The sequence below is a fragment of the Camponotus floridanus genome, unplaced genomic scaffold, assembly GCF_003227725.1.
Source record: "Camponotus floridanus strain SB8 unplaced genomic scaffold, Cflo_v7.5 scaffold20, whole genome shotgun sequence".
Taxonomy (NCBI): domain Eukaryota; kingdom Metazoa; phylum Arthropoda; class Insecta; order Hymenoptera; family Formicidae; genus Camponotus; species Camponotus floridanus.
This window is the reverse complement of record NW_020229326.1, coordinates 1,732,777-1,854,672: the sequence shown is the minus strand read 5'-3', so window position 1 is coordinate 1,854,672 and position 121,896 is coordinate 1,732,777. Positions and strand designations below refer to the sequence as shown.

General features: G+C 40.9%; 1 protein-coding gene across 4 annotated transcripts; it reads right to left on the bottom strand.

Moving 5' to 3' along the window:
- Positions 1-2,099: 2,099 nt before the first annotated feature.
- Positions 2,100-88,560, bottom strand: LOC105249927 (transcription factor Sox-2). Of its 4 annotated transcripts, XM_011255724.3 has the most exons (4): positions 86,137-88,560; positions 34,933-34,998; positions 8,886-9,012; positions 2,100-2,264 (listed from the first exon to the last, which is right to left on the bottom strand). In XM_011255724.3, the coding sequence occupies exons 1-3, from the start codon at positions 87,525-87,527 to the stop codon at positions 8,961-8,963; spliced, it is 1,509 nt and encodes a 502-aa protein (XP_011254026.1). In that variant the 5' UTR covers positions 87,528-88,560; the 3' UTR covers positions 2,100-2,264; positions 8,886-8,960. The 4 variants fall into 4 exon arrangements, with proteins under 4 accessions (XP_011254026.1, XP_011254027.1, XP_011254028.1 ...); XM_011255725.3 differs by lacking the exon at positions 8,886-9,012; XM_011255726.3 differs by lacking the exons at positions 2,100-2,264; positions 8,886-9,012; positions 34,933-34,998 and adding an exon at positions 82,271-83,363.
- Positions 88,561-121,896: the final 33,336 nt, after the last annotated feature.

Below are 121,896 nucleotides of genomic sequence, written 5' to 3'. Positions count from 1 at the left end.
TCAAAGTAATTGCTAACATCTGCAAAGGAAATGTTCAAAAATGAAGAGCGTAAATAATATCCACTAATAATACTTATCAAATTTATCACGTTTTATTTGGAAAATCAGGATTATGCAAAATTGAGCGACAAGTGGTATCTCGAAGAAGATACCGCGCAGAGATGCCGAGTGTGCAATTTAAAATGGAGCAGCAGAAACTGGCGAAGTGCCTGGTCGACCTCCGGCACGACGGTATTAATACGTGGCGAATTAATTAAGCCATTAGCCACTGCTGATGCACGCCTGTTAATCGTCAGTCACTAATTATGCTAAGCAGCCGGGATGCAGCGGCGACGTACGGTATGCAGGTGAACGCAGTGTATTACAAGGCCGTAGCACGTGCTGCATCATCGATCCGCGAGTATGCAAGCGCAACGCGTTCCGCCGTAAGGTCGACGCGCGATTTCGCACGCGTGTTCGCCAACTTGTCTCTTTTTAGGTCGCAGATATTCGCATTGTGATAATTTTTTTCTCGTGAACACTCGTGAACTCTCTGCTTCTTTAAACATCTCCTTTAGATGATTACATTATTACTTTATTAATATTGTCTTTACTAAATTTTAAAAAGGGATACCGTACAAAATTTATGTAATAGTGGTAAACTTATTCCGCGACATAATTTTTTGATTTTTTTCTTCTATAAAGCAGACCGAAATCTCATAAGCGTTCAATGACCCGGACTTTAAGTTGGATACCCTCGATACCCGCCAAGGGTGGTGGCTAAAACAAAGGGCTGGTCTCGGGTTGGTCGATAGTCCACGGCCGCCAATCAGGCGAGACCTCGCCGGCAACCCTCGTCCTTGCGATCCTCCGCGGCGACGAGGGAGGGTTAGATTCCGGAGAGGGTTCGCTCTTCTCGTCCATGTAGGAGACAGACTCGCCGAGATCGAGAATCCAGGAGAACACCCACGGTATCCGCGTCTCCACGGTGACGACTGGATGGAAAAGACGGGCCAATATCTTCCCTTCTTGAACCGAGCGTTCGCCTCTGTCGGGTGGATCGCGAGTAGCTCACTCGAGGCTATTGAAAACACGCAAGACGCGTGTCGCGAAATCGAATATATTACCAATTTCATTGATAACTCGCTCTAAGATCTTCAAAAATATCGCTGAGAATGGAATCCAAGATGTAGGCTGTATGTAGGTTCCGCTCTAGAAATATTTAAAATAATCTGCACTTTTTTCTTATGAAAAAAAATCTCACTATGAAAGTCTGTCGAGGTCACATTTCATTTTAATTGATACTTTAATAAGACAGAAATTTCATTAGGAAGCTTGAAAATTTGAATTAAAAATTAATTTATTTGTATAAAATTTATTTCGTGGAAGTTCTAAATTTGAATAAAAAGCGGAATATATATTCTCTCTAGTAAAATATTATAAATTTCTATTTCAGCAAGTATATTCTTATTTCACATATATACACACACATATATATATATATATATATATATATATATATATATATATATTGCAAAATATCCTTCGGATCTCAAAATTACACGCGATCAAGTTTCCAATGGAGCAGCCATACTCTCATCTCCACGGTGACGACGTTGGTAGAGAAGACGAGCCAAGATCCGCCTTTCTTCGTATATCGACCCTCTTCGCTCGTATCAGAAAATTAAACGCGGTCGGCCATTCGTCTTTATCTGAAACATGGCGGATCTATCGAAGAGCTATAATCCCTCTTCGAGAAGGTACAATTCGCCATGGATTCATTTCCATATTCGAAAAGCCGAAAATGCCAATTCTCTCCGACTCGATAATCGCGAATCTCGCGGAGAGATTGTAACGCTATCTTTATCAATTGCAATTAGACAAGGAATGAATTAATTAAGTACCTTAAGGTCGAAACATTGGTCTTTGCACTTTCCGCTTGAAATTGTCAATTATGACATTCCGTCTACCTTTATTGCTTTATATCCGATCATTGCGAGTATTCCGAATATTTTTTTAATATCACGATTCAAATCGGCGACGAAAAAATATGCCGATTTAAAGCCGAAGGGTTCAATACGTACCGAATGTGCATTCTCGCTGCAACGAAATCACTGGCGGGTGTCTCAACGTATTTCGTTTATTCAACACTTATTTTTATTATACATCCTTACGCGTAAGATCTACATAAAAACTTATTAAAACGAGCTTAATCATATGTTCATAACTGGTTCTGGGCTGGGGCAGCTCCGCGCGGCAGCGTCTCGATGCACAGCGACCCGGTTCTAGAAAAAACAAACGGAATGTTAAGTAAGATCGTTATTCTCTTAATATTATTATAACATAGTAACGCTTTGTTGAATCGAGATAAGAAAATGAATCGAATTAAAATGACTTATAGTCTAGAAAATAGGAGTGCAGTTCGTGTTTCATTTAGAATAATAAACAGAATTAAAATAAAATTAAAAATATTTTTAAATTAAAATTCGATTCGATTTCTAATCCTGTTGCGCTTGTTATTATTGTTATCGTATTGAGATACATAATAAATTTCATTCAACACATTATCGCATTGCAACAAGATTGAAAACAATTCAATTTATATATCAATAGTAAGTATTAATTACATAATCAGAGTAATCTGTTTGATGGTCAAAATTCGTGGCGTGAAATAGAAAAAAAACGGTCCAAATTGAAACATGGAATGTTTATTTGCAACATACGGCACGGATCCTTTTATATTTCAACAACTGTCGCAAAAATGTCATCAGTTGTTCCAGTTACGAGATATTGATATATATTTATCGAGTCGATAAAATTCAATAGCACGTTGTACTTGTTACGCCGAGAGTTGTTTAAAGTTGGGGAAAAAAGGGTAACGATCCGCTTTTGTGTAAATGACGAACAAAAACCAAATGTAAATGGCCGTTGACAATCGCTGGCGCGTTGATGAAGAGGGTGGCATCGTCGACGAAGTGGTAATATAAACTTACTGATTGCAATTGCTACCGGTCTTTTGGGGATTTATTATTAAAAAAAAATCGACAGAGCACACAGCGAATCATTGTTTCCGCAGATCGATGATTGTTTGTCATGGCGTGTCGAAGTAGAGCGTTTACGAGCCTTTTATTAACCCGTCCGCGTGTGTCCCGCGAGCTTTCACCTTCTTTCTCGCGCGTGTACGCGCCACGTGTATTTCCCCGCTGATAATCACGATTAATTATCCGACGCTTTCAATACTCTGGAGCTTTATGAGAAATGCCTGTCAGCGAGCACGACCGATCTCGGAATCTTTAATTCCGGATCAAAAATATAATATTTCATAAAAAAATTAATATTCTAAATAATATGATTTATATAATTATCGATGCAATATTAAATATGCTTAATAAATTGATATGGATTTTTTAATCGCAAAACGGAATAGCGGTTTCAGTGTGTATTTAAGCTACGGAATAAACTCGCAGTTTAAGAACGCAAGGCGAGAAACTCGCAATAAGCATTTCGCGATATGACTCGACGCAGAGGAGCGCACGTGGCGGATAAATTTTTATCGCCGTCGAGCTTATTAAGCCGTCCGTTCGTTCGTTCGCTCGTCCATCCGTTTCTCACAATGGCCGTCGAGCGGATGGAAAGCCGCGAGCGAAGATCCGCAATCCGTACCAGTCCCCTCGTTCAGTGTAATTATTTTTACGCGAGTCGAGAGCTCCTGTCGATGACAGCCACGACTGCTGGAGGAGGCGGAGAGGTGGAGACGAGAGGAGACGAGAGGAGACGAGACGAGACGAGACGAGACAACACGAGACGACACGAGACACGACGCGACGCGACGGCGACGGAGAGACGACATTGGTTTCACCGAGGAGAAACGAGACGACGGCGGCAGGTAGGACCCGGATCGGTCCGGGCTGCTGTCCACAATTCGCTCGTGCGAGCTGCAACGGAGGACAGTAGCGGGAAAACGTGACGGGTGGAAAAAGGTAGGAGGCGAGCTCGGCGCGAGTGGGATAAAGATCGGTGTCATTGGCAGCATCTCCGCGGGCTGGAAACTGACAGGCGGGACAGGCGCGACTGGAACACCTGGCGAGCCGATGGAAAATGTGCGACGGGGGATGACGCCGGGATACGCATCGCGGTTGACCTTGTGTCTCTTTTGCGAACGAGAAATCGTCCTCGACAGTTTTCATGTTAATTATACATTTCTATAGACTCTGCACGTGAAGATCAGAAGCCACGGATGTAAAGAAATTGTCTCTTGCGGAGGAAATGTTATTGCTTTGAAAACGATATTTTGCAAAATGCCATTCAATAAATTAGGCTTCGTGTAATACTCAAGTTTAATATGCGGATAATTAAGTTTAAAAGCTTGTAAACGTCTCGAGGAGAGCAAAATCAGAGTACTTGCTTCTTCCAAGTAAATGAATGGAAGCAGGTCACTTGATTTAAATTCAAGTCATTTCCTGTAAAATCCATGTAGCAACGATGCGCCACACAATTATAATCTTCTTGAACAGAAAAAGACACTATCATTTGTTTTATCAGAAAAAAAAATTAATCAAGTTTATCGATAAAAAATATTACAAGGCTTATCAACAATCGATGCAACTCTCTAATCATCTTCGCGAGGAAGATCGACGGTATCCTCATTTCAATTTCAGCAACGTTACAAAGCGATTCCAAACTTCTTGCTGATGTAACAAGCAAATATTCCGAATAATGGCGAGGCAGGTTCAGTCGCGCGAGCAATCTTATGACAGTATAATCTTCCGCTTTACGTACAGCTTAATCCGATCCTGAACGTGGAGAACTAGCGTAAATGATTTCGGGGGGGAGGAAGGGTGGCGGGGGGAGGAGGGAGGGAGGCGAGGTGGCGATGAGGATGACTCTGCGAGAACGGACGCGCGGCCAGCCAGAGCGTTCTCCGGCCGCTCTCTGGTTCAATTTCTGGCGTCAATTAAAAAGTGATGCGGACCGAGGAAAATCAGGAATTAACGAAGCGGGCCGTTCCTGCCGCGCCGACGTTTCGCCGACGCCCGTTCCCGTTCTCGCAGCGAATCGTCCTTAATCGGCTGTCATTGAGAAATCTCGGCAAGAGCCGCGGGAGAAACGCCGATCTAATTTCGGGTGAAACGCTCCTCGGGAGGAGAGCGTGTGTCTCCTCTGAAAAATTACCACGCCGAAAGGGAGCGTCGTCTCCCATCCCGTTGCATTTTCAAGATGCCCGTGAAAATGAAAAGATCGACAGCGCGGAAAGAGATTTCCTGTTAGCCCTTAATGACTTTTTATTATATATTTTTACACGACACTTTCGGGCGCGCCTCGGTATAAGTGGTATTTTTCTTCCGGTTAACAAAGAAGATAAAGAGAGACAATTAAACGAACGATAAAAGTCATCTCTCCTTTAATCGCAGCGTGTGGTTAACGATTATAGACTTCCAGGGTTAACCATATGCGAATCAACCGCGCTGACGTTTCTTTCGAGCAAAACTGACCCTTGATCTTTCCCTCAAGGTAACGATCTTCTTCTTACCGCGTCGCGTTTTGCGGCTAGCCGTGATTCGGATTCGACTCGAGAAAGGAGGCTTTGCTCGTCTCGAACTAGCACCCGGCTGAAGTTCGTTATATAGCGTGACTCGGCAAAGCCGATTTCTCGGACGATCTACCTCGCCTCGCGCCTTCGACGGATACTCTCTTTCGCGCGCGAGCGCGCGAACCTGCCTTCCTCAGGTATGAAGAAAGCTGTCGCGAGCTACTCATCATTAGCGCCATAATTGCCGAATTCGCGGTCGCGCGATCGCACTTAATCGCTCAATCGTGCGATTATTAATTCGATCGAGGCTCTGCATCGCGCAATACATTCGCTGCTTCTTTCATGCATGTCGAGAATCTATCATGAGCCATCTTTAAATCTAAAAAATCCAAATCTTGTTAGAAGAATCGATCGAATTACGGTTCATAAATAAGGTATTAGTACTTAATAAAACACGTTTGGTTACGGGCTCTATTTTTCGATTTTTCAGATTCGATTTCGATTGCAAAATATCGAGCAAACTGTGCTAGGTGTAACTGGACCCAAGGAGGATAGTCACGAATTCTCTCGCGTTCTCTCTATAGCAGAGAGAATTTGCCATTATCCACCAGGCATTCTGCCAATGTTGACTATGAAACTCTGTAACAGCGTGTCGCAACTGTGAAAGGCACAGAGCTTCGCGATGACTGTTGCAATTTACCCTCTAGTCCCCGGCCTTCGCCTACTGCAACGTTCTCGTGAATTATAAGCACGGCGAGCCGTGCGCAACGCGAAAGTGAGTCGTCGAGAGCACATCGGGGGCCGACTAATTAAAGAAAGTGTCCACCCAGCATCCTACGAGGCAAAAAAATGGCGATTAGTCGCGCGTGTGTGCGGGAGAGACGCGAGGAAATCGTGCGAGGAGAGAGAGCCCTTCGCGTGGAAGGAACGACGACCCTGGCGCGGCTAATTACCTGAAATAACCCATTAGTCCTGTATCCACCGGGAATTACGAGGCAACTGCTGAGACAGAGAGGGCGCGTCGTCTTTGACGTGTTAATCTCACCCGAAGAGAACCGCGCGTATCCTTCCAGAATGCTGCGCCTTCCCCTTCCCTCAACCCCCGCTCCTCGCTTTCCGTGAATCAGCACTATCGCGCACCTGAGAAAAATCGCCGGCGCGAAACGATGCCGGGATGCAGACCCACCGAATCGATTATCGGCGTAATAAGCCGTGCCATTTGGGCGATTCGCAAAAACTATCCACACGCGACGAAATGTTGATCAGAAATTATGATCAATAAATCGCAATCGTTGCAGTCGAGTCGCTAATTAGATTGTACAGGGATAAATTAAGCATTTTCTAAACGTTTATAATTCTGCAAAGATCGAAATGATTGTATATTTTATTTAATTTATAATTTTTCCACTGCTATATAATATTTATTATTTTCTTGTACATCTTATTTTATATAGCAAGTGCAATTTTTTATTTCAGAAATTTCTATCGAGATTTTTCGGATCAAGATTTTTGCTGTATTTCTCGAGAGGAAGAAAAATCCCGGAGGGAAGAGCCGATCGACAGCACCTTCGGATAACTACTTGGTGGAGCTTCGAAGATTGGGGGCTACGAAGTGAGAGGAGCAATCACGAACGATTTCATAGCTGTCACCCTCGATGGAGAACTTCGGGGGTTCCATTTCGGAGGTTCCCGAGCCGGGAAGATCCGTGGAATGACGGGGCGCATTCCCGTCTTCGCCTTCGAAGAGGAAGCTTTCCCTCTCGAAAAAATTTCGGATACCCAACGTCAAGACGACGTGTATCTCGCGCGAGCTCATCGACCGACCATCTGACATTTCAATTTTTAATCGATCGCATTGCCTCGCGATACGTAACACAAGAGAGAAAGAGAGAGAAAGCGCAAAATTAAATATTTTACCCGATCAAGTTTGGCATTTTTAATTGTTTCAATATCTCCCGATCGACGAAAAGCGATTATATATTTCTGACCTAATATTCACTCATTATTAAATTCATTTTTTTCTCTCTAAGCTACTCCTATCACAAAAGTAGAAGCGATGAAAAATTCGAAACGGCTTTCCCCTTTTCGCGTTACCTCCAATCAGTCGACATCACGGGATTGTAAATGTCGACCATTATGAGAGATCGTCAAGGATCAGTGCGAAATCGGTTGGTTCCACATGCTTTCCCGACTTGTGCGCCCCGCCTATCCAATTTGCTCGTTGGACGTTGCTCAAAGAACGACTCATTCCCTTCGTACGAGCGATGTATCGGAATTGGAGCGAGGACCGGTATGTTTTCTCGAGAAGAGCGTAGAAGCTCGAGTTTACTCGTTTGAGCGCGACGAAACGGCCCGTTCTTGCTGAGACTGACGAGGAATTTTTTCGCCGTTTTTTCTCCCCTCGTCGACTTATTTTTATAATTAAAACGACTGCCACGGCGGCGGAACGATCGGTGACAAGGTGCGCCGATCGCGAGGACGATCGATTTTGGCGATACGGAGAGCAGAAATCGATCGATCCAACGAGCGATCGGCAGACCATCCGAGCCGCCAATCGCCTAGTTTGCCTGAGCGGAACAAACTCGCCGTGCAGATCAGCCTGTCAAGTGAAACTGGGGCAAAACATCCGCGTCCCGGATTTAATCCGCCGGCCGGCCGCGGAGGAATCGAGCCGGGATCGGTCACGGCGTGAGAGCTCTCGCTCGACTCGTTGTAAGAATCGATAGGATGGATCGATTAAACGAACGAGATAGAGATCGCGTTCGCCGAGGTAGAGATTCGCGAGTCAGGCGCGCGCACGCGGGTAGAGCCGCAAAAAACGATTCTCCACGTGTTTTGCGATACTTTCATGGACGGATCGAATAGCTCGAATCGAGTTTCAGAGCCGTTCGCGTGGGTACTCACGTGAAAATCGGCTTTCTACGGACGGACGAAAAAATTTACGCCGTCACGCCCCAGATCGTCGTTTAACTGCTCCCGATCGTTATACCGAGTCCATTAAAATTCTAACAGCTCGCGGCTCGAGACGCGTCCGTCGGCAAATACTAAGATATATTAAGATATATCGATCTAAGAATACGATTGTTATGGCTTCAAAACTGAGCTGCACTCCGTTAACGATTAAACAAATTTTAAATTGTTGCGTTTTTTCCCCTTCTTTCCGAATCTACAACGCAAACGTAGAAAGAAAATCGAGTCATACGTGAATATTTGCCTTTAAGTAGAGATCCTTACGCTCCTTAAACTCTGAACATCCGCGGAACACACAGTAAGAGAGGCTCCGCAGAAGCAATCAATCTCGAGTGTCTAGTAGTTTCACGCCTTGCTCGATTCTCTTTCGCTGGATCTAATCTTCTCAGGATAAAAGAAGACTCACCGTAGCGCGCGAAACAATCAAGGAGCCTGATCCTTCGGTGCTGGAATGGTTCGACATTGTCGCGGCGAGAGTCGTTCACGTCGGCCAGGATTCCTGCACGCGTACGTTGCCCGTCGCGTTCCAATCCCTGCAACACACACCAGAACGTGCGTCTGAGAACGATCGCTCGGCTCCATTCTCGGCCGTTTCACATCGCGGGAAACATGCCAAATTGATATCAACGAACTACACTTAACAACTACGATTGTAAGGAGTCCGTCTGACAGAGTCGCTATTGATTAAAGAAAGGAGAATGGAACAATGTCGCGCGCATTTGTAGCAATCTTAGGAGAATCTAAATTTGCTAAAACACAGATCTCCCTTCGGAGAAAAATTATATAGAGTGTAAGGAAAATTATGTCGAAACGATTACATCACTGAGAAATATTCTTGTTAGTCATGGCCTTTTCAAAAGAATTCTTCGGAGGTGCGAGCGGAGCAGATCGTGGCACGAAGGAATGCCGCGTGATGTATGCGAGTTCACGCGTGAATCATGCGAGGGTTGATATTAAGATAAGGCGACGATACATTATAGAGATGTTCCTCCGAATTTTTATCTATTCGTCTACATACATATTTAACGCGTGTCTCTTTTAAATAAAGACAAATTGCGTAAAGTGAATCATTATTATTTTGATCAGCAATTTTTAATTATCGTTTTACACTATATGATTAATAGCGCGAACACTTTAGTCCTTGTTGAATAATTATTACGTAACACCGTTTATATAATACTTTCGAGTTTATCTTATTCTTGTTTCTCCTCGATATCGTCGTGAATAAATTCATCCTTCTTTCCAAGAGAAGATTTCGTTTCTCCGACTTCAACTGTGTTGTCATTGCTAACACGTCGATAAACTTCGACGCGACTCCGCGACTCCGTCTTAAAGCAAGTGTTACATCGCATGCGGAGATGTGCCTACACTTGCATGTGCGCGCGGGACTAATTCGCGAGTTAATTTTATGCAGCGCGACAGCGAGAAGTCGACGCGACGCGACGACGGTGAGGCTTATCGTCGCGCAACCGTCTGCGACGTACAATTGCCGCGTTTCCTCCTCGAAAGCGTCTCGCGTTCCTATCACTCCGAAGGTGTGAAAATGACGGATGGCCGTAATGGGGCGGGGCGAAGTGGAGGTAACGCATTATACGCCTCGATGAATGCGTTTCACGCGTCTATTACGAAGCACGCATCATTAACCAAGTAATTAGATAATTATGAAGAATTATGTTTTTAACGCGGCTCTCGCCAATGTCGTCCGCTTGGCTATATTAAGGTCTTGCCTTACGTAATTGCGACTTTTATAAATAATTGAAATTTGAATCGCGCGTTATATAATCTGCGCTTTCTCATCTCGAATTATACGATCATCGAGGGAGGATAGTAAGTTTCGCCAATGCCTTGTTGTTGTGCGCTTGTGGCTCTTAATTTCAACGACACAATCGCAAATCGTAAGGCAATATCGAACAAGGTGTGTACGCGAGCTTATCGTTCTCGCGGAGGTGTGAAAATGACGAATGACCGTAACGAGACGATCCAAGGAGGATAGCCGTCCAGGACGATTCCTCTTCTCGTTTCCCTTCATTTACGAGTGACACGTGACGACGAGTAATGAGCTTGGTTCGTTACCTGCCGCCGCGCGAGGCATTCCACGCCCACGCATGCAAGAATGCGACGAGGATTGATTTAAGAACTATCGTTAATACAAGATTTCGTTAACGTAAAAAGCATAAGCAATAAGACTCAACTAATACACTTCAAACTAGCTGCAATGAATCTTGAAATATTTCATAGTCTACAATGTCTGAGATGTTACGAAAAAATGAACAATTTTGATATTTTTTGCGAAATAAAAAGTAGCAAGTAAAGATCAATTCTTATATTTATTGATCCATTCACATTTATGCAGGATCTTATTAATTGAAGGGAAAAAATATGATGCAATATAAATTAAAGCAGGCATGTAAAAAATGAAAGAAAGAGAAAAGAAAAGATAGAAAATTGAGAATCAAGAGACAAAATATTATTAAATATAATTAATTTAAAAAAAAATTAAAATAAATTCTTGCTGGTAGAAACGAAATAAGAGAGCAAGAGGAAGCAAGATGAGCTTTTCAATCAATTTGAAATCAAGTCCAGGCCAAGATCAATCAATCAAAGCCAAGATTCGCGCTATGGATAATTATCGTATACTTAAAAGAGAAAAGCAGAGATATAAACTCCTTCAATATGTTCAATATTTGGATTTTTACAGTTAATTCTGCGATTCCATTCGCCCGTCGTGCTGGTAGATAAATCTTTCGCGTGGCAAGATCGCGATAAATTTTCACGTAAATTCTCACACGGGGGAAAGCAATACCATTAACTTTCGTTTTGAATGGCGACACGAATTACGTTCAGTCGGGAGAGATTGAACAGTATGAAAAAAAGGGTTGCTACCCTCCATAGTGGCGGGCACGAGCATTGGTGGCATTGTTCGAAAAAAATTAACCCGCGATTTTTATTTACTGCCGGTCCTCCCGACTCTTTTGCCTCCGCGACTCCGACCCTGACGAGACGATGATCGATCAATCGCCAGGAAAAAAACATTTTTTTTCGTACAACCGAAGGAAATTAACTGTGGGGAGATCTCGTATGCACGGATCCTCAAAGTATTTTTTCCGATAAAAAAAATATTCGAAATAGAAAAATTATTTCTCTCCGAAAAAAATGTTTCTTATAAATTATGGCGAAAAATCTCTTTCACGTACATTTTAGGTAAACATGGGAAATCGGAGATAGTGGTACCGATTGCACAATCATTCTCGGTGGGCGTAGCCGCTCGATAATCATTACGGCGCGATTCGCGAACGATTAAGGCAAAGTGGCAGAAGCAAACATCGATCGGCAAGAGTGCACTAAGGGAATTAGTATGTACCCTGAGGTTTGAGCCCTTGGCTAGCTCGAACGGAAGGCCGAACCCGAAGCGATGCACGAGGAGGGTGCGCGCGACGGAGATGGCACTCAAATATTTACCGCACCGCGCAAACAACGCCCGTATTGTTCCACGGCGATACTATGTGTAAATTTAATCTTCCTCGGAGGCTGAAAAATAAAGCTTGCGCGTGCGATTGGTGAACGAGGCGCGTGGCAAGAGAGATGTCGATTTGACACATGCGAGGATTGCGTGTTGTATCCGTAAAATACAATCGCGTATCCTATTTATTATAATTATAGCCATTCGCGGCGATTGCGATTCAAACAGATGTCATTCATAGTTCAAATTTGCAGTCCACGATTCAGCAAGAATCACACACATCTTTAGTTATAGAATATTATTTATCGCAGTTATCGTTAGTTATCTAAATAGTCATGTATGTAAGATGAAGCGCTTAATTTTATGACCTAAATTATCTCTGCATACAGTTATCAAAAAGTGTTTTCTAATTAAAATTTCAAGAGAAAAATGCATGTAACAGATTTCTTATGGTGTGCGTGTATTTTTATATTTTAATATTATCCTTATTTTTTAAATTGAATCGTGTATTTTTTCTACATATAAAAATATTGATAAAATTATCAAAAAATCAATAGTTTGAGATCTTTTATAATTTAGTTTCTCTTAAATGTTATTACAAAATACTATTTACATAATAACATTTATTAAAATATTTACTTTTCGATAACTTTATTTCTTATTTTAAGATTTTTGCAGAAAAAATAATGAGCAGAATTAACCGATATAAAAAATATATAATTGCATTTAAGAAAAAATACGCAACTAATTTTCTTGCAAGTATATATAAAAAATGTATACATAATTCTATTTAAAAAGATGGAGATAACGTCAAAATATCACAAAGAATCACATGCTATAAGAAATCTTACGTCATCATATTTTTCTTCTAAAGCTCTGAGCTTTTGTTGAAAACATATTTGCATAAGAAAGATAATTTAAGTCATCAAATTAAGTGAGACTCATCCTCTGTATACATTTCAAAAGTAATAGTTTATATTTCACAAATTTCACTTCCATGACCGAGTCGAGAAAATGTCGGAGAAAGGGATGAAGTCGTCACATGATGGTTCGATGAACGAAGAATTCGCTGACTCGCCGCGACTCGCCGTGGCCGGTTCGACGGTGACATCTCCATCTCCTCTTCCTCTTCTGATTCCCCTTCCTTCACCCTCTTGTCCCTCTTCCGTCTTGTCCGTCGAAAAAAGAGGTCTAGACCGTTCTCCTTCCACGAGATCTCCTCGCAAGTCGCCCTCCAGCGAAATGACACGATGACTTTGCCCGCTGTTACGTGCGAGTGGCCCTCTCGAGTCCTTTGTCGGCCTATCGCAAGAGACACCTGGACGCCGCTCGGCTCACCTCCTTCTCCGCCACCCCGAGGTCATCCAAAGGGTATCCTCGATCTCGCGTCGATCGCGAGAAGACTCGGTTGACACCATCACGTCGTCTTTCTCTTGTTACGATCGTCCGATGGTTGACTCGAGGATGGATACGATGCTTCCTCCTCGTCTCTTCTTCGTGCAATGCTTCACCAATTTTTTTAACGCGTTTTTTTCTGACAATGGCATAGAATATCGTTATCTGACTTTTCGATTAAAAAAGCGCTTCATCGTTCATCGCGATAATTGATAAGTTCTTTGATAATTATATAAACTCAAAAAATCAGAGATTGAGACGTAATTATCAATCTGTTCACAAACAACAGATGTTTAAGTGTCTTCCATATTTACCGCAAGAAGACATCAGGATCTCTAGATTCCCGTTCGTATATTAGCGGCCACACGTGGCAGCGTGAGAATTAATGCGCACGGGGGCAATGGGAAAAAGAGACGAGGGAGGAGAGGATGGACGGCCAGGACGACCCGTGGAAGACGGAACGACCAAAGGAATGCGCATCATCGAGCCGCCACGGTCCACCTAGGAACGTAGCTAATGGGACCACTTAACGTCTCAAGCATCTCACGAAGACACGGACCGCGTTACCGCGTCGTGGTCCATCCTGCATCTCTGGAACGACGTGGCCTTTCCTCCCTCCCTCCCTCCCTCTCCCCGTCTATTCTAAATCCTCGCCAGTCCGCGGTCCGCGTGGCGAGTTAATAATCGCCAATATTTATTCCGGATTGGTCACGGCTCGGTCCGGAGAGTGATGAGGAGCCCGGGCTTGAGGAATGACGTGACGGCCACGGTTCGGGGCCACGACGGAACGACCCCGCGCGCATTGTAACGCCCGAGATTAATATTTACCGTTCGCCATTACATCGCGTCGTCGCGTCGTCGTCCTCGCGAGAAGGACTCTCTCGCGCGAGCGAGCGCGCGCAAAGGCGTTCTATCTCTCTTTCTCACTCGTCGAGCATTGGGAAACCGCCGCGTATTATACACCTCGACATCTCAACAGTTCGCGGTCGCGCGATGATATATCGCGTCGTGTCGTGCACGGATTACCGTACCGGATGGACTATTTTCGAGGCCTGCGCGAGCCATGATTGGAGATTGGGTAACTCGGTGAGATACACATATGCCGGGGAATTTTAACGTAACATTATTTAGGTTGTTTCTTTTACTTACGAAATTTGACAGTTTGATTCTTTAGATAATGTACACATCGAGATTCGTCTTTATTGTAATAATCGCAATCCGAATTTTCTCGATGACAAACTAACTAGAGTTACGGTGAATCAGTTGGTCGGAACGAACGTTATTAAAAGACGACAATGTTATTAAGCGAATTAACCGAGACGTTAACGACCTGGAAACTGTCCGCGAATCGGCCTAACGGACACTCAATCCGCGACCAAGTCCGTGAAGAGCTAATGAGCGTTGAGACTTAACGCCAGATTAATGATTTAATCCTTTTGACGAGCGATTCGCGTGTCTACGTGTCGCGTTACTTAATAATGTCCATCCCTATCTAGACGCGTCCTGATAAGACATCGTCGATAGATAGATGAATCTAATCATCGCATCGTACGATCTGTCGATCTTGCACTCCAGGTAGCGATCATCGTGATGTCCACTAAAACTTTTCGAGTAAAGTAAAAGCTCAATAGCGGATGATTGATGGCAATGGTTCGACTCATAAATATTCGATATCCATTTCGGCCAATTTTGCGTTATTGTGTCCCGCTGATTGTACGCGAGATACGTGTCGCTGCGATTTTGCAAAGTTTCAGATCGGTTCGCTTGATTTTTCCTTTTTTTAAGAAAAAAGATTCAGCGAAAACACAAGCGAGTATCTCTCTCCGAGAGATGTCTCGAATGAATTCATTTGGCCGCGACCGCAAAAAGAGAACGAGCGAGTCCGGTCGGTTAATTTCTTCCGAGTTACTGTTTCAAGGCGGGCGGAGGGAGAGCGGTCAGGTGATACGGTGATGTCGTTTGTACAGGACGTCGAGGGAGCTCCTGGGGGAGGCGCGGGCCGCACAAAAGGGAGGTGAGGATGAATCGCCTCCGGAGAACGCGCGGGGACAAATGGGGACATTAAGTCGCCTTTGCCGCCCGGTACCAGGCGCTACCGGTAGGTAGGTACCCGACCCAGCGGTGCCTGCGCTACCTAACCCGACCTGACCTATAAACGCGGCTTTGTCTGCCTCCGTGTATGCACGCGTGTACATAAAATTTCAGTGCCGGTGTTCCTGCACGCGCCCCCCGCGACGTGGCTGGGAGAGAGGCCGCACGCGAACCGCTGTCATCTTCGCGGCTCGTCGCATCGCGCGACCTACGCACACATGCACGCGAAATACAAATATACCTCGTGTACACATTGTAAGACAGGTAGGTAGGTAGATGTGACGCGCAGGTAGATATGACGACTGCACAAAATGCCGAGAACTTTTCAAGCCCGTTTCGCTTTTCAATGTCAACATTGGATGTTGGCGCCTAGCAACTCAGAGTCAATACTACCCTTGGTTTCCTCCTAGACTTCCTTGTCGCGTAGTAGCTGTACAAGTTTTTCTCTTTTTTTTTAATAACGATGTTAGGAAATCTGATAATTCTTTCTAATCCGTAATAATTTAAACTTTCCTTTTTTTTCTGCGACAAAAAACAGGGACTTCACCGTTATCTTTCAGTTTGATCGTACCACTTCGTGACGTGCGCGTTTCCGTGCATTGACACGTGTCGCGGAGTCGTTTACGATGAGGATTGTTTACATGTATCCGCGTTGCACTGCGATGAACATCGTAACGATCGTTATCGACTTCCGGCGGAAATGTAGCGCCGTGACTAGTCGACCGACTAGTCTACCTTTTTGTTGATGGAAAAGCTGATAGATTCCCCGACATTATTGTTATTCATTTGTCACACATAGTGAATTTATGTATAATAAAATAATATTTGTCTATCTGTCTCTCGCAGTTTCGTGTTATCTTACGATACCTTGTTTTGCAATCTTATTATTGTACTTGCTTAATAACAAATTAAAAAAAGTTATTTATTATTTTTTCGTCTACAAGGATAGTCCACAATTTATTTCATCGGATTATTGTTCGAATTTAACAATCAAGAGGAATGAAATTCTCACTTTTATGACGATTTTCAATAATATTAGCGACGTACTTTTTCAAGAATTGAAATTGGGATGAAATCGACGAGAAAAAGTTCCGCAACACCCGGTAGATGGTAGCGCAAGGCCGTAAGATGGTTTTCTCAGGGGTAGGAGCGAGGACCTGTCACATTACGGAGTGGAATTTATGCCCGATGCCCAGCGGCATGACAAGTTGCCTCTGATGAACGGCCCCACTGCGCACCTTTTGGCCCTCCACAACGAGGATAAGGAGGAAAGATGGGGAACGGAAGAAAGAGAGACCAGGAAAGAAAGAAGTCCTGTAGTTCGCACTCATCCTTATGGCCCTTTCTCCAAATCTCATCAAATTCTTTCTACGATTTTTATCGTCACCCTTTGCCTCAATTTACCATACCTCGCGTATTCAAATTGCAAAAATATCACAGTTAAGAAACAATTTCTCCGTACAATTACTCAATTTGGAAATTTTCTTTCAAGTAAAATAATACGCTTGAAGGATGTAGAAAAGGAAGAGACGCTTACTTTATTTGTTTTATCTTTGTAAAATATATAGTTGTTCCGTTTAATATTCTTTTTCTTTTTATCTATTAACAAATATTCTAAGGCATCTGAATAGAATCGGTTATCGTTTCCGGAAACCGTCCGAACGGTCTTCCTTCGCAGCGGGTGGAGAAAAGATACAAGAAAAAGCGCAGAAAGGCTCGTTCCGCGTAAGTTCTGTAATTACCGTTGCTACACGAGTCGGGCACCGTGAGCGTAAACGTTTCACGGCATCATTTTCTACGAAGCTCGCGGCGTTGACGTGGGTGGAGGTGACCGTAGGGCGGCGGGACGGGGGGTCTTCTCTCCTGCGGTCCCCGCGGAACGTGGAGTTTAAAAAAATCCCATACGATTTTAACGCCCCACGCAAGAAGTCGTTCCTCGTGCACGGCTCGGTGATAAACACGCCAGGTTACGATTTCTCGGAGCTCGACGCGCCGTGTGCGAGCGGTTATTAGTGGTGGTGCCCGGTTTTGTACCGTCTATTTTGCAAGTGGCGCAAGTCCAACTTGCCAACAATTTCGCAAATGAATTCAAATTGAATGCGAATTTACATCGCGATTAGCGGAATCCGATCGGGAGGGCGGTGAATCGAATCGAAAAGCTTAAATTCCGGAGAGAATGATCAGTTTCGTTAATTAATGGAAGTAATAACTTTAGGGATAGAAAGGGAGTAATGGAGTAATTTAAATATATTTTCTATGTACCAAACGAAATGTCTATAGCTGGGGATGATTCATAAAAAAAGTTTCCATCCGAGAAACAGACCTCGTTTTGCGTTTAGGTCTGCCAAACATGTGAGACACATGTGGTTTTTACAAGAAGGACGACTTAATATTTTTTTAAAATCTCATCGCTACTTTCTATCTCAAAATATCTTCTTTTTAATCCGCATCGGAGTCAACTGAGCACGTTTGCTATACCTTGATGACAGATTCACTCCGTCTTTGCGTCGTCTCGACGTGCGTGACGACGCTCGTATTACAATGGCGAAACGTGTCGGTTACCCAGCTAAATGTTAATAGTGGCACGAGCATCGTTTTCCAGAAAGTCATTGAGTTTCTAAGGACTCAAATTTCCATAGACAACTTTGATACATGTGCGAAACAAAATGGCAACGAAGAAAGCCAAACTTGACCAGGCAAATCTCTTATTTGTGCGACAAAATGGAGGTGATGATCACTTTAGAATTTTCATGGAATTAGAATCTTTGTTGTAAACAAATGTATTATTGGGCTGAAAAATTCATTGTTAAGACGTCGACTTATTTTCAAATGAAATGTTTTTCGCAAGTTAAACTTCGAAATAGCCTTTATGTTGAAAGAATTTTATTTTAATTTTGCAGTCTCAAGATTTTCACGTTATCTTAGCCAAGAATCATTTCATTAAATATAATACAAAGTTGCAATAATTAATGTGCAACTTTACTCTCTGACTTTTTAACATTTCCAAGCTCATTTTTTTCCAAGGATTGAAAACACAAGACGCGCAGAATCGAAAGTAATTAATCCAATATCCCGAAATACACGTATCTATATCTGGCGCATAAAAAGCGCTCGATTACACCGTCGTGCAAAATCGATGTCTCTCTGGCGTGGAAAAAAAAAAGACCCACGTATAATTCTATGGTTCTGGCCAATGTGCGCCACCACAGGAATGCACACCATGGCGAATCCCACGGTGCGTGTATATCATTTTTACAGCTCGATGCTATCGAAGTTACGACCGCGCGAGGATCGAAAACGTCGAACGCGAAGGGTTTGATAACGTACGCCAGTAACTTGTCCTCGTGTCGTTCTTTCGCGAAATTTGTGCGTACGAAATTCATGACGTCGACAGCGTGATGCGTCGCGACGTAAACTTCCGTTTGACAGATTTTCGCCGATTTTTCAAGCCCTCGAGAGCTCTCGATATGCGGCAGGCATCATCATTAGTCATGTCAAAGTGGCCGTATATATTTCTACGAGAGTTTTTATTATTTTTGACATTTCTCTATTTTTAGGAAAATACATTTCCATATTAAATATTACGTGGATATGTTTCTTATATAATGTAAATGATTCTGAATAAAAATTTCGAGGAAACCATGAAGATAGTAAATTACTCTGCGAGAAATAGATTTTTTAAATGTCATATTAATGATGTTAAAAATCTCTCGTCTGCGTTCAATCTTTAATAAAGATTTGCAAATTCTCGCAAATTTAGCATTAAATCCGACTAATTTTCATGCATCGAATTCACTTTGATTTAATTACCAACTTTCTTCCTCGCACAAACAATAAGTTTTAAACAGATTTGCTCTGAAAAGATTAATGTGCTTACAGTCAACGCAACTTTCACGCTTTCTCCGAATTAACACGGATATTAGGTAGGTAACTTTGGGTTCGTTAAAAATAGTTAAAGCACTAGTTGAATTTATGTCGCTTAGACAGAACGTTGCATAGATGTCTTATCGGTAAATATCTCCTCGTCAATAGACGACCGCGTTGCCTGCTTTTCAAACTTGCCGGACGAAGCCGAGAATGGTTCACGTCGACAATTGTCCATCCTAATAAACGTATCGCAAGTCCGATTCGCCGGTGCATAATGCACCGCGCCAAGTTGCATCGATCGGCATCCAATTTATCTCGAGTATGTGTATAAATGCGTACAAGTACATTTTAACATTTATTTTAAAAGTGATGTTAAAGTCGCATTAATAAAAGTAATGAAAAATATATATCATTTTCTATTAACGTTGTTTTCCATGCCCTTTGTAATTTGAAATATTGGTAGAATTTTTCCACAACGGTCTCTATACATGTTGAAAAATTTTACAAAATTTCTGCTAAAATGAGGCCGATTATCGAGTCCTCCCTCTCTAGAATTCGACGAGAGGTAGCACCAACGTTAGCTGGTTGATTTCAATTGTGCAATTCCGTCATCAACGAAGATTCGCGAGCGACGAAATGAAATTGAGCTATCGAGATCTCGAAAAAAAAAAAAAAGAGATGAAACGTATTCCAGCATATTCCGAGAGAAACGAAACTGCTCGCGCGGTGAAACCCGGCGAGCCATGGAAACGCGGGATCGTGGGAGAGAAGTTTGCGCAGCGTAAGCGTACATGCTCGGCCATTGGTCGGCATGGATGACGCGAGAGAGAGAGAGAGAGATCGCAGAGGTGTAGGTGGGATAGAAGTTTATGTTATATGTGTGTGTATGTTCGTTATTCTCTCTCTATCTCTCCTTCCCTCCCTCTCCCCCTTTCCGAGAGCGAGATACGAGAACGAGTTACTGGCTCTCGTTGTTACTGGCGCACGCGATCGGAATCGACGGGGACTCGTTATCGCGGCCGTTCGCGTTTTCCATTCGAAAATTTCGTTTTCCGCTCGAATACGATATCGACACCGGGTATCTGTCGGCCGGGGCAGCGTGCAGCTTTGCGGGGGCTCGTAGAAAGTGCCGAGGGAACCTAACCGTTTTGCTCCCGGGAACCAGGTCGAGCGGTCTCTTTTACGAGACTATTTTTATCTAAACGCATCTACGTCCCTACTACCGGATTCGAAATGAAATCTGCGCGATAACGAAAGCGCTAATACCCGGATTGCCGTCGGATCAAACACTCGCTCGCACGAATTGCGTACGAGGGGCGATACGAACAAAAGCCTCGACGCTGAAATCGATTAGCCCTGCCTCTTGGCAAAAATAAATTTTTCACTGCGAAAAAAAAACATGTTATACAAAATATATAAAATAAACGTAGAGTGAAAGAAATGAAAATAAATAACAAAAAGAGATTATACCGCGATACTTGGAAAATTGAAGAATTGAATTAGGCTTGAGTATAATTCGCCAAAAATATTCAATTAAGAGAAACAGCGACGGAAAGTTAAGTTTGCACATGTCAAGCAGTAGGTATTATCGTGATGATATAATTGTACTCGAGTACAGCTCCAGACTACGTAAAACAAAAGCATAGAGAAAAAGATGAAATATTTCATTCGATACCCACTACCCGTCTTTAAAAAGATCTGTTCACTCAAAATATTTCCTTCTCTCATCAATCCTATCCTGTTTTTTAAACTTCTGACAGTCAATAAAAAGGTCGTCGGACAAAACGTCCATTTAAACTACAAGAATCGACCTCTCTCTAGTCCGTTAAATCAACAGATCTAACAATCTTCCTGCAGACCGTTATTCGGCAACATAATGAGTCTACAATTATAAATTGTGGACTTGAAAAAAGAAATTGTTTTTTTGAATCACCTCAATTTTAACAAATTTTTGCCGGAAAGTTGTATTAAATCTATTTGCACATAAAATAAGTGCACAATTACATACCTTTTTTTAAATAGGATATTATATTTTAGAGAAGAAATTTAATATTGACATAATAGTACTAGACAGAATAACAAGATACTTTCATTTATGAATATTCCCAAAGAGGGTTTAGTCTTTTCTAAATTCTACAATATTTTTACTTTTCAAAATAAATTCTACAATAGTTTTATTTTTCAAAGAATTATGAGTGACTAATTGACGCATCAACTTAAGGTCACGAGAGAAACAAAGCTTGGAATTTTTAAAAACAAAAGAAAAAAGTAAAATTTGTAATTCTTAGAATGAAGATTTTAACAAGAGCCAGAAAAAATAAATATTCAAAACATTATAATACATAACATTATAATGTCATATAACATTATAATGTCCGAATTCCTACAAGATAAAAATGCAAGAAAAGATTAAATCTGTAGGATTAGTATTAATGAAGAAGTAAATCAGTAGGCATAATTTGCAAGACATTTTCTATGTCACGTACCAACTAATCCCATGGAACCGGAAATAGTGTGCAAAAAGGGCGGAAGACGCCAAAGGACAGAAAAGCGCCGGAAAAGAAAACAGATGATCCTAAAAAAGGAAGAAGGGTGGTGGCGGCAAAACAAGCTGAAGTTGAGCAATTTTACCTGACTCAGTAAAATTTGCTCTCCCGCCGGCTTGAAATTCCGTCATAAACCAAACATCAGCCATTGGGGTGGACACTTTTATGGCCAGCAACTTCGTCTAGCTGACCTCGCCTATTCTCACAATACAGCTCCCGTGGAGAAAATTTTATAGTTTAGATATTAGTACAAAAAAGAACAGAAAAAAGCAAATATGCGTAAGGTCAGGTTTTTGTAGAATTGGTCGCGCGCGCCGAGAACTAAAAACATTATCATTAGTTCAAAGATGCAGTATCGTTATTTTTCTTTTTGCTAAAAATTCATATTCTGTAATTTCTTTCATCGTATTATTTAATTTCGAGAAGAAAAATCCGTTCCGCATGTTTTCACTGTTTTCAAACAAGTATACAGTAGTGCTTTTCAATAATTTAGTTGAATAAAAGGTACTTTTCAACAAGTTTTCAACAAGTTTTCAACAAGTATAATAAAGATTTTTTTTCATCTAAAAAACTAAAAATTCTTTACAAAAACTGGAGTTAATATAACATTCTAATAACATGAATGACCTATTAGCACTTTAAATATCTTCGTATTGCGAATACCAATTTGTAATACATCTTAATTATGTTTAGATATCTAAATAAAACAATTTGGGAAAGCTATTGTAAAATAGTTTGAACTGCACTTTGATATTATTTATTTAAAAGCTCTCTATAATTATGAAATAATATAAAAATATTATATATGGATTTATATTCAAATATGTAGAAATATGTATAGATGAAACAGTTAGTTAATGACTAACAGTTGAGTTATAATGATAAAATTAATTTTATTTAAACTAATATAAAAGATTTGTAAAATTCATTTAAAAATTTGCAAAAATTTTCTCTGCAAGTCTCAGTCATTTTGCTTGTAGTTTAAAAAGTGTATAAATAATAAAATAAAAGCAGTAACAAACGTCTGTATCAGATATTACTTTTCATGCTATTTTATTTTATTTCGGCTGTTGTTATTTCATGTTATTTTGAAAGATTATTAAACAATAAATTACGAAAATAATAATTAAATAAAAAATTAATTAATTTTAAATTTATGTATATATATAGATGTGTGTGTGTGTGTGTGTGTGTGTGTGTGTGTGTGTGTGTGTGTGTGTGTTTGAATACATTGTAAAGTTGTATTGCTTGTTGAGATGGTTCTCCAGTCATAATTTTTTAGTGTTTGTCAATTCTTGGAAAAGAACATGAATAGCCAAACAGCTTTACGTGTGTTATTTTTCCCAGTGTGTTTTCTTAGTTTCAGACAGAGAGCTTTAATTTTTGACAAGCATTAAGACAGCGACGGAGGACTGATAGGTACCGCCGACAGCCGAAACGAGCGTACGCAACCAGGATCAGTCAGAGGGATTCGAGCGGCTGCAGATCCCCCCCGTAGCGAAGAACGGCAGACTTCAAAGGTCTTGGAGACTTCATCATCGATACCGAGTCCTGATCACTGCCAACAGATTAGACGTCATGCCTCTCCATCCTTCTAAAGTCCATCCCTCCTTTTACCCTCCCCTCTTTATCCTCCTCCACAATTTCTTCGATCTCCAGCGCAAGGATATAAGCTCATCGATCCGCATTCTCATCCTTTTTAAGATTCTTAGGTAAAGTATCTTGCAAAATTTTCCAGTAAGACACAGAAGATAAGATTCGTATCCTTCAATTTCATTCTTCTTTTTCTACGCTATATTCTTTTAAATCTTTAACAACTGGCTAATTAAAATCTAACTGGCTAATTAAAAAATTTGATTGCACAATCGAAATTGAAGAAAAATGGATATCGAATGCAATATATCCACGAGATATATTTTTCTATTCGCGTCTAAAGTGTTTAATTTAATTTCAGCAACTACTCACGCATAAACGACGGCATACTTTCTAGTTTGACTTCTGGCATGTGCGCATTATGCATATATTTACAGCGTTACAGCATGGAATGCCGGGTTAAAAGTAACAGAAGAAAGACGGAACGTCGCTCTCTCGGTTTAGACGCGGGCCTACTACGGATAAAATTTATTGCACGGCACATTTCGCTAGAGAAGATTTCCGGGAAACACGATTGCCCGGCGAACCGCAGCTCTCGCATACGGAAATAAGTAGAAACCGAGCAAACACGAACGACGCAGAAGAGGAAGAAGAGAAGTTTCATCATACGGGAGTCTTTCGCGGAAGTTGGCGAAAGAAGATGGGGAAAGTTTTCATTTGCGGGCTGCCTCTGAGGTCGGGGCCAATGGCGGCCTTAAATCGTTCGCAATTGAGAGGCGTCGGTTCTTACCTCTCTTCGCGAGGAGTCGGCCGGAAGTCGGCCAGCCGAAGAACAACCTGTTGACACGACGTGGTGTTGTATTCGAGAGAGGACGTGGAATTATTCCAAATTTATCCGAATTATTTTTCAAACATCTCGTGACCGTTAACGAATCTTCGAGTTGACTTCTCGAGCTGTTTGCAGAACATTCGAAAGTCTCTCTGTCTTTAAATTTAATCCAAGTTCGCTTTTTGGAACTTGTGCTATTTGTAATACTGATATCATAATTATGATACGGTTGATGATGCTACGTAATTATGCCAGGATAGATATGCTCTACGACCCTCATTATTATTCTTATATAAGAGTCTCTCGCATTGGGAGGGCCATATTTCTCTCAACACGTTGCGGATGATTAAGATTGATGGCTGACTAAACTCGCCAGGTGTGTGCTAGTTGAGATGTGATTCATCCCAAAAAGTATAACGTAATATTTTAAGGAAAAAAGAACAGACAACAATCGCGCTCGAGACGATGCAGCCAGCATTCTGCAAATAATTATAAAAAGCGAACATCCATAAATAGAAATGAGCATGAAATATGTTTATCCTTATAATTCCTGTTACATTAATCTTTTTATATTTTTTTACCATCGAAAATAATTCAGATTCATTATTGTTGAGACAAAATTATACAAAATCTATCACATTTACTTGTGTTTCACGTGTGTGTGAACATGAAATTCTTCTTGAGAAAAATATACTTTATTTATAATGAATAAAGACGCAATATTTAGTGCTTAATACAACATAATGTCTGATATCTTTGTTATTAAATACATGATAAAATGCATGAATTTATAAAAAATCTCAAACATTTCAATCTGCTTTAGGTCTTTTTTAATAAAAAACAATTCCAACATAAAATTTACATGAACGATGCAAGTAAAATTGGAACTAATTTAGATTTATTTCATGTATTTTAAATAATAAATATCAGGCATTTTTAATATTGTATGCATTTAATAAGTATCGCGTCTCTCCTTTATTTTATTATATTAATGCACATCACTTGAACTTCTTATTCACTTAGTTTTTATATAGTATTTTATCCAAAACTTTCAGACGCAATTATGTCAAATTTTACGCAGATTGACGTCGAGCATGAAATTTTTTGGCCAGGTTTTTTTCAGAAGCGTTATATGTTGTAGCGATCGTTCTTGATCACGTTCGCAGATTAAGGTTGTTAAGGGTTAGAATTTCATCGAAATTTTATTGCCTGTTATGTCGCGCCTAATTAATTTCGAAGTCAATGTTATCGATAGACTTGAAAAGTTGCCAAACAAGTGCCTCTATCTTTAAGATAAACAGAATATAATAGTGTTTTGTCTTATATGTTTTTAATCATTCTTGACGCCAGATGTTCACAACGTTGACTAGATTAAAAACAAAAGCTTTACTTAACAAAATCTTTACTTAATGAGTCTAAAAGATTAGATTGGTCACACATATCGCATGAGACTAATCATGACAAAAATAATAACAAATTGTTAAAACTGCGAACATTCTTTACATCTCGCGATAAATTCTCAGTAAACTATTTTCGAATCATTGTCGGTTCACTTGGCTGACAAATGATAGAGTCTGACGATTGTTTTCTTTGTTGAAACAATGATATAGGGCATTGAGATACAATCTCGATGAGTCATGGGTGTGCATTGACAATTTTCCGGTGCAGCCTTTTCGAATCGTTTTTAAGATTTTTCATTTTTTTTTTTTCATTTTTTTATTTTTTTTGGAGAGGAAGAATCGTAATCAACACACACGTATATCCTAGATCTCAAGCATATTGAATCTGCGGCGTTCATGTGGGAATCGCACGAGAGATGTTCGCGTATTCATAACCGCGATTGGCCGGGTACTCGAGACCAGCGGAACCAGCGATATTTCGATATATGCGCGTGCATGGAATTTTCTTATCTCCCCCGATCGCGCAAAGATATTATCGTTCCTCTGCATTCGCGGGAGTGGAATAAATAAGACGGTTGAATACGTGATTTGACACGGGGCGCGACAAAAGGGTCTGGAAAAATAGTATATTAAAAGAGTGAAATTTTATCGACATTATTTATCGCGATACTTCTCAATACTTTGAACAATCAATCATTGATATTATTCCTGGAATGATTGTTTTAATCCCGTGACTCGCGCACCGAGATACCAAAATGAGTCACGATCGAGTTTTCGTTATTAGCGTCGCGATCGAGCCCGTCGACGAGCCTATTCCCGCGCGCCCGACGCATAATTAATCACTCGATCCGAAAGAGATCGCGATTATAACAACGAGTAGAACAGACACCCCGCGCGTAGAGACTGTCGAAGATGCCGGGGGAATAAAACGGCGCGAAGAGAGAGATAAATATCTCGCAATTAGCGAAGCGTGACTGAGTGACGAGTGACAGTGCGCGAGAGATCGAAGCGATCGATTTTCAAGCGTCATTAAGGCTGGTCCACGCTCTATGAATGGGTGAGAGGGTGCGCGCGGGGAGGAAAATCGGAATCGCGATCTCCGGCGGCGCGTCCAGCCTGGAAACTGATAAATTGCGACTTCCGCCCGCGTTTCGATCGTGTACCACGTAATTTCCTGCAGAGGAGCCGCCCTGATGGACGAGAGGAGAGCGAGGAGACGGAGGGAGAGGGAGACGGCGGAGGACGGAACGATGGGACGGGAGCCAACGGCGATCGGAAATTGGCCCGATGACATTGATTAAAGCGTTTAGCGGGCGGCGACAATGTCGTAATTATTAATTGGTGACGACGCCACACCAAGAGATTCTCGATCGCGATAGATGACGCTGAAATACGTTTTTCCTTAGGAAATTGAAGTCTGTTTAAATGGATTTGCGATATAACGCGAGAGATGAATCTGATTCATAAATGGATACGATGTATGTCATTACAAGATACTTTGACGGCGTCCGCTTTCGATAATTGGCGATTTAAATTCATCACGTGATGAAATATTCGTGCACAAGAATAATAACAATTTAACCTGAGCGCGTCAGATTAGCATGCTATCAATGATTATTGATAATTATCTTTAAGGTATCGCATAGATGATTCACTTGTAATTTTGCAGAACATTCTTATCTTATGATATATATATGATGTGATATTCGATAAGAATCTCTGACGAATATCTCTCGCCCGGTGGTATTATTCGAAGACAATTTAACGTATTATCCGCGTATTATCCGCGTTTTTCATTACACATTGAACGTCTCTACGTAAAAAATCGCGAGTCTAACAACATAATCCCGATCAAATTGCATCCCGAGTCTCATCTTCGCTATTCGTTGTCGTGCAAGTTTCCTCCTCTTGTCCGGCACCGATGATACGCGAGGGATCGATCCGGCGGAATGCCGTTGCAGAAATAATATCGACCGACCGACCAAGAAGAAAAAGAGACGAGAGGGAGAGACGGGACGATGCGCGCACACACGATAGAGAAAGAGGGGCGACGCGGCAGCGAGAGAAAAAAAATTCTCTCGCAGAAGAAAAAAAAGGAGCGAGAGAAAGAGAGAAAGAGAGAAACGAACGAAGAAGAAGCCGTCGAGTCATCGGGCAAACGAGCCGATATTTTCGCACCTCGCTCGACCGGACGGACGCTCAGGTAAGGAGAGGAAGGCGGACGACGGGGGAGGCTGCAATGAATTTCGCGCTACCTGAAGACGAAGTGACGGAGGAACGTGGTGGCGCGCGAGAGAGAAGCGCGATGTGCACAGTGGTAAAAAATAAAAGGACCACGACGACTACCGGAGAGAACTGTTGACGAGAAAGAGGAAAGATAAGGTGGAGGAGGAGGGGAGGATGGGAGAATACGGACGGGGATGGCGAGCGAAGGATAGCGAGAACGAGGAGACGAAGGAGCCACGTCGTTCGTGGCGATGGAAACCGGGCCCGATTTATTGGCGAGTTTAAAAGAACTCGGACCCTCGACATAACTCAGCGTTCGCCTGATGTTGACTGAGTGGCCGAGTCGCTCGCGCGAGGCCGTAGGCGCGGATAGGAGGCGCAGCCGTACCTGGCCTGTCAGCTTCGGTTATCGTCAGGCACCTCGTCTGCCAATCAAAGAGCATTCACCGGTACTAAGTGGCTCGGCTTAATTAAGCGCGAGAACGAGAGACCGCCGTCGCTGTCGGTGGAGACGCGCGAGAGAGCGAGATCGCCGCGAGCCGCCGACCGGACCGTTCCGTTTCATTCCGTTCCATCCTTGGATCGTTGCGTCGTGAAAAATATGTTTCCTCATAGGAATCTGAGAACCGTTTCTCGGAAAATCCAGGATGACACGGTTCGCCTTGAGCCTTTTTTGGACCGACGTCGGTGGAAAAAATTTCCTCGAAAATCTTGTGCGAAGGATCAACTGCGGATTTGGGTCGGCAAATATTTTTAAGACTCGTCGCGCACATGTTAGACATCGGGGAGATTATTTGCAACGATTAACAAGTTTATGTAAATTCTTGTTTACTCAATATTCGCTACGGTGTATGTTTAATTTATGACGCATAGAAAAACGCAAAATATACAGTCAGAGAAATTTGTTTAACATCCTTAACAATCCGAAAATTATAAAGTCATTTAAAATATTGCACGAAATTTTTAACAGAGCGTTAAAAGGGCACGTGCAGAAATCGACGTAAAAAAAGTAAATTTTCACTTCCAAAAGACTAGGCTAGAAATCATCGAGGAGAATAAATCGGTATGATTCGCGTTTCTCGCGTGTACCGAGAGAATAACTGCCGCCTAATCCGGCGTGTCATTCGATCGTGCGGCGCAATAAAGTCGAATGACGAGCCAATAAAATATTTATGGAATCGTATGCAAGCACGGGCGGGTGCGCGGGATCGTGCGCCTGTGTTTCCCTCCTCCCCCCCTAGTGGTTACACGATGTTTACCCCTCGACAATTCTCCCTTCCCCCTTGCACCCCTCCTCGAGGACCGCGCGCTCCGATAAATATACGTTATTGTGACGTAGGAACGTAGCATGGAGACTTGTCGAGATCCCCCAACGCCATCGCCCTCCCTCCTCTCCCTTCTTCCTCGTTCATTTAAAGAACATCGCCTCTCGATCATTCCGGATCATTTTTTGCGCATTGTTTTGCCAAACGAGGCCCCTGGGACCGAACAAACGTGGGTGAAAATCGATTTACACCGCTCATTATCTAATGCGCTGTTTTCAATATTTTATCACGCTCGTTTCAATTCTCACGCTCACTGTCTAAGCTTTAAGTTCTCGACGTAAAGTTTATACAAATCGATAAAAAAGAAAGGTTCCATTACGTCAACCGGTGTTATTCTACACGCTAAGGCGAACGGATTAGATACGTTTCTATGGAAAAAGTTGGTCGACACACGTCGGGAGATGACGCCCCTTTTATTTACGCACACATGATACCGCCCGATCACCTCGGCAATGCCGTCGTTGCACATTCAAGAGCGAATCTTATAATCGAACGGAGCTTTCGATCGACGTATATCGCATGAGCGTCGAAACGATCCCTTGGATCCTCCGACGTGCCATCCGCGATTACGAGTAACCCTCGTACACAACAACGCAGCTGGAGCTTGAAATCCCTCCTTTTTGCACAGCTGCCCTTAGGACTCCTGTGCAGGAACGCGAAACAACCCCAGCGAGACGAATGTGGATCCGCAGTTAGGTCTCTCTCTCTCTCTCTCTCTCTCTTGCTCTCTCTCGACATAATATTATTGTGTTGAACGACGTAATCCTTTCTCGATCACGCTTTGGCGTCATGGACCTAACATGCACCTCTTCGGGAAGCGCATTAAAATCTCATTGCACGTTGAGTACAGGGGTCCTGGTACGACTGCACCCTTTCGTGACGTAAACGGCGAAGACGTCAATAAAGATCAAAATATCGCGCCAATAGCTTCCAAAAAGTAAATATTTTCGATTTTTATCTAATCGCAAAGATTTTAGTTATTTATGTCTCCCTACTTTTGTGTACGATCGTTTCATCAAAGAAAAAAGATCCCGCACCGGCAAGAGAGGTAGGAGAGGTATCACTGATGGAGGGATCGATAAGAAGCCGAGGCGATGTCCAGGTATCCATTAGAGACTTAACGCGTCTATTAAAATGTTAAAAGATACTTCAGCGCAACATCTGAATCTCTTCCTACTTCTCGATAAAGTTATTCCTATTGTACATCTAACTTATTTTTATGATGACAGATCCAATGAAAGATTTTACATCTTCCTCTCTCTCCCAGATTTTGTATATTATGTTGATCGCGGGAAAAGGCAGTTGTCGCGTGTCAAATTAGATAACAAAGTTGATCCTTTCTCAGTCTGACAATGAGCCGATTATTTTCGGTCTCGTTTCCCGATTAATTCTCATGTAGGTTCAGAGAATGTCAAAATTGGTCAGCTTCGCTATAATGTGCGGAGAGAGAGAAACGTAAATTTTTTTTGCAACAATTCTCCATGCGCCGTGGGCTATGTTTAAATGAGCACAAATGACCATAATAAGGTTGCCATCCGAGATTCCGTTCAGAATTCAGAGCGAACATTCGTAAACGCGCGTGCATCTCGAAGACGAACGTTCTCGGAAGGATAAGCTCTAATGTATGCAAATCCCTGGTGCGGTTAAAATGCAAGAAAGTAGCCGAAACACACGGAATTCGCGGAATCGATTCATAACTTGGTGACCATGGACAGGATGCATCGTTAATAGCTGCGGTCCTTTAAAAAGAGTGTCTACGAGATCAGCAACAAAAATGCCTTCTAAAAAAAGGCTAAAAATAAAAATATTATCAGAATATTTGAATAATATTCTGATAAAATTTTTATTTTTAGCCTTTTTTTAGGTTATCATTCATTTCCAAGTTTTATCAGTTCCGCATCATATGGACAACTTTTTCTTTAGAAAAATATTATAAATACAGATTATCAAAAGCTAGAGAGATTATATTTTTAATATTTTTCAAAAAAAAAAAATAAACTACAAAAATCTCGATCAACTTTAAAATCCTCGTATTCTACTGGAATGTGTGCGAAATACAATGCAATATGTATCGTAGACTTAATGTCTAGCGGAAGAAAGTCTCGGCTTTCTTTGTTCAGGAAGGAGAGAGAAAATGAAAAACGGAAAAGAAACAGAGACGGAACTAGGCGGTTGCGTGTTTGTTTTGCTTATCTGAGACAAATTTGCTGTCTTGTAAACGATCCGAGGGTCGGCTTTGACAAACTGGGGTGCTCGTGGGAGATCGGGAGGAGAGCGGGTACGTAACGACACACACATAGGCAGCTTTTAGACGTGTACGAAAGATCTCTCCGTGGCGTCCGGCAGCGTTTCGAAAGGCCAAAAGTCTTTTTTTCTTCGACCATCCCGACGATCTTTCTCTTTCTCTCTTTCTCTCCTTCGCGCGCATCTTTTTTTTTCTTTCTTCGGACCCTCGTAAAACTTGGACGACTTTTCGCGGCGTTGACTTTTTCGTGAACGCCGGGTAAAGCACCGTCGTCTAGCACTTTTCGTCTACAGGAAACTCCGGATGGTTATTTATTTCGATCGCTATGGAACGTCCGAACGTCCTTAACGTGGCGTTCTATTCACGGGAGAATTTACTGCCGATGATCACTTCCGCATAGCGAGACATACACGTGTGCCGTTCTTACGCGAAGGATGATAATAATTTACATTCCGAATATTCGGGCGTGTAGCTGCGATAAAATGACGATAGAGCACGTTTCGAAAATTTGAAAAACGGATTCACGTTTCGTTAATTACAATGTTAAATAATTCGCGATAAAGTAAATATCACATCACGGAAAGATACAGAGTAATTGTCAATAATAATGGATAATTCGCAATAATAATAAATAAACGAGCAACAATTTCGTTGGAAAATCGCATATACATCGGTGACATTGTGCGCGATAGGAGAATGATACGAATTAATTAGCGGACTTTAACGCTCCGATGCTTTCCCTAACAAAGGGAAGACGCAGCTAATGCAAGACGTTAACCAGATTTATGGCGCCGCCCGATGCCATAAATCTACGGGAATGGTCGGTGAACCGTATCGCCAAATCGCGCTCTCCGCCAACAGGAAGAATCCAATCGGGCATTATTCCTCGGTCAAGTAGGACGCGGGGGAACGGCGTAATTAATTATTAATTAGGATTACCGTCTCCGCAGCCCCGAGGGCGATCTCTCGACGACGACGCGTAACGACTTCCTTCGTGCCTTCGCCCCTAAAATAAACGGCCGATCCCGCGCGGAGAGAAGCGCTAAGTAACTTCATGAATTTTCCGGCTGCGCCCCCGGCGACTGCTCGCTCTCCTTCCTTCCCCCTTGTACGGGGGTGTAGCTTCTAATCATCCCCATCTCCTGGCCACACCCTCGCCCTCGATGACCACGACGAAGGCTATCGCTCCGCGAAGAGAAGAACTTCCGTTCCATCTTCCTCCCGATCCTATGACGCAGGTTTTCTCTCCAACCCCTCATTTTTCCCTTCTTCCTTTTTTTTACAGCAAACCGTGTTTCTTCGCTCGTTTTATGGGCCACGATTTTTTCTCCGCTTTCGCCACTAATGCGACACTAAATCGACCTTGGGTCGTCGAGAGTCGTAACGAAAGGCGTTAACGACTGGTCTTAACGAATCCTCGGATGCTCTCTCCGACGACTGTACGACCGAGACCTGCGTGCGGCACGCGAGCATTCTACGATTTGAGAATTTATTCTCTAGGCATTGTCATTATTTCTCCTTTCCTTCAGCGAATCCGCCGGTGTCGTGAACCAATTCGAAGTACATTTAATCGACTCGCTCGACTGGAACACACTTGACGACGGACGGACACGCGAGTCGAGTAAAACTTGTCAAATAGGCTTATACTTATACTTAAATTGATTTTAAGATTCATGTGGCATTAAATCGTTAACGGTTCTCGTAGCAAGATCATTTTTGCATATATTATTAATCAATCAAAGATTAAAGCACAAATAACGTAGGTGCGTATTTTCGCAAAAGTATATATATAAATGAAATGTTTTTTTAAAAATTCCTAACCGCGAGTAAACAGCTTGAATGATTTATCGCGGGAATCAATGATGGCTGACAAGATGCGCGACGCTTGAATTAATTGCCGGAGATTGTGCCGTGTGTGCGTATATATATATATGTATGTATATACGTCACGAAAATACATTCATCTTACGCGGACGCACGTTGCATGGTCGAATCGTGACGAAGAAATCGACGGCGGGAAACGGAGGGTGCGAAAAGGGGAAAGCCGGAAGTAAATCATGCAACCCCCGTGACGACGTCGGTGCGATGACAAACGAGCGCCGTCGACGTCACCGCGCAAGAAGTGGAAGCGACATCTGATAACGACCTTAATCGCATTAAGGCATGTCCCTCCCCTCTCCCTCCTCCCTCCCTCTCCTCTATCGTATAATCCTCCGCCGGTCGTGATCGCGTCCCTAATGTCCCGAGAAAAACCACCACAATTGCAGATAAATCGCTCCCGAGATCAAAAGTACCGAATACGCCAAGAAAAAAGAACGAGTAGATATCGATGTCTCTTTGTTGATGGCTTCTCTGTTTTGCACGAGGATGATTTATCGCGTTCCCCCGTGATAATTTCGTCATTATCCTCCAAATTCCACGAGTGTTATTTCGAACGTCAAACATGACGTCACAAGGTATGCACGTAAATGTTAAATGTCGAATCGAGCTAACTTACTCCATCTTGAGCGCAAATATTGTATAAAGTGCCACCACAACGGCGTTCGTTAATCTCGAGGGTCGTGCTTTGCCAAACGCGTTTCTCAAAGAAAATACATTCGAAATCCGAAAGGGTTAAATGTATATATAACTCTTTTCGCAGCGTCTCGCGCACGTCGCGGTCGAATCGCGGAAGCGCGATTCAGGGCTGAGCCTTGTAGAGTCCGTCATAAATTAACGCGAGAAGGCGAGAGAAAGGGTGGGTGAGACGAGAAAAAAAATAGGAGCAAAAAGGAGACAGAAAAAGCGTGGTTCTTCGCGATCCTGTACAGGTACGGCGACAGCACGCGACGACAATATGCCGCAACGAAACCATCCTGAAACGAGGGAGAGAAAGAGAGAGGAAGGGAGGCCTCTGTCCCGGCGACAATGCGACATTTCATTATTAACCCTCCCGTTGCGCCGCCGTTGTGTGCTCGATCCCAAAGCGAGATTCAAATTAAACACGCAAATATTTGCGTATTTTATTCCCGGGGTTTTGTCGACCGGCCGCGTTTTGTTACTCGCTCGCAAAATTTAATTCGTTTTGTTATAAATACATCAACGGCAAATTACCTTGCGGGGAGGACGCGGGGGAGAGGAGGACGAGAGAAAGAGAGGCAGGAGGGAAAAAATGCACGCGCGAGAAAAACCTCGCGCGGCGAAATAACAGCGTGATAGATTTTTCCGCAAAAATTGAGTGGACGCTGACGAATTATACAAAATTTTCGACGGAAAATACGCCCGCTGTTTAATCATCGCACCGGTTAAAATAGTTAAAAAATCTCTACGGAGGGATCGTTTGCGTTCAATGTTACCTCTATTTCAGGAGAGGAGAAAAAAACCGCATATTTTCGATAGTCACGCGCGATATCGAGAATGGATACACAAAAATATGTATACATCCACAAAAGTAGAATAATCATCTTATTGATTCGATATGATCGACAATTACTCACCATGCCCGTACGGATTCCGAGTAGCAGCCGGTTTCTGGGTTCAACATTTTGCGATCGCTCTCTGACCTGGAAGACAACGGAAAACACAAAAATGCATTATTAAAATTGCACACGCATATTAATCAAATATACGATATAACGTATTACTAAAACATATAATTGGCTTCGTTGATTTTAATCAACAATTTCGAAAAGAAAAACGCGCAATAGTGCTTCCGCACAAATATTACCTCGCGAAGAAACGGTTAACGACGACGAGTGTCGACAGTCGGCGGGACGTACCTATTTTCGCCCATCGCGCCCGTCGCCAACCTGTTAACGGTGACGTCAGTAAAGATAGACGAGCGACAACCGGCCATTATCGTCTCAACGTAGTCGACACGCGGGATGAATAATATACGTGCGTAACGAACGCGTAGGGCGGCGTCGATGGTGACAAGGTGTACACCCGTGTTGTACGACCGAGCGCGAATGTGTGTGTGTACACGCACGTTTATTTGCAATACGCCTTTCTCGTAATAACGAAACTCTCCGTCTCTCTTTCTCTCTCTTTTTCCTGTATATTATATATATCGTCGTGACTCCGCGACATCAATATTATTCGTTGGGATTTATTGGACGCCCTTTTCGACGAGGACGCTTTCGTACGTCGGCTTTATCGAATTATCAGACGATGACAAAAAGCAGAGAAAACATCGAATTTTTCACGCGTGAAACGTAATTATTATCGCGGGAAGCTAATATGTAGATAAAAAATATCAAGATAAAAAATAATAGATAATACAAGATAGTAACATATATGTAAAATGATAATAATGACGTTTAATAGAGACGAAAGATGAATTCGTGCATTGAAAGAAAACCAGAGTTGACCTGAGAATTTATCACATAATTATATCAGATGGACCAGAGATACTTATCAATCTAATCGCGTTAAGAATGATAAATAACACAAAGGATTTTCGGTGGAATCTACCGTGCACATTGTAACAGGTCAAAATAATATCTCTGTCAAGACGGAAACGCGCGATACCCAAAAGTCGTGGCTAATCCTTTGATTTCTTAATCGGGACGCACCACGGGCGTGTTTGTGTGTTGCGACAGCCGGGGCATTATCGCGCGCCGATTACGAGCGACATCGTCGACCATAGGTGGAAGCGGAGTGGGGAGGTTCGTGAGAACCCCATCTGCCCGCGGAAAGGGGTGGACGGGGCGAGCGAGTCGAAAGGGGGACGAGGTAGGAGGCGCGCATTTCTCGTCGAGGGTGGAAATCACTGTCTGCAGGCATTAGGCATTCATGCGTGTCGGTTGCGTGAGTCCCCGCCGCCGCACATGCGCATGTATGTGTGGGAATGTGAATTCGCCGCGGTTATCGTCCGCCGACGTTATAATTCGAGGGGTCGGTTTGGAATGTGATTTTTGGTCGACGCAATATGTCGCCGGGACGGACGAATTCGCCCACGCGAGTGGATTGTTTGCCGGGAGACAGTGAGCGAGGAGTCTTATTCGAAATGATAGCATCGAGAATGCGGAACGTCGTTTCTCTTCCTTCGCTTTTTGCGAATAGAAGCGGATTTTTTTTCGACTTGTAGCATGTCGATGCGATAAAAACGAAGGGACAAATCGGTAACTAGATATCTCCGTATAAAAAGGACATCTATCAGCGGTTATTAATGATATAAATCGAATCGCTTGAGGTTTGTTCGCGTATTAGGTAGCGCTAAGGAATGCGAAAAGGCGCTGAGCGTGTGATGCACTTCGCAGAAATTTGTAATGCAACGCGGAGACAACGCTTTCTTAGCTCCCGTAATCCGAGAGAATTGCCAAGGTAGCTCATACGAACATGAAATTTACAATCGGATCACATTGCGAGACGTTGATACGACCCGATATACGATTCGATAAGCGTCGATATGCGTGAAAATTTGACAAAAATTTTAAGAAATAATTTAAGAGACGAGATTTCCTATATCTTTTACTATTTTATTCGCCTATTAAAAAAATTATAAATATAAAATTTTAATTTCCTTTATTTTTATCTTGATAATATGTGATCAAAAATTAATTAATATCTTTCTATTCAAATTGATAAAGTCACGACGAGATATCGCGAATCTTTACACGATAATCGCCACGAGGACAGACTATATCGAATGACGATCGCACATTCCTTTCTCAAGTAGAGCGTAAAACTTCCACGATGGGTATTCGAAAATTAATAGACGGGTATATAGCTTTCAATCTACATTTTTTGGACATAATCACAGTGTGTGACCGATTGCGTTCAATTTTGTCAGAAATAAGTAATAAATTGTACAAAAGAAAATGTTATATATTTAGTAATAAATATAAAAAAAGAGAACAAATACACCAATATAAAATAAAATTTTTCTCAAAAAAATCTATAAAACATTCTTTGAAAAATTAGTCTGCACACTATGATTTTTACAGTAGTTTTAATTCTTTAACTACGGATATGCATTCCTATTCATTGTCTATTGACAGTTGTAGTTAAAGGGTTAAACAAATGATTCTTAAATGCAGAAAATTTATATTCTTCTTAGAAAGGTATTTCTATTTCTGAAAAGGTGTTTCTGTTTCCAGTAAAAAAAAAAACATTTATAACAAAACATTAGCATCGGTATACTTTGTTCTTCAATGACATGTTCTGGATTTGCTACCTGTCAAGGTAGTCAGAATAAAAGTCCAGAACAAAAGATTAAATTATTTTCTATTGATCTTACAACTGGGATCATCGATCACAGAGAAAATTATGAGACGTTTACAACAATAGTTTGTTATTTTTGGCTGACAAAAGGTTTACTTTGGACGTCATAGGAAACTTTTACAAATGTTGCCCGTAAAGATAATATAACGCGCCATTAACGTCATCTCATTTTTAATTATTTATCACTGAAAAAAACTACAACATGAAATTACGTTGCTATTGTCTTTCTGCACGTTTTAATGCAGTGTCTTTACTAAAATTCTATAAAAAGATTCTCTGACTTTTTAAATATTCTTAATCAAAATTCCAGATATAGACAAAGACATATAGATAAAGACTTTTTAGTGCAACTTTCTTCAAAAGAATTTTTTTATTGTATGCATTTTTTAATGCTCTTCATCACTCATACGAAAAATAGCTACTTAAGTTTAAAGATACCGAAAAAAAAACATTTTCATTTTTTCTGAAATTTAAAATAAAGGATACATATGTTAAACACATAATTTACAACTTGGTTTATTAACAGATAACTGATTGCTTAATATGAGAGAAAAATTATCCAAAAGAGAATTTTTTAGAATCTGAATAAAATTTCATGAGCATAATTTTTTTTTAGGTACAAAGGAAATTCCTGAAAATCCCAAATTTTCTATGTTTTTTCAAACAATAGAATAATGTAATAACAATAACGATAAAAAAATTATATCATTTCATGGAAAATGTACTAATGACTCGTGTTAATCGACGAAATTCGATGGAATTGTCTGATGATCTTGAAGATGATCTACGATCGACAATCGTTGGAGCGATTTCTTTCTTTCTCTCTCTTGATGTGTATAAGACTCGCGGGCTTTCACTGCGCAAATACCGTGTCCCCCGTGTCGCATAATCACTGTACTTAAGGGGAGTGGTTCCACCCGTGACCGGGTTCCCATAACCCCAGCGTTATTAAATACCAAAGCAAAATCACGTCGTTCACGTATGTCCCACACGATTTGGCCGTTTTGGCAGGTGCTTCGTCCACAGATTTCCCATAAAAAGGGAACGCCGTGCGCGACTTTAATTATGCTCTCCACCTGCCACCGTCGAAATTCCCATGCTGACATGGGGCAGACGGGGAGAGAGGACGAAGAGAGAGAGAGAGAGGAAATCCGACGCGATTTCTCGTTCCGGCGTTACGCATAAATCAGGGTGAACGAGCATTATTTAAATATTTATGACGATTGTAATTGTAATGCGGCGCATATCCCCCCTTTTCCTCGTTAACCTCTCGATAGAGGAGACAGTCCTGTCGACAACCTTCGGATACTTTATATCGGACTTTACCGTAATTTCATAGTGACACGTTGTAAACTTAAGGATGTTTTGTATGTACAATTCTAGCAAAAAGTAGCTGAAAATTAATATTGACGAATATATCCACTTTTAGTGTATTTTGAGTAAGAAATTGTGTGGAAGCTACAGTGCAGAGATGTATTTTTTAATATTTATTGCGTTTTTATCGAAATATTCCGAATTTTGTTAATCGAAATGATTAACTTTTGGCAGAGAATTTCGCCTTGTGACAGATACATGGCTAATTTCACTGAATTATATTTAATATCTTTTTAACCAATTAGTACTTGTATAATATTATTTGACCAAATCTTTCCTCTGTATCTAAATTACACTTTTGCAAATTTTAAACAAGTTCTGAATATTATTTCCATGTGTTTTTATCATTTTTATCATTCGACGTGGTTATACGTTTCCCATAAAAACACATGTAATTCGGTCACAAATTAAAATCCTTATAACTTGTGAACGCTTTAGTGAATCGATTTAAAAATTGTACTGAAGATTCTAAACACATGTAAGGACATTCTGTACAATTTTCATTAAATTCTCAATATTTTGAAAATAGCTACAAAACATCCTTAATCTCATTTTATGTAACATCACGCTTTCATCTGCAATTTTGAAATAAAATGTAATACAAAATTCCTTTGATGAACGCGAGTTTTCAATTTATTATTATTCGCCAAACACATGGTTCTCTCCAAGCGGCTTGCAATCGCGTGAGTCATAAGAAGCTGCGTTAACGAAATCAATGGATACAGGCTACCCGTGCTCGAAACTGCCACCGAGCGCATTGCGAGGTGAATTTCGCGGAACGCGCCGTCGACCGAAATGAAATATCCGAGTTATTGCGCGCTCGTCAAGTTGGCCGCGCGCCGGACAATGAAAAGAGGAAGAGAACGGAGGAAAAAAAGAATGGAGAAGAAAGAGACGAGACGAGGCTCTCGAAACGATGCACAGGGGGGAGGCGGGGTGAGAAAGTCGGATACCGTCGTCGCGATGCCGGGGCGTCAGTATCCGCGTAACAAATCGCCCTTTTAATCACGAGTGACTAGCTGCCTCGAGTCATTCCGGCTTAATGGCGGCCCCTTGTTTAGACGCGCACCAAGTCGCAATGCGGTAGGTTGCCCGGGCAATTTCGTCCGCGCGCCGATACGCCGACGTTTTGTTTAAACCACCCCGGGCTCATTAGTCATCCGGGCTTGCGGACGGCACAAAGTAACCCTTTGACGAGCGATCCGCGCGCGGTTCACCTTGGCTCTCGGCAAAAAGAGAGACACGCTCGTGTGTCAAAACAAGTTCGCGTGCCTCTGGATTCGTCCGGAGAACGGGCCATCTTCGCCCGACGCATCATTTGTAAGCGATATATATGTACCTGTGTATCAAAGTGAATAAAATAAAAAAAAGATTGCAAGACATAAAATCTAGTATTCGCAGAAAAAATATTTTATATATTTTTAATAATTTAATGAAATATTTCAGAATTCTTTCCTTCGCCGTATTTTCACAGGAGCGTGCAGACACCTAATAACAACATTGGCAAAGTCAACGAGCCGGTACGGTCTCATCAGCGGATGAAATCAGTGCGAGCCCGTTGTCCGGTAACGTCGTTCGCGTAGGTTCCGCACCCTTCCGGTTCCGGTGTTCCGGTAGGCTTGCGCTTTCTCTCTCTCTCTCTCTCTCTCTCTCTTGTCGCCACGGGGAGCCCCCGACTTCCGGTGTTCAGGTGGGATACACGCTCAGCCGAGCGTCGTGACGCCTCGGATCCATGGATCCATGGATCCTCCTTCGCTCCCTGTCCATCTCATTCCGCGATAGGCCGCGCTTCGGATTCACTTTCGATGGGACTTCCGGCAGCGACACGACATTAAATTTAGTGGGATCTTATCTCAATCTAAGTTAAAAATGTACCTTCCAGTTAGTGGAAGAATCATTTGATTTACAAAAAGCTAGTGTATTTAAATAGAGCGATGAATGAGCGATATTATTTATAACGTTTTTGATATAGTAAACTCATCATGATCAAAGTCAACGATAATTGCCATCTGTCTTTCGAGAAGTATAATCGCTGCGAAAACATAATTATAGACGTTTAGATATAATTGTAATCTTTTACGAGATACACGTGTCTCACGCGATAGATTTTTACGACGACGAATACGTGAATGTTCTCTCTGTCGAAAAAATTGGCGCGTATTATTTGGCAGCTTTACGCACTGGCCATTTTTATTGCGCCACTTTTCACTCGACAATGCCGGGCAAGCGTGACGCTAACGCGGGTTCGCGCGGGTTTCGTGATGCCTGGTTTTTTAGGCTCGGTCGATGGGAAAAAGCGATCGCGACCGGAAGTGGAAGTGGAAGTGGAAATTGAGGCAATGAGAGCGTATAGCCCGACGCCGCTCTTATCGAGACATCGTCGGTCTCTGGTTTCCGCAATTTCCTATCTGTCGACCGTGTATGCGTCCTGCAATAAAAATACATTTCATCATCGGCTGCGCCGATCATCGAAATCCGCGTCCACGTGCGTCGAAAAGCATGCATACCTCGTGCGTACACATTATGGGAGATAAAAAAAAAAGCCGCGAGATAAGAACGCACAATGTAACGAAAAATTGCTGTAGATATACCTGATATCATTATCAGGGTCTTTTAGATTACATTATAATGACTTTTAAGGAGGTGCGCACAGTAATATATAAAGATATTCCGTGCGGCTTAACATTTGTCAGGTATTTGATCGTGAATCAATCATTATATTCTATTTTTGTCAGAAATAAAGATAGGATAGCTTGCATAAAGATAGCTTATCACAGATCGGGAATATTAATTACATTTTTCTGCAAATATCATTATCTCGTTTGAAATAATTCATTGGCTGATTGGGTTTACTGTCATGTTTTGTCAACTATCGTGACATCTACTTTAAATATTTAAATTAATATAAAATAAAGTAAATATAAAATAAATTAATATAAAATAAAATAAATTAATATATATATAAAATTAAATAAAATTAATTAATAAAATATCTATAATTATATTAATTAAATATTCTGATAAATATACGTTGAAATCAATACACTTTATGAAAATAACACACACACACACACACACACACACACACACACACACACACACACACAAGATGACAAGAAATCAAAATAACAAGAAATATTATCGATAATAATTAGATTAGCAGTTGTAATTTTTGAAAAAGAGAAATAAATACGCCAGAGAGAGAGAGAGAAACTTATTGTTAGTCAGAATGTCTAGTGACTCAGAAAAAAAATCCCTGATTTTTCCAGGTTTTCCAGAATTAAGAATTATTTTTTGTTGAATGAATTTTTAGTATTACTTTTTTCAAAATGCATAATTTGCGTATATCGCCATATTGTAAGTTAATTGAATGAGTTAAATTAAAAAATCCTTAAACTATTATTTCGAGAAACAAATAGAATTTAAAAGCCAAATGGAATTTAAGGCCCATTACTCAATATCAAAAAAAGTATTCATTTTATTTGCTAGTAAAGTGAAAATGTAAATTAACACGCTCATAGATAAACCGATTTTCAGTAAACTAAAAATTAGCGCACTATGAGTTGAATAAAGTCTACACTTGTTTTTGTAAAGAAAATGTCGAATTAATGAGAAAAAAATATTAAATGATGTGAAAAAATCCAGATAAATTGTTAAAATCCCTGATTTGTCTTTGAACTGTCCTGACATTTTCATAATTATGAAATCCCTTGACAATTCTCGGTTTTCCAGATTTCCATAATTCCAGATTCCCCGCGAGACACCCTGTTAGCTTTTTAAAAGCACACTCGACAATTTTTCTACTCCCCTAACTTAGATTGTTAAAAAGACGCGAGCTTAAAAACATTATTTGCGGGAGAATTCGAGCGGCGGCGCGTGTCTTTGTTTGCGCGGCGCAAAATATTTTCGACGCTTCTCTCGATGTGAAATCCTGGCATCATAGCCCGTATCCAGGACTCAGGTTCGGTGACGAAACCTAACCGTGAACGCAGAAGCAGTGCGGGGAGGAGAAGACGGAACAGGAGAGAGAACAGGGGAGGGGAGGGAGGGGAGATTCACCCTTGCGGCAACATTGCGAGAGTGCACACCTGGCCGGAGCTGTGCAGCTGCGGCTACAGACCCTCCGACGCCGACAGGGGATGAAAAGGGGAGGGAAAACGAGCGCAGAGCGGAGAATCGTTGCGGGGCATCCAGGTTGTCGCAGCGCGAGGGAGAGAGAGGGAGAAGCGGGAGAGGGGAAAGAGAGAGAGAAGCAAGGTTTGGATGCTGAGATTTCAGTTACGTATTCGCCCTGTGCGAAGATTTCAACGCCGCTCGACCGCTGGAAACCGAATTGGGATAAGTATGCGACGATGAACGATACCATATGCGCGATGCTACAGGCGAATCAATCGGCCCGTATTTTGATTTAACGCTAAATACGTATATCGCTTTTTAAGGTGAAACAGATGTGAATAAAGGATGCTGATATTTTTGAACATGTTGACGCGGTAAGAGAAGTAACCCAGCGTTACATTTTGATTCGAATAATATAATCATTCAAGCATTCTTAAATTAAATGATTAAATAATTAAGTAAATAAATATTATAATTGCGTTATGGAAACACAATTGAAAAATTTCTTCACATGTAACTCTTATTATCGCTTTTTTTACTCACGCCAGTTCCTCAAACGATCTCGACGCAATCTCTCGGCGTAGTTCCTTCCGCCAAGGGGGCGTGCAGGTGAATTTATTCAAATGCCGATCAATTCAAAAGGGCTCATCGACGCAAGCATCCTACCGCCTCTCTTTCTCTCTCCCTCTCTACACCTCTTGCTTTCTTTTGTCATTCATCGTATACGACTCTCTTACACGACGATCTTCGTCGGCACGACGAGGGCCAGGGACAATGACCGTGATATACGATTCTCGAATTTGTTTATAAATGCCCGGGATGGCGCCCGTTTGAGGATATAAACGGGCTTATAAGCCCCGTCGCGCGAAAAATGCGCGCTCCGTCACATTCCCCGTTCCGAAAGCGACAGGTTACTCATGAAATGTTACGTCAAGGGCAAGGGTTATTGAGACATCAAGAAAGGATATCCCCTCTACGGTCGCGTGAGAGTAACATACTAGAGCCATTTTATCTATTTAAAATTAAAAAATGATCCTTTTTCAAATCCAAATTAAATAAATGCCACCTCGAACGCGCTTTACCTTCGGAAGGAAAGAGAAAGTAATTATGAGAAGGAAACGAGAGAAATCAGTCGAGGGGAAATTCGTGGAAAATGCGAGTCGAAAATTCTTTCGCGCGATATTGCCGAGAATTATGTCACCCTTTTGTCTCCTTAATTACTCGGGATAGCGCCGAGAGCGAAGCAGTTGAGGGAAATGAAAAATGTTTACTGGACAGTTGGCAAGGCGACGTATCAACTCCAGAGACAAAGCTTGTCGGGACGCAATTATAAAAGAAACGTGTCCTAAGCACGAGGAAGATCTGGGAGCCTAAGTTTATTTACATCACAGTGCCGGAGTCGACTCTCTCGTTGCTTTGTGGCATGCCTGCCATAATGCATATTAATAGGGAATAATCCTTATGGGGGCGGGCGTGGCGGAAGGCGACTCGAGATACCCTTCCAATGTGTGTATGTATGATATATATGTGTGTATATGATATATGTGTGTGTGTGAGAGAGAGACAGAGAGAAAGTCAGGAAATATACAATCGCGGATACAAGCCAGGCGCTTTAACGGAATGACGTGGAAATTTCGTGACGGATTTCCACGTCCAAGATGAATATTCATGCGAGTCGCGCGCGAGTGGCTCGTGCTATTGCCACTGTTACTTTTTTTTTTAACAACAAAACACGACTGGTGATCACGATCGCGTGTCGCGAAAAAAGAAAATTAAGGCTCTACAAGTTTTTGCAGATTTGTCGTCAAGCAATTTTGAAACGCAATCTGAGAAATTAGAATTTAATTCAGGGAATTTATACGAAAATTAATTATACATTATCTCTTTCGACGAATTTAAGAAGGCAGATATGTCCAAATAATTAAAATATTATCCTTACACTGAGAAAAATATCCGGTGAAAAGGTAACAAACGGATATTACGGATAAACGGATCCGATTATTAACCGATCACTTTAATCGGAAAAAAAAGAAACCGGTCAGATATCCAATCAGAAAATATCGATCGATCGGATATCTGATCAGAAAGTTCAAAATTCGGAACTTTCCAATCAGATATCCGATTAAAATGATCGGTATAATATCTGTTCGAAATTACCTTCTCATCGGACATTTTTCTCATTGTAAAAAAACCGATTATTTTTCTCAAATTGAACATTTGGATATATAAGCATTTAAAAAAATTAACATATTTAAAGATAACATTAAAATCTTTAAAATGTTTTCCTGTAGAATTGTTTTTTTATTTATATGTATTTTTGAAAATTATTTATTAATTACTATTTGTATTTAATTGCTATCATTCTTTTAATCTGTTCAGGAATAAATAAATTGTTTTGATCGCTTAAAGAAATTATAATTTTATCAAAAATTACGATTAAAAAAATTTGACTTCATTTAAAATTTCGAAAGAGCTTATATTTAGCAGCAATCCAAATGTAGCCAAACATATGAGAGAAGAAATAAAATAAAATTATTAGGATATGTTGATTCAACGTCGAGAAAAACAAATATAAAGATAGGTAATTTTATCACATGATTTTGCAACTGCGTTCTCTCTTAATATCAATTTCTCTCTCTCTCTCTCTCTTTCTCGTGAAAACTTGACACGAGACGTATTGCAAAGATAAGATAGCAGAATATTTGACATACTGTAAAATTAAGAAGTCTGCGATGTATGCGCATGCAACGATCGTTGCATCAAGGAGAAACCAACTTTGGATGCGTCGAGGTACCTGTGCGTGAATAGAAAACGGCGCCACTCTCTCTTTCTCTCTCTCTCTCTCTCTTTCTCTCAAGACACCCCGTGCGTCGATCGTGCATGTTTACGTTGCATTACAGATGCAGTGTCTCTTAACGGTATGCGGACGGGACGCAATGCGCGTTTCCACGCAGAAAAATTCGCACATAATTTTTTTTAGTTTTTTTTCTCTTTTTCCTCGATCGCGTCGCGCCAGCTTCGGTTAGCTACGAAACGGCGCTGTTCAAATATTAACACGGAAAACAGAGGAGATTCCCAGACCTTGCTTGGTTTCGTAACACTGGTAGCCGAGTTTACACGTTTACCCCGAGGTTATCTGTGCTCGCTCGTGTTTGTCGACACCTTGGCGTCCCCTCTGCGCTCGCGCGCGCACGCGTTAAGTGTATGCGTAAATGTAACTTACGACGCGCAGTAGCGCGTGACCGGTCACCCACGCGCGACTCGCCCGTCCCGTGCGATTACATCACGAGGCCGCATTTCAGAGAGTTGCTCCTCTCTGGTTCCTATATTTATAAAGTTCTAATCACGAGCAACATGCAAGCGCTCTAAGTGAATCTATTAACATATCTATTAACATATTCAATATTTGGCCGAATGTATTGTATATTAATGTAATCCCGTTATGAATAAATGTAACCCGATTAATTTGAGCGATAAAGATAATTGTGCAGAAAGCTTAATTATACGAGACGACTTTATTATATTTTTGAGTATCTCAGGTATTTCATATGTAAGCTTGTATAAAAAATAATTATATTTTCATGAAATAATAAATTTAAATTTCTCTCAAGAGCTTAAAGTTCAATCAATGGCTCGTGGCAAGACGATGCAGCTGCCTACACGTATCATATTATAATAGTATATTTACAGAAGCGTAATCATAGAAATCGCGTCTATTACGAGTCGTTCAATATTTGATCAACATATATATATATATATATATATATATATATATATATATAAATCCAACACCATCATGTGCATCGAGCATTAACTGAAAGTAATAACGTCTAATTATATATCTATACAGTCTACAATTAAACATTATTAATTCATGTTTACGATAATAAAATATGCGTCGGAAACTTCTTGTCGTCATTATATTTTTGTCACGGCGGGAAAAGTGTAATAAAATAAGAGAAAGTAGAGAACAAAACGAACAAAAATCTCATAAAATCACCCTAACGGAGAGCCCCTGGCAGGCGATCGGCAGGCAGGTATGCTCGAATTCACTTTCCGTGGATTCACTGTCGCTGCCGCCGACGCGTACTAAAGGTATAACCGGCGCAGACAGTTGGGCGCCCAAAGCTTTAGCATGCAGTAAAGGCCCCGCACGATCCTGTACGAAGGACCCCTCTCTCAGGTAGCCGTCGCCTCGCCTCTCTACCTTCGTTTACCAGTCCCACCCCTCCCTCTCCTTCCCCTCTCATCGCCCTGGTCCCCCTCAGGACCATTCGCTTGCAGCAGGGCGAGAGGACCGGAGCGGCCCAGGGGTCCGTAAGTCCACCCCTGAACGTCACCCTCCCCCTCGTGTTTTCCCCACGAGCACACCTGGTCGCAGCCGGATTCTAGGCGAGGATCAACAGGACGGTCGAACACGATCCTCTCGATTTTTCCTCCTTGTCTTTTCCGCCATCGTTTTCGCCTTTCTTTCTCTTCCTCTCTTCCATTTTATTCAAGAAATTATAAAATAGTAATTTTGTTACTAATGATATCGCTGTGTGTCTAATTTATAATGGCGAATAATTACTACAGTTGAGATGTACCTGCATCAGAATAATCGATTGAAAATAATTTCAGCTTCATCTACGTTTTTTTGTTAGATTCTTTTGCAAAAAAGAGCGCACCACATGTATCAATTAACGATCTTATTAATTTTGCTTGATTGATTGGCAAATCGTCTACCCGTAGATGGTTCTCCGCAAGTTGGACGACGTAATACACTTCTCGAGGCGGCTTCGATACCAACAGCTCTATACTAGGTAACGAGGGCTCGGTAATCATACACCGGTATCAACCGAGAGCTCGAGCGTTCGCGTCGGGTTCATTTAGAGGGGCGGGGAGGGGAAGACGAAGCAGAAAGAACGGTGCGAAGGAGAGAAGAGGGCAAAAACGAAAGATAGAAAGGGAAAGAGAGAGAGAGAATGGTGGTTTCTCGTTACAGAGCTTCCTGTATGGAAATCACGGAATGCCAGTCTCTGATCCGGAGCCGCGTGTCTGGCACAATAATCTGAGATTTAAATCAAATCTAGGCTATATAAGCGACCCTTCTACGCGCGCGCGACCACCGACGTCTTCCGGATGGTCCGTCCTTTCTCCCTCGTCTCCCTCTCTCTCTTTTTCTTTCTCCGAGTGGAATGCGAAGGGCGAGGGAGAGAATCCTCGAGATAGGTACTATGCTCCGTAATCGATTTTCATATATATATATATATATATATATATATATATATATATATATATATTGTATATTCGCCCACGAATACAAACATGAAACCCGGACAACGTTTTATGACAGATGGTAATAGTAGTTAAAGTTGAAGAAAATGGTGAATATATACAGGGTCAATAAACGTCATATAAAATTATAAGAATCCGTGTACGATAATATTAACAATAAAAGATCAAACACGACAGAAAGTAGCTTCCTTTTTTAAGGACAAAAAAATAATCCTAAAAAATTGAAAAAATTAAATCTAAATCACATTGGTTACTCTTTAATTTTAAAATAGAATTTAGTATTTTTTTTTTCAAAATCGGTGCAAGTTAATATTGTTTCACGGATCATTGCTATTTTTGCTCCAAGCTGTCACGTATCTATCTAGAAACAGAAAAAGGATCGTGTCACTATATACATGCTTTTCTCTCTCTCTCTTTTCTGTTTCATCTTCCGCGCTTTTCTTTTTCCTTTTTTTTCCATTCTTTTTTTGCTCCGTTCGCTCGTCTCTCCTGAACGCAGAGATATTCCGGCTGAGTTGCGCCTTCTCCCGAACTATCGTGGGCCGGATCGAATGGCGGTCCAGGACCACTCTCGAGAGGCAAGATGAGGAGAGGTAGGGAAGAGGGGAAATATCGTGATCTCGAAAAGAGTGTGTAGCCAGGGGTGAAATCCGGTAGCCGCGGCCACGTCGACCCACGTTTGCGTTTGACGGGGCGCAAAACGGTCTGGCAGCCGCGAACAGATTTCGGGGATGTGGACTTCGCGAGCGGCCATTAAAAATATCGCAAACGACGTAGCGCTTTACCGAGAGATTCGTTTCGACATTATTCGGGAATGGAAAAAAATTGAGTAGGTCAACATCGAGAGAGAGCACAAATTTGCGATGAAAAAATTTAAAAACTGGAAAGGAGAGATTCGTTTCTCGTCTCTTCTTTTCTCGAGAGAAAGCGCGCGAGATTTATGATAGACTCTGTACACAGAGCCGCTAACATTGCGTATGTGCAAAAACCGGCGATTAAGAAAGTGTTAATAACACGTATCTTTCTCTCGGATATCGTCAAGACTTTCGGTGCGCGCCGACATGACCGATGGTTGCATAAGGTAAGACGCGACAGAAACGCGCCACACACGTGTGCCGCGTGTGCCTTGCACCAGGGCACGCTAATTACACGCGCGGTTTAAGACTCGTTGCGGAAAACGAAAGAATATGCGTCGAGAGAAAGAGAGAGAAGAGAAAAAAAACGGAAGAGAGGAGAGACGGTGAAGCGAAGAAGAAAGATGGAGAGGCGGGAGAGAACTCAGGATCATTGTCCGAGTCAATAATTCTCGCAGTTTCTTGCAATTTTTTCTGCAGAACAAACAACGAAGGATATATTCAAAATCCTTCAAGATTCGCATGGATACGTTATTTTTCTAGAGTGTACAAAATTTTAATCGTTTCTCTTCCATGAGTTTACTTTAGAATTTCTTCGCATTTTGATCATTTGAGATCCAAATTGATAAATGATGCGTTCAGTTTATACGGTATTCTTCGATATTGATGGCGGGTCGCGATCCGTCATATCTAAGCAGCCATAATCGACATAGGCGGCGGAATTATATAACGTTGGATCTTTCTCCACGTCCATTACCTCTTTTAGATGTCGACGCGCGCGACAAACGATCGTGCGCCTTTCCTTTCTTCGAATACGGACGTTCTTCCGCGTAAGCGCGCGACGACAACGATTACGCGCGCACGCTCGCATAATTAATTCGTCGCGCCACGTGTCACGCGTTGGCTTTCGTCTCACGCGCATCATCCTTCCTCGCGTAATTCCGAACGAAAAGGGAATACTGATCGCTTATTCACTTCGTTATCTCTACTACTCGCCAGGAAAAATACATACGATTTCTCCCCAGCGCGCATATCGAATTATCGGACGTGATATCGTCATCATTGGGACTCGATTTGAAATTGATCGAAAAATCGGAACGATAGGAAACAATACACGAGTGCTTAAACAACAATGATTGTACAAAAAAAAAGATGCGTCCGTATAAAGAGCGTCCTCCGGCAAAATTTAAATTTCTCCAAATATTCGCTCGGAAGCGACTAAAGTTGCAAATAAGGATCGGCGACTGTGCACAGTGCGCGGCATAGAAATGAAACGTAAGACGCGTATACGTAAAGTTCTCCTAACCGCGGCGGTAATTGTTGGCGAAACTTGACGCGATCGATCGCGGGCCGCGGAAGCTCGTTAGAAAACAAACCGTCGCGCAGCTCGGCGACAATCGGCGGTAGAGAGAGAGAGAGAGAGAGAGAGAGAGAGAGAGAGAGAGAGAGAGAGAGAGAGAGAGAGAGAGAGAGAGAGAGAGAGAGAGAGAGAGAGTTTCAAGTAACACCTACAGACATACATACATACTCCGGAGCTCCGAGCTCTCCCCCCCCCCCCCCCTCGATCGGAAAGCCGATTTTCTCCCTCGCAATTCTCCGACGCGAATTTAATATCCGAGGTGCTCGGCGACGGTCCTGGCGCTCCCGCGTGTGTCCGTGTGTCAAAACCACCGCACCACCTTCCCCCTGTCCCCTTCCGCCCTCTCCCTCTGCCCGGAGGGAGTTTCTTGCTGTAACTAACTACTCGCAAATTTATCGAGGCACCGACTCGAGTTTCTCTCGCCCGCGGTTTCTGGGAAGATGCGTGGGCGGAGGCTGCCGGGGAAACTTTCCAACAGTTTCGCTCCTTCCTCCGTCTAGCCTCTCCCTCCCGATGAGGGTGAGGTAAGGTGAGGCGACGTGTGTGGGTGGCGATGGAACAGCGCCGAGGCGGCGCTCCGAGGACGAGGGGACCGACGTCGCCGCGAACTTGTAGTTTATGAATTTATAGCGGCAGAAAGCAGCAGCCGGGTGGCAAAGGCAACCGAGTTATGCGCGCTCCAGTTTATTCCGTCTCGTCGCCGCACATTTTCCGCATTGAAATTTCCCCTCTCCTCCTCTCCCCATCGCGTACGAGCGTTTTGCGACGCGGGTCCTTCCCCGATACACTTGTGTGCTTGTGTTCTCTGTAAGGACGAAGAGCATCGATATTGGGATCTTTAGCTCCGACATGTCTCCCCTTTAGCGAAAGATTTTTCGACAATATCACTTTCTGCTCATTCATTTTTTAACATACGCAATATTTTTTATGAAAAAAATGTATTTTATTATATTTACGAGAAATTATGACGAGGAGTAAACTAAGAGTCATCTATGAAGATTTAAAGGGAAACAAAATTATTTTCATCGCCAGTGCAATCAGTCAAAGGTACATCGCGCTACGATTGCGATGTACTTTTGACTGATTACACTGTCGATGCAGGACGTAGACACCTCCCTGAGCTAGGTGCAGCTCGGGAAACCAATGTAACCGCATACGCCTATTCCGTTTCCTGCTAAAACACGACGAGTTCCAATTACACAACGGATACCTAGAGCAAGCAGAGAAGAGCGCGCGCGTTTGCATTAGTCACATTTACATTATATGTAAAACTAAAATATTATGTTATAAAGATTATCCTAAAAATAAAGAACGAAAAATATAATAATTAATAATCAAATACATACAGAACAGAGAGAGATAATTAGAGACAATAGACGCGCGCTCTTTCGTATATCCCTTTTATTTTCTCAGCAACACGATATAACTCCTGAACAAAATTAACGGATAATATTTTTTCACCTTTTTTTAAAAGCTGATATTTAAATTTACGAAAAATTGTAAAGAAAAAGTGAGAAAAAAATTACGCGTTAATTTTGTCCAGGAGTATATCTGAATATTTTCCGCCGAGGAGGGAAAGAGGCACCTCGTCCGGACGATCCGTAAAGTTAATACGCAGTTCCGCGAAGTGATTGTGCACGTGCGTGCACCCGCGGGGTGCGTTACGTACACGCGACACCCCGACGGTGTCGACGTTTCACGGATTCTGATACGGTCACGGTGACCGACGATGCCTCCCCTTCCTTTCCCCTCGTGACACCGGGGTCTCGGGTGCACCCACCGTGTCTCCGGCATGACACACCGAATGCGTGGGACGACGGATGCCTCTTCGGGAATCTTCATTCAGACCGCCTTCGGGAGCTTTAATCCTCTCTGCCTCTCGTCTTTCACGCGAATTAACGCGCAATTAACGTATCGATCCGACTGTAATTTTTCATTGGCTCCGATTTTTAACCATCGCTAAACGATGGACGATATAAAAAGTCGAGAATTTTTGCTGATATTTTTCTACGATGCTTTTGTGTAAATTTTCTGTTTGAGCAACCGACGATAATTGTCGCGGCCGCCACAACAATCGCGATCCGGCAACAACGATAAAAGGAAACCGACATTTCTCACGAGGCGGGCCAATATTTGGTCAATAATGTCAATAACCTCGCGCGCATACACGACACTCTCGACGCTCTCCTCGTCGCTTTCACGTGTGTACGTGCACACGGGAAACACGCCACACGTTTTCCTGGTTGAACATGTGCATCGTGACTGGCCAGTTAACATCTCGGCGACGCGAAACACCCTGAGTCATCGATGGAATCGATCCTCCGATGAAAGGATACGCCGTATGAAAAAAAATTGTTGTGAAAATGATTCGATACGTTGGCTACTCGAAGATCTCGGACTTGAAAAAGTCGAGAATCCGATCGAGTCGGAAAAATTTCTCTATACGATACTCGTGTGATACTGGTCCGTTAAATGAAAAGGATGTCATTTCTTGAGTGACGAATGATTCGCTTCAAACTTGTAATTTTCGTTTTCCGTTTTAATGTCTCTCTCTATTTCCTGGAGAAACACGTATCGTTAGCAACGCGCCTCTTTACTCTAAACGTTATTCAACGAATCGAGACGTGAAAATTAAGCCATCCGCCGTGTAATCCAAAAATTCATCTATGTCAGGGGACAGGAAATCTTAGACGTTCCGTAATGGCGAACCATTAGCTCCCCATATCGACGAAACCTTATGATATCAAATTGCCGGGACATTATATGCGACTCCGTGCACTCCTATTAAATGTCACCATTTCCCTAGTGCACAGATAGGAACGCGTATACAAGCGCGGGAAGACGTTAATAAGACACACTGACGAATCAATTAATTATAGACATAATTGAGTTCGTTCAACGAAGAAAGAAAATTTCTCAAAAAAGACACGTTCGTTGAACGTAAATTATCTCGAGAGTTCAGGTAAAAAATAGATTCGTCACGGATCGAACCTGCCAAATTGCGTGATAAAAACAAAGACCACCGATAATTGCCGAATCAAAATAAATGGAAGAGTTTTTTCGAGGAATCCTGCTCGAGCGAGGGCGGAATGCTTGTAAACCCTCTAATTAGCCACGTGACTTGAGACAATTTATGAATCCGGCCACCGATATTAATTCTCCTGTATCCTTTTTTTTAGCCCGACATAACAGGACACATCGCAAAATAATCATCGACGCGGAACGATGTTTATTTTGCGGATACTCATTGAAGCGCGCTCGATTAAACGTCCATCATGTCGGTAAATTCACGGTGAAATTTCGCCAAAATTGAAAAACCAACCATCACGCATGTCGATCCACTTCCTCCCCTATCGTCCAACGGTATCGGCCGCGCATTATATCGTTGAAAAATTCCGTTTCCGCCGCGACGCGAAATTACACGTTCAAACGGTACGCCGCGAATTCGAGAATTAAAGTTAGAAGACAGCTTGTCTCGCGTTTACCATCGCGATAAATTATTCATGAATCCGTCGCGAAGCGAAAGGAGAGAACTCGCGCTGGCTTTACCTCGCAACACGACGCGGACGATGTCAATTTTTTCTCAAATATCACCGGTAGCTCTCGAAGCTGTCGTTTTGATTTGCCGAGGATATTCGCTCGACCGAAGGCGGCGTAAAGAGGTTTCGCTTTTGGCCTGGCTAATTATGCGCCGTCATAAATCGAAGGTAAACCATGCCCGTTGCAGACACTTGTCCTCTCTGCATTATACAGATGCATCCCGTCACGTTGTACAATTTTTCGCGAATTTAATTTAGCGTCAATTCTATGACAGGATTTTCCTTTTAACGAGAATTATAAAACTTTATCGCGTCCTTTACATGGGGAACTTTACGCAGAGCTTTTTAGATAAAATCGAAAATCGTAAAGTACATCGGAGAGTTAAGTGTCGAGGGGGCGGAGGATATGCGTCGCTCGTAAATCGCCGTGAAATATAGTGCCTGAGCGAGCGTGACGACTAACAAGTGTCGCCGTTTAATTAGTCGGAGATGATATAAATTGAAGATGCGTTCGCAAAGGATAGATCGACGTCATCGACGTTGCTCGCCTCACAGACTCGCAATACGACGATGCATAACGTACGGTGCATCCACGCGATGCCGTTAAGCGCGGGATGCCAACGAGGGTTGTCGTCATCAATTAATGTACACGCGACGGCTTAAGATCACTCGAACAAAACGATCGGGACGTAAATAAATTTCCGCTGAACTTTCACCTTTGCTGCAACTAAACCGTAATGAATGACGAATTGACAAGCCAACGTTTTCAACTATCGGATGGGTCTCGCAGGAGAAACGCAAGGCTGTGATGCAGCTTCGATAATTATTATAATTTGATTAAAAATTGGACTTTTTCGTACAAGCACATCGTATTCGTACGTGCACTTTTTCATCGAGAGATTTTTAGCAAATCGAGAATAAATAAAATTCATCGTCAAAATAATTGCGTATACGACTCACGCACATTTTTGCCGACAAAGTATATCGATTTAATATTATTTACTTGTTATTTTAGGAAAGGAAATATTATTACGTGTTTGGCAGTATTTTTATTTTCATGGTCGAGCGGTCGCGTATAAGAAAGATTCCATCGCAAAGCGTGCGTGAGCGCAAGTTATTTCGATGCAACGGGACTCCTTTTTCAGGTAAGAGGCGACATGTACACGCGCATTAACGTGAATCCGATTCGCGCGCCTTATTGTGCGCAGCGCGCCGTTATACCCCTCAAAAACGTGCCACCGGTACGAATTCGGGTGCCATTAACGGGCGCATTCAATTTCCACGGGATCGACAAAAGCGTCGAATTACAAATTCAAATCCCCGGCACGTGTGTCAAATACGCTGGAATTCTTTTCGCGCCAATCCACCTGTAAAATGTCGCGCGCGGTGCTTACAAACCATCACTATTCCGACGAAAATGAATTCCCGACCACAAAAGCAAGGTGGATTCGTGAAAAAATTTCACGCGCGATCAAATCATATTTTTCTCAAACTAATTATATTTATAAAAAATACCGTATTATTCTCCACTCGATCGGACAAATATGAGTGAATCTAAAAAAATATATATTAAAAAGGCATATTTATATGTATATAATTATTTTTTCAGCTTTTGTTTCGAGCGAATTTTCAAAATTTTAACCATTTTTGTCGTAGCTTTTTTTTTTCTACAGTGAATATACAACTCATTAAAAAGTTAACGAATGTTTTTCATGTGGGTAATTTTGTTTCGACATTAAAAAACGCGTGCTCGGACAACGATTCTTTTCAAGTAATTAAAAGTAGTCTCTATGTCCGCGGGCGATCGATCCTCGCGCTAATTCGGACTCAACTACTAGCTCTGGAGAGCGCTCTTAAAGAGTACTCGAGTAATCGCCACCCACATGTGGCAGACGGTACGAAAGTTCCGCATAAGCGTGCACCGGAGACCAAGTAGTCGAGAGAGCGAGAGAGAGAGCACTCGAAACGCGTACGTGAGCTTAATTAGGGGTACATCAGGAGTGGACGGGACCACGGACGCGCCACGTGTTTCTTCCAGAACGATACGTTCGTTCATCGTACACATACGCACACATACACATTTGGCAAACTTTGCTAGTCTCTCCAGATTGTGCGTGTATACGTGTGGGTGAGCGTACGTATGTGCGAGTCTCGTTCTATGGACATGTTTAGCCGGGAGTGCCTTCTCCGACTCCGAAGTGTTTGCTCTCGTTGGTGGAACGAACGGTCGCTCGGTTTATCGGTCCGTCTCGGGCGCGAGAACCCCCCATAAAGAGCCCCATAAGGGCCCAGACGGACGCGATACTCGACTCGTTCTTTCCGCACGAATCGCAACGAGGGCGTTTAGTGTTACCGTGACCGGAGCCCGCGCGATTCCGGATGTGTGCGCTTTGCCATCAAGCTCGCAATTTCAGATCAATATTTGAGCCGATGACAGGAACAGCGATATATTTCCTCCGAAATGCGCGAAAATGTTTGCGCAAGTATTTAATGTGGAATCCGACCTTTTTTATCGCATAGCACTTGTTTACAATTGTAAAATTTCAGCTCATACACGCACGCTAAAATGATTCATTTATCACGAAACCCGATTTGATTATTTTTCGTGAAACATCACCCAATTCGTTCTCTCTGTCGAGAGAGTTTGACTATATAAATACACAATTCACCGCAATTTAACGCAATCTATATCGCTTGGAAATATTTTTGCATTTTTTAATATCGCTCCAACAGCTCGACGTGAATACGTTAGCTGGTTCTCGATCGAGTTACGACTGCGTAAAAATCACAGCACGAGCTGGCACAACCATTACCACGAGAAATGCGTCCAAACAAACGACTAATTATTTTTATCGTCGTTCAAATGATTATCCTGTCAATTTCGATAAAGAGTCGACATTCATCAATGTATCAGCGACAGCAAATTAAGTAAGATTAAGAATGAAATGCGGTGAATGAGAGAGGGAAATTCGGAGCAACATGGGGGTTGAAAAGCGGGTGAAAACGGTGTTCGAATAAATTGTCAGGCAGAAAGGAATTTATTAGCGGTGCTGGAGAGTACACTCTCGCAATAAACCGGGTGTCATCGGAATCTACGAGGTTGGTTACGACGATGGTGGCAACTACCAGACACCGAAACACCCGCGGCCACCGGCGGCCACCGTTGCTGGTTAGCCGTCAGTGGCTGCGCCGAGCGAGATGATTTAATGCCCGGGGCTGCCCCACCCTGGAATGCGCGAGATTTTCAAAAATAATATCGAGCATAATCCGTCCCGAAAGATATTACGCGCCATCCAAACACATTATCGCGTATTATCCTCGTCCACGATTGTCGCTTTTTCGATTAAATCTACTGTTTTATTTTGCGTTTTGATATCGCGGAGGCTGAAATATTTTCTCGCGAGATTTGTGTGTCTCCAATTAATTAAAGATAAGATGCGATTTGTTACCTTAACTAATCTAACAATCCCCCGCGAGAAAATGATTCGAATGTATAACATAATTAAGTACCTAATTTATTGTTTTAATCCAGAATTTACTGCTTCCACTAATTAGCAGAAAGTTAATATTAAAAAGGAAAAGTTCAGAGTTATATTAATATCTCTATTTGTGAAAATTACTTGTAACGAACTGTAAATAAAAAGATATATATATATATATATATATATATATATATATATTAATTGCTAATTAATTGCTCAAAGATATTGTGAATAAAATCTAAAGATACTAAATTTATATCAATTATATGCATTAATACAGAATATTATAATCATATAATAGTAAAATATTTTGGTCAAAACTGTGAAATTTTAATCATATTAGCTTGATGTCAAATTATTTTTCGAATTAATTGAAAATAAAAAATCCTTATTTCGAATTTATTGCTCGCGAAATAAATTTAAAAAATAGTCGAAACTTTCTAATGTTTATACTATTACAAGAATAAATTATTAATGCAATTAATTGCAGCTGTTTAACTTTTGATATTTAAATATTTCTCAAACCAATTGCTTATGAAATTTACCAATGGAATTTTTATCCTCATCATTTAATCTCCCTCCCCCCAAAAAAGAAAAAAAAGGCACTGTAATAGTATTAGCTTGCCGTACAGAAGTAAAATATATTTTAAAAAATGCCCTTTGTAATTTGATCCTTTTTTAAAACGATTCTTAAATTATTTATTCAAGATGTAACACTTTCAAATTCAATGCTTGCGAAATTTTTGGTTGATCTTTTGAGTAGTAAATTTCAATACGCATAATTTAAAATATTTTACATGTACGTCATATTACATAATACGCAATAATGTAAGCTGAATTATTATCGCAAAGATAAACAATTAATTTTACAAATAATAAATTAACCACATTTTGATTTACTCACCTGCTCACAGTTGTTTTCGTGTGAGGTTTTTCTGCTTCTCCTTTCCTTGTCTAACTTCTCCTTTGCCGCTGCTCCATAACACTCATTCGTAAAAATACTAATTACGGTTGTTCACGCACTAATCAGATAATCGCTTGGCACTTTATATAGCATCGCCGACGTCACACAATCGCGCTTTATTTCATATCACGACGATATTTTATTTTATATCACGCGAAAATATTGCACGAAATGATGATGTTTGGTATTTTTGGTAAAACAATGCGATGCGAATTTACACTTACTTGTTATCTCTGTTGCTAACGAATAATATATACGCTCACATTTTACGAGACAAAAATAATAACCTTATTCTGATACTACGCGAATTAATATGATTTCGACAATCGCGAAATTTAATCGCTGACAATCCGGAATTATCGTTTGATATTTTTTTCAGGTTACGTTCCAAAACACCCTATCAAGGATAATTTTTATTAGCCTAAGTATATACATCCATCTAGTAAAATTTTCTTTCGAGAAGACGTTCTGAGAAACATAATCTTACAATTAGTACGTGCGTATCTTTCAACGACATTTACGAATTGTGGATTCAAGAATCACGCGTTACGAGCTTCATTTCTCATTTTCAAATCGGAATAATATGAATTCAAATAACGAAGAGTGTCACAATACGTCTCATCGCGTCTGTGAATAATTCTTAATTTGAAATTCAAAACTCGAATATTCCGTACTTATTCAAGGACTCGAATATTATGTGTTTTGTAGCGCGTTCAATGTTTTTAACTGACGTCAATAGACGCGTTCCTCGCGGCGTATACCGTGCTACTATAAACGTCTTTGTTGACATTCGCGCGGCGAAAGTCAAACGAGAGGGGCGCGAGGCTCTGTGCGTCGTCGTATATTATCTCTCGAAGTACGACTGCGACAAGTATCAAGTGCCAAGTGATCTACGAAGAATTAAAGATTGTCAGCCAGCGGATGTAATTAATTCTCGCAATAACCGAATTGGTAATTAATCGCACTGTCCGAATAAAGTTGCTGATGTCATTTTTCAATTTCTTACTCATCAATGTCATGGACACACAAGACGGTTTGCCGCATTATTAACGCGTTTTTAATTAATAAATACGATCGTTATTGATCCCGTATTTTAATGTTTCTCGATTATCAGTAAAGTAGTGACATTGACGCTTTTACATCAGTGATCTTATGAAACCCGTTTTTAATCGCGTGAATCAACGAAGCGATATTATATTCTTGGTTATTTTAATTTTAACTTGTGTATCTATATTTATCTTGTTATAAGAGATAAAAAATGTATATACTATCTGTTAGAGATAGACCACATCCGTTATCGATAGAGATAGCGAGAATGTATAAACGTAATTTTCAGTGTCAAACCGTAATTTCGTGCTATAGTTTTCAACTGTCGCATAAAATAAAGTGCGGGTCGTGTGTGTGTGATGAGAATATTATATAAAGTACCGCGATTGCCGTATTCTGATGATTAGTACTCGCGCGATGACAATTAACGCGATGCCATGTGAGTGCCATGAAGGAGCAACAAAGGAGAGGACAAATAAGAGAGAAGATTGTCCAGAAAGACTGGATGACAGCAACGAGGTGAGTAATTTATAATTTTTCTAATTTAATATTTATTATTCGTAAAATTAGTTGATCATTTATCTTGGCAGTGGTAACTCAATTTACATATAATTGTGTAATATATAAAATATTTTAAATCACTTATATTCTAAAATATGCTCGAAATATTATATAAACACTTTATATTTTGAATCGAAAATCCTCTTATTTCACGAGCATTAAATCTGCGATTGATATCGCGAAAGCAATTCGTTCAAGAAATATTTTAAAATAAATATATATTAAAATAAAAAAATACAATAATTTTTTAAATATATTTTATTCTTTTAAGCTAAAATGCTGCTGCATTTTTTTCTAATTACGAGTTCAACATGAGCAGTGAATTTGGCATTAAACGATTGTCTCGAAAATCATAAATTTGGAAAATATTTTAATATTAAACTCATAGAAGAGAGTAATTAATTGCATTAATATAATTTTAGCAGTATAAAGATCGGTGAGTTTTTAATTAATTTTTAAATTTATTTTGCGAGTAGCAAATTTGTGAATATTTCACTAACAATTATTCATATTTTTGTCACTTTACTGTGTTATATGATTATAATATTTTGCGCGTATTTCTATGTAATGTTGTGCCGGGGGACAAGGGCAATATAAAAAATTTAAAATTTTTTATATTCCCTTCTTTGTTATGAATTTTTAGCTAATTTTTAGCTAATTGACAGCTAATTTAAGTTTGGAATTAAAGCAATAAAATTAAATCATAAAGGAATTTAATTTCTCTGATGAGGAAACTAAGTTAATGGAGATCGATTTTTTTGTAACTTTTAAAATTAAAAATCTGATAATTAGATTTTAAATTATAAAGTATTAAATTATAAATTATTAAATGGAGTAAGAGATAAATTCCCTCTCGTCTATTCTTAATACAAATTTATCAAGACTTTTCTAAATGCGTTTAAATGTTTTTTTTTTTTTTTTTTTTTTTTTTTAAGAATTTAACTACTTTTCCGTATTATTTTGTTATTACTTTACTTATTCATCTAAGTAATTATTACTTTTTTGATATCCATTCTTACTCTCATTTTGCATTATTATATTATTAAATTCACGATTTCAAGAATTGCTTTATTCAATTGAATATTAATCTGGTCAAAATTAAAAGCATTTATAAAAACAGAATGCAATTTATACAAAATATAAGCATTTTATCACGATTTTGCAAATCGTTTAATCGATTCCAAATAAATGTAAAATTTAATATTAATAATTGTTTCATTTTTAATAAAAGACATTCAGATAAAAGAGTTTTAAAGCTGCTTTTTATCGGAAAATTTAAAAATGACGATACTGCGATTATCATCAGCTTTCTTACTAATAAACAGTCAAGCGATATCAAAACAATGTTAGATAAATAACTAAGACTAATATTATGGTCAGTGGATGAATAAGAAGAATGGTAAGAATTTGGATGCGGCCCTGAGAGTAGCAACCGGCCTGCGTCGAGGACACCAGGTACGAATATATTAAAGGTTCTGCTCCCAACGGGTGGCTGCCGGTCGTGTCCGGACGTGTCATATTAGGATAACCAGGTCTCCAGGATTCCATACCTCGTCCCCCGCTTCGTTTGCGACGCGAGGACTCGGGACGATGCGCGCAGGTGTGTGAGGGGAGGGGAGGGGAGGGGGAGTTATTAAAATTCTCGAATCTCGAACTGTGCGCGCGGCCTCTCTTTCGCTTTAAATCGCATAATTTTTCAAGACCGCAATTTTCCGGGGAGTTTTCACGGGGTCGCTCTCCCGCAGGCAGACGTGAAAAGTGGAGCGATTTAGCACGCTCGAATCCCATCTTCTCCGTTTTCCAGTTCGTGTTCATAAATTATTCACTGTTCTCTCCGACATCGGAGTTTTCGAGCCATACGGTATTCCAGTCATCCGCAGATCACACACGTATTAACTCCTATTGTTAATCTTCGAGATACTGTTAGAAAAAAAGTGTCAATCGCGAAGACTGTTTTTGGAAAAATAAGAGAGAGAGAGAGAAGGCAAGCGAGATCGATATTACTGTTTTCTGATGAGTGGCAACATTACGTTTCAAACCTAACCGTTAGCCTCTAAATGCCTAACAGAACATTTCCGAATGAGATACATATCCTAGATTGTTGGATATCGCGTTCGTGTTTCAAACAGGGCGAATCGTCGAGACACCACAGACATCTGGTTCGATATGGGCGACAAAGAACCTGGCTAATCGTGGTAAGCCGACCAGTAAATTAGCGCTGGTAGGGTTGTCCGTGAAACCGGTAAGCGATGAATCGGCACGGACGACCACGAAGGCCGTCACCAAATCTTTTAATGGGCATTCGCATTTTTCAACTTCCCACGTTTAGCTGGACCCGGGTATAGACTCGTCCCTAAGCCATGTGCGCGCTCGTAAATTAGATTTCTGCGACGATGATTTATGTGGCCGTCGCCATACCGCGCCTCCTCGCCAAAAATCGCAACAATGATGAAAAAAAAATATTCAGAAACGCACACATCAAATCATCTATTTATAGAAACAAATTTGGAAAATTAGAAAAATTTCAGAAAATTGTTTTAAAGCGAATTTTACGAAGAAGAAATAAAGTGTATATTAAAATTTTATTGCTTGTATTGTTTGGAATATCATGATTTCGTAGATTTTTTGAAGCCTCACGTTTCACGTTAATCAACATATTTGCGTAGTTAATTAATTGATATGCTTCTCATATAATATTCATATGTTGCCAGTAATTACGTTCACAATGAGACTGATCTCGATTTTGAAATATAGCTTGCAATTAAAGCGCAGTATACTGAGTCAAATTAGTTGAATAAATTGGACTTTGAAGTTTCCACATTTTCTAAAAATCGTAAAGTAATTAGAGAACATTTAATCGGAAAAAAAACATTTATCAAAGACATTAAAGGGAGAGAAGCTAGAAACAATGTGACAGAAAAAATATTTCATCGAGAATTCATGTCGAGCGAATTTTCTAAAGGCAATTACTTCAAGCAGTGAACTGCGCAAAAGCATTGCAAGCGTATTGTCGAAGAAATACTGGCGAATTCCGTTAGATGTACGCATAATTACACCTCGTGTATTCGCACAATCGCGTGTATGATCCCGTCGATGTCGCTCGCAAGCCGCCGTCAAAGGGTTTATTAAGAGAAACGTAGAGACAGGAGAGAGGGGATTAATATCGAAATGCACCACCAGCGGCGATAACTCCGACTGTCTTTGATGTCGCATTTCGTTTTGTTGCCGCGACGGACAATAAAATGGCCGAACGGAATCTCGTTTTCACGCCCGTTTGCTACAGACGTGCGAGATTGTCTCTCCCGGATTTCTACGAGAAAAGCGCGCACGATCACCGGAAATGCATCCGGCCGTGAACATTGTTGGCGAATGATTTACAATAACGTTAATAATCGTACAATAGAAAGAGCGGATGAACCTTAGGTGTTAAGATCAAATATACGTCATATCCATTTATTGTACATTATTGAGAGAGAGAGAGAGAGACGATGCATTAGTAGAGAAACGTGGAAAAATAGTGATATGTAATTAAAAAAAATTATACTTCATAATAATTACACTAGAAATAATTATTTCACACTAGAAATAATTAAAATCTCAAGAACGTTTAATGTTTGTAATTTGTACGTTATACTGATTCTATGCCAAGTATATTTTTTCAGTAAAAATTCGCAAACTCTTTCTTTTTTAATTATTTACAATGTATGATATATGGATGCTAATATTTATAATTTTTAATTTCCTAAAAATTAATAGAAATATCAATAAACTTGGTTTTTTAATTATAAATCTTTATGAATTTTTTTTATTCGAATTATTGATTTATGATTTATTTTAAGATGTATTAAATATATTTAACATCGAATCGCGCGATAATCTCGAGCGTGAAAGCACTGCAAACGGGATTCGTGTTTTCTTGTCCGTTTCTTCGGTAACGGTAATAGCAGAGGAAGGAATCGAAACTTGTCCAGCGAGACAAATCATCCGATCCCTTCGCCGAGACGATACACGAGCATAACTGAAATTCCAGGGAATCGACGATCGATAATCTGGCGGGATCTTTTGTTCAGTGGCGCGTGCCTTCGCTTCGATGATGTGAATTAGACAACGAACAGCTGATAGATTTACACCTTCCGTCACGTGGTTGTAATTCTTACGAGGCGGAAAGGGCGTCGAGCTCAAGAATACACGTAAGTGCATCAATTTCGCGTAAATGAGATTTCTCTTAATCTGATTAATTTATTGCGAAAAAATGCAAATCTGTGCAAGGGTTAAAATATGATTTAGAAATTTAATTAATAGAAATTATTAAGAAATTTATAATAAAAGTTTACTGAGAAAGGAAAATTAATTGAGATACTTTGTTACAAAACGATGTAACTTTTTACTTGGAGAGAAATATAACGGCGGCGTGAGACAGAACGAGGGAAAACGGATCGGAAATATCGGTGGTTAAAGTTTGAAGCGGGTAAAGTTTCGCGTATCATTCTTCCGGCCAACTTTAATTCCGACCAGGCCACTAGAGCGATTTCTTCGAGAAGACGCGATTTATTCGAGCCATTTGTGACCCGGCCCAGAATCGATAATTGCCAGATGGAGTGAACATTTTTATTTACTACTCACGGGTCGCGATTGGTTAAAGTTATATCGACAATCCTCTTAGGTGTCTGCGTGAACAAAGTTGAAAATATCGTTAACGAATTGGAAAGAAAGAATTTATTTAATATTTATTTCCTCGAATAGAAAGAGCAATCGTACAAAAATAGAAATTAGCATATCTTGTTGATAATTTTTTTCTCGTTTTCTTCGATTGTCGAAGAAATCTTCCTCGAAGATTTCTTCGACAATCTCTCTCAAATTTTTGACAAAGTCGAAGAAGATTGCAGCGTAACCGTCAAAAATCATTCAACAAATGGGAAAAAGAAAACTTTAAAGCCAGAATCTTTAAAGTTGTATGTAAACACACCTTGTCCTAATCTTAATTCCTCTGATAGAACAGAATAGTTGATATCGACACGACGAGGAAAGCCATTTTCCCCCCCATCCGTCGTCTCCCTGAGTGAGAATTCTGATTGGATCCGGCCACGTCGTGCGCATGCGTGACCACGCGCTCCACGCGTATATATCTCACTTAATGCGTTGGATTCAAACGCGCGTGCGCTGCAATGCATTCTGCACAAAAGAGGCACCGATAAGCGGAAGCCGTTTATTACTCGTCTCTCTGGCAATTATCTGCCAGAAATTCTAGTCCTGCGTCGCATATGAAAGAACTATATCATGAAAAATTTCAAGTTCGGAAAAGATTTCAAAAGATGGAGGGGCGGAGGGGTGAAAGTTAAAGAAAATAAAAAAATGTAGTGAAGAAAAAATTTTTTTTCCTAATCTAAAGCCATTTTTCTTAGTCACTCGTACCATTCCGTACACGCTTAATCACGCTTGGGATGCGTCTTAATTAAATGCCGCTTTACAAACGTATGATAGAGAAGGAAAACGTATATAAGACAGCGTGTCGAGGAGAGGGAAAGAAGATTTTATTACGTGCGTGCATGCGTGCGTGCGTGCGTGCGAAGGAGAGAAATGCCGGGAGGAAGGTGCGAAATCACGCTTCCGCGACTTCTTTCTCCCGCTCCGGGAGGGTGCGCTTAATTGCGAGTTTAAGTAATTAGTACACCAAGTGGGACTTCTCCGCGGTTCGCCTTTTTCCGTTCACGCCTCCCTCCTCCCCCCTTCTCTCTTTTTCTCTCTCTCTCTCTCTCTGGCTCATTCGATTCCCTTCTGCATATTTGACGACGATCGCGTGTCGTCGTCTCTCGTAGCGCGTGATAATTGCTGTACGACGGTGTCATGATGGTGTAACGATGTAATACGCAGAGACAACTGATGCAACTCCGTATTACGAGATATAATATCGCACGGGAATTATCTCGAAATTAGCCGGTTTCCCTTCGCGATCGGGAATTACGCGTAATGTAATGAAGATGTTTACTGTGCAAAGAGCGATACATCGATGAATCGTCACCTATCAGACGATACCTGGTGGTTTCATAATAAGCGGCGGTTCTAATTTTTCAAGTAATTAACGTCATCCCCAGACACGCACGATTATATTTGCGATTGGGAATTTGTTCTGCAGAAGCGCGTATGCTAGATGTATCGTCACCGCGAGTAATTATAGCCTCGGGCGTAATGTCTTAATTTCCAGGCAGGAGACTGCGGCACCATATGCGCCATTTGTGCTAACCCGTCTCTTATCGCGTGTAAATGTTCAACACTTGCCTTGGGGAGATAAGACGCGGCCGTATTTTCGCGCAGGCATGTCCGGTTCGGTGAATCGCGACGACGGCAACTTCGCGAAATCTTTGGCGTGAGTCCGCGGATACAGATACGTATATGTCACGAGGAAAAATCACGATCGATAACGAGATGTTCACGGAAATCCCTCCTCGAGTGGCTCTCGAGTGGCTCTCGAGTTTTTCTCGACTCCGATCTTTAAATCCGATCTCGCTTCAAAATGGCCGCAGCGAGTCGACGAACATTTTGTCACGTTTGAAGATTTAAATATTCACGTCGAAGAATCATGACAATCTTATCACGAGAAGGAATTTTTATTCTACCCCGTTGATCTTAAATTTAATCGTAATGGGGCTCGAAGAGTCCCGTCAAATTAATCGTTACAAAATTCAACGAATCCACAGTTGTGATGTAATAGTCGTGAGCGTCTAGATGCGCGATGCGTTCGAGCCGAAAGTAGCTATCGAGCAGTGAAGGCACTCGTGAGAGAGACCGACGCTCGAGTGTACGTACAGCCTCCTTTCGAAATCCCACGCGCGCGTTTCGAATACTCTTTCGCGTGACCCATTATGTGACCGCGGCGCGAGAAGCAAAGCGCAACGAGAATGAAAGAAAAAAAAAAGAAAAAGAGAAACGGAGCGAGAGAGAGAGAGAGAGAGGGAGCAAAGAAAAAACGCACGATTTGTCACTCACGACGTCATGCTTATCCGCGCGATACATCACGAAAAGGCGCGCACAGTTGGCCGTAATTAATCAACGGTGCAGCGATAAATAATTAAGATTCGAGCCGCGCGATCGCCTCATTAATTATCGCCGCGTGCGGTGACACACGTGACACTCTCTATGAAGTGGAGGCGTTTAAAGGCGCGCAACTCGTTTTCTTTTTCTCGCCGTTTTTCACAGTCGCCGATCGCGCCCGCGATAAGCGGGACGTCCCTCGAAACGAGCGGGACAAACGAGAGCTCGCGAGGGTTGTCGAGATACACGGCTCTCTCGCTATCGAGAATTAATTACATTATCTTAGCGCTGACGCTCCCTATGCGTTCGATTCTTGTCAAGCGCGCTTCAGCCGTGATCCCTCAAACTTATATTCCCAGTCTGATCGATTTTTTTTAATAATTAGCGCAGATCATCGTCCACCGTTCTGGGACAAAGTCTTGCCGTAATAAAAATCATATTAATCGTTTATTCACGATAACATAATTGAACTTTGTCTTGAATAGATCGCAAGAAACTGTCGAGGGGATAATTACAATTTTATAATCTAGAGATTCAATTTCCACGACTCGATGATGAAAAAAAGAAGGGAAAAGAAAGGAATACGCCATTCGCGTAAATTAAGATCTTTAATTCGCAATCAACACGTCGATTATCTACTTTACAAGCTCCTATTGTTCTTCCTAAGAGGTTACAGTTTTCCGCATCGTTATCTGCAAAAAAAACTATCCGTTCCAACCGCATACCTCTTGTAAAGTACCGAGCGAGAGGATTCGAGTTCGCATGGCGACGTTGAAATTTCATTCAACGCGCTCGCGTAAAACGCGACGTCGTTTCCACGCCGACAATACCGCGCTAATTATCGTCGTCGGAGCTCGCGACAAAAATTACACGCCGCTGTCACACCTGGTCGGAAGGCACAGACAGGTATTCGAGTTTACCTTACCAAACCTGCGCGGCGAATACACACGCGTGGAGCCGCGGCGCGTCTGAGCGCCTGGATACGCGTACGCATACATACGCACACAATGACACAATAAATACGACGTCCACGTCGAGCGGCTCGGGTTAACGGTGTGAGACCCGGAGCGAGGCGAGAGAGCTGATGAGAATATAATTGCAAAGTCATTCATCAGGCATCGCGCGGCCCGTGTGTACGTGAATTACGTTAGAACGGGGCGCATGCGAGGCTGGTCGCGAGAAAGCAGCCATCGATATCGTATATATATATGTATGTATATGTATATATACATATATATATATACGCGCGCACCGTGAGAGCGCGAATTACGTATGTACGCGAGCATTCCGCGGAATCATCGAATTCCAGGGACGGAATCGCGCGACGCGCGTTCCGGCGCGCTTCTTTCTGTCATCTCCGCCGATCGAGAGAAAGCGACAAGGTATGGCGCACGACGAGTGGTATAATCGATATCGGATAGTTCGAATATGCCCGGAAGACGAAGACGCGAGATACGCCCCGTGTATTCTTACATCCGTGAAATTAGATCGTACGTACAGGGTGTGTCGTAGTATGCGAAAGTCAAATTTGTCAGACGTCTATCGACAATATTGAAATATTCGGAGAGAATTGAAAATATTCAAAGATCGCGAGACAGAAGATTTGAAAAAATTAAATCGATGTAAATCTTGCATTTAGATGCAAGATGATCATATTTCTCATGCACAAATGAAAATTTCTAAGATATATAAATCGGAGATAAAATAAAGAAACGAGGCGTATGTTTATACGAACATTTGTTCTTGTTCTTTTTTAAGCGCATTTTAAATGCATTTCTTTATATATCATAAATCTTTTCTCAAGAAATTCAGAAAAAGAGCCAATCACATTTTATGAAAGAAGAAAAGAGAGACAATTTTTGATTTCGTTTTATCCATATGTTCTCCTTTATTGTTTTGAATCGTACAATTAATTGTCATTCTGAGCGTTTACGTAAAATAAATTGCGTGTCAGTGTGACGGGCATCTTCGCGTGAAATCGGACTTAAACACTCGACGACGGGAGAATGGAAAATTGCATAAGAATCTGCGACTCGCGCGAGAAATATATGCAACTTCGAACGTAACCGCGATATTTTACGTAAAGCTCGGGAGGATTTTTTTAAATCTGTTCTCGCGACTCCAAACATCGCGGTAATTTTGCGTGGGCGACGTAAAATTACGTCACGATTCTATCATGCTCAAGATGCACAGCAGATTTCGATGCTGGAAAGATACTTGACGCATGTGCAACGTTGTAAAATTTATTTATTTAAGTATCGAAAAACGCGGTGATGATTGATTATATTTTTTACTTCGACATTGATTGGAACATGACATTTCTTATATCACTCGTAATAATTCTACATACAATATATGAAGAAATAAATGGAATAAAGTTGTAAATATGTTCTTTTTTTAGTGACACAGTAACGCATGTATTGAAGAGGGAAATTGATTATTTAAAATTAAATCAAAGGGAAGATGTAAGATGGATTAATGTCCAACAACGTGATAAAAAATTTAATAAAGACGTAATGACTCTGCGCTAATTATACGCTACACGATTTAAATACGACCAAGAGTCTAATGATGTAGATACAATTTACTCGAGAGATTGAGGAAACCAGATTTATACGCGATCGTGAATTTTTTCGAATTCTAGTATCCATTACGGATTAATCGAGTGGCCGTTACCGAAAAAAGCCATCGTCTCTCGACAACATTCGTGACATACGCTCGACGCGAACAAAGCTAGAGAGCGGTCCGAGAGGCTTACAGCCGCTAAGCGATTACACGGTACGTCGTTGAGAGACTAAGACCTCGGTATATTGAAAAATTACGCTCTTACGTAATTAAAAGGCCGAAAAGTCCCGGCGAGATGAATGTCGACGCGCGCGCGAGCCGCTAATTCCCGTTCTCCTCGCGTGTTCTTTTTCTCCCCTTCTTTTTTAATTCCCCCTCCCCTTCCCTTTCTCCCACAGCCGGCGGTATAGATGTCACAAGGATAGCAAATTTCATTTGTTATTTTCTCTCTCCGCGCGGACGCGAGAGGAGAGCGCGAGCTGAAACGCGACGACGACGACGCGACGGCTTCTTTCACACGGCTCGCACGCGACATTTATCACGCGCGTGACATTTTAATTAAATGCGATGACACTCCTCGTTCGATCCGGACGAAGCGCGTGTACGCGCTCGCGCCAACACCTACGCCCGTCGATAACGATATTATATGTTCGCCGCTTAGCTCGTCCCGTCGTCTTTCCTTCTCGCTCTCTCTCTGCTCGTGTCCGCCTAGTCACCCTGCTGTACCTCTTTCTCCCTCCCCTCGTATCCCGCAACGCGGTACCGTTCTCTTTGCGTTTCTTTTCTTTCTTTTTTTTTCTCCCTTTCTTTTCTTTCTTTTACTCTCGAATGAACGCGAATCGACGATGATGGCCGACATGCAGCACATCGAAAACAACACACGCGAAATCCGAATGACAAATCACCTCTCGGCGACGAAATTAGCCGGCCGTTTCGCTAATTTCGACGGCGATGACAAAAATCGCGCAAATTCACGGGGGCGATGACCGTTAAACGCGCGGATTATACTCGTCATTTTTAACCCTGTGGCATTTATCAAAAGCTTATACTAAAACAGTCTTTAGCAATTGCGTCCTGGCTCCGAGTCGAGACGTATAAATGTCGAAATCGCAATTGCAAAACTCGTCGCCTGGCGATCATTTGTATTAACGATGCGATAATCTTCAGTTATACATGATAAAAGATGTAAAATTATATTAACAATAAGTTTAATTACACAATATAACATTTTTTAGGGTGTCTACTAAAAAATTATAAAAGAATTCCCTCCTTTATAAAAAATCTTCCTCAAAATTCTTTTTTTTTTTTTTAAAGAGAATATTTAAAAAAATCTTTGATGCAACTTTTTAAGATGAGTTCTTTTATTATACGCATTTTCTAATTATACGACGAAAGAATGTAGAGTTACTTAAGTTTCAAGTACTAATTGCATATGTTGAAAAAAATTGAGTAGTTTTCGTAAAATAATCAATATACATATAAGATGTAATTATATTTTAAACATATTCATAGCTTGGCTTATCGGCGAATTGCCGATTGCTTGTAAGAATAAAATTATCAAAGAGAAAATTTTTCTAAAAATCCCCTAATAAAATTGCATAAGTATTCCCTGTTTCGAATATAAAAAAATTGCTGAGAATTCCAACTGTTTCACGTTTTTCCAAGGAGTAGATACTCTGATTTAATTACGTGTATAATTTTACATTTAGTTTGTCAATTTACATATATTTTGTATAGTTACGTTAATTAATTCATCTTCGTTACAATTATATAAAATATGCATAAAACATATGGTCACCTGTAATTAGATAGCGGATCGTAGCCCGAAATTAGCAGCCACGAATTTCTAATCGACGACGCGATCTCCCCCCGCTTCTCATCGTGGATAGGACCCCGTGCGATAACTCGACGCGTGACGGCATTATAACGACCCCCGGACGGCGCGGGAGGGTTGATAAGAGGACCGGCGAGGCGGGCGGGATCGCGGTCGCACCGAAAATTAAGACAAATCACGACCGATTACGATCGCGTTAAATTAGCCCCGGCGGCCGATTCGTCGCCGCATGCGAATCGTGCATTAGGAGAAACGCCGGGCGTCGTAAATGCAACGACGCCGAGCGTCGTTTCTCGTTCTCGTTCCCGATGCACAGCCGGAGCAGGGCGATAACTCAGCACGCGCGCTACCACCGTGAGTTATCAGCCGGCGCGAGACGGGACCCGAGTCCGTTATCAGCCGCCGGCGGCTTGAAAAATCACCGGCCGGAAAATAATTGTTAAGTGCTTTATTAGCGCAATAACGTGCAACGACGAGAGGGAAAAACTGGAACAAAAGGGGGCGAGAGATAGCAAGAGATGGCGATCGTCGAGGTCTCTTTCTGTCGGAGGAAAGAAGAGGGGAGGGCACGTTTCGATTTGGCGGAATAGAATTGTTTGCGAATATTTGCTTACGATAGGAAGAGAGATTGTACGTCAGGAAATTGATTTTAGAAATCGTCCGAGCTCGAGAGTGACTTCTCAACTCGCGTCGGTAGTCGTGAAAATATAAAAAGTCACCGAATATATAATCGAGCAAACTCGCGAGCCTGTCCACAAGTAAATAGAAACTTACAATATGTACAATGTACGCGGCAATAAATTCTCTCGATATCGCTCGTTAATGATCGCCCTTGTCGCCGATAACTCGCCGACGCGCAGTTTACTATCCATTTCCGAGCAGAGTGCGTCGCGGTGCGTAAATCACATTTCGTATAATTTATATCGCGAGTAACTCGTAAGGTAAAGTAAAATATAACCTTTGGTCGTGCGATAACTGAAATCGTTTCGCGATTCAAGAAGGACGCGGGCGAGGAGCATCGTCTGGCTCGAATCGGACATTGAAATTAGAGAGAGGGAAATAATTGTATTAAATAATTTTTTTAAGATAAAGATATATATATAAAAACAATTTTTGTTATAGTATCGTCAAATTTATCTCGGGTCAATGTCTCGTATTTTATGAACTTCCGACACTGCTCTCCTGACGGCACCCGCAAGCATAAATTAACGTCCATCCTGGCGTAATTTACGTGATTTGCGTACAGCGTGTACTAAAGGACGTGAAGGTGGGTAATGCCTATAAATATTAACTCGATCACGAACAGCTGTTTGCGCCTATTAGATTGTAACGTACGGTAGTCTATTTTATAAAATTATGTGAAGAAAATTATCCAAGCTACCAAAAGCTACATAAAGAAGATTAATTTCTTTTTCACTTTTTGGAAAAGTCAAGTGTATTTTTCAAAGGAGAAAAATATAAGACACTCGTGTACTACGTGTCTTGATTTTTCAAGCGATTTAAAGACGAAAGTTTTAAATCGGCATCGCGTGCAAGAAAATGAGAAAAACACCGAAACCGTTCTAATGCAGGGAAAAACTGCGCGACTTATTGCTCCCAAATTGCTCATAAAACAACGGCATCTCTTCTTGCGACGAGCGTACATAAATGCTTAGCGCACGATAGCCTCGCGATTCTCGTTAGCAAGAACATTTATCCTGTAGAAACGGACTGACACATGCATCTCTATGGCATCGAGAGAAAGAGATAGATGGAGAGATCCTGGAGTCATCGAGAGAGATCCCATATCGGTGGTCGGAGCCGGAATAAAGTAGCGTACGACAGTGAAATTTATATGTTATAGGACAGGCGTTGTGTGACAATCTCTCTCGAATCGAGAAAAGGGTCGCGATCGTGAAGCGGGCCGACTATGAAGTGTTTACCCGCAACGAATTTGTCGCATTAAGAACGCATTAGCGTCAAGTCGGGTTAGCGATCGGCGTGATATAAGCGGGCCGACAGCGCGCACATGCCAAGGAAGTGGGTGATTATTAAGTCGATGACGTTCATATCTAATCCGTGCTCCAAACCCTTAAACTTGACCTTTGTCGTTAGAACAATAAATTCCCCTCGAAGTAAAAACACATCGGTAAATAATCAAAATTAATTTGCATTTTATCGTATCATTTATTTCTTATCTTATAATTTATTCTATCTTTTCTTGTTCTTTTCAATCGAAAATAGAATTTTATTTTTCCCATATATGGTTAGGCGAATATGTGATTCGGGAGAAGGAATGGGAGGAACAAAATAAGGAACTTGTTTTAGGGCTTGCCGAGGCTCCCGGTTGACGGTTCGGCTCGGACCGGTGGTGCTATTAACGACATTAACGCTATTACGAGCAAACACGGCTCTATATCATCCCGAGCTGGCGGAATAATAAACGATAAATTCTGGCGAAAAAAATACGGCGTCGAACAAGCGTAACCCATTTGTTTGCGATAAACTGACTCGGAGGCTAGTCCGACCAGTTTGCAACAGCCGTCCTCTCCGACGGGCGCGAATGCACCCTTCGCCATCTTTTTGCCATTTTTTTCTTCGCGACTACCCTCTCCTTTAACTCGTGAACGCTCGAAAATTATTTTCCCTTCCTCGTATTAAATCTGTTATAAATACTTGACGAATAATCTTTATCGTGAATCTAGGGGCGATATTTTTTTTATGAATTCAATTATTACAAGTGACGTAGATATATTTTAAATAATTTGTAATTGGTGGCCAAATCGCCGGAACGAATGTACGAATAAAAACGATATACTATAAATTTCTGAAATTTCAAGTGTGCCTCTTTGACTTGCAGGCTCCGTTTTTAACTGCTGACAGGCACGAAAAGCACTTGTAAATTTTTGCGATACCTGAAATATTGCTTGGCGCAGAAATTTTTCGAATTTTATCACGACCTGTCCCTGCGAATAAGAATTACAACACATGCTTATAACATTATGAAGAGATGAGAAAAGGAGAGAGAAAAAGAGAGCGTGAAATTAGAAGAAAAAATTCGATTCGAGCGAGCGCAGATCGCTTAACGCTAACGAACGAGCATGTGATTACGAGTCTTAATCATGCGAGTGAATACGTGGCAAAAGTAAAAAATAAAAAAGAGAGAGAGAAAGAGACCAACGGCTGCGGTTTGTCAGAATATACGACGCGCATATGTTATCGTGCCAATTAACAAATTGGAAGGTCCGACTGGATTTCTCGATGACGACCATTCGTCGCCATAACTGTCGCTACCATAAACGCGAAGCAAAAGGAGAAACTGCCTTTGAGCAGTTCTTTTCAGTTATAGTTTCTATATGTTTTCTGGCTTATTCTATAGGATGAGTATATACACATATTTGCAGTTCAATTATATAAAATCTAGAAGAAAGAGAGAGAGAGAGAGTGCTGAAAGAAAGAAAACAATTCAATTTTGTCATTAAAGAAAGTCGGTATGTAAATAATTAGTTTGAAAATTGATTTTTGATTATTAGACAGAATGATTTAACAGAATCATTAACAGTTTGACAATCTTTCATAATCTATGAGGATTATTACATAGTATGCAAAAATAAACACACATATGTTTAGAAACAAATATAGCCTTTAATGAGAATTTTTATAAGAATTCTTGCAATGTCTCTTTTGAAAAATAGATATTCTCGTTAACAATTTACAGCAATTTAGAATACGTGCCATTTGTCGAAAGCAATTACTCGGAGGCTCGATAGTAAGAGGCGTCAGGTGCAAAATGTACATGACGTATCTTTGCCAACACGGGAGGAGAGGAAAGGGGAGAAAAAGAAGGAGAAGCAGGAGGAGAAGGGCGCTCGCTCACCCACGTTCGTAGTAATTATCACGGTTACGGCTCTCCGTGGGGATACGCGATCGTTTAAGTCACTCAGGATAACAAGCGCGGGATTCTCAGTTCGTTAACCCGTTCGTTCGCGGGATGGATTAATGGATCCGTTAAATCTTTCGATCGGCGCGCCCGTCCCAGAGTAAGAAATCGTATTCGAGCCATGCCGTTGGTAATCGCGAGCTTATTATCTCGCTGCTGTGATTTTTCCGCCGATGAAAAGTGGCCTGATAAGCCCCGTACGCACGTCATCGTCGCCGCTGTTGTTTTTGACAAATGCACCACGATCGGTCCGGTTAATTGATGCGCCGCGAAAATGTCGGGGGAACCGATTTCTTTAAACGAAAGCTAATTTGCGCAAGCCGGTTCTCTCTTGACGCGCGAGAGAATTTTCAATCGAAAACAAATATCATCGAACGTTACCGATCTCGAGTCGACTTGAGGGCGAGAGAGGGTTTATTGGTGAAGCTTACTTGAACGTTAATAACAAGGTCGTTTCACACCGGATACTCGATCGGCGACAGTGGCAGGCTGCCAATAACCCGGGTGGCGTCATAAGGAGCACGTTTTAGGTAATTGGCCGTGAATATTATCTTACTTAGGGGCGACGGAGGTTAACCGGATCAGCATCGAACCGCACGATATAGAGAATACGGGAGAGAAAAGAGACTAACAAAAGTGAGAGAGAGAGAGAAAGAGCGAAGGTGAAGTGCGCGATACCTTACAAATTACAACTCGCGAGGGGATGTTTCGCGTGGAGGTCACCCACGCGTGATCCGAGGGATCGGCTCGAGATTAAAGTCGCCCTAAAGCGCAACGGCGTCAAAGCAAACTCTCGCGACTCCTCTTTCATCATTTTTCTCGTCTAACTTCTGGCGCAAATTGATTTACCACAAATAGATATTAAGTTTGAAGTATAAACTCGAGTGATCTTTACGTGCAAAATATTTTACTTGTTCCGATATCCTCCGGCGGTATAATTTAGCCACAATTAGAAATCGATTGGATTGAACAAAGAAAAATATTCGATCGTTTTATTTAAAATCATAGAAATAAATCATGAAAACTTAAAAATAAAGCGAATAAATGAAGCCAACAGATGTGAAATAAATAAATAAGCTATATTAGAAGGATTTTTTTCCTAAATATATGTACAAATATTTTATTTTTTGTTATAAATACATCCTTCGGCTATATATATTTTTATCGGATTTTGATCGCGACACCCTTGCATGAGATTTGAAAAGAGCTAAGTAATTAAAATAAATAAATCAACTGTCCACGCGCGGTTTATTTATTTACGCAACGTTTTTGCCAAATGCAAAAATTAAACGCGGTATTATTGATTAGTGAGGATACATTTTGAAACGAAAGTGCGATTAAAAATTATATTCGGTGATCGGTAATTTTCGTACATCGAAAAAGATATATAAGTAATTTTCATAAATTATTTTATCTATTGCGAGTAATAAAAGAAAAGTACGTCGCTAAATATATCTCGTTGAATAGATTTATGGAATGTGTGTAAGTTTTAAAAGTAATTTATATAATTAAGCCGTAAAAAAGTTTCAAATTCGAAAAATAAGTGGCACTTTCTCGACAGATTTACAACCTTACTTTACGCCAAGGCCTGCGAAGATCTTTTGGCCTTCAACGTGATGTTTTGGCTTTATTGTCGTGTTTACGTGCTTGTCGGTATCTAGTGTGTGTATCCTCTGATATATTTATTGTCCGGACGCGGATAATGAACCTGGCCTTCGAGTGCTATGCTATCAGTCGATCGAACGATCGATCGTTGCGTTATCGGAATAATTCGTGATTTGTCGACATCTAGGCAACGAGAGATAACACGAAAAGAAAATTTACGACGAATCTTAATCAATCGCGAAAAATGGCGAATTAAAAGTAAGATATATAATAGAATTAAAAATTTATATAATAATCACGGTCAATCAATTTTTTAATTTACATATTATTTTTGAATTAAATTCTTCAATTATACGTGCGCAATTTCGAAAAATGTTGAAAAAAATTGGCCAAGGGAAACGTACATATACATATACTCTTCGAATTGCTACTTATTCTTGCTGTTTGATCGCGTGTCAAAGCCGGCTTTATGTCGCTATTATTACCGCCGCAATCGTTTGTTACGGAATACATAGTTATTACACTGCGCACACTCGGCATACTAATATATTTATACTCATAACAGTCTCTCTAAAATTGAGTAAAATCAAAAAGTCTCGTTGCCAGGGGTAACGATTGTTTGTCACCGCGAATGTTATTACGCCATGTTTGCGACGTTTAAATTGTCGCAAGGACACCTAATTTACCTGCTCGTTAGAGCCAATCTAAATATGCCAACATTTTTATTTTTTAGTGCAACTTAACGTTTCGCCCAAAGACTTGAAATCGGAAAACGGCGTAGCTAAAAGTATATCGTAAGGCAATAAAACGCTTCATAACAATGGGAAAGTCTCGCATGTTGGGCGAAAGGTAAGAGAAACGCTGACGCGATGGAACAAGATGTACAGCATGCGCTTGGACGCGTCGTTTCCCCGAAACCGACCCGGGAAAGCGACCTGAAATTATTATCCAACTTTGTGCGAGCAACAAGTGTCGTTAAATCAACTCCACGTCGCCCATCTCGCGTATCGCGCACGGCTGTGCATCGTCACACATGCACGCACGGGACATTTAAAGAAATGTTGCCAAAGTTGCGGTCCTCCGCGAGAGCTTTTCTCTTTGGGGACGCCCTCACCTTTTCCTTGGTTTACAATTTTGAAACGCGTGATTATCGAAGCGCAATTATATTAAAATAATTAATGTACGCGATTCAAGTAATTTATACATGTTTATTTTCGATAATTATTCATATATATGACGCGACCATTCGCGAGTCAAACGTCGCGGAAAGTCGGTCGGGGGATGAGAGGAGAGAGAGAGAGTGAGGGGGAGAAACGACGAGAGCGGATGAAGAAGCAATCATCGGTATTAAATAACGACGAGGTCGCACCTCGCGCGCGCTCCCCGTCGCAGTCATGTGCGTTACTTCGGACTGGGCGGAGGGGGCGTGAAACACTTGAAAATCCCGTTTATGTAAAACACAGGAAAACGGGCCTCCAGAAGACCGCGTCGCGTCGCCTCGCCTCGCGCGTTGGGACGTTAGGTGGAACGCGTAATTGAAAGCACTTTAGAGACCCTAGCGGCACGCACAACGAGCTACTCGCATTTGCATTCAGTGGCGGAGGGAATGCCTTTTAACCGAAATGACTGCGTGTGTATGACAAACGCCGCGGTTTATGTGCCGGAACGATGGGAATATTTATTGGCGCGAATTAATGTCTCCACTCGTCCATACACATATACCGCGCGTTCGGCATATTACACGCACTATATATGTGTATACATTTTTTTATCGGGACATTTCGCAAGCGAAATCCACCGGGAGGAGGGTAGGAGGTAAAAAGCCCATTTGCGGCGAAAAATCATTTACGCTGGTCCATATTGTGTTTGTTCGTGCGGGTTTATGGAGATACGAGTGGTTTAGCACATCATCCAGTATACCCTAATAAGTAAAACGACTCATTTCGGATGGATAATCAAAGATATGAAAATAGCCGTCATGTATCGCTTCCAGAAAAATTACTCGTTCATTGAGAAAGTTTACAAGATTGGCAAAAATTTTCAATGATCATTGTGGAAATGTGATAGTATGGTAGCAAAAAATGTATAATTTGTCATTATATAATTAATCATATCTTAAATCTTTATCCTTTATTTCAATGATGGAGTGCATCGATTTATATTTATCATAACAATATTATCGACTTGTTTTTGTCATTTCTCATTCTATTGCTGCGATTTTGGTACGAATATAATATTGAGGTAAAAATTTGCGTCGTGACAGGATGGCGGATACGAGAGATGATGTACAGGATGATCGAATTGAAAACACACAAATTATTGATTGTAATATCTATATATCGATGCATATATAATAATGTAGTAAAGTATCTCTTAAAATATCGCAAAACGTATGTACAGAGTTCACGATATATTTTCGTTAACTTATCGATCCTTTTTTATATACATTGACCGTCATGTATATATTCGGCGTCATAAGTGTGTTTCAGTATCAAGAACAAGCAAGAGACGTGGAAATAAAATAAATAATCCTAAAAATCACTCTGTGTTTGTCTGTTCGTTTATTTCAAGAATAATATATATGTACAGAATTGCTTGCTGGAACAGGATGTTTTTTTATGCGAAAAAAGATCCAAATTGAATATATTGTCCCGTGACGCGACAAATTGTGCCCGAATACGAAGTGCAAATTTAACAACGTTTTTGGACACATAATTAAAAAAAAAATAATTGTCATTTCTTTATCAACGAGCAATCATTTATAAAGAGCAATTATTAGATAAAAATAATAAATATAGACTGCGTATTTTATTTTAATAACAAATAGCGCATGTGCATATAAAAAGCAATTTTTAAGAGTGCATCTAACTCTTTTAATTCAATCTCAAATGGAAATAAAAGATATAAAAAGAAATTCCCTTCTTTTAAATTAACTTATACTCATTATATCTATGAATCAATCTTTACGTTTTCAAAAATCAAGAAAATAGTAATCAAGAAAATTATCAAGGAATTGTAATTAGGATGTATAATGAATTTTTTTAATGAAAAAAGAAATAAATGTATACATATATAAGAATATAAAAAATGATAACTCATTTTATATATATATATATATATATATATGTGTGTGTGTATGTATATGTATATATATATATATATTATTTTTTTAAAAACCTTTTTTTATATTTTATATGCGTATATGTGTAAAAATATTGCATACACATAGTATGTTATATATTTTATATATTAAATTTATTTCGTTTTTTATTTATGTGTCATGTGCATACGTTAAATATCGTTGAATAGATATATTCAATATAAGAGAAATAAATTTTCATGAAAAGAAAATCTCTCAAGAAGAAATAATTTTTTATGTCTTGAAAGCGTTGAATACACTTTTATAAAAAAAGTTATTTTTATGTTATTATTACGAAATGAACAAGCAATAATTATCATAAGAGGCACAACAGTCAACACGAAACATCTCACATTTCCTACAAATTTTTCGCATCGAAACACACTGTACTTTTACAGTGTCTCTTATCACAGACTGAATCTCAGTTACAGCAAGCAACAACTTGGACTTTGTGGGTGTGTATGCCTTCTCTCTCGGTCGTTGCAGATACGGTTGAATGTATACACGTACGCACGTATAAACGCATATATTATCGTCCCGTTATTAATTTTCGTACGTATAAAACATTAGAAGTATCCGCGTTTTAGACACTGAATAGCGTAGAAACGTACGTCTTTCTCGGGGGAAGAGAATTAACGGAAGATCAAGAATATTCTATATTCTTAAGTACTCGCGCAATAGAAAATCATTTATGTTTCAAAAGATTATGGAATATTTTCTTCCAAATATGAAGGATTTAATAATAGCACAAATTTTATTGAGGTTTCATTCACAAAAAATTCCTTCTTTATTAAGAGTGTATGGATAAATAAAAATCACTTTAATACTATTGACTCTAGATGAATACTTAAGAATTATTTTTCGAATCGCGCTCATCATCGTTTGATCAGTCAATCGCAACAAAATTATGAGAATCTCGTACGATAAACCCTACGAGATTATATGCAAGGAATCACACGAATATAAGTATTATAATAACGTACGTATACGATGAGATGATAACGATGAAGAAATATCGATGGTAGGAAAAAATTCGGTTGCAATATCGATAACGAAAGATAAAGAATTGAAACGAAGGATTGGTGTATAAGAGAGGAGTAACTAAAATATCGTATATCATTTTAAATAACTAATAATAACAACTAATAATCTAATAATGGCGCATAATAATATAATAATATTAACTATATAATAATAGTAATATGATGAAATAAGGATATTTTAGTTCTGTTAAAGTGTGTATAATCGATTTTAAGGGTGTGACGGAAATGAAATGAAAAAAAAGACGTGCGTTTAATTCGCTTTAATTTCAACAAGTTTGCCTTGAAAAAAAAGCGCTTTATTGTCGAGGGGATGCATTTGTTTTGTACAGTTAAGTATAAATCGACAATAATATACATAACATAAAATATCCTAACTTTACATTAATTTTATACGCATAAATCAGTTTCAAGGCAGTCCAGAAAAGTCCGTTAAATAAGAGTCGTGAAATTCCTGAAAAGTTCGATTTTTGCAATACTTTTCAGGAAACGCATGAGACATATAACATCAAATAGTATTACGTATCGCGGAGAGATGCGTATCTTCTGTTTACTTTATATATGTTTATGTATATATATATGTCTATATATGTCTATATATACATATTTATTTATACAGTCACATATATACAGCCATAACTTAATATATACAGTCATAACTAAATTTCATAACCTGTAAGTCGTGCAAAAACTAAAAAATTTAAATATTAAATATATAATATACTAATATATTAGGCGTCTACACGTGTGTGTCTGCAGAATAGAATATTTTTTTAATCGGAATAAAAGCTGCCTATAATTTTGAATATTTCGAATATTTTGATTCTTTTTTGATTATTTCTTCAATTGTGATAAAATATAAAGTAAATAGAAAGTAATACAACATTTTATATTTATATTATAATTTTCATTATATATTCTATCGCATTATTCAATTCCGATTACGTACAAAATTGTTTCAGATATTCCACTCTGTACACTTATTGCGAATTATTATACGAGTAGACGAAATGAAAGAGTATAAATGAAATAGTATGTTAGAACTATGATATGTACACACGACGCGTCAAAAAATGTTACGAACAATCCAATAATATTTTGCAATGTATGTATCTCAACATATGTCTCATAACAATATTTTATAATCTATGTGTATTTTATAATGTATGTAATTCTATGCGTAAAAAGAAAAGGTTTCCTATAACAATGACATATCACACTGCGATTGTTTCTTAGAAGCACAATATATGTTTCTTCCTAAAATATATGTTTCTTCCTAAAATGTCAAAAGTAATTTGTTTTCTTCGTGAAATGCGATAACATTTCTTTATTGCCAACGCTGGAAATGATGAAGCACCGAATACGACGTCGACAATCGAACCTTGCACAATTTTTCGAATTATAACATTGTCCTCGCCGATAACAAACGGATAAAGAAATATGTAAACTAATCAAAGATAAGTTAAATAAAATCACGAATGTCTGCACTGCCAGAATCCAAGTGGAACCAATGTGGATATAACGTCTGCTCGAATAGGATTCCTCTCTTTGGTAACGTCGCAATTTCGCAAGAGCGCACTTGCAAATAATGTATTATCGACGCCTTCTACACAGACCGAATGTCTCCGTGGATGTCCCTATAGGCGAATAGGGATGGCGATGATAATGTGCAGCACATGGACGAGGATGATGGAGAGAATCTTTCGTGCGACGTGAATGCGAGCGAAGGCGCGGTCTCTCGAGTACCGAGAGCGGAGAGGTCGATTCGTTCTCGTCTCTTCCTCTCTCTCTCTCTCTGTCTCTCCAGAAAATTGTCTTCTCTCTCTCTCTCTCTTTATTATCATGGATTATATATATGTATATCGCACTTCCTCCTTTCTCTTCTTACTCTGTCTTTGCCTTTTTTTTTTACAGAGTTCCAATTCGTATGGGTGTCCGTCCAAGCTTGCCACTTTTTAAGCTACGAGATTCCTACGAGGTCATGGTTTATATGTTAGGCTGTAGATCACAGATGTGAGAAAACGTTAAGTTTTTAAATTTAGTTCATCCATTCAATAATAGAGTCGAAAAATAGAAGTCGGACGAAACTTTTGGGTATTTAGCGAGTCTCTGATAGAGAACGAAATGTTATCCGAATGCGAGATGATATATAAAAAAATTGTCGCAAAATCTAAGAAAATTTATGATAAGTTGAATAGAAAAATGCTTTGGAAAAACTATTTCTGGAAATAATAGTTTGATTTTTTATTTAATTTTTATCAAAATAATGTTTTAATTAAACTCAATGTCAATATATATACGATTTAAAATATAATTATATGGATACAAATCACTTCTCTAACAGATACAAAAATAGAAATAATAAAGAAAAGAATTAAATTCTTAAGGAAAAAAGTAAATGTCAAATTAAACATGTGGTATCGTGAACTCTGCTTCTTTCTGGACCCTATGTTCAAAATAATAATAATAATAATAACAATTCGATGTTCAAATTTCGAAATGTTTATTTCACATAAATTTATTTATATAAATAATAACAAAAAATAAACATTTAAATGAATAATAAGAATTATATATATATATATATATATATATATATATATATATATATATATATAAATGTGTGTGTGTGTAAAACAAAAAAGGAATGACTTGAATGATGTAATCAACTACTCAATGCGAATAAAACTCAGTGCGAAAAAGGATAAGTCACACTTAAGAAATAGAATTACGAGAAAATCCAATGAAACTTTTGACGATTTATGGCGAAAAATATTTCGAAGACAAAAGAAGCGCGTTTAAGAGCTTGTTTCGATTAAATGTAAACTGTGTAACAATGTTGTAAACTCCATATATATTGTAAATCACTCTAAACCCGCAGCAAACGTATATAAACCTCTTATGCTTCAAATGCCTATCAAACATAAGCCATATCCCGCCTTCTATCAATTCGATGGTTCGTACAATATATTGAAGATTTTTTTAAAACAAATCTCCTGGGAGCAAATCCTGCATCCAGTTGGTGCTCAAAGAGATGACGATTAAAAAAACTCACATACCAGATAAAAGCTCACAAAAAGTGTATAAATGATTGATGATGTATTTCAATGTAATAAGTGTCTCTCAGTTAGCATAAAAACTAGATGCGCGCGTATGTAGGTTTTAAATGCGTCCCTAAATATAGATTCAACCTTATTCGTTATTAACGGCTATTATACTCAAGTAGCTGTTATCCCAGTAAAATTCATAATTGTTAATGTCATGTTTTATTAAGCGCGCTACACGTTTCCGCCTTGCTACGCGCATAAATCGTCGGTTTAGGCTTCCTCCTTCGCTGCCGATACGAGATACGTCGGTCTATAATTTTCTAACGTAACAGCGTCTTGCAAGTTTACCCCCCTTATTAACTCGTTAAATTGTAACAATCGAGCGCGAATATAAGCGACTCGTCGCCCTTGTTTCAGACGCATAAACGACCGAATCGGGGATACAAATATCGTACATCATCGTTTTTTAGTAGTTAATTGGAGTGTGATGATAGAGGGTCCAGAAGCATTGTCACGATAGCATATGCGATATTATCGTCTGCGGTAAAGAATCGTGAATGTTCGCATTATGAAATATATATATATATATATATATCCCGAGAAAAGAGAGAAATAACAGTTATTTATACATACATTTCGTTCACAGTCATTTTGGTGAAGAAATAATAAATATATAAATATATTAAGCAGGAGTTATATATATTATACTCATAATGCGACTCACGAATTAGTGCGTGTATAGAATACGTAGGAGATCTTTATATATCAAACAGTGGGGTCAGAGATATCCATACGTAATAAAAGAATTCTCAATGTATTTTGAGAAATTATAAATTGAATCATATATTTATAATGCTAAGAAATTATTAAATCCGAGCAAAAGAATCTAAATATGAAGTTAAAAATTTGTAATATTTCTAATAATAAAGTGTGATAAGTGTGATAAAACAACCTATGGATAATACGAATCATAAGGATCTCCTGCGAATTTCTATACTGCTCGAATCACGAATTTCGAGAAGAATGATAATCTCCGAATTGGCATTGACAAAGATTATCGATAATTCTCGTTATTCGAGCGAGCGGTGCAATCAGTATCATCGAATCAGAATAAACTGCATTATGTTGTAAAATTTTATCGGCAATTCAATAATAAAAGATTAGCATCGCGAGTCGAACGCATATTTTTTTTTAATCGAACCATCTGGCAATAGGATTCGTAGACTCTATCATTGCCTGTAACGATTCAAAACATTCCTTTTCGTTTAAATGTAAATATTATGTATCTTTCTCTAGTGATATTTCCGAGAGCCGTGAATCTACTATTTAAAGCATCATGATCCGGAAAATCTAGAAATAATAATTACGATTATATAATCTAGAAATAATAATTACGATTATAAAATAATACAAGTGCGAAAATAAATATTCTCTACAAATTGTGTCTCGCAAAAAATCTCAAATTAGACTCGGATTAAAGTTGGTTAATTATTTCAAACATCACGTACATATTGCTAGAGAAATAACCGTTATGTTTTCGGGTACTTTTAGCAAGAATGTGGCAGTTTATTCCGCTTCTATGATTTTAAAAAGCGATTTGCAAGCAAATGTAAGCGAGAAAGAGAGTTGCGTGAGACTGTTGCGAGTGAAGAGAAAAGAGAGAAGAGAAAAATAGAAAGAGGAAATCTATTTTTCTTGTTTATTTGACATATTAGATAGCTTACATGTGCGCAAGCGGCTGTATGGCCGAGTGATGTTGCGCCAAAGAGTCCGGCGACGGTCCCGGCGAGTAGACACCCGCGCCATGCGGCACGACTCCTTGCTCGGCTCCCTGCGGCAGGTACATCGAGATCATATGCCTGAGGTCGCCCTGCGTTTGCTGGCTCTGTTGCTGGCCCATATACTCTCGCTTGACGGCTTGGCCGGCAACGGCGGCCGCGCCCGTCGACGTCGGTCCAGCCGTCGGCGTCGGTGTATGGATTCCGCCGCTCGCAGGGCTCGTAGGCTCGGATTTTATGCTACTGCCGCTCGGACTGTGACTCGACATCTGAGAGCCTGGTTGAGCCTGGTGATAGGGCGATGGCGAGCCGCCGGGGACGGTGGTAGCGCCGTATCCGCCGTACCCGTTCATGTAGTTGTTGATAGGACTGGGACTGCCACCGCCCATATGATGGCCCATCGTGTCGTACCTGGGGTAACCGGCAGCCGAGGCCGCTGCGCCTCCCATGTGACCGCCATACGCGACGTGTTGCTGGTACGCGGTCGGGTCGTGCATCATGTACCCGTTAGGCATGTAACCGTTGGACATTTGATAGACGTCCCGCGGCAATTGCGGCTGCTGCGGCCCACCGCTGGTACCAACTTGCCGCTGATCAACGAGCATACCGCCGACACCGGCCACGCCACTCGTCAGCGGGAACTTGTCCTTCTTGAGCAACGTTTTTGTCTTGCGTCGTGGCCGGTATTTGTAGTCCGGGTGCTCCTTCATGTGAACCGCGCGCAATCGTTTCGCCTCGTCGATGAACGGGCGCTTCTCCGACTCGCTCAGGAGTTTCCACTCGGCACCCAGGCGTTTCGAGATCTCCGAGTTGTGCATTTTAGGGTTCTCCTGAGCCATCTTGCGCCGCTGTCCGCGCGACCATACCATGAACGCGTTCATCGGCCTCTTAACGCGGTCCATATTGTTGTTCTTGGCGTTGGCCGCGTTACTCGAATTGTTGGGATTATTCGGGTTGCTGTGATTATTAGGCTGATGATGTTGTTGCGATTGCGACTGCGCCTGTTGTTGATGGGAGTGCTGCTGCTGCTGCTGCTGGGCACTCTGTTGCGTTGTCATCGCGTGCATATTCTGTTGATGTTGAGCAGCAGCGGCGGCGACCATATGCATCGAGCTGTAATGATGCTGCGACGTCTGATGATGATGCTGCAGACCAAGATTCAAACCGCCCGTGCTAGGCGGACTTCCCGATAGCGCCGGGCTATGGACTATCGAGCCAAGGGTCCCGTAAGAAGACATCCCCGTATGATGACCCATCGGCGATACGCCCTGGTGAGGATGCGGTGGCATCTGAGCGTGCAAACTGCCGCCCTTCATGTCCGTCTCCATCGTGAGCATGTCTTCCTCCCTGTGCCCGTACAGTTTGCCGCCCTTTTCTGATACCGTCGACGTCAAGAAAATCAACAGAGCGCGCCGAGACTATCAGATCGATCACCGGCCGATTACCCGGGGGTTAATCGAGTTATCCCCAATCACTGTGCGCGAAACAGAGATATGAAAGTCAAACGCGGATTCAAAGTTGACTAAATCGTAGCCCCTTCTTCGTTAGGGAAAAGTTCTAACATGCGCGTGCACAACGTCAATTTCTATCACCTGCGAGTGATCAATCGATTACACGATCGCGTGGGCGTACTGGTTGTACAACGTGCCAACCATGAATGCGCATTCCGTACGAAGTATGTGTACAATCTTTGTTTCACACGCAGCGCTAGATCCAGTCGCGAGAATCGTTTGTGAAGGGGTCAACTTCGGGCGAATACGAATTCAATAGGAAACACCACTCGCGATTCTCATGCTATCGAATCATCTTCCGCACTGTGCGTTTTATGGTGGAATCCTTCGTATTTTCTCTTCTTTTTCCTTCCAGTAAGTTTCACCGAAGAGATCTTGGTACGATCTGTAAGCCACAGAGTCCAAACGAGAACTGACGACACTATCACTTTCTTCCCCTCACTTGCTAGTCTCTCACCACTCCGTGCCGTACGCTAGCTGCTCTGACTGGCTGTGAGCCACGGCACGCTCGACGAATCGCGTTACGACAATGCGGCAACGACGCATCAGCAAAACACGGATGCTCCGGCGCGGCGGTTTTCTTTGAAATCCGACGATGGCACCTGAAATTGTGCGCGTGATACGAGACCAGGAAACCGACCAGCTAACTGAACGAAAGTTCACCGTTCACGATCACTGCTCTATCTCCAAAAATCTTTTTAATTTGTCACACAAGTTTTCCTATGTATTGGAAACTAGCTTTCTAGTAGATATCTACTGCTATTGCCGTATGTTGCTTCTTTTCCGATCGCTCTTCCACAACGAAAACGAAGAATAACCGATGAAGAAGAAAGCAGATACAACTTCTCTCCACGAGAGAACGAAACTGTCTGAGCGTAGTGAGCGTTTCAGCCTTAGGGTCGAAGCTCACTTCCTGCCGACAGCAATCCCCTTCCCCCTGAGTTTCGAGCTCCCTCTTCCTCAATCCCTACCTTCGTTGAGGAATGAGCGGGGATCGTACCCGACAGACCAGGCTCGAGGGTACAGCGGGCAATCGATTGGCAAGCGCGCCTGCCATCATTTCTCTCGGCCAATCGGCGCCGGCTCGTTCACACGAAGGCGGCGCCATTGCGCCGTGACGTCACCAAACGTAAAGGACCGACCTCTCGCGGCAAAGCTTTGATCCCCGTCATCGTGTTCCCCTTCCCTCGTTTTTCATCCCTACTCTGCTATCTCGTCGTCCTCTCCTTCCCTTTTCCCCTGCTCCGTTCTGTGCGCCAGTGACGTTTCTCTTCGCTTTTTCGCGCCGCGAAATCGGCTACCCGTCGGACGCATGTACCGCTACGTGCTGAGCAACGCTGCTGTGTATACATACGTGTCCACGAACCTTAATACGCGATGCGTACTAACTATATCGATTTTAATGCGAATAAGTTACGTCTGATACGAGCGCGACAATGATCTGATATGACTTGGGAATTTTAAGAATTTGCGACACAAACAGAGGAAAGAGAATATACGGAATCTTTTCTATCTCGACTTTTAAAAAATTGTAGAGCAATATGATACACCACACATTCTTCTTCAGATTAGAATAATTCGTTTTAGAAAAAAGATAATTAGGGAGTTGAATTTTGTGGAAAAATTACGATGACAATCTGTGTTTATCGAGTAAATTAAATAGATATTATGTATAAATAGATGTCAATTTTAATTATCAATTCAAAATATATTCCATATGAATATATGTGCAGTTAGTTGAAAATGTCGTCATTAACTGATTTATGTGAATATTTGACAGATGCGTAACATGGCTAATTTGTAAAATAATTAAATTTTTCAGAAATTTCATGGAAACAAAATTAAATTAATGTTTTATACTGGCAAAATGAAATTTTTCCTGTTTTTGTTTTGATCGGATATCATCGTTGCGAGATAAGAGCTTATCGAGATAGCGGATAAATGACCTATAACTGCGTTCGATGCAAGCTGCAACGAGCTGTCAAAGATTCATCCTCAAGGACGAATTGCGAAATAATTGCGAAATAAACGTCGTCGTGATCACGATAATCGCAAACTCGAGTATACTCGAAAAAATGTTCGAGTATGTTAGAGAAAATGAAAATATAGTTGCGATAACGAAAGTACGTAAAATTAAATATAATTTTAAATTTATAAATTAAATATTGTAGATAAATACGACCACACACAATCTTGTAATGAAAAAATGTAGATTGCACTTGACTGCAGAAGAAATATATATTTTCAAATATCATGTGTATGTACAGTATTGATTTTTGGAAAATCGATGTCTCGGTTACTGATATCGAGTCGCTAACGCACAAAACGCAACCGCGTTTATCTATCACGCATACTTCCGCTATGAACCAGCTTGTCTCGTGTCTCTTCTCCTTTTCGCGCATCTCGCGGCAACAGGTTCCACAACATGGAGCACGGTGAAACGAAGTCGTGACGCCCAATGAAGGCTTTTCGGAGACGACTTTGAAACGTTTCTTTGTGAATTTTGGCAGTTGACAAATGAGAAGTGGAAATACGGGAAAATGAAACAACGAAAGCCCTTTATCGCAAATTCCTCTCTCTTGAGCAGCAATAAAATGTATTAAATTAAAATTCTGGATTAATATATTACTGCAAAAGATAGAAACGATGGATGAAAAATCTGTAAACGAAACGATTCTTTTTTTTCGATCAAGAAGTTAATATAAGAAAGTATGTTCAAAAAGAAAAGTAAATTCATGACAATTTACTTTTAACAAAGAAAAAAGCTAATTGATAAGATATCAATGACGCATGGCGAATCAGTAAGAATGTGGGACGGGAATTACGCATTAGGTTTTTCATTTAATCTGTGATATATATCCAGTCATATCTGTCACATGTATTGTGGAATGAGAGCAATACAAAAAAAATTTGTTGTGCATTCTTGCGATTTGAAAGATAATTATAAATACTGAAGAGACAAGCAAATTTTTTGCACATATAAAAATGAAAATGAATTAATAATTCACAATTAAATAAAAAAAGGCTAGTAAATTTTTGCTAGAACAATCTTATAAATTGTTTATTATTTTGTCATATCCATAATTACCGAATTTTTTTTGTTCTCAATCTGTGTGATAACTCTTCAGTATTTTAACAAACTCAAATAATTAAAAATATTTTTCTATTTTCAAGTTTTTATTTTTAATTTTTATTTCTAACTTGTTTCTAATTTATTAAATCAAGATCTCACTATTAATTGAAAATTACCGCAAAAATAATATTTAACTTAGCAGATCACTTTTATTTGAAACTATTTATGAAATTCTTGTTGAAAGCTTTTTTTAAAGCTCTATAAGTAAGAAATTATTCATTTATTATCCACCTAATATAATACAAAATATAGAAAAAACTCAATTTTGATATAAATCTATAAATGTGATCAAGATTCCTTAGAATTCATAAACGTAAAAAAATCGAGGTTGAAAGAAGGGACAAAAAATTTCCGAAACTCCGGAATCTCCCGATTGCCTCGACGCATGCGTGGAAGGTAACGAATATCATACCAGAAAATACCTCACACACATACACGAGAAAAGACGCGCGCTTTGATCGCGAGGTCGCGAAATCGATACGCGTGGGGAGAGAGGAGGGACGTAATCGCGAAACTAAAGGTCTCGTCGCGCGCGAGTTCCCGAACGTCGGAATGAATGAACGTGCGCGGGCACGAGACGACGGCCCGTTCGTACGGGTAGAGAGAAGCAGATCGATCGTGGGCCGTTCAGGATTCTGGTTTTCGAGTGCGTCTATGCCGGGACAACACAATGAGCTTTCTCATGTCGCACGCTGGATGCGCACCAGTATGCGGCCGATGCGCACACTCGTGCACGTATGCACGCGGCGACCGCGCGCACATCCCGATAGAACAGATAGCTCTACGTATGAGCGCGCGTGTGTCGTATACGTACATCCGAGAGAGTCTAGGAAAGAGAAAGAGAGAGAGAGCTTGGTGCGCCACAAAGGCAGTGCGCCATCGAGTATCGCAAACATTGATTTGAATCACAAAGACCGCCCGCGGTATCCCATTGTCGGACTCCGACTTATTGTACGCTTTCTCTCTCTCTCTCTCTTTCTCTCTATTTCTCCTTTACCCTCAGCTTTCTGCGCTTGTATCGCGCGATTCGCGCTCTACCTTTTTTCAACGGTAACGACCTATCAATCCACTTATTCCGCACGGTTTATGTGCCACTTGTGGCATTTCGGCCTAATACCGTTGTTGCACGCGGCGCAAATAATGCATCGCCAATTTTTGTGGATCGCACGTCACCTGCGACAGAGCTATTGTGAGCCTAATATCTGGAGCTTATTACGTTGTAAGAACGTATGAATAAGTTTACGGAAGTTTCACAAGTCGTACAGTGACTGTAAAAAAAGTTATGTAAAAACAAATTTATATCTCTCTAGAAAAAATATATATATATGCGGAATATCATCGATCGCAGGTACTTTGCACCTGTGTCGGAACTCGACTAATTGGATTAATGGCAACTGAGCATATTCATGCATAATTGTTCTGAGCCTGCCAAAGCAGCTGACCGGCGATAATATTTATTGCCTCGTGGTCGCTCGATGAAAGCATTTATTTTTCGCCCGCTATCTAATACCGAATGATCCGTAAATCATGAATAAAAAGTCATAAACATAAATCATAAGTAAAAATCCCGTTTGCTTATAAAGGGAAAATCTTCCATTATATATAACAATAGGTACAGTGGATAATGTGCAGATTTGTACTCGTAAGTATTGTCAGCGAGAAGAGGCTTAGAGAGAAAATGGCTATTTAAAGCCTCGGAACATGCGAATTTTTAAAATACTGTTTATGATTTTCAGTGAAACACACTATTTATGCGGTATTTATCAACTAATAATGAGATGACCTTGATTCAGCAAGAGAAAATTAGAAATAAAAGTTTCAAAATAGAAAAATATTAATAATTTTTAAATGTATTATAAATGCAATACAGATATAATCAATCAATATATTATATATTATATTCTATTTATTCATTGTTTCTTGTTTTCATTATTGTTGTAAAAATATTTGCTGTTTATTAAAAAAAATAAATTGCTGCTCAAATTTCGACATTCCGTCGATTTAATATCGGAATTTTGCGTTGAAATAAATATTTTTTTCGATTCATCAAACTTGGACGCTCTCAAAGTTCACGTAACGAAAGAAAAAGGCCAAGAGAAGAGGAGAGGAGAACACGATCGGGTGATACGTGAACGAATTCGTAGGCGTCCGATTGTCAACAGGTGATAGCATTGGGCCAGCTCTTAGAGCTCGAATAACGAAAGAAAGGGAGATTGTGTGTGCGACGATGAGGAAGGTTAGGTTAGGTTGGAGGAGGAAAAAAGAAGGGGGGAAGGAGGAAAAGGGCCGAGATCGAGCGAAAATTAGTGGGTGGTTGTGACGGGGAGAAACAGTAGCACCGGAAGGGTAGCCAACAAAGTCTTTATCGTTTCGAGGACCGATTACAAAGCTCGATTGTTACCATTCTTCGGAACCCAAATAATCTCTCGCTTGCATTCGAACCACAGACGAGCAGCCGCCAGTGGAACAGAAATTGCCAGTGGATTTTTACGCACTGGTGTCATTAACCCAATGAACCATTAAAAATCATTGTTTTTTTTAAACGCCAGAGAGAACCTGATTATCCGATATTAAAATTTTTATATTCTTTGTGATCGCAATATTTGTCATATTAAGTATATTATAAATTATAAATTACGCTATCTTTACACTATCTTGAGCAGCAAAAATATTTAAATAAATATATATATATATATACATATATATATATATATATATATATATATATTTAATTTTCTTTGAGTTTTCTTTAATGAAATATAAATAAGTATGTTGCGACTATATTACATTATAAAAATAAAATAATTGATTTCGACTATACATACATGCTTGTTTCTGTTATGCCTATCAATTAGTGATGTTAAAAATAAAAGATTTGCCGATGATCATTTGTGATATCGGGATATCGGCTTGATTTTTCGACGAAGCATTATGATGCATTGTAAAATTTATTATTTTAATGCCGACAATGTTTATTGGATGCTCGGTTTATTGGACTGCAAGAGACACTATTAACATACAAAGTACACAAAGGAGCAAGGACAAATCACTTTTATTACTCTATGTAAGGAAATTGTTTTATTGTTTATTTTATTTGTTTATTTTATTGTTTATTTTATTTTAGAAAGCTATTATCGTAACAATAAATTATGTTTCGTAGATGAAAGTAAATTGAAAGTAAGAAAGCCGACGACAAATGTACAAGGTCATACGTCGGGAGGTTCGTTAAAACTAAAAGATTGAGAAACCTTACCGAAAAATCCGCACTCGACTTATTGTAACTCAGGTACACTGAGGGAAAAATTTTTTTAAATCAAATAAATTTGTTTTCTTGAAACTTTTACTTTAAATAGAAGGAATTGTTTATTTCATTTAAGCTAAAACATTTAATTTTAATTAAATATGCATGTTATATTAAGTACATTATTTTCATTTATATATTTTTTATATTTAAATACTATTTTCGTAAAATATATACTATAATTTATTAAATTAAATATATTATTTTTTAAAATTAAAAAATTTTAAATTTTTAAGAATAAAAAATGCATTTTAATAAATATTTTGTAAAATTAAAATAAAAATATTTAATTAAAAATTATATTTTTTTAAGCATATATATTTTTTTAAACATATGTAAATAAATACTTAACTTAAGCAAACAAACGTTTTGAATTACAAGTAAATACGTGATTAGTACTCACCGAATAAATAGTTTTTTTGAGTTAACTAAAATTTTTTTATTTCAAGATAATTTTTTCCTCAGTGTGTAACATTAGATATATTACTCAGGTATATTACTCGACTTTTGTTCTTGACGTTGTTCGAGAACGTTGCTGATACATCGAATACGTATATCCAGATATCTTGGATGTGACTCATATGTCGTAGAGCTTTTTTCATAAACTTGTTGGCGCGCACAAGAATTGATTAAGGTTAAAAATAAACCGTGTCACGGACTTGTATCGATAATTGATACGAGACATTTGAGAATGCTAATAAGTTATTAGAGAAATTGTATTCATCTTCATGAAAATCATATTAATAATTAGCGGATAAAATTATATACGCAACAATCCACTTTAATTAGCTCGTGCATTTGATGTTTAAAAAAATGTTTAAAAGAGTAGAAATCGATACGAGCGTGCAAACATTCGGCAATTCCCTCCCTCAACAAGGAGAATATTGATAAAAACAACGATCAATTATCCGCGCAAGTTTCGTAGCTGTCGCGTAAATTATCTCGCTCTCCTTCTCTCTCTTTTACGCCAAAAGCGGGATACATCGAGAAAATCGTCACATTCTTCATCGGGATTAATCGAGTCGACAAACGAGTTGGATCGATGAATAAATCGATCCGGGAGGGTTCCTGCACCGGCGTCCTCGGCTGCGGCTACCGATTCCACGGCTGCGATTTGCATACGCAGGAACGTGTCGCGGTACCAACGACACCCCAGGCCCACCTTCGATTATTATGAAAATGTCTCGAAAACGTGTCGCATCGCCTACCGTGCTCGCCAATGATGCGCGGCTCTCGTCGCTCGGTACGCTACATCTACGTAACGAGAGAAGGGAGAGAGGACCCCTTACGGTCGGGCCCCGGAGAAACAGGGGCTACACGAGACATGAAAATTGGCATAAATGAGATTGATACGACTTTAAGTTACTCCACGTGAGAGGCTCGTCGCCCGTCGAGATTTCTGGTCTCGCCACTCGTCACGCCACTTTGCGCGCGCTCGCCTCCTCGTAAAGAAAAGCTCCGGACGACCCGGGGCGTCCGGCCAGATACGCCCCTGCCGTTGACCAGCGTGTCGTTCGTTTCAATAACGATCTGCAAGAACCCGTTCTGCGGAAAGTGACGTTGAGAGAGAGAGAGAGAAAGAAAGGGGAAACCGGCCAGGTAGCCCCGCAAGGCTGTATTAGCGTCGACCTATTTTAGGTAGCTCCGGCGATTTCGATGAATCGAGTGCACTTTTCTCTTTATAGTCTCAAAGCGTTGTTGGTGAACGTACTTTGCGACAGGTGGCATTTATATATTCTTATATATGTGTATCTTATCGAGTGCAATATCGCTGCAGGAATCTAAAAAAATGTAATATACGTCGTTAATCTGAAAAACTGCGACTCAATCTCATCACGTTAACTCTCCTTGAATTATTTTTACAAGATATTGAACTACTTTATTGCTAGCAGAAAATTTAGTTTTAAATAGAAACTTTTTTAGGATGCTCATCGTTGGATATGTTAATCGGAATAACATATTTTGCTATTTTTATAACAATTTCGGATATTAATGAATAAGAGAGAGCAACTCTCGCACAGATTAGTTTGATTAACCCCTACATGTACTCGTATAGCTGATGTACGATTAAAAAATAAATTAATTTCGCTAAGTCGAGGGACATTAACTGTCGTTCTTGACATAGATCTTTAACAATTTCAATCGACGAAGCGAAGATGCTTCCACGGATTGCGAAAGAAATAAATACACCGTCCCAAATGTACGAGGGTGACCGCGCGAAATCTGGGAGCGATGGCGTGTAGAACAAGTAATAAAATAATTTTAACGACCGGCTTGAATTATATGTGCGCGTGGTACAAATAATAATATCTGCCCGGCACGCATCCCCGCAATAAATATCGGACGGGTCCCCCCCGCTGACGATCCGGGAACCCTCGAGCGTACCCTCTTCACGGGCACACCTCGGCTATGTAGAGCATAGGAGGCCCCCGGTCGTATCGAGAAGGGGACCTTGCGAAAAAAGGGGCCTGACCTCGTCGCAGTGATTCTCCGTTCTCGTCGTCGGCGTCGCGTCTCGTCGCGAGAGAAACGATAACGTGGGAATCTCGAAAGGATCTCGTTCTTTCGACGTTTCAAGTCAACAGACGCGCGCGATCGAAGATATTCCCAGAGCAATAATTTACCGTTCGATCGTTCGTGGTGAGTTTCGACGGCTGAAAAAGATCATCCTCCAGCGTTTCTCTCTCTCTTTCCCCTCCTCTCTCTCTCTCTCTCTCCCTCAGTAGTAGAACGATAGTAAAATGAAGATTCTGGGGCGTAAAAGAAGCTGCTGACGCGTTCATCGAAAGTGCAAATTCGCCCCGCATGGAAGATACAATGCAAATTCAACAAACCGGGATCGAGTACGCGCGTGCGCGCGCAAAAGTACATTGAAATTCCGCGTGCGTTGGATGACGTTCGCAAACGCGGAACGAATCTCCTCGAGGTTTCTTCAATGCACCGGGAGGACCGTGTCGCGCGAACGTCGTGTTTTGCCGGCAGGTGACGGACGTAGCATGAATTAAGTGTCGTAAGATGGTAGACGGAAATGGGGAGAGGAGAGGAGGGGATGGAGAAGGTGCCATTGTCACTTTTCGCCGCGTACCGAATTTCGACGCAGATACCGTACGTGTCTCATCGATGGATCGATCGTCGCAATAATATCGGGCGTTTTCAACCTCCGTCTATTGTGACACACTCTGGCCCTCCGTAAAAATCACACAACGTGGAATCAAAACAAATATAAAACCTATTCCTGTCGTATTTTCTCCTTCAAATGACGTAAGCAAAACACATCAGTCGCGCTGTATAAATTTTCCATCGACGTAGGAAATAAACTCGTATCGCAAAAAGTGCCTCAATTTTTATAGCTTTCCATGTAGTTGCAGTTAAACAAGCTTAGAAATCAATTTCGAAAATAAAATCCGTACGAATCTTCGCAGTTTGACGAACATTTAAATTGGCCGACAGGATGTTGCCGCGCGCGAAGACTATCCGGTTGCAGCGCAGACTTTGCGATGCACCAAGAGGGAGGAGAAAAAAAGCGTTTCTCGATGTCGGGAAGCGGAAGAGAGGAGGCGAGAGAAAGAGAGAGAGATTATGTCGTCAAAACGGACGTAGACCGGTCGACCGGTTGATGCCCATTGGCCGTTGACAGCGCAATGAGATCCTGATTTGCGCGGATGTATTTAATCGCGCGGGAGAGAGTTGCGGGTTCGCGCGAAGCGAGCGAGCCCAACAGTTGCGCGCATCGTTTAGCAATCAGGGAGAATGATGCAGCCAGAACACGACCGGACGGGGCCGGTGCAGCGAGATGCCGTAGCTACGCGCAATCAGTATGCCCGCACAATTTATTTGTACACCTGTGCTCCCGCGGGACACGAGAGACCGATCCCTGGGATCTCCGATGAGCGCGCAGACTTTCTTCACGCGTGTCTACGTAACCGCGAAAGCAACGAAAGCTCGAATCGAAATTTTACCTTCGACCTCAATTTTCTCACGTTTGTGAATTTTACGAGAGTTCGAGGATTTAATTTATATAAGAAATGAGAGAGAATTCCCACTTTGTTCTCATTGTCTTTAGATAATAAACGAATAGTTCCTCCAGAGATTGTTAGAGATTTTTAAAAAAGTTTTCAGTAAAACTATAAGTTAGGTGGTTCCAAATAGGAGTGATTTTACCTTGTTTAAGTATCAAAATAAATGTTAAATTGAAAACTGAAATTTAAAATAAAAATTTCGACGCTCGCATAAGAGTCATTGATTAAAATATTAATGCAAACCGGATCACATTTTATCCTTTGGATAAAAATTGGTTAAAAAATTAGATTTGTCTATTTCATTGATGACACTTTTTCTTACATGTGTAAATTACAACCGTGGAATCGGCAGCCGCCGCCACTGCCGCTTGTGTAGAAACCGATTTATCACGTCCTCCCGAATCGATTTATTCATCGATCGAACTCGTTTGTCGACTCGATTAATCCCGATGAAAAATGTGACGATTTCCCGCCTCTAGTGAGGGAGAACAAGATAATTTACGCGACGGTGGCAAAACTTGTGCGGGTAATTGATCGTTGTTTACCAATGCTCTCCCTCCCGAGGGAGGCCGAATCATCGACCCCGTTTATCAACGCGTATTTCGACTCCGAGTATACTCTCTTAAAAATTTTTATATCACACACGAGCTAATTAAAGTAGATATAGCGTACAATATTCTTTACCACCTATCCGCTAATTAATAATATGACTTTGCTGATAATTAATACGGTCTCCGATAACTCATTAGCGTGAGCTGGAATTAAATCGATTATTATTATCAGTATGAGTTCCGTAACGCGCTCCATTTTTACCTCTGATTAATTCACGCGCGCGCGAGCAAGCTCACAAAAAACCGTATACGATACACAAGCCACGGCCGAAATGTCTGGATATACACGTACCTCGGCGTACCTCGAGCAGCGTCGAGAACGAAGGGTAACATACGTAGTACCCTCGTCACGATCGTCATCGAGGTGACAGGTAAATACAGGGAACCGGGGTCTACCCTCCCGGAGAATATACAATATACGTTCACGAGCCAAGTAGGAGGGAAAGGAAGGGATGGATCGGAGGATAACGGAGGGGTGGGAAGGGGAGAGGAAAGAATTCATTCGTAAACGAGAATTAAAACCGAGACGACGTTCTCATTTATTCGCGATACGCTCCTTGTTGTGACCCAAACGAAATCGTGCGTGCAAGGTGATCATGAACGACGGTAATCGTTTGACATGCACGGTAACGTCGGCCTTAACGCGCGGCCGTCAGTTATAGCAAATAATTACGTCGCGGGATATATATATATATATATATATATATATATATATATATATATATCCCGCGACGTAATTATTTGCTATAACTGACAGCCGCGCAGGATATATATATATATATATATATATATATATATATATATATATATATCGCTCGCAAATGGATATCTGGATAATTCGACGTGATGGCGAATCTACGTCGAATCACTTTATCGCGAACTGGTAAACAGTGGAGAGCAGACCCGAGTTGATTAATGGGCGGAGGGTGCGGCGGAAGTAGTCCAGAAATTAAGCGCGGGAAAAACATATCGTACCTCTCGTTACGAGCGCGATTTCCGCTTCGTCAGGATGCCGATGAATAAATCGTCCCAGCAGCATCTTGTAGTAAACCCGTCTCTTTATCTCGTTAATTAACAGGAGAATTATTCCGATCACTCCAAAGTAATATCCCTTTACGAGGACTCTTTATATTAATAAAGATTAAGCACAATTTTTATCACAATTTTACTCATTAATGACCGTAAATTGTTAACCGCAGGCAGGAAACTAGCTTATATTGTTTCTTATATATTTCAGTAAATTGCAACTTTTTTTAATACATCATGTAAGATTGTTTTAAAGTGACGCCCCATCGACCAGAGGCCAAAAATTCTGGGCGCAAGCGTCATTTTCCCCCCTCTTGACCCTGAATTATTCAACGACTCGCAGACCCGGCGAGGACTTCATAAAAATTGCACGCATCGTGATTGCCGTGGTTCAGAGTCAACGGACGAGAGGAAGAGAGGTCACGGGGCAAAAAGAGAAAGACAGATCTTTAAAATTTACCTACCCGGTCCCTGAGGGACGACGCCATTTTCCTTTCTCCGCGTCGCCGTTTTTTTTCCCCTTTTTTTAGAACGTGTAAACGCGCGCCGGCAAGTGGGACGAGTCGATGACTTTCGCGATACCTCGCGATGTCCGCGCTCGTTTTGCATTTTACATGATCTCTATCGGCGTTGGAAATGTTTTTCGCAAATTTTCCCATCGGTCACGCGAATTCCTGTCGTGAGACTAACCGTCGAGAAACGTCCCGGGTGAAGTATAATCGATCAGACCGAATTCCAGTTCACTCTCTCTCCTCCTTCCCCTTGTCGCCAATCCCTTAAATCCGCCCACCTATCACTTCGCGGTATGTAAAGGGTATGTTTAGAATCCGACGGGGGCTTTAGAATAGTGCCCGCCCGGCGATTCGTAACAGTCGTGACCGCGTAGTCGGCATAATGCGGGAATCGTGTTCCGCATCCGGAAGCTTCGCGCGCGAGATAGATGTTCGCCCGGCACGCTTTTGAAAAATTAGCCGTCGAGCAAATATCTTTGAAAAATCTGCCAAAGTAGGGAATTTTGGTCGTATTTATAACGTCCGACATTTCGAACGAACTCTCTGTTAAACTTGGACAATTTGGGGCATTGCAATTTTTAGTAAATAATTAATATATATTCCTTAAGCAGGAGACTGACTTGCTTATGCAAGTAGTACAAAAAAAAGGAATTTACAATTACAATGATTAGAATATATTTCTTATATAGCTGCGTACAAAGTACATCGAATTATAATACTTATTATTTAAATATAAATAAATAAATAAACCCAATGTAATATAAATAAGTAAAGTCACCAAATTTATAAAATATTATAAAATAAATCTTTTTTTTTCATAACTTAAATAATATACATTTTGTATGATATAAAAAAAGATATAAATATTAATTACCAATATTTATGAAGTCATTCATCTTTAAGAGAGTGTTTCGAGAAAAATAGAAAAGTAAACTGCATTTATCATTTTAAACTTTCATGCCAAGTACCGAATCTTGGTCGGCGCGCCAAACAACGGGGGGGGAGGAGAGAGGGGGTGTGCGAGAGACCCTCACCCTTGCCCTCGACCTCGCCCCTCAAGGGTAATAAAACGGCAATTTAATTCGTACACTTGATAAACGCCGCGCCGTCTGCGTTCGCGAGGAGCCTCTGGCGCAAGTCAAACGGAGGGCTCATTTTGCAAATCATCGCCTCGGCGATAATAAAGCGCGCGCCACGAGAGAAACAAGAAGCAAAATAAAGGCGCGAACGTGAGCGATGACGAAACGGGCGCGGGGTCCGCGGGTTTCACAGGGGATAATGATAAACCGCCGGCGTCAGAGTTAAACGATCGATTATTTCGTCGTGGAAGGATGCGCGCATCTCTACGCGCGGCGTGATGGAGCGCGCACAATAAATTCAGAAAAGTGCGCTTTATCGGCATCAGCCGAGACTCGCCTGTCGATTTGGTGCCCTTCCTTTCCATCCTTCAAGTGCCAGACGCGAAGATAATTGCACGAAGAACAGCGCGGTTGTTTCATTGCCGAGACTCATTGTCAATAGTTGAGATTTGATAGAAGAAGTTGAGTTAAGCGCTTCGACATGTGGCAGATACGGTTAACAAAGCTTTATAGCCATCTATAGCTTTTTCTTTAAAAAAATGAATATTGATATTTGTACGTGATATAGAAATTATTGGCAAATATAGTTTCAATCTTGTGGAGAGCTAAACGGAGTTTTATTTCTTAGCAAAAGTTTGCATAAACATTTCTACTTTTCGAATAGGCGCACGTACTCTGTTCAAAAATTGCGAGTGACTTATAGAACGAGAAGATCATTGCTATATTATACTTGCAGAATAACTTGGCATTCCGTCGTGAGCACATTGAGAACCCGTGGCCGCGTCCGGCCAGCCCGCGACAGAGAGGGGTTGAAACGAAGGCGAAGGGGGTTTTGCAAGAGAGGAGGGGGGGAGGGATGCTCGCAGGGTGGTTAGTGGCATTCATCGCGATGCAGATGGCTTCCACCCTTCGCGCCGGTAGAAACGAGAGAAAGAGAGGAAGTTGGACGAGAGAAAGAGAAGAGACGAGCGGTCCGGGAGCGAACGAGAGGGAGAGATCATCGGCGGATGCTGCCGCTGCTGTTGCTGTTGCTGCCGCCGTTGCTGCCGTTGCTGCGTGCGCGTGCACGCGCTTTTTCCTGCGTCCCTCTCTATGCTTTTGGCCTCTCCATAACTATCCCCCTTCCCTCCCTTTCCCCCTTCCCTCCTGTGGTGCACGCACACGTGGATACGGTCGACCAATCGCCGTGTTGCCTCTTTCTCTTGATGAGGAATGCGAATATACGTGCATACATTTCTGCATGTACGTGTATATGTGTGTGTGTATGCGCGAGCGCGTGCATGAGTGTAGGTGAGACTGGTCCAGCGTGCGTAATGGTGCGTGTGCGCCGCACGTAGTTTTTATTTTTCTAAGGAATAAAGGTTTAACCGCGTGCGCCAAAGGTGTATTCGAAATTTCTTTTTCCAAAATTGAATGTGAATGATAATTATGCTCTATAAATCATCGATAAATAAAAATATGACAGAAGTCGTGCCCCCCCCGTAAATCTAATGTCATCTTGACGTTACAATTTATATAAAAAATTAAAATATATATATTTGTATTTTGCATTACATAAGAGAAAAAAATAGTATCTTAAATTATGAGTTGCTTCCTGAATAATATTTGAACAGCAAATAATTAGAATTCAATATATACGGTTATTAGTGATGAAATGCAGAAATGTTAAAGCGACTTCTCGGTTTCAATTCTTGATTTTATGTATTATAATTTTTTATTTGATTCCCATCTACGAGTCTGAATTTAAAGAATAATATGATTTCTCTATACGTAAACAGAAGCCATAAAAGTTGATTGGAAAATCTTTATGAAAAGAAAAATAAAGATGTGATATAAAATGTTTCGGATTTTATGGATAACGATAAATAATTTCTTTTCTTGTAATTTTTCTTTTATTTATTGTTATAATAAAAAAAACTTTGCATAAATGTGTGCATAATTAATATATATTTTATATACAAACTCATATATATATATATATATATATATATATATATATATATATATATATTTGTACATTTCTGAGCAAAAAAATAGTATATTAAAAATGCAGCGATTAAATTTGATTGCTAAATTAATTCACTTTGCATTTTAGGTGTCAGTGATGTAAATAACGGCACTAAAATCAGTACTTTTAACTTTAAAACTCCTTCCTGTTATTATACGTAGTACCAATTATTGAAGTATCAATGGCCAAGAGCATCCAGCGCAACAAAGTAACAGAGAGAAACGAAAGGAAGATGCTGTGTAGAGGCGATACCTGCGGAGGTCTTTCAAGGATCAAGGACACCGTTATAATCCTTTCACCGCAGCGGTAATCCTGGCTTTGTAGGCTCGCGGCTTGAATATAGTTCGAGCTGCAGATTAACGAATAATTAGTAGGACGAGGACGAGGAATTGGCCAAGTTCGACCCTAATTCAATTACTCCTTCATTTTCCAGAATCTAGGAGATCAAGACTGAAAGAGCTAAGGGAAGAGATGATTGAACTATGTCGAAGTCAATCGAGTCGGAGTAGCTTCTAGGGGAACAGGCGCGATCATTTTTTTCGCGCGAGCTTCCGACAAAATTCGCGTCTGATTTGGAATACATGGGACGCCGGACTGTCCTCCGAGCTTTGCATCACGAGATGACGATAGCAGCCTTCAGATAGGGAAAGATAAATGAAAATCGAGCCGGGCAAAAACCGATTGATCCCGGCGAGGGCTACCCGCCGTCGTCGCCGATGGAGCGTGTTAGGAGAGAAAGAAGGTCGTAGGTGAGGCCTCGGAGGTTGCCTCTCGGAGCCGATGGACATCGATCAGGGAACCGTCGTACGTACCGTTCCCCGCCCTCCCTTCTTCCTCCCGTTCCGCCGCGCCGTCTTGATGGATGCGAGATTACGGTGGCAGGGACACTCGTTGACACCCCATGATGTATCACCGCAAGCACCGCTTAGTAGCGCAGCTACTTACCGCGCGGAATGGGGCCCAGGCCGCCAGCGTAGGCAAAGAAACGAAGGAAGAGAAGAGGGAGGTCCGTCGCCCGCGCCCCTCGGGCAATGAAGTTTGCATACTCTATCAACGACACTGCATATCGCTCCTATCGTGTATCCATAATGTTTTGCAACAGCATATATTATATATTCTCATCGAGTTAGAAGAAATAAGATGTATATCCAGGCACGATTTACCGCAGGTGCTACACAATTTTCAAGTATCGTTGTCTTCTTACTCTACGTATTATATACATGTATATATATTAATATACGTATGTAAATAAAATTTGTACAGATTACACAATCGCAAATATTTTTGCAGGTTACGAGAGTAAATTCGTCCATGTTTAAAAATCGCCGAGAGGATGAGCAGCGAGGATCCTAGACGTCTCCGTTAAATCGAGGAGAAACGGAGAAGAGGATGCGCGGGGGAGTGCTGGAGAGAGTGTCGGCCAGATAAGTCGAGGTTGTCGGGGCAGCCAGCTTTCTTTCGTGCTTCCGGCCATCTTCTGTCACCCTTTCGCGCTTCTTTTTTCGGCGGTGGAAACGGCCCCGCAGTCCATTCTCGTCGAGACGTTGTATCGAGCAACTTTGTCGGAGAGAGAAAAGGAGAGAGAAGAGGCAGCGAGAGGAGGAAGGGAGACAGGGAGAGGGGAGAGGGGAAAGGGAGAATAGTCCGGCGGGACCAGAAAGAGCGAGAGGCGAGGAAGAACGTGCTGAATAGAAGATTGGAACTCTTTCTACGGTGACGGCGCGCTATCCGGAGAAGCGGCTGATAGTGCCGGCTATTTCCGGTGGCTACCGTGACATCGCTATCGTCGGCTCTACCATTCCCTTGCCCCCTCTTCGCTCCCTTCTTTCCCCCCGGGGCCATCCACGTTAAACATCCTGTGAATCTCGCACGGGAAGTGTCCTTCGACTTCCTTTGGCGATTATTGCCCGAGTAACGTCGAACAAACCAAGGAATGTAAAAATAATCAGCATTATCGTGTATTATGATAATTCGAAGATGAAGCAAACGATTCTTCTCGTATCGTCTCATGAAGAATTTCTCTTTGTAAATTTTTGACAGAAGACAGATAACGACGACAAGGCTCCAGAGCTCAATGTCTTGTCGCTGATCGTGTATCGGCTATTCCGTGAGTCGCTTCGAATGAGCTCCCGGATCTATCGTAACCCTGGAGTATCGACCCTTCGATTATGTTGCTTTTATCGACAGCATCATGGGACAAAGGAGGTCGTTCCGACAAGCCGACCGAGGGAGAATTCTACTAGCCAGATCGACGCTTCCCGGTGTCGACTTGACATCGGGAACATCGAGGACACGGATGCGCTTGTTAGCCGCGACATTTCGCGGTCAACGTCGATATTCAATCACGTGACTCGATCACTCAATGTCCTATCTCTCGAGACAAAAGAAAATGCGATTTCTCCCCTTCTTTCTCTTTCTCTTTCTCTCGCGCTCCCTCCTCCCTCAGGGATGGAGTATTTTTAATTCCGACAAGGAGAGAGAGACTCTCCTTTGTGGCGGCGAATACACCGTAAATGCTTGCACACGAAATTTAGAACCATGGAGCACGGATAGCGCCGAGATCCGCGCAGTCCTTTCCGTGGCATTCAGCTGTCAGTCAAAGCGCGCGGAGTCCCGGTAGTCCCCAAGAACATCTGCTTCTGAAGAACGTGATATATCAAGGAATGGGGGCGTTACTTACTCGATCTCGTTCCTTCTCTTTCTTTTCCTCTACACCCCTCTTTTTCTAACATCCTTCACGCGCGTGCTTTATTTTTCGCGCTTCATCCGGAAAGAATTTTTGTCGAATGTGTATAAACCTCCCACAAAACGCTGGAGGTGTAAATTATTTTTATTGAAAATACGCGTACCATATTGAGAAAAAGTATACACAATCGTTTGTCGATAAATTAATTGTAATAAAAATTAAATAACTGCAGTAGAAAAGTTTATCTGCTTATTTTTAATTTTTTTATGACATTATGATGTTATTATAGCTTATTTGCTCCAATATCGATAAAGTACCGTAGATAGACACAATAATAAGATACTTATATATGTGACTGGAAAACAACGTGGAAGAAGATTGTAATTACTGACAGCCATGGGAAACATCAATGGAATTAATCGCAGCGAGCCAGATGATGCACATTGACGAGAAAGCTCGATTCCCGTCTATTCGAGACCGGAACGACCTCGCGGTTTCTGTCCGCGCGATATTATAGTAGCGGCAAGAGCTTGATTGGTCTCTGTTTAGATCCATTTAGTCTTCGAGACCATTAAGGGAACGTCGATCGACGTTCCGGAACTGATTAACTGTCGATCGATTCATAATCGTACCTACCACCTAATGGCTAACGTCATCGGCCTGATGTTTCCGGAATCGAGCGCATCTCTAATATGTATATCTCTCATGCATTTTCTGGAGATGACATTGCAAGAATTGCTCATACAAAGCCGAGACTTGGATTATAGTTTAAAGGAGTAATAATGAAAGAAGATTAAATAATAGTAGACATGTTGTAGTGTTTAAAATTAAAACATTAATCTCTCTCAGCAAGAAAAATAGAGGTTGAAAAAAAAAACACGAGTAAAGATTTTAAACGTACAAGGAACTACAAACATGAATAATCGTTGTTTTACAATCTTAGCTTCGTGTTGCAAAATTGTCAAACTTTACACATTGCTAAACACACACCACATTTCTTTCAAATTCCATGGAAATTCGTTCCGGTATTTCTACCGTTTCCAACAAATAGGCAACGAACGGCTGATCCATTCATGGTTATATTCGGAATGTCATAAATTCCATCCCGTGACCTCCCGTGGACCTTTCGAAATAGAAAAAGAAAAAACTCGTCGTTAGAAGAAAAACTCGTCGTGCAAGAAAACAATTTCCATTGTTTAACTAACCTTAGTAGGTAGTTGAAAAATCATTTTTCAAAATTTTTCAAATCATTTGTTCTTTTTAACTTTCTTTTTAACTCAAGAATGAAACTTGTCATGTAAGAAAATAAAGAAAACAATTACAAATACATTCAATCGCAAATACCAATAATTAATTAAAATGTTGAGATTGATTAAAGTTTAACGTAACTTTCTGAATAATTATCGAAAAATTCGTTAGTTTCACCCTTCCCCTTTTTTCCTTTATCCTGATAAATTCGGAAGAGAGAGAGAGAGAGAAAGAGAGAAAGAGAGAACTCAACTTGATGTTACAAGCAGTATCGTTAAGAAATCGATTGAAATCGTTGGTTCGCAGTTCGATTTCTCTAGACGTCGCGGTCTCTTGTGTTCTCGAATTAGGGGCGAAAAACAGGTAAAAATAAAAATAAAAAGAACGGAGCATCCCCCTCTGTCCTGATGTATCGCGTTACTCCCTCGTACCTGCGTGCTCTGAAAACGCCGATGCTCGCTGATCTCGCGCTCCTCTTTCTTCTGGCGAAGACAGGCGAGTCAACGGAAAAGAAAAGGGGGAGAATAAAAAAAAGAGAGACGTTCGATCGGCCGACACGGTACGAAGGATAGCCCTGGAAGGGTGTCATCGGACTCAATAGTAACTCGTTAACGCGACCATTGAAAGCCGATACGTGTAAAAAAAATTACAGAAAGTAGAAACTACAGCGAGACAACGACATTCGCTCTGGATTTTCCCGACTAGCTGCGATTTCGATAAATACACCGAAAAATCCACGCAAAAGTACATTATTAACTCGCTTTATATTCACTCTCGATGGCATCTGACACTTTTGTATTTTTAACATAGCATTTGATCTACTTGCATCGCAGAGTCGAGTGGAGCGACTGTTAATTACGATGAAAATATTGAATATGCAACATAATATAAGTTAATCTCGCCTCACAGATTGCATTTTGAATTTCACGACGATCGTGAAATTTCTCGAAAATGATGTGAAACGCGTCTTTTTATTTTCTGACGTTAAACCTGCCATCGCTTAACCGCGGTGTCAATTTGAAAACTCGCTGGCTTGTACAAAAAAAATCGCAAAGGCATGACGAAAGCGCGTCGGAAAGGAAAAGATGTGGGTAACGCGGATATAAATGCAGGCTGCGCTATCGACGATCTTGTTCTGGAAACGAGGCTGGTATGAATGGCGAGCGAATAGCTAGGAATCTCATTCACAATTCCCCGCCGTCCACCATCTCGAAGGGACATCTTTCGACACGCCAGCAACGCGGCTCAATGAAAAAATAATTATAAAGGAAAAAACGCTCGCCTCCTCTACTCGGATTTCACCGAAAATCTCTCGCATCGAAGCTGGATCTTTGGATAATATTTCCTGGTTCTTAGATTTCGAGAAATTGAGATGATAAGAGGAGATACACGCGTACATCGGGGTATTCGAGAGGAAATAAAATTTCTGTCTGTTAATCTTTACTCGAGAAATAGAAATAAAATTATTTGACAATATTTAATAATATATTTAAATATTTTTAATATTTTATAATGAGTAAAATATTAATTTTTTATACATATTCTCTAAAGAATTTTCATTATACTTTAAACACGAGGTAAACCAAATGTGTGCGAGATATATATTGCCATTATCAATTTATTTTATTTTTAGAATTACGTTCGGCCACTCTTATCTTTCCTCTCTCTCGCTTTTTGGAAAACTGCTGGCGAGCTACGTCACTACAGCGATAACAGTGTGGCCGAGATTTACGAAGAGGAAGAGAAAGAGAGAGAAAGAGAATAAAGATTAACGCGAATGTGCCTGCGAGAGCTGTGCTAGCCCGATGCGACGGGTTAACGATTTTTCTCCCTCTTCCCCTCCCTCCTCCCTCTCTCCCCGTGACGGAAACGAGTTTCCGACGAGTTCGAGGTCCACGTCGACAGGTTCGTTATCGTAACGGCGCCTTTGTTTGCGAAACGTTTTATTCTTATTCGCGCAGCGAGCGCCCTGTTTCAGGGTGTGCGTTTTTGGAACTCTCGTAACCGCGCAAGGGCAATCCTCTGAAAAGCGGGACGACACCGCGGGACGTCGTCGAACGTAGTCGACAACAACTCGTGCGAATCTCTCTTCTGGAAGCGAGATCTCTTCTCTTCTAATCTCGACTCATGAGACTGACAAGATTAGGCTCGTTAACTACGCGCGGGTATGTGTACTCTCTTTTTTTTCCCACGCGACTATCTCATCCGGTTTTTTGTCCGTGATCGATATTATCGCAACCAACCTTATTTGTGTCAAAGTCGATGCGACAGATACTCAAGTTTAACGTTAGATATATGTATTCTCGTGATTCTTTATAATGTTATGTATTCAGAGTTTCAAAAAATTTTATCCCATCATACTGTAAAAAAAGTATGTAAAATTATATTATTTATTAATAATATAATTATGTATAATATTTTTTATAATACAACTTGTGATTGAAATTGAATTTGAGCATGTGTAAAGAAATGAGCAATCAGGTAATAAATGCGTAAACATGTATGACGTTTTGTAATTTCTTTTCAATCACAAGAAAAAATACAGCTGATATCACTCAAGAAAAAGTACAAAATGCTAATACAAATATTAAATTCGACAATCCTTATATACTATACAAATTCGATAAAAACAAATATGTTACTGTATCCAATCACTACAAATTCTCACGGGATAAATCGGGGAAGATCCTTTCAGTTATATTATTCTAGGACTGTTTTTTCAACGAATCTCGGGAACGATCAATCGGCGATCATTGTATTTCTTTGGAGGATCTACTTGCGAGACAATAAAAAGAAGAAGAAGAAGAAGCGCGAAGGAGATATTGAAAGAAAAGAGATCGAAAAGATCACCAAGATTTTCTCGGAGGACGAATTTATTGAAGAAAGAAAAGCCTATTAGATGAGAGGATTCTCTATTTCGACTAAGAGCAAGAATCTAGCTGGCCTAGCGAATCGCAAAATCCCGGAACAAAGAACAAGCGGTTTGTGTGATATTTCGAGAATTTCACTATTTCTCCCCTTATCCTCTTCCTCGTTTTTTGTCTTTTATTTTATATTTTATCTTATATTTTTATATAATCAATAATTGTTTTTTTTTATATATACTGTTCTTAGAAGATTATTCTTCTTAAAACATGCCCTTATCTTAAACACTTCCTTTACTTCTTTAGATAAGAGCCTTCTCTTCCAGGAAGTAAAGTTCTTCATGCCTAGGAATGTTTCAACCACCAACGATTTTAATACCTCTAAGAATGATCGCTTCAAATCTTACGATACCGTCTTATCTGCAAATCTTCCGCTATACTTAACAATGTATATTCTTGTGTCAATATCTCTTTGCACGTGGACATCCAATTACTATTTTACGTATCTCGCGAGTTTCTCTCTCCCTTCATCGTTAAAAATCTATCCTCTCTATAATGCTCTGCATTTTTATGTCTTCCTTTTGGGGAACTCACGAATGACATTTTATTATACTCCGGTTGCGAGGAAAAAGATTTTTGGCGGTTGCCTCGGAAAAAATTGCCGGCTGCCGATATTACGATTAATTTGCTCGTAAATTTTCACCTTGGGGTGTGTTCCTGGAAGTCTCAGGGATAATTTATATATTTCCTGGGTCGCGCGTATCCAGGTACGCACCTGGCACTCCCGATGGTTTCTTACCTGAGTTCGAGCGATGGAGATTTCACATATGCTTTTCCTCCCGTTGTAAAAACGCAGAAAAACTCTAAATACGACATTGCACTTGCAGCATTAATAATTAAGCGCGGAATCAAATTACATATTGCTACGTAGCTTACGTAATTTACATAATGATCGGTGAAAGAGACTATGCGTCGATTATTAATTAGCGACAGACCGAGTCGATGATAAATTAATGTCGAAGTCTGGGAATTATTTCGTGACATGAACAAATTTGGGAAAAGCGCTCGAGAAGTCGCGTTTAATATTTTCTTTCCGGTTGAATTTCATGGTACGATTGAATTTCACGGTACCATACGTGAAAGAATTTCTTTCTTTTCGAAACTGTCCAGAAACTGCAGGGCGCGCCATTCTTGGAAAACTTTCTCTACAATAATTCAACCAAGGACGAATGAAAGAAGACCGACAAGAGTCGATGTTCCGCAGGGATTCTTTTCCATCGTTTGCCAAACCAAGCGTGAAACGTACGGTAATTAGCGCGCATGAAAATTTATCGTCTGAAGAAAAGAGTTTCAGTTGCGACCCGAATCAATTTTCGATCGAGATCTGATATCTCGAGTAAATCGATAGAAAAAAAAGAAAATAAAAAAAATCGAATTAAAATCTTTACACGATTAACTTTATTGCATTCGATTTTTTTTTATTAAATTAAGCTCTTTCTTATAGTTCTTTTTTTCCAAGAAAAACGTTTCATGCTGTTTAATTTTTCGCAATTTGTAAAATCGAGCCGCGGGAATTTCCGAATTGAAGCGAGAGGAAGAGAGGGGAGCTGATGTCCGGATATTAGGATTCTATTTGCGAATTCAGTGCGGCGTGTTAATTTTCGGAGCTGAATGCTCGGACCAAGTCGATTCTGCGGTTCCTATAAAGTCAATAGCGAGAATATAATAATAGCGGATTCTTCCACGAGACGAGACAGTCTCTATCGGGTATTCAATGGAGCTCGCGCGCGATCAAAGGACTCTCGCGCGCCCCTCTTTTCCCGAAACAGGACCAGGATATGGCACGGGGAGAGGCGCCGTAGATGCCCCTTGGCGCCTTCCGCTTTTCATACCGTCGATAGGCGGCCATAAGTGCATTCACCGTGCAAATCGGGTTGCCTTGAGAGTGCAACAATACGCAACAGGTGAGAGATCGGTACGCATTCGGTAACGCACGGTGTTCCATTCAAGGAAAGAATTCCGGGCGAAAATTGCGTCACAATCAGACGATCGAATAGTTGGGAAATTCAGCGACAGGACTGCAATTCAGAAATAATGAGATTTCCGAAACTTTCACTTCGCATAATGATACACGAATTTTAGCGATGTCACGAATATATAATGGTCGATATACAATTTAGTTACTAATTTCGATAAATATAACGACTAATATTTCAATTAATATAATGTCAATTATTGAATTACGTCGGCGACTAACTCGGACTTATTATTCCCGAGAGTCGAAAACAAAGTCACATTCGTCGGAATATCCATGTTTACGCATCGCGTTTCTTATTTTTCGCGCAAACAAGTCGCGGTCTCTCCGCGCGATCTTTGATCCTCATCTCATTTCAATGACGAAATCAGTTATTTCCAGAAACCTAATTTGTGTTGCGGCGACACGACACACGGGAATTCGCTTCGCATCGTGGCGTCCCTTTGCATATTTTTGGTCGCGCGTTTTAAGTATGATAATTTATGTGGAGGTCGGCGCGAGCATTCACGGCCGGTGTCACGCACGAATTTCGGTCTCGATTCCACGCGCGTCTCTTGTGACACGCATGATGCGGAAAGAATGGAGCTGCGCTGCGTCTAAATATGTAACTTTACGCGCTAACGCATAATCAATCGCGTTACACAAGACATCATCGAATTCATAATCCATTAATCGAAAATCAGATCTCTGATGGCGGGAATGATGGCGTGGCCGGAATGTACTTTTGGGGAAGGGAAAAGGGGGGGGCGGAACGGGGGATACATTCGTATGCGCGTGGCGATCGAAAATGCCATTAGAGGAAATCGAGGGAACTCGATTCGTGGAATGCACTTTATGCTAATCTGCTTTTCTGCCCTATTATGATTAGCGCGCGTCGATATCTGAAATGCAGGAATAGCGGAATATCAATTCGTTACGCGTGCGCCTAATTTATTTGAAGGAAACCAAATTTTACATCTTCTCTTCCTTCCTTCCTTCATTTTCGCAAAATTATTTGAATAAAAAAATAGGGGAAATTATTTGAAACAAAACAAAAATAAGGAGAGAACGAGCCTCCATCGAGCAGCCTGCTTCTCGCTCGCATCAGATCGCAGTCCCGATCGGCGATATATCGTGCAACGAATACAGGATGTGTCCACAAAGGCCAAATTAAACGGTTCCGTCGGCATTCAACCCTTTCGACCTAGCGCTACCGCGACCCTCTCTGCGCGCGTACCAGCATTATCTGTCCATCGGAGTTCCTCCCTCTCGCCCTTTTTCGTTTCCCTCTCGAAACCACTCTCCCTCCGTGTATATATCGGCCTCGAATCGAGATGAATAAATATAGAGTGCCGCACTCCATTAAACTATACATGGCTTTGCATCCAAGAGCAAACGTTTTCGAGTACCCCGAGCATACAAAACAGGAGCTTTTCGTGGCTGTTATACGAAGCATAATACGTGCTATTACGCCAATTTATAATATATATTTCCGTCCTATAACATTAAAAATGTAAGATTTATATTTTTTTTCTTTAAACACAAGAATTCTTCGAAACTGCGACAAACCCTCCGCCGCATTCCCTTCGATGCGATGCTAGATCGATGCGCGCCAACGCGATAAGTAGGCAGAGAGAGAGAGAGAGAGAGAGAGAGAGAGAGAGAGAGAGAGAGAGAGAGACGTCTGGGGATCTCTGATCTGTCAGGCGGATTAAGCCTTGAGAAAGGCGCGTACGCGCCCGTAATAAGCAAATGCACAAAGGCACGAGTGTACGCGAGAGCGAGCGATCCTGCGAAAGAAAAAAGACCGGTGCAGCGAGGCGAAGGTAAAGTACAGAGTTCCGGATGCTGCGCGTTCCTGGCCGTCCTCCGCCCATCCCCTCGGGGCGAGGGTGTCTCTTCTTACCTGGTATGCCCGGCGAACCACCCCCCTTGCGCTCCCGCGCTCGTATATGCGATTCGGGAAGAGCTTTCCTGTGGGAAGGAGATCTACATTGAGTTGACGGCGAATGAATGAGAGGGGCGTCCCGGGGCCTCGAGGCCCTTTTGTGCGGGAAATTCGTCCCAGCGCGGCGGCGACGTAAACGGGCCTCCGATGACGATCCACGTCTCGGTCGAGTCTTTTACACCCACGAACCGCCGCCCCGCGCGACTACCTGAGTTTTTCTCTCTCCCCGGAAAACCTCCATCTTCCTCTCTCGGGTCGTCCAACGATCGCACGCGTACCGTACCGACCATATCCATGTTTACCTGCGGAAGGAGGACAGCCGACCTTTCTCACGGCAATTTCAAGGTACCCCCGCAGTGTCACCGTTCCTCGTGTCCGTCACCCTCGACGGATACATCACGTGGGACTTGGTCCCAAAAGTAATGATTCTCTCTAGTGAATTAATCCTACGTTTTGTGTAACATTAATTACTTCAACTGCAGAATTTATATAGAAAATTGTTAAATTAAAACAATTTCGAGTGTCATAAGTCGAAAATTTACGCGCGGATATATCGCAAAGATACTACATTATTTAAAAAAAAATTTATATATTACTGTCTATAAATATACTCATCGTTAATATATCTGCAATACTTTCTTTTAGAAAGACGAGGAATGTAAAAATAATGTAGAAAATGATTCGCATTTTAGTAATTATGATATCTATTATAATATTATCGACTTTGACGCGACGAGGTATTATGCCTCTCACGGTATACGAGTTACATCGTGAAACGCGCGAATTCACTCGGAGAGGTGCGATAGCAATTATTCATCGACGAAGAAGTAGTAATCAGAACCAGTAGTGTGTAGTTGGCCTCTGTTCGATTCATCGGCTGTCCCGTCTTTTCTTCGTCGCCATCGCCGGTACACGTCATCGAAGCGGATAAGAAGGGGTTCTTTGCTGTCCACGGGAGGACGACGGAGGAAGTCGATGGACCGGAGGGAAGATGAGCGCAAAGGTCGCGGAAAGTGCACCGTCACGTGCCTCTATTAGACCTCATGGAAACGGACTTTTTGCTCGCGTTCCTCTTGCATAGCTACTATTCGACTCTCTCTCTCTCTCTCTCTTTCTTCCTCTCTTTCTCTCTTTCGTTCTCTCGCCATCGCTTCTCGTTCCCGCTCCTTCATCCGTCTTTTGCCTCGCGCCACGTCTCTTCTGCTCTCCCGATACGTTACGTAATATTTTCAAGCAATTCGATCATCGGACACGTCGTTATCCGTGACGTATATACTCGAGAGAAAAAAATTTGAGAAATTCTGACAAAATTCGAGAGGCGAAAATCAGAATTTTTTGCGTCATCGATGATTTATTATTCCAGTATTCGAAATACAGACCTATAGCGATGTTAAGACCGTTTCGTCAAAACTATTTTGCAAGTCAGTATCTTTAAAACTTGTTTCTTTCAAACTGAGCAATTTTAAATGATTGTGATAATTTGCTCGTGATATTGTAAAGAATAACAATGATGATTGATAGAATGTTTTGCAATGTATTTTTACTCTTAATGAGAAACATCTGGAAAATAGAGGGAGTCATGAAAATATTTTTTCGCCGTAAATTATTTCTTCCCTCGCGTTTTTCACTTTCCCCGATCGCCGAGAAATCCCCGTCTACTTGGATACAGAGCGAGAGGAAATATTTGTATTGAAACGATCGAGGCTGACATGCAAGGGTCCTCTAATTTTGCACATGCAAAATCCATCGCGCAGCAAGATCACGCAAGGAATATTTCGCGAAAATCCCTCGAAAATTCGCAATCTTTCTTTTACATATACAGTGTTTATATATGAACATACTATTTAATCATCGGGAAAAATTACAGTGACGCGATTAAAGAGATTATAATTAGGTTGATTTTTACATAAACGATCGGGATCGTTTTTTTTCCGAGAGAGAGAGAGAGAGAGAAAGAGACACGACGCATCAACTGGAGGAACGGGAGATACGCGTCTGCGAAGGCGCGTATAATTATGTACGCGAGGAGATAGAGTAACCGCGTCGGGCATTCCAGCAGCCAGCCACCGGAGTCAGAATCCACCCTCGCCGGCTGGCCCGTGGCTGAACTGAATAGCCGGCTAATGAACGCCGAAGCCTCCGGTCTGTCAGTCCGGCACATCGCAGCCGAGCCGCGGCCGAGAACGATCGTCGACCGAGAATGAAAACCGACGCGATGGCGAGCGTCGCGTTCGGCGTTTGAATAAAGAAAGTTTCGCGATTCGGTCCATCGTCTCGCGCGCTGTAAGAGGATAATGAGGTACACCGTCATCGCGCCGCATCGTTTAATCTGAATTTCAAAGTCAGTTCGATCTCGCACCGATGTTTGTCATCTCGTCTTGTAATTTTGTAGAATCGTATAAAAAAGAAAATGGAAATACATGTGTGAATTAAGACGGAAATTGGCCTTATTTGACATTTTTCTAGCGATGTGAACGACTACTCTTCGCTTTTTGGCAGAAATAGCGCGATAGTTTCTGGGTTAAAAACGATCACGATACGCTTGAAGAGACTCTTGTGTCGGAAAGCCGTTCGCCAAATGAAACGAGCCGCGCGTATATCGGTAGGTACAATTTCAATTCTGCTATCTCCCCTTCATAGTTCCTCTCGGAATCGAAAGGAGGAAGGGAACGATAGTCGATGGATAGAGACGAGGAAAGAGAAAGGCGACGGAAAGAGGAGAGAGAGAGAAAGAGAGAGAGAGAGCAAGATTCTACGTTAGATAGACGAGAGAGTTAGGCCGGGTACTAGCATCGCCCACGTCCCATCTCGCTCTCGGCTGTCACTCAAATCCTCCCTCTTGCGTCAACCGATTTCCCCTCCTCTCCCCCGAGGTTCCTTTCCATCCCGTCGACGACGCTACCCCCTTTCGGCCATCCTCTCTCGCACGTTTCTAAGCAAGAGCTACCCCCGCGGACTCGGTAATTGAATTTCACGAGTTGGTTACCCAACCCTCCTCTCGCCCCCGCTCTTCCTCGACGCAACCGCCGCCGTTGCTGCCTCGCCACCCTCGCCCAAGGGGGAAAACAGGGCGCGCGACAGTGTGCTGGATGACGCCGTCGTCGTCGTCTTCGCTTCCGCGGGGCGATGGGGTCCATCACCCCACTCGATGCCCGCTTAACGTCTCGTGTGGCAACATCGATTATCGCGACGAGACGATTGGCTCGCACTAGGCCTCCCGCCTGTTCTGTATCTGACATGGAATTGCCGATTCCCGTCTCCGCATTTCCGATTAATTTACAACAGGGGTTGTGGACCGATATATCGGTGATTTAATCCTTTATTATATAAATATGCATTTATGTGAAAAATATTACATCTCTATTTTTCGCTAAAGTCTTATTCAAGTCGTAAATTTCTTTAAAATTATTATTTTTATTTTCAATCCATGTAAATTATTCGCGCTATTGTAAATTCTTCAATCATTTTCATTTCACGCATCATAAAGAATTCTAAATATATTTTTTTAACTAAACATTAAAGTATAATATCGATTGTACTTTGTTAAACTTTCTCGCATTCAATATCGACAACCATAAAGACAATCACTTGCGCAACGGCAACTACGAGCAATCGCATCGGCAGAGCATGTCGAACGTTCAGGAAGCCGAGGAGATCCACAACATCGCTCCCCCCTCTCTTCTCGTCATATTTAATAACCCACGCGTACACACGTCCGCACCAAGGTCCACGTACGGGCATTAAACTCCGGCGAGTGCGGAGGTTCGTTACGTACAATGCGTCGCTGATTGACCAACCAGATCCGCCCTGAAGTGGCGTACCGCTGCCTGCAGTTGCGATATCGAGTCACCCAACGTTGCTCCAATTGTTGGGCGCCCGGTATCTTTCCTGCCCTCTGATGTCGTCCGACTCCTTCGCCAATTTGTCCGGCGACAATCTATCGTTTCGATATCGCGTCGATTTCGTGCTATTGTCTCGACTAAAAGTGCACCAAGAATTGCGCGCAAGTGAATAATATTGATTCATAATTATATTGCATAAATTCACATATATTTAATTTTATATTGTAAAATAATAAAACATAAAAATTAATACAGTCAAATTAAAATTCTCTGAAAGAATTTTTAGAGTATAACGCAAAGAATAGATCGAAAGAGAGAGAGAGAAATTTCCAAAAATTTATCATTTTTATAGCATTCTATTATGTATCACAATGGCGATTATTGCTACTCTGTAAACTCCGTTTCAGTCGTTCAATTCATCGGCATCGTGTGCCTCTCATCGAATTTGCGAAGAACGAACGCGCTGTGTATATGGAAGAAGAGCACTGTGGAGCGATAGGGGTATCAGAGGGGGAGAGCCGGCAATCATAAATAACGGTACACGTCACGCGGCCATAATTCGTCTTCGACCGGTCGACACCTCGAGGGCCTCCCTGCCTTTCCCCTTTTAAAATTATTATCGCTCGATGAGAGCAACGGAAAGGAGAGACCGCCCGCAAGCAGAAAATCCCAAAAAACCGACGAATCGACGAGAGCAGGAGAATCGCAGAGATCGGCTTATAGGGTGGGTTTACGAAAGATCTATGAAGCTGACCCCAGCTTCGCCAAAAATAACCATCAAGGATACTCTTTGTAGTATTTAAATGAACAATATAAAAGCAAATTTCTCCAAGGCAATATAAAAATAATATAAAATATAAATGAATTATATATATAATTATATCAATATAAATATAATTATAAAAAAATGTAATAAAATATAAATATACATCAATATATAAAGTACTTATATACACTCGTTTATCAAGTATAGTTTTGAAACTTTAAAAGAAATTTCTTTTCAGCCCTCTCGCAAAACTTTTAGCCGATCTTGGAAAGAGAGCAGGCAAAGAGAAAGAGAGCGCCGAGGGGAGGGAACAAATACAAACAGCTTCCCCTTCGATATTCGCGCCTGTGAAAAATCAGTGCGATTCATTAAATTCCGAGAGAATGTCGGAACGCGGACGAATCCACCATCCATCCATCGTGTTTCTCGGCATCCTGATAAATATTTATCGAACCGGTACAGCCTCCAGACTCTTTTCGATTATAATCGAACGGAAAAAGAGTCTGGAGGCTGTACCGGTAGTTTCTTATCGCGAGACCGATATCGATATCAATGATATAATAATGTTTGAAAATTTCTTCTGTCATATAATTTTCTTCGCAATATTATTTCCCTTTTATTCATGATATCTACGAACATCATCACGTTATATAATTTAATTTTCTTTCATTTTATAAATATATCGAAATATATTACGGCTTAGGTGAATCTGCTCGGGAAAGTACAGCTCGCACGCAATCCTCGCAAGATTAAACTCGAAAACTCTTAAGAGACGCAATTTTTCTCCGACGACAATCGATAGCGTGACGGAGGCAGCACCTCCTCTCCCTCTCTCGAAAGAACGATTTTATCAGACGATTTTGCCACGGTCGAAAGTCGTTAGGCAGATGGCGATAAATCGGAGCTCGCTGCCTGTTCCCCTCTCGCCCGACTCTAGCATCTCTTCCACCCTTCCGCGAGACTTTGCAAACAAATGTGCCGGCGTCGTGCATTTAGACGTCTTTGTGACATTATCAGGCGCAGCTTCCATCCCTCGCGAGACTCTCCCCGGGTTCACCCTCCCGCGCTTTCCTCCCACGATCTCGCCGCTTACCGCCCTTACTTGCGACGTAATATCGAGCGATCTTAAGTTTGCGGCGCAAACTATGCGTGCGCATAACTTGTCATTGTTATTGATATATAAAACACGTGAATGTAAATATATTTAGATTAATTAGTATTTTTTATTGCGATCGCAATACCTAACAATCGCAGCTAGTTTACACATTGGCCAAGGATCGCTTTTATCGATAAACAATATTATTTTTTTTTCTCCGACGCCGAACGATCGCGAGGTTCTCCATCCAAGCGTGGGGAGGAGCGTGCATAAATTTGGCTCATAGCTCGAACGACTGCTCGAGAGCGCTCAAGTGGGTCTCTTGGTAACGGCGAGCTTATTCGCCCGCTCGCTTGCCAATCCAAATGAATTGGATAATTTGATCAACTCGTTGCTAGCCCTTTGTTGCCTCCTGGGAACTGAATGGTCCGGCTGTCGACCGTCTTTCTCTACCTTCCCGGCTCGCTTCTTTTCTCTCTTTCTTCCCGACTAATCCCTCCCGTCGCCCCCTCACTCTCTTGGTCACGCGCGTGTCTCTCCGTCACAATTCTTCTATTCTACCTCGCTGTCGATCCACTCATGTCTTATCGCCGCTGTGATATTAGACCATAACAGACTCTAACTAAAGAAAGCGCGATTAAGATCACACGGCAAGAAATGCTGTTGCTCGATCTTATCAAAAAAGATCAACCAGAAACACATAAATTAAAAAAAAGAAAGAAATATATATCGAAATTTTTTTTAAAGAATAAAAAGATATTACATCACAGAATAGAATTTTATTATGAAATATCACGATTCTTATGCATAGCGGATTTTATAACGCATTTTGTAGAATTCATTTCTGCAACGACATATGAATAAATATTTCTTTGTTCTGATCGCACATCGTGATTGAACAAGCTGCATTTTTACCTTCGAAACATTCGAACGGCGAATCCAAGAGAAGACTGACTCATTTCGCGGGGGAAAAATGTGCCCCAAGAGCCTCTTGAACTACATTCACATGACGTAAAGTCTCACACGAAAAATGATTTTCTTGGAATTGTATCTCGTCTTTTATCCTTTCCTATCGATTTCTTAGCGGTTTCTCATCCTGATCGAAAAAACATTCAACGCATGCACTTCTTCCGACATCTTCGATACTTTTGTGCTCTCGCGATTCCTTCAACGTGCTCTAAAGAGATAAAATTGCGGCTAGATTCTAATTTCTCGCGAGAGACATGCCGAAGAAATTAATTAAAGTAATCCGTGTGTAATAATGCTGTGAAAAATGCGACTGAAAAATAATTTAAAAAAAAAAACAAATAAAATAATAGGTGGAGAGAGAAAAATCTCACATCAAGCCGGAAGGAAAGAAGTCTCTTAACGTTGCTTGGACAATAGAAGAAATGATTAAGATAAATCCTTTATGCATTGTTGCGCCTTTAATAATTTGCGTGCTTTGCAGTGTCTTCTATCATAAGATTTTCATAAAGCTATAAATTAATTCAAATATATCTCGCGGAATATTCGATATTTCATGTGTACATAGAACCAAATAAATCTAATAATTATTTAATAAAGCAATTATTTATATGGATAAACTGAAACATTGTCAATAATTATAATCGTTGAATGTTAAAGAATTTATTTCGAAAGAATTAATTGTAAGAGATAAAAGAACATTTCAAGAAACATAAATGCGCGTATCGCGGAATTTTGCATGCACCGAATCTGTGGTTAGATAGAATCTGTGAGGAATATATTCTGCTACACGTCCCGATACTGCTCGCGGCCATGCTACCTCCGTTTGACGTCCAGAGGAGATCCGCGACACCAGGGACGGGGGTGAAAAGGGGAAGGAATGATTAATTACGAAGGAGTGACATGCAAAGGAACAGAGTGGAACCAAACGAAAAGCGACGAGCCGGTGCGCGTTCGAAGGGATTCGAGTTGTAGAAACTTAGCTAGATATTTTCAAGCTTTATCGTCCATTTTTCTTCCTCTCGGGACAATTTAACAACAATTGATGCATGACAGTTTAAATTTATCAGCCGCTC

Excerpts from the sequence above, each read along its gene's own strand:
- LOC105249927 (XM_011255724.3), bottom strand. The coding sequence starts at position 87,527 with ATGCTCACGATGGAGACGGACATGAAGGGCGGCAGTTTGCACGCTCAG. Across the intron at positions 34,999-86,136 it reads ATACAGCCGCTTGCGCACAT|GTCAGAGAGCGATCGCAAAA; the intron begins GTAAGCTATCTA and ends GTTGTCTTCCAG. Across the intron at positions 9,013-34,932 it reads TCGGAATCCGTACGGGCATG|GGATTGGAACGCGACGGGCA; the intron begins GTGAGTAATTGT and ends TGTGTGTTGCAG.